General features: G+C 44.1%; 2 protein-coding genes across 3 annotated transcripts in view; both read right to left on the bottom strand.

Annotated features, from left to right (window-relative positions):
- The window catches only part of MTMR4 (myotubularin related protein 4), a 139007-nt gene extending 121259 nt beyond the window's left edge, over positions 1 to 17748 (bottom strand). Inside the window, exon 1 of the mRNA XM_082245077.1 lies at positions 17619 to 17748. The gene's annotated coding sequence lies outside the window, so the exon portion shown is untranslated. The remainder of the gene's footprint in view (positions 1 to 17618) is intronic.
- Positions 17749 to 68960: 51212 nt separating this feature from the next.
- LOC309545737 (caspase-1-A-like) lies at positions 68961 to 140390 on the bottom strand. 2 transcript variants are annotated; one of them, XM_082245080.1, is made up of 10 exons: positions 140310 to 140390; positions 121512 to 121772; positions 119573 to 119632; positions 112625 to 112684; positions 109664 to 109731; positions 104349 to 104528; positions 102079 to 102322; positions 80568 to 80711; positions 75411 to 75520; positions 68961 to 69186 (listed from the first exon to the last, which is right to left on the bottom strand). In XM_082245080.1, the coding sequence occupies exons 1-10, from the start codon at positions 140314 to 140316 to the stop codon at positions 69097 to 69099; spliced, it is 1224 nt and encodes a 407-aa protein (XP_082101206.1). In that variant the 5' UTR covers positions 140317 to 140390; the 3' UTR covers positions 68961 to 69096. The 2 variants fall into 2 exon arrangements, with proteins under 2 accessions (XP_082101206.1, XP_082101207.1); XM_082245081.1 differs by lacking the exon at positions 119573 to 119632.
- Positions 140391 to 144179: the final 3789 nt, after the last annotated feature.

Genomic DNA, 144179 nt, shown 5'->3' with positions numbered 1-144179 from the left:
TTCAAATGAAAGGACAACCTTTGGAAGGAATGACAGACAGGGGCAAAAAACCACGTTATCTCTGTGAATCACCAGGTAAGGTGAACGACAGGATAACACCGCCAGTTCCGACACCCTGTGCGCAAAGGTAATAGCCACAAAAAAAAAAAAAAAAAAGCCACCCAAAAACGTAAGCAAGGGAATCTCCCGAACATTCAAAAAGGGTGGCTTCTGAGGACCAAAAGCACCAAAATTGGGGTGCAAAAGGTGGCAACGAAGACCACACTGGAGGAACCAAAATGTCGGATACCCTGAAGAAAAGAATGCACCAGGGAGTGTGTGACTAAAGGTCGATGGAAGAAGACTGCCAAAGCCGACACCTGGCCCTTGTTGGTACTCAAGGCCAATTTCTGCTCAACCCCCCATTGAAGGAAGGTCAAGATCTGAGCCACCGTGAAGGAGCGAGGATGAACTTCAAAAGACTCACACCACGCAATGTAAGTCTTCCATGTACGATCGCAGATCTTCCTAGCTTTAACAGCGTAGGAATCACTGACTTCGATAAACCTCTTATCCTTTAGCACCTGGCATTCAACAGCCAGGCCGTCAAAGCCAGCGACTGTAAAGCAGGATAGAGGATCCTTGGGACAGCAGATTCTCCCTTATAGGAAGCCTCCAAGGAACGTCGGCGACCAGTCGCACCAGATCGGCATACCAAGTCTGGAAAGGCCAGTTCAGAGCCACTAAGATGACGGAATACCTTCTGCCTTGATTCTGCGTAGAAGTCTTGGCAGAAGCTTGAGCGGAGTGAAAGCATAAATCAGATGATAGTGACCCCACGGGCCACCAGTTTTCCACCCCAGGAATGTGTACGGCAGAGAGGGCTGGAACGAACCGTTCTGCCCACCTTATAATGCTGGCTACCTCCAGAGCCGCCAGGACACTTCTTGTACCCACCTGGTGATTGACATAAGCTACGGCCCTGGCATTGTCCGATTAAATGCACGCTGGACTTCCCTGAAGATCTGTCTAATGGTCCAGACAGTCTTATCGCTCAGAGTTCCCAAGACATTGATCGGTAATCTGGATTCTTCCAGTGTCCAGATCCCCTGAGCAGAAGGTTTGCTGAAGACGCCTCCCCAGCTGGACAGGCTGGCATCCAGGGTGATCACTGTTCAATACAAGGGGAGGAAGGATTTGCCCAGACGAAGCGCTGGAGAACAAAGCCAACATATCAGGGACTCCGTTCGCTGGATCTGATTGTCCAGAGACCGTGGAGTCTTGTCCTTTTTTTGCCCCGAATCTCCCTTTGCAGGGACCTTGTATGCAACTGTGCAAACGGAACCACCTCAAAAAAGGTAGACACCATTAGGCCCAGCACCCGCATGCAAGGGATTACCATCTCCTGGACAGCAGGAGACAAAATTTCAGCCTTCAGTTTCTGGAGTTTGTCCAGAGAAAGGAGCACTCTGGCCAAGGCCAAGTCCAGAGTCAGACGCAGATAGTCCAGCTTAGTGGATAAAGCCAAGAGTAGACTTCTGAAAAATTCAAAATCCAGACGAATTCCCGCAGGTTTCGTGTGGGGATTTCCAGGTTTTCCAACAGAGCAGTAGGAGACTCCGCTCGCAGAAGGAGGTCATCCAAGTAGTCCAGTACTGCGATCCCCCATTGGCATAACAAAGCTAGCACCAGGGCTAACACTTTTGTGAAGACCCGAGGACCAAAGAGCAATGCCACAAACTGATAATGCTCCTCTCCCACAGCAAAGTGGAGGAAGCGCTGGAGACCTTTACATATTGGAATGTGAAGGTAAACATCCTTGATGTCGATAGAGGCAAGAAAATCCCCCCTAATGCAGGGATGCCCCCACCGCACGAATGGACTCTATTCTAAACTTCTGCACCCGCACAAAGCAGTTCAGCGCCTTGAGGTCCAGGATTGGATGCACCTTGCCTTCCTTCCTGGGACTGTAAGCAGGTTTGAGTAAAAACCCTGAAAACGTTTTGAAGTCGGAACTGGGACAATCACTCCTTGAAAAGAACCTTGCCGGGGAACAAGAGCGAAACTTGATCTTGTAGCCAGACCAAATGACTTAATGGACCCACTTGTCTTGTACCAGGGAAGTCTATGGGTCTGGGAACCAGCAAAGACGTCCCCCCACCCGATACAGAGAGCGCTGAAGGAGCCTTGTTTGGGGGTCTGGAGAAGCCCGCTCTCGGCTTGCCAGACCAGGTTCATTTGGACCATTATCACTATCAGGAGGATTCCGGGCGTGTGGTTGCAGACCCAGCAGGGTGACCCACGTCCGTGGCAGCCAAATAAGATTCAGGATCTGATGAGACAGGTGAGGCAGGGGGGAAGGGGCGCTTTTTGCTAGCCCGTGGCCCGAAAGCCACCTCCACCCGGGACACAAAGAACTCTAGGACCGCCATCAGTGCATCAATGGAAGGAACCGGAGGGTCCCGCAGCCTGAGAGAGAGAGAGAGAGAGAGAGAGAGAGAGAGGGGAACAGGTGGGGAGATGTGCTCTAAAAGACTCCATGAATCACCACTTCAAAGTGAAAACCCCCCCACCGTGCTGGCAGCACCACCCGGTCGTCAGGCACAAGCACCAAGCGATCCTCAGCAGAGAGGGAGAGAACCCCACCAGACTCACCACCCAGCTGAAACAGGCACCTGCAGCCACCAGGATAATCTTCACTCCCAAGTGTGGCGATCAGAAAGTGAAAGGATCCAGGAATCAGCACAAGGAGAAGGTGGGGATCCCACCGCCTAAACAGGGCCCACAGGGCTCCATTGTAATGGCCGCTGCCATTTTCAATGGCAAACCACCGCAAAATGGCCCTGGGTATACACAAACATGGCCGCTGTGCATAGAAACACACAGGCTACAGCAAAATGATGGCCCCGCGCGGTCCCACGAGGTCTCCAGGGACCCAGGAGGGATCCCTAGGCCTCAAAAAGGACAGGCCCAGGCAGGAGGGGGGGGGGGGCTGGCTGTAGCTCCCACCAAGTACACCCCCCTGCACAGCTGGTCTGGGGGCCGGCAGCGCACCCCCCCCCCCCCCGACCCCCATCACCAGAATAGCACTCTGCCCCTGCCCCAGGAGGTGGACTAGACCACTCACACAGCCCTAGCATATGTGGAGGAGGACAGATGAAAGGAGTTGGTGCCTGATAGGAAGGAGGGGAACCCAGGGGTCTCACCGTCCAAAGGCAGGGCCCACATCCACCCCAAAACCCTCCAGGGGGAGGGGGGCTGACAGCTACTTACTATACCAGGAACCAGGTGGGCAACGCTCCAGACAGAATCCCTCGCCATCCGAATTAGGGGGAGGGGCTTTCGGTCAGGAGGAACACTGCGACTTGGGCCGAGACCCTAATTGTATGGGACCTCGTGAGGCGTTTAATTCGCAGGCCAGCCTCCATCCAGTGGGGCTATGTCGCGCCCGACCTAGCGTGACCACTGGATCTAGATTTCCAGGCCATTGCCCAGTCGGCAGTTGATTGTAGATCTCACCCAGGAAAGACCAGGAGAAAAAAAGAAGATCTAAAGAAAAAAAAATTTGCCAGGACCAGAGATCCCAGCAAGGACTAGCAGAAAAAAAAAAAAAAAACTGAGTACCTAAAGCAGAGAGAGGGAGTATACCCCCTGGGACTGCCCATAGGGGTAGCCAGATTCTTTCTGCCTAGTGTCCTTTTCCTGTAGGAGGCAGTATAATCCAATGGTTATGAAGATCGGGAGCTGTGTCTGTCAATGGACGAAAGAAGCTGAGTGCACGTGCTCAGCGTCATATCTAGGAGGTTGTCTTTGGGAAATAGAGGTAGGAGTGCTGGCAGCATTGCTGCGGAGGTTGAAGGGGTGGTGGGTAAGCCTGTCAGTGCTCAGACCATATGCCGCACACTGCATCAAAATGGTCTGCATGGCTGTCATCCCAGAAAGAAGCCTCTTCTAAAAATGATGCACAAGAAAGCCCACAAACAGTTTGATGAAGACAAGCAGACTAACAACATGGATTACTGGAACCATGTCCTGTGGTCTGATGAAACCAAGATAAACGTATTTGATTCAGATGGTGTCAAGTGTGTGTGGCAGCAACCAGGGGAGGAGTACAAAGACAAGTGTGGTGGTGGGAGTGTCATGGTCTGGGGCTGCATGAGTGCTGCCAGCACTGGAGAGCTACAGTTCATTGAGGGAACTATGAATGCAAACATGTACTGTGACATACTGAGCAAAGCATGATCCTCTCCCTTCGGAGACTGGGCCACACGGCAGTATTCCAACAAGATAACGACATCAAACACATCTCCAAGATGACCACTGCCTTGCTAAAGAAGCTGAGGGTAAAGGTGATGGACTGGCCAAGCATGTCTCCAGATCTAAACCTTATTGAGCATCTGTGGGGCATCCTCAAACAGAAGGTGGAAGAGCGCAAGGTCTCCAATATCACCAGCTCCGTGATGTCATGGAGGAGTGGAAGAGGACTCCAGTGGCAACCTGTGAAGCTCTGGTGAACTCCATGCCCAAGAGGGTTAAGGCAGTGCTGGAAAAAAATGGTGGCCACACAAATTGACACTTTTGGCCCAATTTGGACATTTTCAATTAGGGGTTTACTCACTTTTGTTGCCAGCGGTTTAGACATTAATGTCTGTGTGTTGAGGTATTTTGAAGGGACAGCAAATTTACACTGTTATACAAGCTGTACACTCACTACTTTACATTGTAGCAAAGTGTAATTTCTTCAGTGTTGCCACATAAAAAGATATAATAAAATATTTACAAAAACGCGAGGCGTGTACTCACTTTTGTAAGATACTGTACCTTCTATGCTGCAGATCGCCCCACCCTTTTTCCTTACCTCAGCCCATTCAATTCAGCGATGTGTATGCACAAAGCGGCTCCTGCTGCGATTTCTCTCCTCATTGGACAGATTGATAGCAGCTGCTGTCACTCAAATCCAGTGACATGGAAGCGGGGCTGAGTCCCACTGTCTGGGTCAATGGACGTAGCAGCGGGACTCTGGAACGAGCATGCACAGGTGGCCCCCCCCCCCCCCCCTCCAGGGAAAGAAGCTTTCCCTGAGGGCACCTGATGAAGAGGAGGCGCCAGGAGCGCCAGCGAGGGACCCCATGTGCAAAACCATTACACAGAGCAGGGAAGTATAGGCATGCTTTTTTGCTATTTTCATTTAAAAAAAAAAAAAAAACACACTTTAAAGACCATTTTAGCCCATGTGTTTATGGTATATTTGGTAATATGGAAAATGTAGGTGCCTCTCTAAAGTGCATCTATGGTGATAAAGTGAAAACATTTATTACATTTTATTTTAATTATTTTTAGCCTACACCTAAAAATCTGAATGATCTTGAAGTTTGTCCCAAACATTGAATTCTGGGACACATTCACTACACCCAATGAGTGCTGTGTCATACATTTCACTTTCAATACATTTTTATTGAAGTATTTCAAAGTACAAATAGCAACATAAAGAAACATGCAAATATAATCACAGTTAATTATCAGAACTGTAACCACCGATAACACAAACACATATTTGAACACAACAAGAGTCTGCAAATATACAGAGCAATGAGCTAATAATGCAGAGGTGGTCCACAGCCATCTTAGAGCTGAGTTCCAGTCTGGAAAAGTTCTGTAGTTGCTAACTTTTAGGCCCCATGCACACGGGGCGTTTTTAACGCCTCTTTAAGTAGCATCAGGCGTTTTCTTTTTGCAGCCTAAAAACGCCCCTCCATGTTATTCTATGGCCTCATGCACACACAGACGTTTTTGAGCTGTAAGTGGCCTAGGCGTTTTTAAGCTGCAACAAGAACCCACGACCTGCGCGTTCTGAGGACCAGGGTTAGAGCGTTAAAAACGCCTGACGCTGCTAAAGGCTGAATAACGTTGCTATAACGTTGCTTACCAGACCCTTATCCGAGCATGCAGCCCGACAGGCCAGGAAAGGGGAGGGGACGAGCGAGAGGGCCCTTCCCCCCTGGACCACACCAGGCCAAATGCCCTCAACATGGGGGGTGTTGGTGCTTTGGGGCAGGGGGGGCTCTGCACCCCCCACCTCAAAGCACCTTGCCCCCATGTTGATGAGGACAAGGGCCTCATCCCCACAACCCTGGCCGGTGGTTGTGGGGGTCTGCGGGCAGGGGGCTCATCGGAATCCGGAAGCCCCCTTTAACAAGGGGGCCCCCCAGATCCCGGACCCCCTCCCTATGTGAATGGGTATGGGGTACACTTTACCCCTACTCATTCACCACATAAAAGGCAGTGTGTGGAAATAACGACAGGAGACGTTTTGGAAAGTTTATTAAAAATCTTCATCTGTTCTTCTCTGGTCTTCTCCCTCTCCTGGTCTTCTGCTCTTTTGCTGTCCGTTCTTCTACTCTTTTGCCCTCGGCTCTTCTCTTCTTCTTCTTCCTCCGGTCCTCCTCCGACGATGTCTCAGATGATTATGCCGGTCTCTGCAGCTTGTTATATAGCCATTAGGGGCGTGGCCACTCAGTGATGTCATCGGGAGACCCACGCCCCCTTATGTCACAGATGACGTCATCGGGGGCCACGCCCACAATGGCTATATAACAAGCTGCAGAGACCGGCATAATCAGGAGGAGGAAGAAAGAAAGAAGAAAGAAGAGAGGGCAAAAGAGCAGAAGAACGGACAGCAAAAGAGCAGAAGACCAGGAGAGGGAGAAGACCAGAGAAGAACAGATGAAGATTTTTAATAAACTTTCCAAAACGTCTCCTGTCGTTATTTCCACACACTGCCTTTTATGTGGTGAATGAGTAGGGGTAAAGTGTACCCCATACCCATTCACATAGGGAGGGGGTCCGGGATCTGGGGGGCCCCCCCTTGTTAAAGGGGGCTTCCGGATTCCGATGAGCCCCCTGCCCGCAGACCCCCACAACCACCGGCCAGGGTTGTGGGGATGAGGCCCTTGTCCTCATCAACATGGGGGCAAGGTGCTTTGAGGTGGGGGGTGCAGAGCCCCCCCTGCCCCAAAGCACCAACACCCCCCCATGTTGAGGGCATGTGGCCTGGTGTGGTCCAAGGGGGGTGGGGCCGCTCGCTCGTCCCCTCCCCTTTCCTGGCCTGCCGGGCTGCATGCTCGGATAAGGGTCTGGTATGGATTTTGGGGGGGACCCACGCAGTTTTTTCGGCGTGGGGCTACCCTCAAATTCCATACCAGACCCGAAGGGCCTGGTTTGGAACCTGGGGGGGGGACCCCACGCCGTTTTATCCCCCATTTTGGCGTGGAGTTCCCCCTTAAGATTCTCACAGCGCAAGTTGTCCCGCAAGTCGGATCCGACTTGCGGTGAAACTTCCATTCAAATCAATAGGCTCCCATAGGGAACCATTGATTTTGAATGGAGGCAGAAAAAAAACACTGCTAAAAGCAACCTGGCAAAACGTGCAATAACGCCAATGGAAAAAGCTACTGAAAGCACGTTTTTACAGCTGCTTTTTCCGGCGTCAGAACTAACTTTGACACACGTTTTTTCTAAAGCCCCGTGTGCATGGGGCCTTAATATAAGGACACTTATATTATAAGTGTCCTTATATTAAAGGGGATCCCGCAATGTCAGCACTCCAAGCTGTTTCGTCCATCGGCTTTGGGTGCAGGCACCAGCATTGCCAGTAAGGGAAACCAGCAGTGAAGCCTTCAGGCTTTACAGCCAGTTTTTCTGCACTTGCGTGAGTTGGGCTGCGCTTTCTAAAAGGTCCCCCTGTCTTCTGAGAGAAAAGGCTATCAGAGACACCCAAGTAAGGTCCCCAAGGCTTGGCACATACAGGGATGAACAACTTGCCATGTGCATTGAGGGATGGTATCCAAGGAGTCCATACTGCAAGGAATTTCTTAGGCTATTTAAGCTGGTGGAAATTGCAGCAACAGGAATCTTTGGATTTCTGCAGTGGCTGTAAGCAGCTAGGTGCAGCCGCTGGTCCTGTTCACTATAATGACAGGCCGCTGGCAGCCAAGACAATTAATGGCTGTCTGCACAGCCAGTGATACTGAGTACTGACCAACTGTACTGCATTAACTACAATGGAAAATTTCTTTAGGTCCTGGTTCACACTACTCCGGTGAAGGAAACTGCATGTGATTCAGACCGGAATCTCACTGCATGCGATTATTTGCAGTGCAATTTAAATCATTTTATTTTGTATGGCTCTAAATCGCATTGCACTTGCGGTGCTCACACCCATGCAAACCGATTTACCTAATCGCACTGCTTTTCGCAAACAGTTTTGGGGTGTCGTTAACCTTAACATAGAAGCGGTTCACATGAACAGAGTGAGATTGTGATGCAGTGCAGGAAACGCACAGAAATTGCTGAAAATCCCACACAAAAGGGTCAAGACTCAATGAGGCATCTGCCAGGGATGCCTGAAAAAGAACATAGGCCTTACAGAAAAACATAGGCCATATACTGTTTTTATTTGAATGCTGCATTCACCGACACATGTACTAAAGTGACACTAAATTATATCCTCATTATTCATAATTAATCCATACACATCCACTACTTAATAATCCTGTAATCTATTTCTCATAAAAACATTTCTTACTGCGTTTTTGTGCTTGCTTGTCATGTCCTCCATGAGCTCCCGAACCTCTTCATTTCACTTTCACTTCTGTTTGTTAGGAAGAACAGTGCACATTCGCTGAGGTCAGGTGCACCGCTTTGTACATACTACACATTCCAGTGTCCATAGTCACAGGAAATAAAAGAGGGTGGCTACGTTCCTCCATACAGTGGGATCAGGAGATCAATACAAGGTATTTTTTTTGTGTTAAGAATACATACTCAAATTTCTCTTTAAACCAGAGTCCAGGGTCACCAGTTATGAGGTGTGTAAGCACCCCTGTCAGCTTTTAAATGGTTTGTCTCAACCCTCTAACTTCTACTTATGCTAGACAGCTTGGTCTGTGAAAATAGCCCTTGCCCGCTGACACCAACGATGGGAAGCCAGCCCTTGCCCGCTGACACCAACGATGGGAAGCCAGCCCTTGCCCGCTGACACCAACGATGGGAAGCCAGCCCTTGCCCGCTGACACCAACGACTGGAAGCCAGCCCCTGCCCGCTGACACCAACGATGGGAAGCCAGCGCCTGCCCGCTGACACTAACGATGGGAAGCCAGCGCCTGCCCGCTGACACCAACGATGGGAAGCCAGCGCCTGCCCGCTGACACCAACGATGGGAAGCAGCCACCGCCCGCAGACACCAACGATGGGAAGCAGCCCCTGCCCGCTGACACCAACGATGGGAAGCAGCCCCTGCCCGCTGACACCAACGATGGGAAGCAGCCCCTGCCCGCTGACACCAACGATGGGAAGCAGCCCCTGCCCGCTGACAACTTACTTACTGTGACATTAAAGCGGTCATATATTCCCATTTACCAAAATATAAATAAATAATTAAAAAAAAAAAACATAAAAAGCACTTGAAAAACAGCAAACCGCATAGATGTGAATCTAGCTTTAGCAGGGTATGTTTTTTTTTTTTTTTTTTTTAAATCAATCAGCAGGTAGAATGAGAAAAATAAAAAAAAAAGAAAACCAAACCCTCACAGTTTTCCCACATCCACACAAGCAAAGTTGACGCAGGGATCTCTACGCCGTTTCCTTTGTATTCTGCCAATGGGGATTCCCCCCACACCACATCAGAATACAGTGATCTGCTGGTTTTCCAGGCATTAAACCGCGTTACACACATAAAGTCAGCCGTTTCCTGCTGAACTGGCCAAAATGTATACCCAGCATCACCGGCCGCATCACCGGGTGAAAATAAAGAAAAAAGGCAAAAAATGAAAACCAACACAGTCGCATTAAACAATTGGCAAGCCAAGATATTACATTTGTTTTTGAGTTTCGATACACTTTAAAATGACACTAAACACTGGTTTAAAAATCATCATCAAGTATACAGAATATTCCTAACTAGTACCCTCTATTGCGCTCCTCTTCCTTTTTTTTGCTGCTGTGTCCCAACGTCTTGTTAGAGCAGGGATCCACAAACCCCAGGTGCCAGGTTGCATTGGCGACAAGAATTAACGGCCTGGAGCCTGGGGTTCATTGCAGCTGGTGTCTTGTCCCCATGCGGCCCGGACTAAGATGCTGTGGCTTTGCGGCCTGCTGAAGCGAGATGCTTGCATCGGGGAACTGACGCCCTATAGTGGTGGCCGGGGCTGTGGCAAACAGTCACGGAAGGCGCTGAGGGTTACCCCTGCCTGTTCTCACTGCCTGCCCATCTCCTTCCTAAGAGAAGAGGATGAAGGTGTTGCGGGTATGATCTGGCGCCCTGTCCCCAACGGTAAGTGGACAGGGAGTGTGGGCCAGCTGGTTGGAACGGCCTCAGTTCCATTTACACCCCCACAAAGATAGAACCAGCTTATTTATTTTGTTTTAAAGATTTTATTATTTTTCATTCTCTTCCTGTCATATTACAGCCACACAGCCGACAGCCCCCTTTACATTGGTTGTCCGATCAGGTCCGGCCATCAGTTTTTCAGGCGGACCTGATCAGACCCTCCAGTCTCCTCTATGGAGCAGCGGATATCAGCTGACATGTCTGCTGACACCCACTGCCAACCAAAAACAGATGGATGACGGTCCCATTTTCCATCCATCCAGGGGATTGAATTGGATGGCATTGGATTGAAATGGACAGGCAGTCCATTTTCATCCAATTTCCCCATAGAGGAGAGCAGGACTGTGTCCATGTTCACGCTGCATTGCATTGCAGAGCGAACAGGACCAATCATCCGCCTGCTCAGTGGGCATTAGCATAGAAATCCCCGCCGAGCCACCGGATTCTGCTTAGGTAAGGCGCCCGTATGAAAGGGGCCTAAAGATGGCATGAGTTACTGGATCTCCCATCACCCCCACCTTGCTGCACGGTCCTTCCCTAGTGAGCCACTGCCCATCACACCATCAAGCCGAGTACACACAGGCTGAATACTGGCCAACATCAGCTGGTTCATTAAAAACTGGCCGCCATTCTGCCCGTGTGTATGCCAGCCGGTCTGACAGAAGCCGACCATTCGGCATGCTGGAAAAAAAAAAAAAAACTGGCTCCATACTTTTTTAGCTGGCTCCTAGATTCCAAGCAAATTTGTCAAGCCCTGTGTTAGAGCATGGCTAGATTTGCTCTCCATGGTCCCACTGTGTGTAGGAACATACCCACCCTCTCCTACTCACTCCTGAAATGGACTAGGGCCTAAAGACAATAAGATTTGTAGTGTTCATGGATCATTATACATAACATGACCACAACGAATGTGCATTCTGCTCATTCCAAACAAGTGAGGAAAAAGAGGTTTGGGAGCTCATCCAGGACATCACAAGGAGGCAGAAAAACACAGCAAGGTACAAGTCATGAAAGATACAGTAGATTACCAGGCCATTAAGGAGTGGATGTGTATGGATTAGGATTTAGAGAATAAGGATATTATTCAATGTCACTTTAAAGTGGTTCTAAAGCCTAACATTTTCTTTTCCTTAATGCATTCTATGCTAAAAACCTTCATTGTAACAGAATCCCCCTCCCCTTGTACTTACCTGCACTGTGCATGAGAGGCTGAGGCTCACCTGGCTCTGTCACTCCTCTCTGGGCAGACTGATAGCAGGACCAATTGGCTTCCACTGCTCTCCATCACATGATGTGTCGAAGAGCCGGGGGCGGGACAAAGCCACCCAACCTGTGTCAATAGACGCCAACAGGGCAACTCAGGAGCAAGCCCGCATGAGTGCCCATATAGGAAGCGGCTTCCTATGAGGGCAATTGCCGAAGAGGAGAAGCCAGGAGCACTGGCGGGGGAACCCAAAAAGAAGAGGATCAGGGCTGCTCTGTGCAAAACAATTGCACAGAGCAGGCAAGAATTACAGGTTTCTTATTTTATTAAGGCTGGGTTAACGCTAGGAGGAAGGCGTAAAGCCGAAACGCGTCAGTATTTGTCATGTTGTCACCGCTATCCATGTTGGAATAAAGAATTTTACTTGGAAGAAGCCTTTTCGTGTGCCGGCTTTATTCATATAACATTGGGTTAACACTAGATTGTGGAGCGGCTCGCAGCAGGAGGTCCAGTGCGTTCTGTTCACCATTTAAAGCGGAGTTTCACCCTAAAATTAAACTTACCTCCATCCTCATGCCCGGGGTCACCTGAAAAACAAATGGATAATCGCAATTTTTTTTTTTTTTTTTACTTACCTGGTTTAGAAGAAAATATACTCACCTTAATTCCTCTTCCTCCCCTCGGCGGCCACGGCGATTCGTCACTTCCTGGCTTGCAATGATTCCTGGGAGCTGAACGTCATCGCTCCCAGGAATCAATGCGCCTGCACCGGCCCCGACGTCAGTTCCGGTGCAGGCGCCGTCATACCTTGCTAAACAGCTTCTGGGCATGCCCAGAAGCTGTGCAGGGATGACGCTGTGACACCGGAAGTGACGGCGGGGCCGGTGCAGTGCATCGTGGGACCGAAGAAGACGGAAGAGGATCGCGCTGGCTTCAAGCTGCCCACACCTGAGATGGCAGCGCTGGACAATACTTTTTCAAGGTAAGTATTTCTTCTAAAAGGTAAGTGCAACCCGGGACAGATCAGAGGCTAGCCATTGCACTAGCCCCGACTGTCCCGGGGGTATTTTTATTAAAAAAAAGTATTCCCAGGGTGGAACTCCGCTTTAAGGTCCAAATTCGGTCCGTAATTTTGGCTGAATTGGAACCTGAAACTGATCAGAAGATGCACACGAATTTCCTGCAAACCGCTCCGCAGCTGTCCCGGAGCTGTGTGAACCAGCTCCATTGAGAGCCGGTCACAGTCTCCAGACATGCAAATCGGATGCGATGAAACCCCACATCCAATTCGCACTAGTGTGAACCCAGCCTAAAAAAAAAAAAAAAAAAGGAATTTTTAATATCACTTTAATCAAACGCAGGTACTTCGGTAGCTACATAAAATAAAAATAATAAAATGGATACAGAGTTATATTCAAAAGTAGAACCATGGCCCCCTACTAAAAACACTCAATAAATGTATGAAGCTTTTACTCAAATGACACAGGCAAGCAAAACCTGTGTCCCTTAAGCCCCATACACACACGCAGATCGTCGTCATACAAACGTCGGCGGACGAAAGATCTGCCGATTGTACGCGTGTTAGTATGGTGCCTCCGACAGCTGTCTGCACACATTCTGCGGACAAGAGTCTTTCTTGCAAACATGAAAATTTTTGTCTGCGGACACCAGAACGGATTGTTCGCCAGTCAGTACAGAATTCTGCCGACAGACCGCAGATTTGCAAGACTGGGCATGCTCAGAAAATAAAAAACACAGGGAAAGTTAACCATTACATGACATCACTTCTGCAGTCAGCTGAAGTCTGCGGACAAAATTCTTGTGCTGTCATTGCACTTTTCAACAGACACCGACATCCCGGGGAGAAAAGACGAACATTTGTATGACGACGATCTGCGTGTGTGTATGGGGCTTTATGCCCCATACACACGTGCAGATTATCTGCAGACTTTTGTCTGCAGACTTACCAAAACCATATAATATGAGGTCAAACCTAAACACTTTCAATTTGTATGCAATCCGGCAGGCCCTTGCACTACATAGAAAAGGTAAATCTGCAGACAAAAGTCTGCAGATAATCTGCACGTGTGTATGGGGCATTATCCTCACCAAAATGCAGCACTGTCAGCAAGCCCACACTAGCATTTGTTAGAAAAAGCATTTTGCAAGCCATTATTAAATAGACAAAACTCTCAACAGATCACTTACATTCATAAGCCATAAAAGAAGCGTTTTGCTTTGTATCGGCTCACATCACTCCAGAGAATGAGAAAGCACGAAGCGTCTTGCAGTCCTGTTCAGGCTATGGGTGTGTATACAATGTAAACAACAGTCATGCTTACTGTGGATTTGTGGTGTAAAGTTGCTGTGCACCTAATCTCTGTTCACACATACCAGCTTATGTCATCTCATGTGACTGTTTGCTTTCATCTTCTGTACTAGTTTTGAAATAGCAGGATATAAATCACATGATTATTTGTATTCATTTTATTATACATAATCCCAGAGAATTAAAGTGCATTTCAGGGATAACCCCTTCCCCACTCCCCTTAAAGTGTAGGTTACCCTAAATAATTTTCTCCTCCACGTGTGCCTGCACATAGGTGTTTTTTCATAAATCAGAGTCTCTATCGCTTTCATGTACTTCTTCCATCTGAAGTACCTGGTTGATCCGGTCAGTCACCTTTCTTCCCTGTTCTAAACAGATCACACAAAGCACAGAAGTCGATCTCAGTTCGCATGGCCAGTTTTCATCCTTTGGCTGGCCATTTAGAGGTACAGGACACTGTGCAGAGTTACAGCATGCCTGTTTTGGGTAGTTTCTTCAGCTGCCACATCCCCTGACCAATCACAGCCTGCCTCTTACAGCAGAGTTCCACTCAAAAGTGGAACTTCCGCTTTAAGTGGCCCGACCCCGACATGCCAAATTTGGCATGTTTTTTCTTTTGGGGGGTGGGGAGCTTGTGGCTAGTTTTGACAGGTACCCCCTCCCAATTTCACTCGGGCCACCTAGGCGGCTTGGGCAGAAGTTCTCCTCTCCTCCTCCCTCCCTGCAATCTTCTGGGACACATCACAGGCCCTAGAAGATTGCCTGACCAGTCACGACTCGCGCATGTGCAGTGCGCACCCGGTTGTGAAGCCACAAGCTGTCACATCCGGGTGCCAACAGTAGTGATGCCGGCGCCGCGCGGAGAAGATGGAGAGAACCGAGGCTCCACCCGACCGCATCGCTGGACCATGGGACAGGTGAGTATGTGTTTATTAAAAGTCAGCAGCTACAAAAAAAGTGTAGCTGCTGACTTAACACAAAAAGCCAGTGGAACTCCACTTTAAAACACTCCCCAGCTCAAGCTCAGCCTGCATCTGGTCTCAGGCTGAATAAAACTATGGAATACAGGCACACTGTATGTCTGCACAGTGTCCTGTAATCCTGCTCCCCACTATCAGAAAAAAATAAAATAAAAAGAAGTATGGTCACATCACAGAATTTTTTTTAACCTTGCAAAAGGTAAGAAAGATCTTTTCTGAAGTAAAGGCAGGTATGGTGTCTGCATAATTATAACTGTATTGGAATAAGTCTATAACATTGTATGTTAACAACTACTTTAAAAGTGGTTGTAAAACGGCTCTCAAACTGGCAGCCCTCTAGCTGTTGCAGAACTACAAGTCCAATCATGCCTCTACCAAACCAAGTAATTCTATTGCGCTCAGGTGCTGTGTTTTAAAGGAAAAGGCTGTGTTGATAGCATCTAGGTTCTTGCTGCCCTCTCAAGACCATGTCCATACATACTAGAAAACAACGAAAACAAGGGAAGGGCGCACCAACCTAGTGCAGTACCATGTAAACATTTATTATAGGGTAAAAAAAAAAAAAAGAAGAAGGTTTATACATCACTCTCACAAACACAGGTTGCAAACAGGCATATACATCCCAACATAATCAGGTGACCTCTAGGACATAGATTTATCCAGTGCTACAGAGGGGTATGGATGGTGTCTGTACTGGTAGGGCTGACACGTTTCAAGAGAGAACCCTCTGATAGCTCTGGTGAAAAGGGTTCTCTCTCGAAACGCATCAGCCCTACCAGTACAGATGCCATTCATACCCATGTGTAGCACTGGATGAATCCATGTCCTAGAGGTCACCTGATTATATTGGGATGTATTTGCAACCTGTGTTTGGGAGTATGTTGTATGAACCTTTTTTACCCTTCAATACATGTTTTATTGGTACTGCACTAGGTCAGTGCGCCCTTCTCTTGTTTTCCAATCATGCCCCTGCCTATGGGAGTCATCTCTCTAACCGTCAGCCTTGCAATGCCTCATGTGAATTGTAGTTCTGCAACAGCTGGAGGGCCACCAATTTGAAGACCCCTGTTGTAAAGCCTAATAATGCTCAGTTTATGCAAAACAGATACAACAGAGCACAATCTGTTCTATGGGTGGCCAGGCGTAAATCTCCTCTATGGGTGGCCGGGCGTAAATCTCCTCTATGGGTGGCCGGGCGTAAATCTCCTCTATGGGTGGCCGGGCGTAAATCTCCTCTATGGGTGGCTGGACGTAAATCTCCTCTATGGGTGGCTGGACGTAAATCTCCTCTATGGGTGGCTGGACGTAAATCTCCTCTATGGGTGGCCGGGCGTAAATCTCCTCTATGGGTGGCCGGGCGTAAATCTCCTCTATGGGTGGCCGGGCGTAAATCTCCTCTATGGGTGGCCGGGCGTAAATCTCCTCTATGGGTGGCTGGGCGTAAATCTCCTCTATGGGTGGCCGGGCGTAAATCTCCTCTATGGGTGGCCGGGCGTAAATCTCCTCTATGGGTGGCTGGACGTAAATCTCCTCTATGGGTGGCTGGACGTAAATCTCCTCTATGGGTGGCCGGGCGTAAATCTCCTCTATGGGTGGCCGGGCGTAAATCTCCTCTATGGGTGGCTGGACGTAAATCTCCTCTATGGGTGGCCGGGCGTAAATGGACTCCGCTGTCCATTTACACCCAACTGCCCTCTGATCTGATCCACCTAGACAGAGGGGGATAGATCCCCTTCCGTTTTGTTTTTAGCAGACCACATCAGATCAGAGAAGGTAGGCGGATGTAAACGGACACAAGTCTGTTTACATCTGCCTGTTCATCGGGATGAATGGAGGATCTGATCAGATCCACCTGAAAAACTGGCAGGAGGACTTAACTGGCCCTGCCATGAGAAAGGAGGGGCCTTAATGTCTGATAGGGTGTGCCAAAATAATTACACTTACAAAAGTTCTAAATGTAAACCCGTAGTACGAATACCGTAGGGACAGGGGGCCGACAACACACCACTATCATGGGGAAAAAAATAAAAAATGACACACACATATATTATTATTATTATAATAATACTAATATTATGAATGAAATGTTCTGTGACATTTTTGCTATGTGGCAAATAAAACACAAAGAAGTACGCATACAGAAACTGGTGCCCTTTTTCTCTGTGCTCCAATCTATGTCTTACCATTCGTCCCTATGGAAGGCACTGCACCAAACATGAAGCCAGGATTCTTCTAAAGCCCTCCACTAAAACACAGGAGATGGCTCTATAAATTGTGACCTTCCATGAATCAAACTGCAGGATCCCAACAGATCACACCCCCGTGTATATAGAGGAATACAGGCACTGCCATTGCTGGCCACCCTCTGAAAATGCCAGATCCCTGGCTACCTCTGATTCCATCCACAACAAGCAAGCTGCAAGATCTCCAGATCTGTGACTTGGAAAGCAGGGCAGCCAGAGAACTGGCATTTCCAGAAGCAGCCTGTACAATGGTCTCAGCACAGATTCCATATATTGGAGTTTTTTTTTAATGCAAGCTGAAAATCCGTTCCCGATCTGATGGAAACCTGCAATAAACATGTCCAGCTGTGTAATGCACCTCCTTCAGGAGGGTAGAGGAAGGAGTCCTGTATTGCACAGCTGTAATGCTCTGCCGGGGCTGAGCCCTCCATCACTCCCAATGACAGGCGACATTACACGGCACACAGGAGCCTCCCGCACACACACAGCTCCTACCTTACTCCCAGGTATAGAAGCGCAATGTTCCGGTGGTTATCACTGTAATGCTCCTCAGCATACTTCTCCCTGATCACTTCTCTTCCTGATAGCGTCGCCCGGCGATGACGTCAGACTTGTCACCAGGACCCAGCCCCGTACTCCCTTCATTGCGCCCCGCACGTCCTACTTACGTTTTCCATATATGGAAGCGTTCTGAGGCCCGTCTGTTACGCAGCTCTTCTTTGATTGGCTGTCGCCCGACTACCTTTCTCATAAGCGTCCAATGGTTGGAAGCCAGGCTGGAGCTGCTTATGCATTGTGGGTATTGTAGTCTGCACAATAAAGAGCAGGGCGGTAAAATGACGCCTGAGGAGCTGTCAGCAGCATGTCTTTGTGTGTCTTCTTCAAATGCCAAACCACTGTAAATAGAACGGGAATAAAAGGAGAGTCAATAGATTCCCACTAATGTTTGTGCTGTTAACAGCTCATGCTGTGTGCAGCTTGGACTAAACAGCGCCATAACATATTTGCACTATACGCCAGCACATCTGGATGTGTATCTGGCCAATGGGGTGTATATTAATGATTTGCATGGCCCCGCCCACTGTCCTGAAATGAGGAGTAATGGGCCATACACACTATAAGATTTTCTGAAGACTTTTTCCTTTAGACTTACCAAAACCATATAATATGAGGTCAAACCTAAACACTTCCAATTTGTATGCAATCTGGCAGGCCCTTGCACTACATAGAAAAGGTAAATCTGAAGGAAATCTACCAACAAAAGTTGGATAGTGTGTATCCAGCTTAATTCTCTTTTATTTTTGGGATTTGCGATGCAATGAGAGTTCAATACCGTCTGGTTTAGGGCAACTCATTTGTTTCAATGTGCTGCCCTATGTATGTGAAATGTGCAAAAAATAGGCACAGGCATGATTTTTAAAATAACGCTGCACCAAAACACATGCATAGTTGCCAACATTCGCAAAAAATATTTAAGGACACTTTTGTCTGTAGGTAGAGTATTATTTTAATGAGAGGTGGGGCATACATTTGTAGGCGTGGTAGCTAAAAAAACGTGGCATGCTTTGTGGAAATGGGCATGGTTTCATTTACACTGAACAATGAGCGTGGCTTAAAGGGCGTTCGGTTAAATAGAGTCTGAGATTACTTATAGTGGAGAATCTGGTTATATATAGGGCAAGAAAAAGAGAGAGAAAGAAGAAAAGGGAGATGGAGGGAGAGAGAAAAAGGGATGGAGGGAGATAGAAAGAAAAAGAGAAGGAAAGAAAGAAGGACAGAGGGAGGGAGAGAGAAAGAGGAATGGAGGGACAGAGAGGGAGAGAGAAAGAAGAAAAGAGGGAGAGAGAAAAAGGATGGAGGGAGAGAGAAAGAAAGAAAGAAGGACGGAGGGAAGGAGAAGGAGGAATGGAGGGACAGAGAGGGAGGGAGAGAGTAAGAAAAAGGGAAGGAAAGAAAAAGGAACGGAGGGAGAGAGAAAAAAAAGAGGGATGGAGGGAGAGAGAGAGAAAAAAAAGAGGGATGGAAGGGGAGAGAAAGAGACGGAGGCAGAGAGAAAGAGGGATGGAGGCAGAGAGAAGGAAAGAAAAAAGGTGGGATGGAGGAAGAGATAAATAGGAATAGAGAGAGAGAAAGAAAAAGAAGAGAGAAAGAAAGAAATAAAGCGAGAATGAGGAATGGAGGGAGAGAGAAAGAGGAATAGATAGAAAGAAAGGGGGAGAGAGAGAGAAAGAAAGAAAGAGGGATGGAGGGAGAGAGAGAGAAAGAAAGAGGGATGGAGGGATAGAGAAAGAAAGAGGGATGGAGGAATAAAGAGGGAGAGAGAGAGAGAGAAAGAAAGAGGGACGGAGAGAGAAAGAAAAAAGAGGGAGAGAGAAATAAAGGGATAAAGAGGAATGGAGGGAGAGAGAAATAGGGATGGAGGGACAGAGAGGGAGGGAGAGAGAAAAAAAGAAAGATTGAGAGAGAAAAAAAGAAAGAGGGGTGCAGGGAGGCAGAGAGAAATAGGGAGAGAGAAAGAAAGAGGGATGGAGGGAGAGAGAGAAAGAAGGAGGGATAGAGAGGGAGAGAGAGAAAGAATGAGGTATGGAGATAAAGAAAAAAGAGGGATGGAGGGAGAGAGAAATAGGGATGGAGGGACAGAGAGAGAGTGAGAGAGAAATAAAGAAAGAGAAGGAAATAAAGAAAGATTGAGAGAGAAAAAAAAAGAAAGAGGGGTGGAGGCAGAAAGAAAGAGGGGTGGAGGCAGAAAGAAAGAGGGATAGAGGAAGGCAGAAAGAAAGAGGAATGGAGAGAGAAAGATAAAAAGAGGGATGGAGGGATAGAGTAGGAGGGATGGAGGGAGAAAGAGAGAAAGAAAGAGGGATGGAGAGAGAAAGAAATAGGAATGGGGAAAGAAAAAGAAAGATAGAAAGAAAGAGGGATGGAGGGAGAGAGAAAAAATTATTGCAGAGCAGAACAGCGCTTCAATTCCCACCTAGGCAAGAATGACTTCTGCCCCCCTGCATGTGCCCAGATGTGCTGCAGGGCTCTGGGTCCCTCAGGCCTACAGCACATCTGCGCATGCACGGGTAATCCCATGCATCATGCACAAACATGGGGGAGCATGAAATAGGCAAAACTTCCCCTTCTTTGCCAAAAGTGCTTTTCCAAGACCTGAAAGCTGTGCAGGTTCCTTCAGCATATTTGCAAGCGTGCCAAAATGATGACCCAGGAGAGTGGGGGCAGAGCCACAAAGAAAAGGGGCTGGCATTCCATTTTGGGGCTTCTTGTCTTGTTCACATTAACGGTTGAATGGTGATAAAACTCCACAGCTGAGTTACATTTTTATCATTCCCCCCAATTGTTCCCTTCTTTAGCTGCAGAGACAGCCGTTGGGGGTGTACATACACATGCCACAGCCACCAAGCTTTGCTTTATGGCTGTGGCAGGAATTATGGCCCCCCTGTTGCTTTCGGCAGGCGACCCATTCAAGTGAATAGACCTTCTCTGCATGCTCCCCCCCCCCACAGCCACATGCAATGCAGTGCAGGGTTCAAAGGGTTCAAGCAGGCGATGAGGAGGTGATACAATGGCTCCCCCATTGCCTGTAAAATGCTCTATGAAGAGCAATCTGAGCGCAGATTGCTCTTTAGAGAGCAAAGCGAATGTGAATGAGGTCTTACTGTGCTATTTTGAAGGTTACCTGAAAATTTCTGTCCCTGGACTTTTTATGGACCTCCAATTTTCCTGTGTAAAAGCTGAATTGTGAGCTAAATATTGCCTAATACAGGGGGCTTGGATATTCTTCCTTAGATCATGGGCTCATCTATGTATTTCTTCCAGATATGTGCAGTAATCCACATCAGGGTTGCCAACCGTCAGTAAATTCATGTACAGTTTGCAAAGTTCGTGATTTGTACATCAGTCCATGAATATCTGTTATAGATTTACAGACTGCATGTCTGTTATGGACATCCACAGACAGATGTAAAAATCACAGATTTTACAAACTGTTTGTAAATTTACCATATAACTGTTGAGGGCGCCAAACCCATTGGAATGAAAAAAACTAAAAAATAACTGCTGCCCCTTTAAATGTGAACCACATTAAAACCATTGAAAAATAAAGTAAGGCACTGTTAAAAAATGTGCATCCAGTGAACACACCCCAAAAAATAATTTTAGTGACATACTATACAAAAACTGCCATAAATGTATAATGGCTTATATATATATATATATATATATATATATATATATATATATATATATATATATATATATATATATATACGTATATATATATATATATATATATATATATATATGCATATATACACATTATAGGAATTAATGTGCCATAAACTTCAACCCATTTTACCATAATGCAATAAGCAAGTGAAAAAATCACAACACCCTTCTTAGTGGCATATATTACAATTAATGTTTGTACAATAGAACCATAGGGTGTAACTTATGTGCTATATTAATAATCGTGACAGTCCACAGTGATATGAATATAAGTTTCAATAATCTATGGCAGTCCACTCCCAAAAAATGTGCTCTTCTGCCTTGAAACCAGTGCTCCACCTCGTGAATAACAAATAAACTGCGCTCACCAGAGTCCCCAGGTCCCAGGGACCACTAGGCTATTTATAAGTGTGACCGCCAGATCCTCCAGATATCCTTTCCCAGCCCACGTTGCAAATCTGAGTCCTAGATCTCTCCTTAGATGGCTGATGATAGCCACATGAAAGCCTACGAGAACAGAATAATCGTGCAACACCGTTTAATTAAAAGCTTCCCTCTACAACAAGCTAGGTTATATGCTTACATAAAATAGTGCCCAGGCCAGCACCAGCTCAGATCGCCCCCAACAACTCCCCGGCTTCAGTTCGCTCTCACCCCTCACTTCGCTGGCTGGCGTGAGTTCCACAGAGCCGCCGGACGTAACGTCAGTGGTTCAACTTGTACTTCAAATGGCAACCAGATCTCTATGCATTTCGTCTGTCATAGGCATCATCAGGAAATCCGGTTGCCACCTTTAACACTGAGACCTAAATAACTGCTGGTCACTCCTAATTGGTGGACCTCCTTTAAGTACAATTAGCTGTTTGACAGATTTAAAGTGCAATCCCCACTGCTCATAGACCCATATGGACATATCCTCACAATGCTCTCCCACATCAGCTGGCCCCCAAATACATACAGTATTTAGTTAAACACGCACTTCCGGGAGGAATGGTGGTTATCGAGCTGGTGTCGCCCCTTACAAATCTTCGACCATTTAAAATAACATACAAATATATTTCCGAACAATAACCATGATGGCATGTTGACATCTCACATCCTATGCACCAAACATTATCCAAATATTTCTCAAACACTATCCGTGCATATTATCTCTAATACCATCCAAAGTAAATCATGAATGCAAAATTTAAAAACAATAATATTAATAACAAAATAATTGAACAGATTGAGGTCCCCCATCTCCACTATTTCCCATACTAACATGGAACACCTAAATTACATTATTAGATCCAGTGCCACATAATGTATAAGTGGGTCACCCATTCCCCAATGGTGAACGGGTCAAATCGGAGTGATACCTCCCTGTGGTTAGATATCCCTCTACATCAGGGGGGGGAACCTATGTCCCGGGGGGCATATGCGGCCCTCGAAGTCATTTGGTCCGGCCCCCTGTGCAGCTGAGTCTGTGTCTCTCAGCGGATGAGTCAGAATGGAGCCAATGCTTCCTGTATAGTTCCGGCTCCGTTGTGACAGTTTGAGTGAGTCACAGGCGGAGTGATATCAAATGCACTCCGCCTGTGACCAATACAGGAAACATCGCCTCTTCCTCCAGCGCGGCACCGCTGCTAGCCAGCATTTCCCGCCAGCAGCACACACAGCAGTACCAGCCAGAGCCAGCAGTACCAGCCAGAGCCAGCAGTACCAGCCAGAACCAGCAGTACTCACAGCAGTACCAGCCAGAGCCAGCAGTACCAGCCAGAGCCAGCAGTACCAGCCAGAGCCAGCACTACTCACAGCAGTATAAACCAGAGCCAGCAGTACCAGCCAGAACCAGCAGTATGTAACGCTCCTGCGTTTTATGTATGATGTGGATTTTCAGCTGCAGAAATATTCCACTTCAGTAGTCATGTAGAGAAACGCTGAGACACCAATCCCAACTCTCAATGACTCATCATGTGTGGATGATCTCAATTCAGCAAGTAAATACACACACTCAATAAGATGTTTCCTAGAGTGACTTATGTATATAGTAACACAGTGATGATAGGCTGAAGAGACAGGTTGGGTAGAGATGGTAGATGACAGACACTTGAAAGGAAATGTTCTTGAAAGTAAGATAGTAGCAGATGGGATGCTGATAGGTTTAGCAATCATGTATGGTAGCAGATGACAGAGTAGCAGGTGGACATACAAGAGAGATCAACCCAGTGCAAGAACAGGTGATAGTAGGCTCAAGAGCTAGCAATCTTAGATAATGCAGATGTAGTAATAGTCCTTAGTATGCAGAGCTAGATAGTGTAAGCTTTAGTATGAAAGTTATAGAGGTTTCCCCTGTGGGGTACTTATCACTAATAGCAATGTAGCAGAGGAGAGGTTCGGCAAGAGCGGATGATCCGGTAGCGGGATACAGGGATCAGCGCAGCGTGGTTCCGACAGCGAGGTATGCTTGCAAGCATGAGAGCTTCAAGACAGGTTAGCATCAAGGCACAAAGCAGTTTGAACGAACAGATGTGAGTGAGAGCCGGCGATCTAAATAGCCATCCAGTCCGGCGCTCAGTGATGACAGCATCAGTCTTAAAGGTGTATGCGCACCTTACCAAAAGAGAATGGTGGGGCGCATACACTTATGAAAGAGTAATTAGGGTACCCAAAGGTACCAGAACATTACAGTACCCCCCCCTTAAGGACGGCTCCTGAAGGCCTCTGGAGCTGGTTTGTCTGGGTACTTCGTATGAAAATTGCGGATTAATCTAGAGGCATGTACGTCAGAGGTGTTTAGCCAGGTGTCGTCTTGGGGCCCATAGTTCTTCCATCGAACCAAGTACTGAAGTCTTCCTCTGTGGATACGAGAATCCAGAATCTCATTTATCTCATATTCTTCTCCATCTTCAACTTGTACAGGAGGAGGAGGTGGGATAGTAGGCCTTATTCCTTGGTCAGGAACATGGGGCTTCAGTAGCGACACATGGAAAATGGGATGTATTTTGAGGTCTATTGGCAATGTAAGCTGTACTGCAGCTTTTCCAATAAGTTTCTTGATTGGGAAAGGTCCCAAGAACAGAGGTCCAAGCTTTTTGCTAGGGATTTTCAGTCTTAAATTTTTTGTTGAGAGCCAAACAAGGTCCCCGATAGTGTACTGTGGAGAAGGTCTTCTGCGAAGATCATAGTACTTCTTTTGTTGACTATGAGTGTGTGCAATGGTAGTATTAAGCAAACCCAGAGAGTCCTTTATTTGGGTAAGATAGTCTGAAGCTACTGGGTTATTTGAAGGAAGGATGCGTGGTGGAAGAATAGAGGGATGAAACCCATAGTTCAAGTAAAACGGACTCTGCTTGGTCGTACTGTGGGTTGCGTTGTTGTAGGCAAATTCTGCCAGAGGGAGAAGATCCACCCAATCATCCTGTTGGTAAGAAGTGTAACAACGTAAATATTGCTCGATGCATTGGTTGACTCTTTCAGTCTGTCCGTTGGTCTGCGGATGGTAAGGAGAAGTGAGCTTCCGCTCGATCCGTAGTATGTGACATAGTTCTTGCCAGAACTTGGAAATAAATTGTGATCCACGGTCAGACAGAAGAGTTTTTGGGATACCATGTAACTTAAAGACATGTTTCATCAGGAGTTCTGCCGTTTGTTTGGACGAAGGTAGTCTGCGAATAGCAATGAAATGTGCCATTTTTGTCAGATGGTCCACTGACACTAAGATGGTATTAAATCCTTTGGAAGGAGGCAATTCCACTATAAATTCCAAGGACACAACTTCCCATGGAGTTTGGGGTATTGGTAGACTGCATAGTAGACCGGATGGTCTCGTAGTGTCAATTTTGGACCTGGCACAGACGTTGCATGAAGAGACGAATTTTTGTATAGATGTTTTCATGTCAGGCCACCAGAATTGCCTGGTAATCAGATTAAGAGTCTTTGTCATACCCATATGTCCTGCCATAGGCACATCATGCGATAATTCCAAGATCTTGGTGCGTATGGTAGGTGGTATGTAAAGTTTGTCGTTGTAGTAGAGGAAGCCTTCTGCATCAGTATTTAGTTGTGGTGGGGGTGAATCCAAACTTATACCATGCAAAACCTCTTCCTTCAAGGAACGGACAACTCCAATAATGCGTTTGTGAGGTATTATAGGAACGGAAGGGATTTCGAAGTAGTTTTCTTCAGTTAGTCGTGATAGTGCATCCGCCTTTTTGTTCTTATCTGCAGGTGTGTAGGTCACTAGGAAGTTAAACCTTAGAAAGAATAGTGACCATCGTACCTGTCGGTGCGAGAGAGTTTTGTTAGTCTGAAGATATTGGAGATTTTTATGGTCCGTGTATATAAGTATTGGTAATTGGGTGCCTTCGAGTAGATGTCGCCAATTCTCCAGAGCCAATTTTATAGCAAGCAGTTCCTTTTCACCCACGGGGTAATTTATCTCTGGACTGCTTAGGGATTTAGAAAAAAAGGCGACTGGATGAAGTGGTGAAGTGTGAGTTGGTCGTTGGGAGAGTATTGCTCCTACTGCCATGTTTGATGCATCTACTTCCAGAATGTATTGGAGGGATGGGTCTGGATGGCGTAGTATGGGAGCAGAAGTAAACCTTGTCTTTAACAGGTGAAAAGCTTTATTTGCTTCATCTGACCATTTGAATGTTTTTTTAATGCTAGTGAGCTGTGTGAGGGGTCTCACAATGGCAGAGAAGTTTCTAATGAACTTCCTGTAGAAATTCGAAAATCCAAGGAATCGCTGTAGCGCCTTGCGTGTGGTTGGTGTAGGCCAATCCTGAATGCAGGATATCTTACTCATGTCCATCTCGATTTCTGTTTTGGATATGATGTAGCCTAGAAACAGTACCTCTTCTTTATGAAACAAGCATTTTTTCAGTTTCACATAAAGGTTGTGTGCAAGCAATCTCGATAATACTAGTCTTACATGTCTTATGTGTTCAGACAGGGATCGTGAATATATAAGTATATCGTCCAGATATACCACAACACAGACATCTAGTAAGTCTCTGAAAATATCGTTTATAAATCGTTGAAAAACTGCAGGGGCGTTGCATAGCCCGAATGGCATTACAAGATATTCGAACAATCCGTATCTGGTTCTGAATGCAGTCTTCCACTCGTGTCCATCACGGATTCGAATGAGATTGTATGCTCCTTTCAGGTCCAATTTTGAAAAATAGGTAGCTCCACGCACCTGCTCAATGAGCTCAGGGATAAGCGGTAGAGGATAGCGATCTTTTATTGTAATAGCATTCATTTGCCTATAGTCGATGATAGGCCTGAGACTTGAGTCTTTATTGCGGACAAAAAAGAGTCCTGCTGCTGTGGAAGAAGTGGAAGGTCTAATAAAACCTTTTTCCAAATTCTCATCCAAATAGTCTTTGAGATGGGAAAGTTCATCCTGTGAAAGAGGATAAACATGACCGAACGGCAATTTGCTATTTGGGAGTAGATCAATGCTACAATCATAGTCTCGATGGGGAGGTAGTGCTTGAGCATTTTTCTCAAGAAAAACCTCAGAGAGATCCTGATAACATAGTGGTGCAATCTCATCTGTCACCACAGACAGGATCTTCCCGAAAGACGGGAGGTTACACGTACCCTCGCAATAGCAAGAGAGGAAGGTCAGGGTCCGTTCCTTCCAATCTATGGTTGGTTGATGTGTGTGCAACCAGGGAAGTCCCAAAACAATGGGAAAGTGGGGTGAAGGTATTAGATCGAAGGTAGTGGTCTCCATATGAGACCCGTTAGTAGTGACTAGGAGTGCCTGTGTCTGATCAGTGATCGGACCAGAGGATAAAGGAACACCGTTAATAAGACTCACTGAGACAGGTTTAAGTTTAGAAATAATAGGAACTTTATTTAAAGCAGCAAAACGTATGTCAATATAATTTCCACAAGATCCTGTGTCAATCATGGCCTTAGTAGTAATCCTGTTCTGGTCCCACTGTAATGTTAAGCAAACAGAAAGGTAAGGGTTAGTGATTGAAGTTGTCAATCCCCCAAGGAGGACATGTGAACACTCACCCTTCTTTTTGTAGACTAGGGGACAGACGTTTATCTTGTGATCCGGGGATGCACAGTACAAGCAGAGATTACCAGATCGTCTTCTGGCTCTTTCCATAGTTGATAGAGGTGGGCGTATGGTTCCTACCTCCATAGGAACGGGGTCAACGGCCGAAATCCGAGAAGAACTGGATAATGGCATTCCCATTTTCTCAGCCTTTCTTTCTCGTAGTCTTCTATCTATGGTGATACTGAGTTGTATCAATGCATCCAGGGTTTTTGGCAGATCCGCTCGGGCGAGCTCGTCTTTAACGGCATCTGATAGGCCAAGCCTAAATTGGGATTTCAGAGATGCATCATTCCATTCTGAATCAAGGGTCCATCTCTTGAATTCTGCGACAAAGTCTTCTACAGGTCTCCCACCTTGTTTCAAGGATCTTAATTGAAGATCGGCAGTACTCTGCCTATTGGGAATTGCTTTTCTCAAAAAGAGAGTCTGCCCAGGCCCGAGGATCGCCTGTTAGGTAAGAAATAATAGTACAAACCTTAATGTGATCAGTAAGGTAGGTACGGGGTTTTAGCAAGAAAAGTAACTCACATGCGTTTTAAAATTCGCGAAATTTTTTGCGATCGCCTGTAAATACCAAAGGAGGATTTATTTTGGGTTCAGGGGACTGAGCAGTGGTAAGTTGTGTCAGTCTAATTACCTGCTGCGACAGAGCCTGATTGTCTTCTTTTAATTCAGCAAGTGCGTGTATTAACGCAGGTACTTGCTGTTTTAATTGTGTCATCTGAGTGGTTATTTCTGCTGAATCCATTTGTGGTTCGTTCAATCTGTAACACTCCTGCGTTTTATGTATGATGTGGATTTTCAGCTGCAGAAATATTCCACTTCAGTAGTCATGTAGAGAAACGCTGAGACACCAATCCCAACTCTCAATGACTCATCATGTGTGGATGATCTCAATTCAGCAAGTAAATACACACACTCAATAAGATGTTTCCTAGAGTGACTTATGTATATAGTAACACAGTGATGATAGGCTGAAGAGACAGGTTGGGTAGAGATGGTAGATGACAGACACTTGAAAGGAAATGTTCTTGAAAGTAAGATAGTAGCAGATGGGATGCAGATAGGTTTAGCAATCATGTATGGTAGCAGATGACAGAGTAGCAGGTGGACATACAAGAGAGATCAACCCAGTGCAAGAACAGGTGGTAGTAGGCTCAAGAGCTAGCAATCTTAGATAATGCAGATGTAGTAATAGTCCTTAGTATGCAGAGCTAGATAGTGTAAGCTTTAGTATGAAAGTTATAGAGGTTTCCCCTGTGGGGTACTTATCACTAATAGCAATGTAGCAGAGGAGAGGTTCGGCAAGAGCGGATGATCCTGTAGCGGGATACAGGGATCAGCGCAGCGTGGTTCCGACAGCGAGGTATGCTTGCAAGCATGAGAGCTTAAAGACAGGTTAGCATCAAGGCACAAAGCAGTTTGAACGAACACATGTGAGTGAGAGCCAGCGATCTAAATAGCCATCCAGTCCGGCGCTCAGTGATGACAGCATCAGTCTTAAAGGTGTATGCGCACCTTACCAAAAGAGAATTGTGGGGCGCATACACTTATGAAAGAGTAATTAGGGTACCCAAAGGTACCAGAACATTACACAGTACCAGCCAGAGCCAGTAGTACTCACAGCAGTACCAGTCAGAGTCAGCAGTACCCACAACAGTACCAGCCAGCAGTACCTACAGCACAGTACCAGCCAGCAGTACCCACAGCAATACCAGCCAGCAGTACCCACAGCAGTACCAGCCTGAGTCAGCAGTACCAGCCAGTAGTACCAGCCTGAGCCAGCAGTACCAGCCAGCAGTACCCACAGCACAGTACCAGCCAACAGTACCAGCCTGAGCCAGCAGTACCCAAGGCAGTACCAGCCAGCAGTACCTACAGCACAGTACCAGCCTGAATCAGCAATACCCACAGCAGTACCAGCCTGAGCCAGCAATACCCACAGCAGTACCAGCTAGCAGTACACACAGCACAGTACAAGCCAGCAGTACCAGCCTGAACCAGCAGTACCCACAGCAGTACCAGCCAGCTGTACCCACCAGCAGTACCAGCCAGCTGTACCCACCAGCAGTACCAGCCAGCTATGCCCACCAGCATTACCTGCCAGCAGGTCTTTTCAAAACTTTCCACCACAAAGTCGACTGCGCTCCAGACTGACCGACGCAAACTTGGAAAACCAGTTCCGAGTAGCAACATCATCACTACCAGCTAACATCACACACCTCACCAAAGAGAAGCAGTTGCAGCCATCACATTAGGGGTGAGTTAATTTAATGTTTGACCAAATATAACAGGCACATTTTTAACCACTTTACCCCCAGCCCTATTTCGGACACTTTTTGTTCACAAGTTAAAACCAGTATTTTTTCCTAGAAAACTACTTAGAACCCCCAAACATTATATATATTTTTTTAGCAAAGACTCTGGAGAATAAAATGTCGGTCATTGCAAAATTTTTTGTCACGCGGTATTTGCGCATCGGTCTTTAAAACGCCATTTTTTTGGAAAAAATTTGAAAAATCACATTTCACTAATTTTAAAAAATACTAAACAGTAAAGTTAGCCCATTTTTTTTGTATATTGTGAAAGAACATGTCACGCCTAGTAAATAGATACCAAACATGTTACGGTTTAAAATTGCGCCCCCCCGTGGGATGGCGACAAACTACGGTCAATAGAGATCTCAATCTGCGACGCTTTAAATTTATTTAACGGTTACCAGTTTAGAGTTAGAGTGTAGCTCTTTTTTTTAAATTATTGCCCACGCTCTGGCGATCGCGGCGATACCTCACATGTGTGGTTTGAACAGCGATTTCATTTGCGGCTCGACTTGCGTATACGTTTTTTTTTGTGCGCGAGCTAACGGTGACGGGGGCGGCTAAATTTTTTTTTTTTTTTTTTTCCTATTTATTTTTTCTTTTTTTTTTAACTTTATTACAGGTTTTTTAAAAAAAAAAAAATCTGATCACTTTTATTGCTGTCACAAGCAATGTAAACATCCCTTGTGACAGCAATATGTGTGACAGGTACACTTTATGGAGGGATCGAGGGTCTAAAAGACCCTAGACCCCTCCACTACACTTCCCTGTATGCAAAACGCCAAAAACGGCATTTTTGCATACAGCCGTTTTTTAAATCTGCCGCCTTTTGCGGCACAGTAACCCGGATGTGACGTCATGGACGCCGCCTCCGGGTTACGTCATCGGAGACCCGATCGATGCCGTTTCCGGCATTCATCGGGACTCCATCCAGCCGGCGGACATGCCGGCTGGGTGCTCGGGGCTCCCGGTGGGACGGGAGCCCCGAGCAAAGCCGCGGAAGGTGGCGGGAGGGGGGGGACGTCCCCTCCCGCCCCCCCGGGTAACGATCGAGCGGCTCCCGAGCCGCATTGATCGTTACCGACGGAAAGCCGACCGCCAGCTTCAAACAACGGTACTGGGATGATGCCTCTAGCTAGAGGCATCATCCGGGTATAACCACTCAAAGTCAGCCGACGTAGATCTACGTGGCTGGTCGTTAAGTGGTTAAGTTGATAATTTTGTACGGCCCCCGAATGATTTTATAAATACCCAAATGGCCCTTGGCAGAAAAAAGGTTCCCCGCCCCTGCTCTACATGGTAGTGCAAGTACATAGCATGGCATATCATTCAATAGATAACACCATAGGCTAATAGAACCCACTACCAACAAAAAACATGATAATACCACTAATTTACCATCCACTTATATACACATCCTCACTAATTGTAATCAGTCACTTGGGATGAAAACTCATCACAAGAATGGCCATTGAACACATGGACCTATTAAAAATGTACATAAAATAAATTGAATAAAATGTACCAAAAAATATGTCCCCCATCAATTATTTTAGTGGTTAGAAATCATTAATATAACAGTTGAGATCTATATTCATATTTAACCCCTTGGGACTCAGCGTATTCAAACGATAGATCCATTGAGTCTCGTTCTGCGATACTTGTTTCTGCATATCGCTCCCTCTCCAATGTTTAAACTCTCTATCAATGCCACAAAACCATAGTGTTAAAGGGTCCCTGTTATGCACAAGTCTATAATGGTTCGAGACACTATGTTGTCTATACCCCTTAGTGATGTTACTAATATGTTCCCCAATACTCTTGGACAACATACGGGTAGCACGACCCACATACCTTAGGCCACACGGACACATCAACAGATATGTCACAAACCTTGTACCACATGTGATACATTTATTGATGGTAAACTCCTTCCCGTCTCCTTCCTCTTTTTGACCCTAATGGTCCTACATACTTTACACCTTCCACATCTATAAAACCCATTCCTTTCCAGAAAGGTTCCAACTCTCTTGGGAGGGTCTGGCACATTTTTAGATATCATATTTCTCAAACCCGGTTCTTGTTTATATATAAACTTGGGGTGGCTAGGGAGTACATCTTTAAGTTTGTTGTCTCTTAAAAGGATCAGCCAATATTTCTTGGCTGACGACATCAAACCTATGATGAAACGCGTTGGGTGGAGTCAGACGTGATGTGACCACGTCCCCGGAGCCGGCCTATGATTTCTTTACATGAAGACGCTGTTACCCTTCTCCAGCACCGCTTGGATGTTATATATGCCTAATATTGCATCACAGCATGTGAGTTTAACCTTTTATTAATAAATAGTGTTTTTTAAACGGAATTACGCTCTGTCCGCACATTTGTTTTTGTCTCCTATGGGGATTTGAATGTCTACTCATCGCTCCATGTGCCTGAGGTATCCCTTGAGCAACTATATACACTGAGTGAGGTCTATCCCTTGATTGGGTGACCATGTGCATCTGGTAAGAGGCTCATAAAATTGCCTTTATTTTGGTGATATTTCACGGGTGTACACTTGTTTTGCAAATGCTTTGCATGAGAAGTTTGCCATTTTCTTGGGATCTGCGGTTCTTCCCTTTGCCTGATTGGGGTCACCTGTGAGACACCTTAAGTATAAGGATACTTTGTGAGTGCTATTCTTACATTTCCTTTTCTTTTGCCAATATACCTACGGTGTTACACTATGTGCTTTTTTCTTTTGTCCAATTCATATGGTCTTTTGAACATCTGCCTTTGAGAGCCTTCTTCCCTCATACTAATGAGAAGCTCAGCAAGTGGATACTGTCATCATCGTATCAAAGTGAGCCAAGGTCTGTCCATTAATTTGGTAGGCCAACTTTATTTGGTAAGCAGTTTTGGTTATCACAAGTTGTTTTTTTAAGCTACCGTAGAAGACAACATCTACCTTCTGAAATTCAGTGGGACTTTCACAATTTAGCGACTTAAAATCGCAGGGACTATATTTTGTTGCAAAAACAAACTTTTTCCTTTTTTTGGTGGTTTTGGTTTGTATACACATTCACTTCATATATTTATATTGGTGACCACTATCAATTTATTCGTCATCATTGTTTATTTATATATTTTCTTTTGATAATTGATCTTTTTTGGGTTTAGCGCTACACATTTTTTGTACTATTATTTGGGATTCTCTATAAGTCCATGTGTGCAGCTTCTCTCCTATATCACATAGGTTATCTATTCTAGAGGTTTCACAGTCACCTGTTTTTCACATTTATTTATTGAATTAAGATATTTTTTAGCACAGAAATCCACCCTACCTTTCCAATATTTCTTAATACATTTCTCCAGCTCTTTGTATTGTAAATTATTGCCTGTGATGAATGCCAAATCCCCTTTATTTCTAATAGGCTTTTTGGGTTTCAAAAGCTCCTGTCTGTTCATAGAGTAGACCCCCTTCCTGACCTCCACCAATTGTTTTTCCATATAGCCCATAATCTATGTATTAGTTTGTCAGTTTGGGTTACATAGTCATGGATATTGCTACAATTGCATCTAATATGCATAAATTAGCCCTTAGGAGTAGCCCCCACCCATCTAGGATGATGACAACTCCTAGTGGAGATATACCCATTGCAATCTACAGGTTTGAAATTGGTTCTGGTGTTTAGCCCATCATTGTCCCTGAAAACCTCTAAATCCAAAAAGTGTACAATATCTTTACTCCAATTTCCTGTGAGTTTGATCCCATAACTATTATGGTTCAAATCCTCCAGGAATTTTAGAAGCTCACTTTGATCCCCTTCCCATACTATTATGAAGTAATCAATATACCTTTTGTAGTATTAAAGTGAAGAAGGTGTTTTAGCAAACATCTGTTCTTCCCATTTGGCCAAAAAGATGTTAGCAACATAGCCACTCCTTTAATTTAGTTAAAAAAATGCCATCATGCCAAAAATAGTTATTAGACATAGCCATAAGTAGGCCTTCCCCAAGGAATTCGATCTGTACCTGCTTCAGATCGGTTTGTCCCTCTAAGGCCCACCTGACTGCTTTCATAGCATCCCCTGCCTAATATTGCTATATAGGGATTCCACATCCACTGTTGCCAGTATCGTGGAACTCCCTAACTCAATCTCTTGTAATGAGACGATGGTATCTCTACTATCTTTTATAAAGGATCTCCCATTAGCTGCCAGGGGTTGTAGAAAGACATCCAAATATTCCCCAATTCTTGCATAAAGGAAATAATCCCACTGATAATTGGTCGCCCAGGTGGCCTGTCTTTATTTTTGTGAATTTTAGGTATTTGATATATGATCGGTATCCGGGGGAACTTTTAAATTCAAATATCTACTTTCCTTTTTATCCAGTATTCCATTATTTGTCCATTTTTTAATCCATTTCAAAAGCTTACTTTTAGGTTTATTGGTGGGATCTCCTTGCCATGGTTTTTAGGTTTCTCTACTATTGATGATCCTGAGTAACTCTGCCTCATAGTCCTCCTTCTTGAGTAATACCAATCCTCCTCCTTGCCGGCTGGTCTATCGACTATATCCCTTCCCATATCTTTTTGGTACTCCTATTCCGTTTACCCTTAAGCTGTTTGACTTCTTGCTGCACCATGTTCCTAAAAACTTGTATATATTGATATGTGCTGGATTTAGGGTTAAATGTGGATTTATTTTTATGACCACTATGCTTAAAAATAGGGGGTTCAACCAAAGATCCATTTCTATTGTTTTGCATGAGTTTTCTGATTAATTTTTCTATGTCTACAAATGTTTCAAATGTATCTAATAACGTGGCTGGTGCATATTTTATTCCCTCTTGGAGTATATCTAACTCTGCCTCTGAAAATTCAACCCCTGCCAAGTTGAATAAACTCAAATCTAACCGTCTCTTTTCCTTTTTCTTCCTCCCTCCTCTACATCTCCTCTTATTTTGTTTCTTTGTTCTTCTCTCTGCTGGGGGGCCCAATATGTGTCCTTTCAGCCCCTCTCTTCCCCCTGGTGATGTTGGTGTGAATGCTGTGGATATCTCCACTCATTTGGGGAGTGGGGATATGTGGGGTAGGGGTTTCTCCACGCCTCCTGTTGGTGGTATGAAAGAGTCCCAATCCCCGTGTTGTTGATAATAAGGTCTCTGTGAGCACCTACCCCTATTGTTGCCTCTACTCCTGCCCCTAAAGAGTCTGTTGGGTGGTGGTTGATGAGGATAAGTCCTTGCTGGCCGAATATCATAGCCCCCTCTGGAAGGGGGTATGTGATTGTTTCTGAGTGTATTGGGGTTGAAAGCCCCAGTTGCCGAAGGGTGATCACATAATGGTGAATACCTATTGCTAGTAGGAACAACATAAGATGAATTCTGCTGTCCCCCTTTCTGTGCCCATTCTAGGAGGTGGAGGATAAGGTCAACTATCATCACCTCCTTCTAGGACATTCCCTTCATATCCATCTAGTTGTACAATGAAACTTTTGGTTATGTTGTTCCTCATACCTTGTGGAATTTTATTTCTGGCCACAATAGGTTCCCTAGAGTTTATTGCTTCCCGGTAATTCTACCAATTAAATACAGTTCCCTTTTTATAATCCCCTGTGTCTCTCTGGTACTTTTTGATCTTCTTCTTTTTTATGTCATTATCATATTTTGTTATGTGATTTTGCATCCATGTGACTTTGGGCCTAATTCATAGTACGGCGAATTGGCGTTTCGGCGGGATTTTGCGAACCGGCGATTATTTAAGTCTGAAATTGGCATTCAAAGAACGGCGGGCGGAAAATAGCGCCTAGTGTGAGATTCATTAAGATGCAATATGGTCAGAGCGCGACTTAAAACCACGCCAGCTAAAAGCTCGACTAAAGTTTAGCCAAATTTTCCCCTGTACCCCCAAAAATCCCAAATCACTGTGGAAGGTGTGGAAGTCAATTTGGAGATGACTTGCGTTTAAAAAATGTCAAAAACTGACTTAGAAAGAGAGATATCTGCGAAAGTGTAGAAAGGTTAAACAGCTCCTCCAGCCTCGAGCTGCGAACGCGCGAATGTGCGCATGCGCAACGCCAAATAGGCTCCAAAAATTTCGCCAGCGCGATTTTGGGTCAAATTTTTTTTGAATACCGCTTGGAAATCCGCTGTCTCGCCCATAGAAAATGGCAAAAACCGGCGGAATTGGAAAAACATGCACACTTCCAACAAGGGATCCCTTAGTAAACACCATCACATTCCATACACCTTTCCTGCTAACTCAGAAATCATAGCAGTCAAATCTACAGTGTTTATATAGAACCTCCACATTATCTGAAAAAACCCACAAAATATTACATTGGGGAATTGGTCGTCGGATAGAAAAAAAATAGATGTAAAACATATTTCAAAGAAAGATTATTAGCATTTCACACATATCAAGGAAATGTCACAATTTTGACAATATTTTATGTGTTTCCAAAGAATTTTTTTAGAAATATATTGCAAATACTACATTTTCTTCCATATGGGTATGGCCAAGTGTTACCATTTTAATACACATTTAACTGAAGGTATATATATATATATCTCATACTTGGCTAATTAGCAAAGTATGCCCAACAAACAAATAGAGCTTTAGCTCACGATATTGCTACATATTGACTGGCATCTTTTGTATTTTGTTCATGTCTTTAGATTAAAAGTTTGCTGATACACATGCCTTTTTCAAACATGAACAAAATTATTGATGTCAACATTTGGAGAATTGGAGATATCCAAGTGTTGCCCATACAGAGGGCTCCTTCCGGATTCAAACTTACAAACCTACAGCAGGAAGGCAGACTCCCTAATCATTGTGCTATTTCTCAGTGAGCGTTGGGTGTTTTCCTCATGCCGGCAAAATGCTCACATGGGAACAGGGGCCATTGAACTGAATAGGATTGGATTTTTTGCCTGTTTTGGGAGTTGATCCTTGAGCTGGACAAATCCCCCTCAAACGCCCACAAACGGGCTACGTTCACATGTAGGTGTTTGTGGTCTGTTTTTGGGGCTTTTTTAGGTGATTTCATATAACAATGCCTGCCCAAAAAATGCATGTCAAAACGCCTGTGAAAACGCCAGCCAAAACGCACATAAGAACGCCTGATATAATTGCCACGCCAAATTTAGGGATGTTCATGAGTGATGAGTCAGATTGTTGGCTTACATATCTGTTCAATCGTCACAATCTCACTTCCCAAATACCAAAAGGTGTGTTTCAATTGTTTCCCTAAATATACATTTCTCTCTCTCTCGCTCTCTCATGTAATTGTATATATATGTATGTATTCCTGTATCTAAACATTCTAAATAATGACTAGCAAACTTGAAGAGAGAATTTTATCAATTCACATATACTATACACACCTACATACATACATACATGGATTTGGGCAGTTTAGGTCTCTCTCCTCCTCCTCATTTCTATTTCCCTTGTTTTGGCAACTGAGCATGCTCCAAAACACACAGGACACACACAGTTAATTTTTGGACTGGGCGTTACCATTCTGGGTGTGTGTTTGCTTGGATTATATATAGCTCACTCAGACATCAGGAAAGATTTGACCTACGAAGAGGTCCAAAATATTTGTGTGTCACATGCTTTATGGTTCACATTTGTGGCCCTTTGTTATTTATGGAGGTGAGATTTGGCTGTGTTGTGTGTTGACTCTCTGTAAGTATTTATTGCTGTTAACATAATTCTGTCAATCTGCACATGCATCTGTTGATTATGGGCTCTTTGTCGATGTATATGGTCTAAATGTTGTACAAAGGTTGTTTTTGTTTGAAAAATAGAAATCTGTGGCTTCAATGGGATACTGTGGAGACTGTGCCAAAAATATGTCATGTGAAATGTTTGAGCTGTGTATTTGTGTATTAAACAGCATGTTTACAATCTTTTTTACAAATGTCTTCATGTGTCTAAATAAAGTTTTCTGGTGTCCACAAATGTATGTATTTGTATTTCTTTTTCTAAGTTAAATATGCTTAATGGTTGTGTATGGTGACTATTCGCGAATTCGCGAATATACAAACCCGCATTCTCACATTTATACATGAAACCGGAAACGAAACTTTTGGTGCGTGCACACGTTTCCGGAAATTGTCCAGGCCCTTATCGCAATCATGGCTCCTGCGCTCTACACGTCCGAAATTGTGGCATTTGTGTGTAAGGTAAGGAGGGGGTGTGAATGTGCGGGATGGGGGATGGTGGGTGGGGGGCTGGGTGGGTCGCTTATCTAGCGGGTGTGCAAGAAACTTTTGGTCTGCTGATCTGCGCATGCACTTTCTGCCTATTAGACGTGATCTAGAAGCTTCCTGTTATAGAAACTTCCTAGATGTGAACCTGTTCCCTATGTATATATGTATATATGTGTGTATATATATATATATATATGTGTATATATATATATATGTGTATATGTTACATAGTTACATAGTAGGTGAGGTTGAATAAAGACAATAGTCCATCCAGTTCAACCCGTGTAGGTGTGTGTGACTGTAATCATCTAACATAGCCCTTTATCTCCTGATCCTTGAGATGTAAGTCTAAGAGTCTTTTGAAAGTCACCATACTACCCGCAGAAACCACCTCTTGTGGTAGACAATTCCACAATCTTGTAGCCCTAACAGTAAAGAACCCCCCACATTGCCTGAGGTTAAAACGCTTCTCCTCTAATCGCATTGTATGTCCTCGAGTCCTCATGCAATTCCTTCGAATGAACAGCTTTTTTTCTAAGCTGAGATCCCCATTAAGATATTTATAAATTGCTATCATGTCCCCTCTCAGACGTCTCTTCTCCAGGGAAAATAAATCGAGCGATTGCAGCCGCTCTTCATAGGTAAGGTCCTCCAATCCCCTAATTAGTTTAGTTGCCCTTCTCTGGACTCTCTCCAGCTCCAACACATCCCTCCTGAGGACTGGCGACCAGAACTGGACAGAATACTCCAGATGCGGTCGGACCAGAGTTTTATAAAGTGGAAGGATTATAGTCTTATCTCTGGAATACATCCCTTTCTTTATGCATGCTAATATTCTGTTGGCTTTGGAAGCTGCCGCTTGGCATTGCATGCTGTTGCCTAATCTATCATCAACCAAGACTCCCAGATCTTTCTCCATTTTTGAGTCCCCCAAGGGTTCCCCTCCTAACATGTATTGTGTTTTTATGTTTTTGGTCCCCAAGTGCAATATATATATGTGTATATATATATATATATATATATATATATGTGTATATATATATATGTGTATATATATATATATATATATATATATATGTATGTGTGTGTATATACACACACACACACACAAAATATATATTATAGAAAATATATATATTCGAGACAATATATATACTATGTATATATTATATACAATATATACATTATATACAATATATACATTATAGAATATGTTATATACCATATATTAGTGTATATAATAGGGAACAGGTTCACATCTCTGATCTTTCTATATAGATATAGATAAGCATACCCTGCTTTAAGTACACTCACTTTATATACAATCGTGAGTAAGGACACAGCTTGTTCAGCTTGGCATGACACTGCTCACAAACCATAAGTGACAGGGATAACAAACTTAGGGAGCAACGAGAGGGTACCCAGGACTACACCATATCCATTTTGTGGCTGGGCAGCTTGCCTAGGTAATCTATCATGTCATAGTCCTGGATCCCCTTAACATGCTCCCACATGGTTTCGGAGTAAGGCTATGTCAATGTGGCCAAAATTTACAATGGAGCTGGTGTATTTTCATGCATTGAGAAAAGAAAAAAGGGATTGCTTCACTTTAAGTACATTTTCAGTTTACATACATGCCCTGGTCCCATTGTGTACTTAAAGTGGGCTATGCCTGTATATAGATAGATTTGATTAGTTTCAACGTTTACACAAAATGAAACACAATTATCTGTGACAGATTGCTCTGACGCTTTGGAATCTGTCTAGATAAAGACAAATGTATTGACCCTTTTCATATATGCAAGATTAGAAACATTATATTCCCTAAATGCATAATGCCAAAAATTATTGCCTTTCATACATCCATACACACTGCAAGCTCGGCCCCGTTTGTCTGACACTCTTACCATCATAAGCTGGATCTGCACACAGCAGCTAATTGGTTCACCTGAGATGGAATCAGTGATCCCAAAAATCTGGAATGGTCATGTCTTCAAAGGATTGCCTTGAACAAATCACCTCTAAAAGAAACACATGAGTGTATAATCACTTTTCTTAATGGATCACATTCCCAACACACCCATCTCACACTGCCATATGATAATGAATGGGGGTGTCCATTGCAAGTTAAATACACCCCCAGATCACATTGCTTTGTTAATTTACAGATCTAACTGGAATCTTGATGGCACTGCTGTGAACCACTATGCCATCAAATTCTGCTGGGGACCTTTAAAAAGGATTATGTGTGATTGTGTGGATAATTATGCCACCTTAAATTCGCATCTCCCACATACCATGTGCAACTCTTGCAGGAATTGCGAATCAAGGATAATTCAGCACAGCATAATGAACAGACACATTGAGGAGTGTAGGAGCACAGCGTCAGATTCCCCAATCACACTATGGGGTTTTAACTCCTCCATAATTTTGCCACTTTGGAAACCAAGTGCTTACTTTATGTATACTTTTTAGACGGAACTCCAATTTCTAATAGGGTGATATCATTGCATGAGATTTCCCCTCACTTCCTGTCTTAGTGTCACCAAGACAGGAAGTGAGGGGAATATCACTGTGGGGAAATAGCTTGCAATTGTTGCCTTATAATGTCCATAGTATATATAAAAGGAAAGAATTGCTGGCTATATCCCCACGGGAGATTCCCTCATTTCCTGTCGTGGTGACACCAAGACAGGAAGTGAGGGGAAATCTCATGCAATGATATAACACTGTTACATGTTCTAGTTATGTAGCAAACTTAAGAATATACAAAGCAAACCTCTTTTTTTTTCCATTTTGGCAAAATCATGGATTAATTACAAAACTATCTTTGTTTGTCCCGTGGCTTGCAGGAAAAACATTTTGCCTTGATTCCACCATCAACACAGACAGGGGAAACCCTCCTGCGGAGCCATTGTGTTCACCCGGTGCTGCCCCTGCCAGGAAAACACAGTGATTATTGCTAGTGGCTACAAGAGATGCTAGCGATAAGTGTGTGTAAAATCTGACAGACTGGTTGTACGTTGTCCTCCAGGTGATCGAGCAATCCACTTGGGTACCTTCAGCCTGGCCATACATAGTTTAAATCTGCATCTCAAATGAAGCAATCCCATTTACATATAACACTCCATAAAGGAGAATTGAGGGGCTTATCAGGTCTGCGTCAAAAATTAACAGCCACACCCAATCAGACAGCTCATGTTAAAAGGGACCTGAAAAGCAATCTGCATGGCTTGCTTTTCCAAGCATTGGCTAGTTTAGTGAGCCTGGACTAATAACAGTCACTGTAATGCTACCCATACTGCTGTCCTTTTAACATGGTGACAAAAGTTGATACCTATGCTACATGTGTGTAAAGTTACTTTCACCCTGCTAAATGGACAGCAATAAGGTTGTAAATACAGTGACTGCCTGTCCCCCCCTGATGGCGGCCCTGGGTGTGTCATGAAAGGCCAATTGAGAAAATGGCTATATCATGTAGAGGAAATCACCAGTGTGGGGCAACCTATGTCATGGAGGTAGATTTGGACATCGATGTATATGTATCACCAGAAATGGAATTCTTTGTTCTACAATATCTCAAAGACGACCTAGCATGTTATTTGAAGACTGTACTATTTTGGACATACTTGGACTCAAACATACACTGCTCTTTCCACAGCTCCTCCTCCTCTGGGGGTATGATAGCATTAATATGCATCTTCACCAAAAGCACAAGATGATGTGTCGTGTCCGGATGAGGCTGCAGCGGAGATTTCAGTTCCAGGCTGATATGGTGGATCTGCAGCGGGCCTGGAGTGATGCCAAAAGGCGCTCACCCAGGCTCCTGATAAAGGCTGTGGAGCAAATCTCCGGTAAGTAAAAATATACATTACATGTGACCAGATAGGTTACAATTTTTTGGGTAGGTGGACATGTGTTTAGCTATGCAACAACACTAATACCAACACACCCCCCCCCCCCCTCCCTCTCGCTCCTACCTTTCCTACCTCCATCAAGTGTCTCTTCACAACCTTTAATACTACTATGTACATTCGTATTTTTTATGTTTTTTTTTTTCTTCTGCTTCTAGCCAAAGCGGACGGCCGGCACCCTCTTGTGCTTTTGGTGAAGAAGGGGAGGAGGAGGACGGCCACACTCCAATATGCCTTACGAGGCAGCGAGCCATTTGAGCAGCTGAAAATTGTGGATCGTAAGTAGAAAATAAAAATGGTAGAAATTTCAAATCTATAATCACATTTTACAGAGCCCCCTTTACATCGGAGTCTCCAGACTTACTACACTGTAAGAGGGAAGTGTGAAGACTCTGATGTAATGAGAGTTCTGGGAACCATTATTTGAGGGGGGAAGCTGTGGACTCTGGTGTAAAAGGGAACTCTGTGGTCCCCAAAACTCCCCCATAAATCTGAGCTTACAGAGACCCTCTTACACTTCCCTTCCTCAGTCCACCACAGTCAAGGGCACAACAAGTCCCACTGCAGAAGGCTACCTGCTTGGACTTGTAATGCTCTCTGTAGGGGAATGAGGAAATACTGCCTGCTATGCTAAGACTTGTAGTGCCCTCTGTTAGTGACTAAGGATTCCTCAGTCCTCAACATTCTAGGGCACTATAAGTCTCAGCATAGTGGGCTGTCATACCTCAGTCCCTCACAGCTCGGGTCAAAAACAACACAGTTAAACATCTAAAGGACAACTCCAAACAAAACTACCAATAATGGACAGAGTCCATATGCTCTATAATGTCAAATACCCGCTACCACTCACCTTCCACCTCCGGTGCTGTCATTGTGTAGGGCAAAGGGCTCCATCTACACCATGTTTGGCTTTCATGTCAGATAGGCAGGACTTGCTCAGCTCCACTCTCTTCCTTGGCAATTGACTCTGGCGTCATTGTGGATCTTTCCTCCTCTAGAAAACCCCCAGGGGCCCTCTCCTTGTCCCCCAGCCACCCAGGGCCTTCTTCTCCTCCTCCTCCACCAACCATTTTCAGACTCTTCCAACTTCCCTGGGGCTACTCAACCCCTTTGCATAGTGGACACAACAAATCTATGACCAGCCTGCAAAATATCAAGTCTGGGCCTGGTTACCTGTATGTTCCGGGTCCAGGGCGGAGCTCTCCTACCAGAGCAACAACTGATGATAGCAGAGTGAGTTGACCGGCCAGTCACTTCCTACTGGTGCAGGTACACACCTACCGATTCCTCCACATCTTAGGATAACATGATCAGACGGCCAATCCCCAGGCAGAGAAGGAGGAGTAAGTGTCAGCGGACAACAGACACCTGGCAGACGCAGTGAAGGGACTGCAGCACACTGCTGCAACTTTTTGATCCGAGGATTGAAAGCAATCTTTTACTTGGGAGATTTCCCTGACTGCGCCCTTCGAAATGTTGGTGCTCCGCCACTGGCCGCAAGGCCCCTGTAGGTGCGAGGCCTTAGGCGCCCGCTTAATTTGCATGGTGCCCTCCTGTTTTAAAACATGGTCAATGCATCTCATTGGTGTAAGTGCACTTCTATGTTCTGAATTGTAGGGGCATTGAGTATGGTGCTAGCATGATGAGAGGTTACTGCCTATTTGTGTCCATAAATAATATATAATGTTTTTCTTTTATTTTAGAAACCAGTGATCAGGATGTGGAGGCTCAGCCTTCTCAGGCCCCCTGTAAGTAATGTGGATGTGCTGGTGTGTTGTGTATTAGGTCGAACTTGGAGGAATGATTGTTTGTTTTGTTTTCTTTTGTGGTTGATGTAACTTCAGCAAGAGAGGAGCCTCAGGCAGGGCCAAGTCGCCTGGATCCGGGCCAGGAACACATTGGTGCCCAAGAAGAGGCCAATTGGTCTGAACCGGATGAGGACCTGGGCTCTCCTCAAATGGGAAGTAAGTATTCTACATGTGTTTGTGTGTTCAATGTGTCCTGGGAAATCTAAGGGCTGTAATATCTATATTTTGCCATTGGGGTTATGTAGCAGCTGACATTGAGGATGTTAGTTGTGGAGGACTGGGGAAGAGGGGCTGCTGCTTACCCAGTCCAAAGTAACTACTACCTTCAATGTTTCCCAACTACTTTCTGTGTGCCTTTATCAAATAGCTTTGGTTCAAGGATTGTATTTGTGTCTTTGTGTTTCTAGGAGATACGACGCCATCCCCCCATGAAGGGACACCATCCCCCCATGTAGGGTCTCCCCCATCCTCCCCCACTCCAGGCTCCCCTGAACTAGTCTGTAAGTACCTAAAATTAGATTCTCACATGAATTGTGTGTGCTAGGATGATGTGTATCTAGGATAATCTAAGTTGGAGTCTAAGCAAGTGTAGTTTTGCTATATGTGACAGGAAGGTTGGTCATGAAACACTCTTGCTTAACCTTCATGTTTGAAAGGTGGTTTTGGGGAGCTTTACAGGACATGTTATCTTTTGTAAGTTATCTCAAGCCACCCTATTCTAAATTGGTGTTAGTTTCTCTACATTGGAAATGGTGTGCTTTGTACTTGTAAATTTTTTGTGGACATTGTAATTTAATCATGTCCTGATTTAGTCAACACTGAAAATGTGTGTTTGTCAATCTTTCATAAATACTCTTCCTCGGTAATGTACCACATTCCAGTTCACAATTTGTGTTCTTTTTGTGCAGTTTCTCCAGAGCCAGCCACGCCATCCACTTCAGGGGCCCAAAAAAAACCTGATGATGGTAAGTTGTGTGCTTTTCCAGTAATGTGTCTACTTAGTAAGTGGAGAAATGCTAACTGTGTATGTCCCCGCTCAGGCTTCAAGTTGTTCTAAAGGCAGCAGGTTCTTTATGTGAATGCATTCTATGCATTAGTATTCCAAGTGATAGGTGTGCATATTCCCCCTAAGACTTACTGGGACCATTTTTTACGGTCCAAATTTTTGCACTAATACTTGTCTGGAACAGACTCCCCCTCCTCCTTAACTGAGGTGACAGCATGCCAATATTGCCTCCTGATGCTGTCACTCCTAATCATTGAGACCATTGGAAGGGAGGGGGGCAAGGCTGGCTCACAGCCTAGTGCCTGAACAGGCACAGGGTGCTTGGCTTCATCTCATGTGCCTCCATAGCAAGCTGCCTGCTGTGGGGTCAAACAACAGGAGGGAGGTGCCTAGAGGTGTGTACAGGGGCCATGTAAAAAGGAGGATTGTTATTTCTCTTGTCCCCAAAAACCTAGAGAGTGTAAGTCTAACCTGATTAGTTTTCCGCAGCCCTCCCAAAATGATATGTTTCCAACACTTAGAACAGGCAGGGCTGAGGCACAAAAAACATCCGAAAAACACAATCAGCACCAAAGCAGGGAGTACGTATCCTTAACGCTACAAGCTTCACCCAGTAGAATGACGCTTGCACTGTACAAATCTGCATCACCACCATATCAAAGTCTAAATCTAACTGTCAGGGAAATGTGGAGGGGTAATGAGTGGGTGTTAGAGCGTTTTCATGACTGCGTAACCTACAGTTAGCGTGATTCGATTTTTAGATACATTTTTTATTTTCTCTTAACACAGCTGGGATGGCGGAAAAACATAAAGGGGAGCAGACATATCTCCTCCGGCCAGAACTGGCCCTCCGAATTCCAAAGGGTAAGTCTCTACTATGTGTCAGGTTCAATCTATAGACAGTAAGAGGGAGAGAGAACGCTACACAAACTCCAATGGTGATAGAGATAAATGTGTGCACATGTATCGTGTTGACCAATTGAACCCAAAACACCTTACATTCTTCTAAATGATTGCTTGTGTTGACATGAAGAAAAGCCTTTTACTTAGCTTTGGTGGAACTGCTACTAACATTCCAAGCCATCTTATGTAACCTTTTGACCAATTTGCTGTGAAAGTTTGGGTTCAAGGTTTACAACAGCAATTTAGCATATTTGCTTCAGAGTGTTGATAAAAGCCAAACAATAGACTCCTAAGCATATTTGTTGAGGCACATTAATTACAATCGTTGTTTGGATCATTTTGGCTAAAACTAATTGTTATGTCTTTTTCTACCCAGGGCACACCCACCTCACATATGAGGATCTTTTGGAGTATGTGACATGGTGTATTGACCGAATTCTAGTTTTAGAAAACATTTCGGGGGTTGCTCCAGACCCAAAGGAGCCATTTGTGCGGAATGTCACCCCGTTAAAAAGATCATAGTTTTTTTTCATTGGTTTTGTTATTGTACCCAGCAATGTGACATTTCTCCCTTAAAAAAAAAATTATAATTAAAAATAAAAAATTAAAAACCCTTTTTTTTTGGGACCCAAAAAAACAAAAAAAACAAAAAAAAGCCTTGTTTTTGGCAACCAAAAAAAATATAAAAATTTAAAAAAACCCCTTTTTTTGGGACCCAAAAAAACAAAAAAAAACAAAAAAAGCCTTGTTTTTGGCAACCAAAAAAATATAAAAATTTAAAAAAAACCCTTTTTTTGGGACCCAAAAAAACAAAACAAAAAAAAAAAAGCCTTGTTTTTGGCAACCAAAAAAAATATAAAAATTTAAATGACGTCAGGTCGTACTGACGAAACGTACGTCGGGAAGGGAAACGTGAGACCGTAGCCACTTCCGGGTTAGAGGAGCGCTGTACGATCGGCAGTGCTCTCAACCCCGCTGTATACTCTGATGAGAAAGGCGATTCTTTTATGGTGATTCTAGTAAGTGCATTTCCTTTTAAATAAAGCGACATGTTTTGATTTACTGCACCATGAGAGTCTCTTTTCATTCCACCCATGTTTGCCACCTGATCCGAGATATGCTCTAAAGACTTATTGCTGGAACCTATTGTGTGACAGAGGAGCTGAGGATCGTGCATTGAGTTGGAGAAAATGTCTATGTGACCCCCTATAATCAAGGGGTCATATATTTCCGGTAAGGAGTACCTTACTAGATCACTGGGTGAAGTGTGGAGGTGAAGGCTTAATCTGCACTAACTATCAAGTCTCTGCCACATTGTGTGACACCAATGATATGTGGACTGGTTGATGCTGCATATGGACTGTTTGCACTTTACATTAATGTTGGGCACAGATTGATTGATGTTTTGAATTTTGATTGGTACTAATTATGAATTGTTGATTTAATATCTGCACAGGCACTTTATATTTATGTTTGAGCGCGACACTTTCCTTCTTTTAAACAAAAATTTAAAAAAACCCCTTTTTTTGGGACCCAAAAAAACAAAAAAAAAACAAAAAAAGCCTTGTTTTTGGCAACCAAAAAAAATATAAAAATTTAAAAAAAACCCTTTTTTTGGGACCCAAAAAAACAAAAAAAACAAAAAAAGCCTTGTTTTTGGCAACCAAAAAAAATATAAAAATTTAAAAAAAACCCTTTTTTTGGGACCCAAAAAAACAAAAAAAAAACAAAAAAAGCCTTGTTTTTGGCAACCAAAAAAAATATAAAAATTTAAAAAAAACCCTTTTTTTGGGACCCAAAAAAACAAAAAAAAACAAAAAAAGCCTTGTTTTTGGCAACCAAAAAAAATATAAAAATTAAAAAAAAACCCTTTTTTTGGGACCCAAAAAAACAAAAAAAAACAAAAAAAAGCCTTGTTTTTGGCAACCAAAAAAAATATAAAAGTTTAAAAAAACCCCTTTTTTTGGGACCCAAAAAAACAAAAAAAAACAAAAAAAGCCTTGTTTTTGGCAACCAAAAAAAATATAAAAATTTAAAAAAACCCCTTTTTTTGGGACCCAAAAAAACAAAAAAAAACAAAAAAAGCCTTGTTTTTGGCAACCAAAAAAAATATAAAAATTTAAAAAAACCCCTTTTTTTGGGACCCAAAAAAACCAAAAAAACAAAAAAAGCCTTGTTTTTGGCAACCAAAAAAAATATAAAAATTTAAAAAAAACCCTTTTTTTGGGACCCAAAAAAACAAAAAAAAACAAAAAAAGCCTTGTTTTTGGCAACCAAAAAAAATATAAAAATTTAAAAAAACCCCTTTTTTTGGGACCCAAAAAAACAAAAAAAACAAAAAAAGCCTTGTTTTTGGCAACCAAAAAAAATATAAAAATTTAAAAAAAACCCTTTTTTTGGGACCCAAAAAAACAAAAAAAAACAAAAAAAGCCTTGTTTTTGGCAACCAAAAAAAATATAAAAATTTAAAAAAACCCCTTTTTTTGGGACCCAAAAAAACAAAAAAAACAAAAAAAGCCTTGTTTTTGGCAACCAAAAAAAATATAAAAATTTAAAAAAAACCCTTTTTTTGGGACCCAAAAAAACAAAAAAAAACAAAAAAAGCCTTGTTTTTGGCAACCAAAAAAAATATAAAAATTTAAAAAAAACCCCTTTTTTTGGGACCCAAAAAAACAAAAAAAGCCTTGTTTTTGGCAACCAAAAAAAATATAAAAATTTAAAAAAAACCCTTTTTTTGGGACCCAAGAAAACAAAAAAAAAACAAAAAAAGTCTTGTTTTTGGCAACCAAAAAAAATATAAAAATTTAAAAAAACCCCTTTTTTTGGGACCCAAAAAAACAAAAAAAAACAAAAAAAGCCTTGTTTTTGGCAACCAAAAAAAATATAAAAATTTAAAAAAAACCCTTTTTTTGGGACCCAAAAAAACAAAAAAAAACAAAAAAAGCCTTGTTTTTGGCAACCAAAAAAAATATTAAAATTTAAAAAAAACCCTTTTTTTGGGACCCAAGAAAACAAAAAAAAACAAAAAAAGCCTTGTTTTTGGCAACCAAAAAAAATATAAAAATTTAAAAAAACCCCTTTTTTTGGGACCCAAAAAAACAAAAAAAAAACAAAAAAAGCCTTGTTTTTGGCAACCAAAAAAAATATAAAAATTTAAAAAAAACCCTTTTTTTGGGACCCAAAAAAACAAAAAAAACAAAAAAAGCCTTGTTTTTGGCAACCAAAAAAAATATAAAAATTTAAAAAAACCCCTTTTTTTGGGACCCAAAAAAACAAAAAAAAAACAAAAAAAGCCTTGTTTTTGGCAACCAAAAAAAATATAAAAATTTAAAAAAACCCCTTTTTTTGGGACCCAAAAAAACAAAAAAAACAAAAAAAGCCTTGTTTTTGGCAACCAAAAAAAATATAAAAATTTAAAAAAAACCCTTTTTTTGGGACCCAAAAAAACAAAAAAAAACAAAAAAAGCCTTGTTTTTGGCAACCAAAAAAAATATAAAAATTAAAAAAAAACCCTTTTTTTGGGACCCAAAAAAACAAAAAAAACAAAAAAAGCCTTGTTTTTGGCAACCAAAAAAAAAAAAAAATGTTTACAAAAAAGCCTTGTTGTTTTTGGTAACAAACTAAACCAAAAATGTTTACAAAAAAGCCTTGTTGTTTTTGGTAACAAACTAAACCAAAAATGTTTACAAAAAAGACTTGTTGTTTTTGGTAACAAACTAAACCAAAAATGTTTACAAAAAAGACTTGTTTTAGTGAAAACCTCAAAAAAAAATATAAAACACATAAAATATGTTTATCTAAATAAAATTAAAGTATGTTGCTCTTTGCAACACAAATGTTACATTGGCAATTTAGTTCATTCTATTATATATTGTAATATATTTTTTGTACGCTACAGTTGGTAGACACCCACATGTGTTATTAAAACATTTATTTTATTACCCAAGTTTTCTTTTTGGTGTACACATCGAACGTCTTTTGTGTTGTATTTGTTTAGTCGAGTGGTGTGGTCTGTAATTGTTAGTATGTTGGCTTTGGTTTATGTTAGCCTTGAGACTTGTTTTGAAGCTACATTTGAAGGGAGACCTTTTCTTGGGTCGTTATGTGAACATTGAGTTATCTAAATTTACATGAAATCATATGTTTGGAGATCGAGAAGCACGTGTGTATAAATGCCTACATTAACCAGGGCCATTACTTGGCCACCAACACTCCTAAAAAACCAAAGAGCAAACACAAACTAATCATTTTGCATAAAATTTTATTTCATCCCCAAAAAAAGCACTATAATAAATCATATTGTGCCACCCTCAAATTAAACAAAAAAATGGCCCAACAAATTGGCCAATGTAACAATCATTAACAAAACGAAACCAAATTAAACAAAAAAACAAAAAATTAAGTTGGTGGTGGTGCCTGAAGCAGTGTGGTGAGCACTGTTAAGGTTCCTGCCATCAAATGGTGGGCCAATAGTTCCATCTGGTCTGGGGTTAGCTGTAGAGTTGTGGTCAAGTGGCCCATTAGGATCATATCTTGTGTCTGAGGCTGTTGATGATGCAGGGTGTTGAACCTTGGAAATGTCCCAGACAGAAGATGTTGTGCCAATAGTCTCATCTGCTCTGGGGTCAGCCTAAGAATTTGGGCAACGTGTGCCATTAACATGAGATGGGATAGTTGCTGCTCCGAGGCTATTTGATGCTGCTGGTGGTGCAAGGGTTGTGAAGATGTGTGGGGAGTGGTGGTTGATTGGTTGTTGTGGTCCACGGTGCGGGGGCAAACGACATGTCGCATTGGTGACAAAAAAGAAGAACGGCCTGGGGAGGAGTGAAGTGATAAAGGTGTGGAGGGAATGTAGTCAGGTGGAAGGGGTACTGTGGAACCAGTGCGCATTGAGGTTGTGCAGGAGGATTGCTCATTGAGGGGTGTGGGAGTCCGAACGGAGTGTGAAGTGCTAGGAGTGGCTACAGGAGGAATTGTCCCATCCCCAGCTGCCTGACAAGTGGCCAACACTGGCATTACCCTCCCACTACCACAACCTGCAGTGGCAGGTGAGTGAGATGTTTGGGAGGGCTCTGCCAATGGGGCATCTTCAGATCCAAACAGGCATTGGCGTGTGGCCAGCACCTGAGTGTCAACACTTTGCCGATCCCGTTGATGCTGGTCTGCTAAACTTACCAAGCTGTTACGCATATCCTGTTGAACCTGTAACATATCCTGGTGAACCTGTACCATTGTTGCTACAGATTCCTGTATGAGCCCGAGCAGACGTACTGCCTCAGTAGATTGCTGAGTACGCCTCCTTAACTCATTTTGGACCTGATACTCATCAAGCAGCCTCTCGGCTACATCCAGCATAGATGGACGAAGTTGGGTAGGTGACAATCCCTCTGCATCTAAGGCTACCTGAAAGCAGAAGAAATAGACCAAATCATTATCAAACATCATGACTAAATATTTCAGATTAGTTTGACAACTTAACACCCCAAGCAGAACGTTGAAAAGTTTGATGTGCTTCTAATGAGTACTTGTTCATTGTAAGATTATCCAAGCTAGCAACACTTCTGATAATGGGTACATATTATATTGGTAGGACTAATATGACAAAGGCAAAAAAGATTCAACATGAAGGTGTTCCCAATTAACCCTGGTGTGGTAGGTTGTTTATGCTTTTGGTAAATCTGTTACTACACCAATGACTTTATACATCTACGTATGTTGTCTAAAATCTTGCCATCAATCGGCTAGAGGACAACCCAACCAAACGATACCCATGAATTTGGACCTGGAAAATCAAAGACGGGCCGGACTTTAAAGATCCTGGATGTTTTTGGAACATTAGTGGCACACCAAATTATAACATAATTCCCTGATGTTCAAGATAGAACTCTTGTTGTGCTGGTGCATCGTCAGAATGTCATAGCACTAATTTAACACACACAATGTAAGCCACATCTAGTCCAAAATCAATGCTACCATTGAAATGTTACATGTGCACCTTGTTCCCTTATATCACATACCACAGCACTGGATGCAGAATCGTCGCCAGCTCCTGATCCAACTCCAGCTGCAACGTCAAGAGGGGCCTGATGTTCTTTTAAAAACAAAAAAAAAAACATGTTTAGTACATAACCTTAGTCAGTAATGATTATGGCCAGATTGCCCTCCTAGCTTCATGAATGAAGCATTGAGGCTAAACATTCAAAAGTGCTTTCCTGGGCTCATAGGACACTTGCTAAACCCTCCCAAAGGTTAAGAAGGCTTGGTCTGCCTACTAATGACGGCACCCATTAATGCTGTCAACTGTGTTTTGCAGGGTAAACATCTAAAAGGCAACACTCTTTCATAAGAAAAAACATGTGTGTTAATGGGGTTAATAAGATTCCAAAAAACATTATTTGGCTAGACATACCAACACCTTCCTCCAGGCCTAGCTGCACTGGGTGTGTTCCCTGCTGCGGATCTTCTGTAAAGGACATAGCAATATGAGCTATCTTGGAAAAAAAAAAACATCTACATTGTTTGGCACAGTATGATATTGGACCTACCAGGAGGAGGGTCAGCACTGATGTCAACACCTGTGAGTCCGTCTGGTTCGCCAAGCTGCATGGGCTGTGGAGGGGCTGAGATCCGTGCTACAGATGAACAAATTGCAGGTTGGGGAAAACAAAAAAAGGACAATTGGAAGGGCAAGTATCACATTCTATTAATGTCACACATAGGATAGTAGTTAATCTTTTCCAAACAACTCACACAATTGACATCCAAGATAATATCCTACCTCGGTGCAAAGCATCCGAATCTAAGTCCTCTCTGGTAAAGATGGTATCAGGTCCTATGATGTTCAAGAAAGGTAATTGATAATCCCAGAGAGAACTTCGTGCACGTTCATCCAGCCGACCTTGTCGGTCATAAAGACCCTCCGCAGCCCATGCAATTAGCTTCTTCCGAACGGACCCACAGATGTCGTTGACCTTCTTCCGCACACTGTCACGGTGGCGAGGTGCTTCACCCAGTGCATTTACAGCATCCCGGATTTCATCCCACAATCTGTTCTTCTCTGTTACTGAGTAAGACGCGGCCCTGGTCCCATGTATCGCCTGATATCTGGCCATATAGGCGTGGACCAGGGCACAGCACTGATTGTGGGTGAAACGGGGAAGCCGGGATAATGTGGACAAGCTGACTCTGGTGGACGGACCCGCTCCAGGACTACTGTCAGAAGAGCCAGCTTGTCCACTTGGTGTGTTACCACCTCCCCCGGCTTCCTCCTCCGGGATGGGGATGGTGGACTCCCTCATGGATACAGCTGGAGTCTCCCTCACACCAGAGCCAGACGATCTGCCCACCCTGCCCCCCCTGCCCCCCCTGCCCCCCCTGGCCACCCTGGCCACCCTGCCCCTTCTCATCCTTCCAGTGGGTGGGGCCATGGGAGCACGAGGTGGGCAGAGAATCTGGCTGTCCAGCAGCAGCAAAGAGCCCCAAACTCCTAAATCTGAAATGACAAAAGAGAAAACAGAAAAAACAGGATTTGCAGATTGCTCTTCATATACAGTATAATTAGTGAACAGTTACAGAACACACTTACCTAATGGCACAAACAGACTTGGTGGTGGTGGTGGTGGTGGTGGTAGTAGTGGGCAAAGAGCAGAAGAGGCTGCAAAGAAATGGAAAAAAAAAACACATAAGAAAACGCATATGGGTACAAATCACACGAGGCCCTCCAAACACTTACCTAATGGCACAAACACGGTGGTGGTGGTGGTGGCAAAAAAAGCAGAAGAGGTTGCAAAGAAATGGAAAAAAAAAACACATAAGAAAACGCATATGGGTACAAATCACACGAGGCCCTCCAAACACTTACCTAATGGCACAAACACGGTGGTGGTGGTGGTGGTGGTGGCAAAAAAAGCAGAAGAGGCTGCAAAGAAATGGAAAAAAAAAACACATAAGAAAACGCATATGGGTACAAATCACACGAGGCCCTCCAAACACTTACCTAATGGCACAAACACGGTGGTGGTGGTGGTGGCAAAAAAAGCAGAAGAGGTTGCAAAGAAATGGAAAAAAAAAACCACATAAGAAAACGCATATGGGTACAAATCACACGAGGCCCTCCAAACACTTACCTAATGGCACAAACAAGGTGGTGGTGGTGGTGGTGGTGGCAAAAAAAGCAGAAGAGGCTGCAAAGAAATGGAAAAAAAAACACATAAGAAAACGCATATGGGTACAAATCACACGAGGCCCTCCAAACACTTACCTAATGGCACAAACACGGTGGTGGTGGTGGTGGTGGCAAAAAAAGCAGAAGAGGCTGCAAAGAAATGGAAAAAAAAAACACATAAGAAAACGCATATGGGTACAAATCACACGAGGCCCTCCAAACACTTACCTAATGGCACAAACACGGTGGTGGTGGTGGTGGCAAAAAAAGCAGAAGAGGTTGCAAAGAAATGGAAAAAAAAAAACACATAAGAAAACGCATATGGGTACAAATCACACGAGGCCCTCCAAACACTTACCTAATGGCACAAACACGGTGGTGGTGGTGGTGGTGGTGGCAAAAAAAGCAGAAGAGGCTGCAAAGAAATGGAAAAAAAAAACACATAAGAAAACGCATATGGGTACAAATCACACGAGGCCCTCCAAACACTTACCTAATGGCACAAACACGGTGGTGGTGGTGGTGGTGGCAAAAAAAGCAGAAGAGGCTGCAAAGAAATGGAAAAAAAAAACACATAAGAAAACGCATATGGGTACAAATCACACGAGGCCCTCCAAACACTTACCTAATGGCACAAACACGGTGGTGGTGGTGGTGGTGGCAAAGAGCAGAAGAGGCTGCAAAGAAATGGAAAAAATACACATAAGAAAACGCATATGGGTACAAATCACACAAGGCCCTCCAAACACTTACCTAATGGCACAAACAGACTTGGTGGAGGGGGGGGTGGTGTAATCCTTTATAGGCAAAAGGAGGCTGCAAACATTAAACATACATGAGAAATCGCATGACCTACATACGTGCACATAATAAATTACAGTTATCAGGAAAGCAAAAATGGTGTCTTTGGAAGCTGGGAAGGTAAGGGGGCAGGTTTAGATGCCAAATCTAGACTGCACACCTTTAACAAACATGAGAAAACACATGTCCAAACCACATGCACATGGGGCCAACTGCCAATGATTAAAAGACACTTGAGGGGTTCCCAAGCTATTGTGGGTTGGAGGGGATTCACCATAGACAACTTAAGCACACCCAAGATAAGTACAAATTCTCTCCTTCCTTTTTTTTGGGAGAGAGAGATACAATTGTCTTACCTCCAGATAATGTAGGTTGTGGGTCACAGGGTCTTGCTAGCACATAAGAAACATCGATCTATAACATCCAGCAGCCATATTAGCCATGTGCTCCTTTTATAGCTGGCTCACAGGTGTGATAATTAGCGGCCGTTTCTATATATATCTGCGCATTCGCGAATTTGCGCGTTCAAAATGGAGGACGATATCCCAGACGCATTAGATCAGTGGTTCTTAACCTTGTTGGAGGTACTGAACCCCACCAGCTTCATATGCGCATTCACTGAACCCTTCTTAATTGGAAAAATAAAACATGATTTTATGAGTCTAGTCTCGGGAGGGGCACTGCCAGAAAATAAGGTGTTGTTTACAGAACTGAATTAAACGTATCATACAAAGTAAAATGTACAGAGGTCAGTAGTATGTAGGGCAGCGTACAGAGGTCAGTAGGCTGTAGGGCAGCGTACAGAGGTCAGTAGGCTGTAGGGCAGTGTACAGAGGTCAGTAGGCTGTAGGGCAGCGTACAGAGGTCAGTAGGCTGTAGGGCAGCGTACAGAGGTCAGTAGGCTGTAGGGCAGTGTGCAGTAGTGAGTAGTTTGTAGGGCAGTGGTCAGTAGTTTGTAGGGTAGTGTACAGTGCTCAGTAGTTTGTAGGGTAGTGTACAGTGCTCAGTAGTTTGTAGGGCAGTAGCGAGGTCAGTAGCATGTAGGGCAGTGTATAGGGGTCAGTAGTTTTTAGGGTGGTGTAGAAAGGTCAGTAGGATGTAGGGCAGTGTACAGAGGCCAGTAGCATGTAGGGCAGTGTATCCGGGTCAGTTGATTGTAGGGAAGGATAGAGTGGTCAGTAGGCTGTAGGACGGTGTACAGAGAATAGGGCAGAGGACAGGAGTTGACAGGACAGAGGATAGGACAGTGTACAGGGATCAGTAAAGCCACACACCAGGGGGCTGGGAGGGCACACACCAGGGGAGGGTCAGGAGGGCACACACCGGAGGGTTATGAGGGCACACTCCAGGGGGTTGGAAGAGCATACACTGGGGGGAGGGTCAGGAGGACACACACTGTGGGGGAGGGTAGTGAGGGCACACACCAGTGGAGAGTCAGGAGGCCACACACTGGGTGTCAGGAGGGCACACATCAGTGGTTGGGAGGGCACACACTGGGGGAGCCAGGTGGGCACACACTGGAGGGGGGGGGGGGGTTGGGGAGGCATACCATGGGGTATCAGGAGGGCACACACTGGGGGGGATGAGAGGGCATACCATGGGGTATCAGGAGGGCACACTGGGGTGGGGTTGGGAGGGCATACCATGGGGTGTCAGGGGGGCACACACTTGGGGGGGTTGGGAGGGCATACCATAGGGTGTCAGGAGGGCACACACTGGGGGGGTTGGGAGGACATACCATGGGGTGTCAAGAGGGAACACACTGGGGGGGGGGTGTTGGGAGGGCATACCATGGAGTGTCAGGGGGGCACACACTGGGGGAGGGGTTGGGAGGGCATACCATGGGGTGTCAGGAGGACACACACTGGGGGGGGAGGTGTTGGGAGGGCATACCATGGGGTATCAGAAGGGCACACACCAGGGGGCATTCACAATGCTTATTGAGCTAAATGAAAAGGACATGCATTTTCATTTGTCAGCTAACAGCACCTCTATGCTAAGCTGCAGTAACTCAGCAGACTTAGCATAGAGGTGCTTGCAAACGAATCCACCATGTACAGCTAGCTGAGCCTACCTCCAGGAACATTCACTCGGCTCCCTCTGCTCAGCTGCTCACACTTCCCTCTTCCAGGCGGGCGCGATCTCTGTGGTCAGGTACATCCCCATCCCGCCCACTCACGCAGCAAGCAGCCTGCAGGAGATAGGCTGTAAACCTGCTGGGGGAGGTACAGGGGGCAGAGCTTCAAGTGTCTATGTGTAATGGCTGTGAGTCGTCCCGCCTGCAGCTCTGATTTCCCGGGGGGGGGGGGGGGGGTTGGCCTCACAATCAGTAATATTTTCTCGGGGGGAGCAATTGCCCTGTTGCCCCCCCGCCGAACCCCTGAGACTGACTCACCGAACCCCTGGGGTTCGATCGAACCCAGGTTAAGAACCACTGCATTAGATGGTGCAATGCTGGCATTTATCGGTGCCTTGTTTGAGGAGGCCCTAGCACAGGAGGCAGCAGAAGGTGGGGAAGCTGCAGCAGAAGGTGGGGAAGCTGCAGCAGCAGCAGCAGCACCTCCAGCAGCAGCACCTCCAGTCCGTGTGCCCTTACCTCGCCAGCCACGCATTTTTGCTCCAAGGATCTATTTGGACAAGCTGCGGGATTCTGATGTCAGGAGGAAGTTCCGGCTCGAGCGAGGAACTATTCTACACCTCTACCAGCTCATAGCAGACAAAATTGACCCGGACACACAGCGCGGCCATGCGGTGCCCGGCATGGCCAGATTGCTGGCCACTTTGTATATTTTAGGGCGTGGCAGCTTCCAAGCCACTTCGGGAAGTATCATGGGCATTAGCCAGCCCACAGTTTCAAGGGTGTTCATGTTGGTCATTAATGCCATAGTGGATATAGTGCCCAATTTTATCCACTGGCCACAGAATGAAAATGAGTGGAATGAAGTCAAGTTGGGTTTCTACCTGCGGGCACACATGCCGCAAATCCTAGGGGCAATCGATGGCACCCACATAGCCATTAGGCCACCAAGGAGCCACGAAAGTGAGTACCGGAACCGCAAGCAGTACCACTCTGTGAACGTCCAATTAGTGTGTGACGCCAAACAGCGCATCATGAGTGTCAACACTGGTCACCCAGGGTCGTGCCATGATTCCAGTATGTTAAGAACCAGTACTCTGTACGAGGTGTTTGAAAGTGGACAAATGCCCGAAGGGTGGCTTATTGGTAAAGTATTTTGTCTTAACAACATAAACTGTAAGATTACATAGACATAGGAATAAGCTACATCGGTGTACACCCTGATTTAAGCAAAGCCTACCTAAAATGGATGTGTTAGGAGTTGTCAGGCTGTTCACACACAACCAGATCAGCAGCTTAGCAGCTCACAAAAGAAAGATTTGCAAAGTTGTCTTTGAGTCCAATGAAGGTGGTTAACCAATGTGTAAATGGTGTCCTCTAGCCACCCAAAGAAAACCTACAAATGATTCCAATGGTATTGCCATATCCCCAAAGTACTTTGCATAAGTGAGTCAATATTGGTTTCCTCACTCTAGTTGCAGATATATTCCAGAAGTAAGACCTAGGCTAATGTAATAGGAACAAAATAGGGGCCAAGTTGGAACTTGCAAGAGAAACCCACCACTTTGTGTGTCCTTTTTCCCATTTGTATTAGTGATTTAGGCAGTTAGACAGAGTTGAGATGTTTCATATGAGTTTTTGCAAACAGACGAGCAGGTTGTTTAGTAAAATGCCTAATTGTCTCCCATTTTGAGGAGTCATCTAAAGTCACATGATAGGAAGAACTAATGTATATTTTTCTTATTTTTCAGGGGATGCTGGTTACCCGCAGCTGACGTGGCTGATGGCTCCAATCAGGTACCCCCAGGGCCCAGCAGAGAGGAATTACAACAGGGCCTTGCGGAGAAGCCGGAGTATCATTGAGTTGACCATAGGTCTTCTCAAATCCCGGTTTCTCTGCTTGGCCCGGCCTGGGGGTGAACTCCTGTACTCTCCTACAAAGGCTTCCAAGATCATCCTGGCGTGCTGCGTGTTGCACAACATGTGCGTTGCCCGGGATGAATCTTGGGAGCTGACGGAGGAGAGGGAGCCAGAGGTCCGTCAGCCGGCGGCCCCCAGGCGGCGGAGCACCGCTGCCGGTATGGCCACCCGGAATACCCTGGTTGCTAGCCACTTTACATGTAAGTACTGTAACCGGTCAAGATAGGGCATGTGTATTAATTAGCTAGTTAGCAGAGGTGCCACTCACAGGGAGACAGAGGGTCATTATCATCTGCCAATGACACTTGCCATTGTAGATAAAGTGTAGTCAACATTGGTAAAATTGTGTTACTTGAGCAAAAACATGCACCTCTAACCATAAACATGTTGGTATTGTGAATAGTGTAAAGGGCTGAGAAGAGCTGGCAGGTGTTTATTTGTGTCTATGCCACCTGTGTAGTTATTGATAACATGAACGGCTGCTTGGTATCTTATGGTGTTGTAATTTTCCAGAACATCAACATCTTGGAATCATGGCACGTACCATGGGAAGCCTGTGGTGATGGGCTGTCTGGCGTCACAGGTGTGTATTCAAATGTTTACATTAATGATTTCTGGTTTGTGTAAGTTGGCATAAAATGTGTTATTTCACTCGTGATGTCGAAATTAAATGAAGTTCAGAATGAAGCAAACAGGCATTAAGATGTGATTTTCATAATGAAATGTCTTATCCTTTGTTTTATTTTTCCAGGAGTGGTACTGCTTGCGGGTGTAGGTGGTAGAAACCCACCTTGATGGACTCCACTCATCTTCTTTTGTGGTCAGTGGATATTTGGTAAGGCACATGGCCAATGACCAACATGAACACCCTGGAACTTCGAAAGTGGCTTGGAAGCTGACCAGCAACCTTGCCATGCCTGTCCCCTATGAGCTGGTAGAGGTGCAGAATGGATTCTGAACTCTGCCTGAAGTTGTGGAAGACATCAGAATCCCGTAGCCATGGAGCAAAGATCGTGGTCTGGCGCTGTAAAGGCACACGGACTGGAGAGTGACAATATTATTTTGCTGCATCCCTCCTTCTGCTGTCATTCTCAAATAAATAAAGACTTTAGAATTGAACATGTGTTTTTTTGTTTTGTGTGGGTGCCTACAGACAAAAGGGCCATCCACACTGTAAGATTTAGAGAAGACTTTATCCTTCAGATTGACATTTTCTATGTAGTGCAAGGGCCTGCCTGATTGCATCCAAATTGAAAGTGTTGAGGTTTGAGCTTATATTATATGGTTTGGTTAAGTCTACAGGAAAAAGTCTAGACAAATTGTTAGTGTATGGCCCATTAAGCTGCCAAGGCCGGAGTTTTGCACTTTGCATGCTGCTTGTACTGGTGATGTGAGGGGTTGTAATGTAGAGTAGGGATGTGACAGTGTTGTGTTGAGGTGTGAGGCAAATGTAGTGTTGGACTATGAGGGTCTGTGTTGTTGAAATATGGAGAGAGTCCAATATCAGACACCTATGTTTATTGGTCAAGAAATTGTAAGAACCATGGTAAATATGTAAAGAATTGCATCTCGATAAAACTAGGACCACACTCATAAAATCAAAATTGTGTTGTTTCCATTGATGTGCTTGAAATTTGGGTAGGACACCCCCCCCCCCCCCCCAAATTCAAGATAGTTAAAAAAAACTGTTAAAAAAAATGAGAGTGAAAAGAGATCCCAAGTGTAGTGATGTGATTTGAACCCATGACGTTGTTAACTGCAGTGAAGTTGCAAAGCACTTAGCTATTGTGCAGAATAAAGCTGTATGGTGGAAAAAAAGGAGTGTGTTAAGGCTAAAAAGCACATATAGCTAAAGAACTAAACATTGTATGGAATGTGGGAAGAAGACCATGGTAAAATTGTGAGGTTTCATCTTGCCCTGAAGTAGGGTAGGGGTTTGGTCACTTGCCTTTGGTACTTTCAATCATAAGATCGATTTGACACACAGACAAGATCAAAAAAACACTTAAAATGGTGTAAGCTTGCAAGCGCTTCTGAGTGTAACATTATTTAGCAATATATATGATGTAATCCGTTACATTTTAGCAATATAAACAAAAAAAGAAAATAAAAAAAGTAGGTGGAGATGGTAAGCCTCGAACCTACAGCAGAGGGAGATGAATTACAGACGTGTGATGTGTGCACTAATCCACTACCCCACATCGCTATGTGAAACTGCTATAAGCACGAAGACATAAGTTTGCGAATTGGCGAAGCCGCGATCGTAAGTGAATCCCGCTGACGGCGGAATTCATTATTGCTGTTTCACTAGCCAATTCGCCGCAGCGCCAGTTAATTGATTTGAACGCGGCGAAACTGAAACACGTCATAGATGTTTGAAGCTGCAGTTTCTTTAAATCCGGCCCCCCGTCTTTATACTCCTGGGTATCTATCAATGGGGCTATTTTTTATTTTGAGAGCCTGAATGTTAATTTAAATATTTGTTAATTGTACCCTATTCCTCTTAATGACCATGTCCATAAGTATTTTTTTCTCACTACTATTGAAAAATCTATAACCATTCCTCCATAAGTTGTATATCCTCCATACCATCATTAGGGCTAATGTCTAAGACACCTGGGTGTTCTCTTTCATATATATATAGCTCAAGAGTGGAAATATCCCACTAAGACCTAATTTGTTTCTCTGTATTATGTTTGATCTGATTAAAGATATACTCTAAATGAATGTCATTAAATGCTCTTTGTTGAAATTTATCCACTAGATTGATGTTGCGGTCACCCAACAAATTAAAATGTCCATAGTCAAACTTTCCATACAGTGAATAGTGTTAGTGAACCTACAAATTATGTATAAATACAAAAATAGAAATAAAAAAAATAAAAATATTGAGAGAGAGAGAAGAAAAAAATAAAGAGGGGTGGACAGAGAAAGAAAAAAAAGAGGGATAGAGGGGGATAAAAAGAAAGAGGGAAAGAAAGAAAGAGGGAGGGAGAAAGAAAGAGGAAGGGAGGGAGGGAGAAAGAAAAAATAAAGAGATAAAGAGGGACGGTGGGAGAGAGGAACGGGGATGGAGGGACAGAGAGGGAAAGAAAGAAAGAGAGAAGGAAAGAAAGAAAGATTGAGAGAGAAAAAAAGAAAGAGGGGTGGAGGGGGAGAGAAAGAGGGATGGAGAGAGAATGAAAGAGGGAATCGAGAGCGAGGGAGAAAGAAAGAGGGATGGAGAGAGAGAGAAAGAGCGATGGAGGTAGAGAAAAAAAGAAAGAGGGACGGAGAGAGCGAAAAAGAGGGATGGAGGGAGAGAAAAAAAAGAAAGATAGAAAGAAAGAGGGATGGAGGGAGGGAAAAAGAAAGAGTGAAGGGGGAAAGAAAGAGGGATGGAGGGAGAGAGAAAAAAGCAAGAAAGAGGGATGGAGGGAGAAAAAAGGGAGAGTGAGAGATGGATTTTGTGAATGTCCCGGCCAAATTGGAACTGTTGGCAACTATGCACATGGTATTTCGGTACCATGCATTTTGGCGGGTGTGAACACAGATGCGTTTTCTAGGTGCGTGGGGGTGCAGTTAAGAATTAACGATAGCTGCGCTCAACTGCAAAAGGCAGGGCGTTTTTGCGCAGTGCAGGAAAGCGCATGATTTGGCAACACAGAACCCTGTGCTGTGATTGGTCACAGTCAATCTGCTGCTAAACTCGTGCTAGGCCCAACCACAGCAGGGGGCGCACGCATGCGTGCCGCCAAACTAGAAAGTACACTGCGATGTACAGGTATGTCATGGTGACTGGCTGTGCCACCCATCCACAGTATATCCACTGTGAGGGCGGTGGCAAGGGGTTTAAACAGACTTGGGTCCCTCGGGCCTTCAGCACATCTGCACACGCACGGGTTATCCCATGCATCATGCACAAACATGAGTAGTATGGAATCGGCAAAACTTCCCCTTCTTTGCGCAAGTGCAGGAAATGTGCCAAAGGTGCTTTGCCAAGACCTGAAGGCTGGGCAGATTCGTTCAGCATATCTGAAAGTGTGCCAAAATGGTGACCCAGGAGGGAGGGGGCAGAGCCACAAATAAAAGGGGCTGGCATTTCAGTTTAGGGCTTGTTCACACTAATGGTTGAACGGTAATAAAACTCCACAACTGAGTTACATTTTTATTCACCCCCCAATTGTTCCCTTCCTTAGCTGCATAGACAGCAGTTGGGGGTGTACCCATCACAGCCACCAAGCTTTGATTCATGGCTGCGGCAGGAATTATGGCCCCCATTTGCTTTCAGCAGGTGACCCATTCAAGTGAATAGGACTGTTCCCCCCACAGCCACATGTAATGCATGTAACCTTTGTGCGCTAGTGCGGGGTTCAAAGGGTTAAAGCAGGTGATGAGGAGGTGATACAATGCCTCCCCATCGCCTGTGAAATGCTCTATAAAGCAGATTGCTCTTTAGAGAGCAAAGCGAGTGTGAATGAGCCCTCACTGTGCTATTTTGAAGGTTACCTGAAAGTTCTGCCCCTGGACTTTTTAAGGACCTCCAATTTTCCTGTGTAAAAGCTGAATTGTGGGCTAAATGTACAGTTTGTAAAATCCGTGATTTGTACATCTGTTCATGAATATCTGTTATAGATATACAGACGGCATGTTATGGATATCCACGGACAGATGTAAAAATCACAGATTTTACAAACTGTTTGTAAATTTACTAATGGTTGCCAATAATGATCCACATACTTGAGAATTGGGGGTGGGACAGAAGGTGGAGTAGGGGGCGGGGTTAATAATGGCACATGTGCTGTAATATTGCCAATACCATAACATAGTGAAGAGATAATAGTGGTGCAACATATGGGGTTAACAGTGGTAAAGTAAGAAATATCTCTACGTTGGTATCAATGGGATGAAAAAGCAAACTGGAATGTTGGGGTGGGGGGGTTGGGGTGCAGTGGACTAAGGGGTTCAATGTGGCTTTAGGACAGGAAAGCTGAGGGGCTCTGAGGAAGGTCAGGTGGCTAAGGCTCCATTCACATCAGATCGCAGATGGAATCGCTGCGATTCTGCCCGTGATCCTGAAATGACACAAATCGCGGGACGTGTTTGCGAGCCCGGTTACTTCCAATGGCATCCCAATCGCCGCGCGATTTTGCCACAGTTGTTGCATATACATATTTAATGTGCTCCAAAGTCATGGCTCTTAATAGGCCCTCCACAGAACACATCTGTCATATCAACCTATTCCTCCTATTATGGAGGTGAAAACATACCCTCTGGGCAGTTTCATCGTTTTTATTTTTTTAACACCTTGCAATCACTTTACCATAGGCAGCATGTATGTTCCGCCCTCTTTGACACAGCCAAACTGGATGCCTCAATGTATAAAATGATTGAAATAGCTATTGAGTCTGATTATCTTAGCAGGAGATTTTAACAATAGATTTGGGATTACAAGAAAATACTACTTTGTCTTGCCTTACTAAATTCATGGTTGCAGTCTTACTGATATATGGGGATTTAAATAACCAAATAGGAGGGAGTACTTATGTCAATCAGATTCCCACACTGTTCAGATTGGACATCAGAGATACTCCTCAGAGTCTCCCAGATCACCTATTTACCTAGAGCTGTCTTGGATCACTCCTCAGTAATACTCACTTTTACCTTGGCAGCTCCACGCGGTATGAAATCCTGGGCCCTCCTAGCTAATCGACCCTATGATAAAAACATGCATGACATAGATAGTTTTTTTGAGACAGAATGGGGAATAAAACCTCAGACAATCTCTGCTGAGAGGTTCCTAATGCTACTTTACAGTGCACCTTCATGTCTGCAGTGGGCACTAAGAAAAGCCAATGGAAAGGCTGCCGTAGGCACCATTGATGGTGATTCGTGGGAAACTGTGTTAAGTTCTATACCTCTTGTGTCGATATCTGCATCACATAGGATTAAGCCAGACATACATGGATTGAAATTCAGCAGGAACCGTCAGAGATTTGATCCGTGTATGGGCAGGCTGACTGTACACAAGTTGATCCATCGATCAACTTGGGTAAAACCAGCCTGTCTGTTTTTTTACATACGATTGTTGCTAGTGGATAAATCTGCTAGCAGCATTCATTGTGTTCTACTGGCCAGGGAAGGCCCCCAGCACCCCCCCCCCCCTCACCAGCTGAACAAAATAGCGCTGCTGGAGGCAATCCGCCATCAACATTGATGGTGCTGATGGGAGAAATCGAAATATCTATTGTCTGCCTCACTCAACTATTTATGTTCCATTGGGTATATACAACTCCAGACACATTATTTCAGTGGGTAGAAGGCAGTCCCTGATTTGCCCTAAGTGTACCAGTAATAGAGGTGATTTTATCCACATGATCTGGCGCTGCCTAAAATGAATTAGATATTGATTAGATGTGTTGGAAACCATATCTTTGGTCACTCAGATTACTATTACCCCTGATCCAATTATGTGTCTTCTGGGTGCTTTGGATTAGGAAACGATCAATGCTATGACACCTGTAGCAATATAGAGACTTCTATATATATATATAACACAAAAACATATAGCAAGACACTGGATATCGCTTAATGCAGTGGTGTATTTAGGTTTTGTGCTGCCCTAGGTCTGACTAAAATTGTGCACCCCTTAATTTAAAAATGACCCACCCCTTCCTGTAAATGTAACACCCCTTCCTGTTTATGACCCATCCTGCCTCATCAGTGGCCACCAGTACAGTCCCATCAGTGCAGCTTATCAGTGCATCATATCAGTGCCGCCTCATCATTGGCCATGAGTGCAGCCTATTAGTGACCATCAGTGCAACATATCAGTGACCATCAGGGCAGAATATCAGTGCAGCCCCATCAGTGAAGCTTATTAAGGCCACCTCGTGCCCATCAGTGCAGCATATGAGTGCAGTCTCGTAAGTGTCCGTCAGTGCAGTTTATCAGTACCCACCTTTGCCGCCCCATCAGTGGCCATCAGAGGAGCATTTTGGTGCCCATCAGTGCAGCCTATTAGTGCCCATCAGTGCAGCCTATCAGTGCCCATCAGTGTAGCATATCAGCGCTGCCTTATCAGTGCAGCCCCATCAGTGGCCATCGGTGCAGCCTTATCAGTGGCCATCGGTGCAGCCTTATCAGTGGCCATCGGTGCAGCCTTACGTCACTGGATTAGTAAGATTACTCCTTTCTTTTAGGATATTTGGACTTGTGTTTGCTGCCACTGATTGTAATCATAGGATTATTTTACCTATTTGTAAATTGACTAGGAAGTTCATAGTCATTATACAAATAAGCGAAATAATCAGTGGCCACAAACACAAGTCCAAATATCTCATAAGATTGGAGTAATCTTATCAACCGAGTGACATATTTTGCGATAGCCTTAATTGTATATGATGCAACTCAATATGCTAGCTCAAGGATGTTTAAAGAAATTAAATTATATTATTGAAATGATGCCTGCCATACCTGGGGGCGGAGGAGAGTAGGTGGAGCATTGGGCTGCAGTGCCACACTTATTAGCATTGGTAGCCATTGGGCCAGTTGTATTAAGTGTGGTCGGCGGCCCGCGGTCTGTCCGAATGTCCTCCCTGGCCAGTATTATCATACCAGCAGGTAGCAGTGTGACTGCTTTATGGGGGTGCCAGACTTATTTGCCGCTGTCCTCCGGCCCAATTTGCCCCATAGGACTGGCACTATACTAAAAGTGTAGCGCAAGCCGGCGGGGACCATTTTCGTGTGGGAGCCGGGAGGAGGCTGTTTTTTTTTGTGTGGGGTGCAGCTTTTTTTCTGCTCCCCTGCAAAGTGCCGCCCTAGGCCTGGGCCTTGTCAGCCTAGGCCAAGATACAGCACTGGCTTAATGCACCCACGAAACAAAGCTGGATTCACCAGGTCAATTCTAACCTGATGCGAGAAAAATTAACGTACCAGCATCGTAACTCCCCTGATAAATTTCTACATATATGGCAAAGTTGTTTGGATATCCCAGTTCTTGCTCCACCACAGTTATGTTTGGATAGGATGCTCCAAGGGTGAACCGAGACAGAAACAAAGTCCATACCAAGTGGATATGTAACAAATTAACGTATGATTTTGACATCTGGAATAATACTGCAAGAGACGGGTATTTGTAGGTGTTTGTTGTGCTCTTTCTTCTTATAGTGTTTTAATGTCATAACATTGATAATAAACGTATAAGTGTCAGCGCAACTTCAATTTATATTAGTGCTCAAATTTATATTAGTGCTCAAATTTAAAATGTAATAAGTGAATTAAATTAATTCATACTCAATTAATCTTTTAAATTGAAGGTGCTATGTATTAGTGATAAAGTGTACACATGCCAAATTGTATTATATATATATATATATATATATATATATATAAATAAATAAATACATACATCAATCAATCAGTATATCCATTCTCTAACCATAAATTGTGCACGTGCAAAATTGATTATTTATATACTCATATATAAATAAATAAATAAATATCTCCAATAAAAAGTCTATTCATAACAAAATGATGTGCCAAATTCTTCTTAAAGTGCTCTTGTGCTTAAATAGGTGAATCTTATTCACATGAGTGCCAGGTGATTTCACACAGTGCTCCCCTCTTAGTCCCTCACTCACCAGACTTTTGAGGGTAATAAGCCTATTACAGCCTCCCACGCTAGGTGTTATAGCCTGTATATACTCCAAAAAGCACTCCAAATCCTTCCCAGGTAAACACGGTATGTGGTTTAAGGAATCCTTTTCCTCGCTGCTCAGAAGGCTCCCCCCATACTGAAAGAAAAGATCTCCATCATGAGGTACCTTCTAACACTTTTATTAAACAAATTTCAAGGTTACACTTACATAAAAACAACAACCAAAAACGCCTTGTATATATTTCCTGGTGTTGAACGCCGCTTGCGCTTCCTGCGCTCCAAACACCGGATGTGACGTCGGACGTACGGGCAACGGCTTGACGCGTTTCGTTACACCAATCAGAGCATCCTAAAAAGCTTGAGGACGCTCTGATTGGTGGAGAGAAACGCGTCAAGCCGTTGCCCGTACGTCCGACGTCACATCCGGTGTTTGGAGCGCAGGAAGCGCAAGCGGCGTTCAACACCAGGAAATATATACAAGGCGTTTTTGGTTGTCGTTTTTATGTAAGTGTAACCTTGAAATTTGTTTAATAAAAGTGTTAGAAGGTACCTCACTATGGAGATCTTTTCTTTCATTATGAGGGGAGCCTTCTAAGCAGCCAGAAAAAGGATTCCTTAAGCCACATACTGTGTTTACCTGGGAAAGATTTGGAGTGCTTTTTGGAGTATATACAGACTATAACACCTAGCGTGGGAGGCTGTAATAGGCTTATTACCCTCAAAAGTCTGGTGAGTGAGGGACTAAGAGGGGAGCACTGTGTGAAATCACCTGGCACTCATGCGAAGAAGATTCACCTATTTAAGCACAAGAGCACTTTTAAGAAGAATTTGGCACATCATTTTGTTATGAATAGACTTTTTATTGGAGATATTTATTTATATATGAGTATATAAATAATCAATTTTGCACGTGCACAATTTATGGTTAGAGAATGGATATGCTGATTGATTGATGTATTTATTTATTTATATATAATACAATTTGGCATGTGTACACTTTATCACTAATACATAGCACCTTATATTTAAAAGATTAATTGAGTATGAATTAATTTAATTCACTTATTGCATTTTAAATTTGAGCACTAATATAAATTTAAGTTGCGCTGACACTTATATGTTTATTATGACTGAAGAAGTAACCCCTTCTTGTCTAGCTGCAGCTCCTTTATAAAATTTATTTAATCTATTTATTACCATAAGCGCAGGTACCCACATTGAGAATGTCATTACATTACTGACTCTTTATAAAAGTATAAAAGGACTGTCACATTTACAATGGAAGCTTTGGTATTGCTTATTACTCCTGTATACCCTTCTGGTTGTGTAATAGAGTGTAAATCTAATTTTTCCAAACAAAAAGACTCGGGACACTTTTCAAGTGTGATGGTTCAGCAAAAGTTGGTATGATTTCGCCAATGCAGAGGGAACCGAGAAAAAAAAAATCAGGCAATAAAAATGGTCATCTACTTGTGTTTTTAGCCAAACCAGAATAAATTCTCTTTACCATATCCACAATCTTTTATGTAGATCCCACCTTAAAAACTACTAATGAAGGAATAATAGAGGCCGCTCTACATTTTTACAACATGCTCTGTGAAACCCAAGCCCAGTTCGACCCTGCTGAGCTACAGCTAAATTGTAAGTCAAATTTAAAACCACAACATACATGTAGCAATATAACAGGGCTGTTTGTTGGACAATGCAAAATAATTAAGGATATTCACAATATTTTAAAATGGAAATAAATTATGGCATGTGACTATATAAATGCTTTTTAGAAACAAGGCCATTTGTTTGCATAAAATATTCCGGTCCTAACAGTGTAACATCCCAACAGGTAGGTGCAATTTATTATATTAAACATATCATTTTTAATTTTCATATTCCATGTACAAAAAAGTGTAAATCTAAATTCCAGGGAAAAGGTAAAATTTCTTTAAGAGTGTTTTCCTCTCCTGTGTAGGCATCTGTACCCCTTCCTTGAAGGACAACTGAACCTGTGGAGACATAAAGGCACAAGTTCAAGTATACAAATCTCCTTTTCTGAGTATAATTATTTGCTTTAACATATAATATGCTTCAACTGTTCAAAATGATTCTATAATAATTTCTAGTTAACTACTCACCCAGTGTAATATGCAGTAATCCTTAAAACATTTTGAGAAGATTTAGTAAAATATATCTCCTAAATGTCTCTGTTTCTCAGCGCTTAAAGGAACATCTAAGACCTCATTCACGAGGGTGATTACCTGCATACACTGGATTCCAGCGGCAAGAACGCATATGATTGTGTCCAGGCTCGGTCCTCTGTCCCTAACTGCAAGTACCAGCTTGGTGTGAGAAAACATGCGAACAGTAACCGTTTTCGTCAGCCTGTCATTACTTTGTACAGGCTATGTGGCTGCCACTATTTGCATACACCTGTCATCACAGCCATAACAGTCTGCCGATTCCTGCCACTGGAATCTGCTGTATGCAGGTAATCGCCCTTGTGATGGCGGACTAAAGCAAGCACTGAGTGACTGTAAATATGCTCAGGTTGGAGAAATTGGGATTTTTGTACTTACCGTAAAATCCATTTCTCTGAGTTCATCAACTGACACAGCGCTCCATAAATAATAACTACTGGTTATATTGCCTCCTCCAGGAGTAGGACTAGGCAGAACAAAAAACACCTGGCTATGCCCATGCACCATCCTCAGCTTGGTATTAAACCCCACTCTCTGCTCTAGGTAATGAGTTTAGTAGTAAGCAGTATTAGAAGCATCAGAACTCCATAGATAGGTGGGTGTTGTGTCCGTCGATGAACTCAGAGAAATGGATGTTATGGTAAGTACAAAAATCCCATTTTCTCTTTCGTTCATCGACAGACACGGCGCTCCATAAATCATAACTACTAGAACGTCCAAAAAGCAGTGCCAAAAGGAAAATGAGGGGTGGGGAAAATAACCCAAGGCTAAACATAAGAGCCCTTAACCAGGTTACAGGAGCTTTAACCGCAGGAGCCCCAAAAATAAAAGTATAAAGAAAAACACCCCTCAAGAGGAAGCAGCCCCTCTTAAACGGCAGCCTGAAAAACTTTGTGGCCAAAAGAAGCATCCGCAGATGCCAAAGTACCAACCTTATAGAATTTTGTGAAGGTATGCACAGACGACCAAATTGCGATATTGATGCCTGTTGACGGAAGGCCCAAGAAGCACTCAGTGCCCGAACAGAATGCGCCATTACAGGGAAAGGTGGAACCTGACCTTTAATGGAATAGGCTTGAGTCACCCTCTATCTAATCCATCTGTAGATGGTAGCTGAGGATGCTGTCAGCCCTTTTCCTGGTCCGTCTGTAACCACAAAAAGCAAATCTGACCTCCGCAAGGACTCAGTAGGTGCCAGATACACCCGAATCGCACAAACCACATCCAAGGCATGCAAAGCAAACTCCTTGGGATGAGCTGGCTTGGGAGACAAGAAAGGCAACACAATGTCCTCATTCAAATGGAAGTCAGAGACAACTTTAGACAGGAATGATGGACAGAGACGAAGAACCACTTTATCCCTATGGACCACTAAAGAGGGACTGCGACAGGATAATGCCTCCAATTCCGATACCCTGCGGGTTGAGGTAATAGCCACCAGGAATGTCACCTTCTAGGATAACGTAGGCAAGGGAATTTCCTGAATATTCTCAAATGGAGGTTTCTAGAGAACCAACAGTAAAAAATTTAAATCCCATGACGGCAAAAGAGACCGTACAGGTGGAGCCACATGTCAAACCCCCTAAATGAAGGTACGAACTAAAGAGTGCATGGCTAGGGGGTCGCTGAAAGAAGATTGCCAGAGCAGACACATGGCCCTTGATGGTACTCAAGGCCAACTTCTGACCAATGCCCTGTTGAAGAAAGGTTAAGATCCGAGCCACAGAAAAGGATTGAGGATGGGCGCCAATCGACTCACACCAAGAAATGTACACTTTCCATGTACGATGGTATATCTTGCTGGAAAATGATTACCTCACCTTCACCATAGTAGGGAATTACTGATCCAGATAGACCTCTATCCCTCAGTACCTGACTTTCAATAGCTAAGCCATTAAAAACCAGTGACTGTAAAGCAGGATCGTAGATCAGCCCTTGGGACAACTGGTCTTCTATGAGAGAAAGCTCCAAGTGACGTTTATGGCCACCAGACTGATTGGAAGATCCTCACCCTTGATTACTCGCAGGATTTGCAGAAGAAGCCTGAGCCCAGAATGATACTGGCCATACCGTGGCCCTTGGATGCCTGCCAGAGGAACCCGTGATCTCACCACATACCTCAGTATCATCCTGTGGTGTCGAACCTACTAAAGGAGCTGCATGTAGGACTGTGCAAACAGAACTGTCCTGAAGGTGGAGCGAGAACTATCTGTGTGACAGCAGCCAGTTAATCATGGCCTGTGGTTCCTGAAGTTTGTCCAGAGGAAGGACAACCCTGGACAGAATTAGAATCAGACCTAGGTAAATCAATTCCCTGGACAAGGATAGGGGGGACCTTAGGTAGTTCGGACATCACCTGAACCTTTGCAGGAATTCAATCCACAGAAGGAGACTCAGGACCTAAAAAACCTGAAAAGGACAAGCTTTGTCCCCCTTTCTGGGTACCCCCAAAAAAGTAATTTTCGTGGATTCCCTTGACGATCATGAAGGGGGTCTATGAGGCCGTAAACCAGCGAAGATGTTCCCACCACCCAAATAATTGGTGAGGGCAGACCTTCATGCTAAAGGGGTCTTGTCTGTGGGTCCGGAGAAGCTAGCTCCAGGCTTATCAGACCAAGGATGCTTTGCACCTCCTGGGGAAGATTTGAAAGATCTATTTCCCTTATTCTGTGTCCCAGAAGCACAAAATAATTTTCTATGTGCTGAGAAGGAGGGCCCCCATCTGTGACGAGGCTCTTTCCCTTTCCTAGACTATGGCAGGAAGGTACTCCCCCCCCCCCCCCGTGATACTCTTAATGATGTCATCCAGGGTAGCCCCAAACAGGTGATCGCCTCTAAAAGGCAGATAAATGAGAGCTCTCTTAGAGGCTTGGTCTGCGGACCAATTCTTAAGCCACAGCACAAGCCTAATCACCACTGCTGAAAAAGAAAGTTTGGACAGCACAGAAGCTGTAACCAAAGCAGCATCACAGGTAAACTGCAGCCCATGGACCAACTGTCTGCTAAATCAACATAGGCAGCGGGGGCCTGATCACCCCCCAGGCCCCGGGAAAAAAGCTTGGCCCATTCAGTTACGGTCCTGAGACACCAGGGCTGAAGCAAAAACTGGTCGCAATGTCGAACCAGCCATAGTAAACATTCTGCGTGCCACAGCCTCTGCTTTCAAGTCAGCCGGGTCCTTAAAGGACGGGGAATTCTCTACTGGGATCACGGTAGCTTTTTTCAACCTGGAAACAGGAGGGTCCACCACTGGTGGACCAGTCCACTTTTTCTAAAAATTACTCCTCAAAAGGGTAATGTACAGCACAACGTTTGGGGACCACAAAGGTTAATTTTGGTTGTTCCCATTCCTTACAAGAAAATACGTCAAAATAAGGCACATAAGGAAACACATTTGGAGTGCGAGGTGACTTATGCATACCAAACAACACAGCCACGTTTGTGGCTACATCAGCCGCATTCTCTATTTTTAAAGTCTCATGCACTGCGGTGATAAGTGCATCTACCAGCGGATGGATTTGGGGGTGTGATGTTAAGCCCCCCTGGAAGAGCCGTGTCCACGGGGGCATCAGGCTCAGAATCAGATAAGACAGACCGAGCAGGGAAAGGCGGGTGACGCTTCCTCCTGGGCCTTTGCCCACACGCCACTTACACCCGGGACACTAAGAACTGCAGGACCACTGTCTGTGCAACCATGGGAAGCTGGGGTTCCAAGGCACCTGCCACCTCCTCGTGGGGGTCAGTGGGGGAGATGTGACCGTGAGGCTCCATAAGGAAAGGAAGACCTTGCAGTACAAAAACAATCTTTTGGCACCACTAAAGGATCCCCCCAAGGCTGAGGGTACCTATCAGCAGAGAGAGAGAAATAACAGGGACCCCCAAGGACTCCCCCTACTGATCGAAGGAGCACTGAGAATTCTGACCCAGCATCACCATGGGCGCCATCCCTGTTCATATGTCCCATGCAAAGGAAGAGTAAACTGAGGAAGAGGAGGAGCTTTGGCATCCCCACGAGGCTTCGGTCGTCTCCAGCGTCTTACGGACTAAGAGAAAATGCCCCCCGTGACATCATCAAGCTACACAAACATGGCCGTCAACTGGAGACCAGCAAGACTAAGGGAAAATGGCTCCTGTGACATCATCTGGCTACACAAACATGGCCGCCAAATGGAGACCAGCCAGACTAAGAGAAAATGGCCTCCATCAGCTATAGCAAGCTGCCAGGATCTGTGCCCTCTGCAATGCTGCACCCTCCTCAAGGGGACCCCCTCCTGAAGGTAGGAAACACATTAGGGGAGACTCCGCTGTGCACTCTGCATCTGCACTGGGGCCCCCCTTCACTATACCCACACTGCAAACAGTGGGACATGCACCCAGGGGTCTCCTACACTGGAACCCCTCCAGACTACCAGGGCAGGACACACTATCCCAGGACCCTTACAGAGCGGGGATAGTGGGGGGGACTCCAGGGGTCTCCGCTGCATCCTCTGCCCTGGGACCCCCACCAGACTCCAGGTCCAGACAGGGGGGAAAGGAAGTGGGAGAAGCCTAGCTCACTGAGGGATTTTTAAGGATGAGAGGAGGGAACCTGCAGGCAAGTCTGACCATCCCTGGAGGTTACCTGCGTCCACCCCAAAAAAACTGCCAAAAGGGGAGAGGGGGGACTGTACTTATCCTTCCATGGTGCGGGTATGCTCCAGACAGTATCCTCCCCACCGAAGTAGGGGAGCTGTCGGCCAAGGGACCGCTGCGACTGAGACCCAAGCCAGGTCGTAGGCGACCTTGCGAGAAGTTTAACTCGCGGGCCAGCCTCTGTCCGTGAGGCTATGTTGCGGCCGACCTAGCGCATAGCTGCAGTCCTGCATGCACTCGCTGGCTGGGCAGGAGGGACCCCTGGATCTAGATTATCCAGCCCGTCACCCAGCCCGGCAGTTGATTGTAGATCTCCCAAGAGAAAAAACGAAAAAGGTGTATAGAAGGAGAAAAAAATTGCGAGGACCAGAGATCCCAGCCGGGAGCCTAGGTCCTTACTCCTGACTACACAGATTAAAACTGAGAGCACAGATGGGAGATAATATACCAAGCGGAGAACAGCCCATGGGCGTAGCCAAGAGTTTTTTGTTCTGCCTAGTCCTACTCCTGGAGGAGGCAAAAAAACAGTAGTTATGATTTATGGAGCGCTGTGTTCGTCGGTGAACGAAAGAGAAAAACAGATTTGCTGAGTAAAATTACATCACTAACCTCTGAGCTGGGATTCTGAGAGTAACTGCATATAAGATGGCAGCAAGTACTGAGTTTAATCGCATTAAGAAACCAGAAAATGGGAATTTTGACTTTCCTACCTGTTCCTTATCTTGGAGTACAGTACAGGCCACAGGGCTTGTATTCATAGACCATGGGTCTATCATATGCAGGCTACCTTCAGGTGACTGGACACTGGTACAAAAACGTGCTAGGGCTGCCCTAGAGCATGCTCATAAAATCCCACCCATTCTCTGAGATTACAGTTTTTATGCAAGCAATAAGAAGTGGCCACAGAAGGCAGATGGGAGGGGCTTGTGTCCTGTATAGTACTCTAAGATAAGGAATAACAAGCTAAGTCAAAATTCTCATTATCTTAATCTTACAGTACAAGACAAAGGTCTTGTAATCATGGACCATGGGGTGTCCCAAAGCAAATGGTGGAGGTGTGGGCAACAACATAGCAAACAGAACTGCCAACAGGCCCACAGAAACAATGAGGGTCACGAAACCAGAAAACACACAGATGACAGCTTGATGCACCTTGCAGCAGGTCTGAAAATCCACCTAATCCACCTGGTAAAACTGGTAAATCACATATGTTTGGAACATTGGGTGATTATGCTAGGTTGAGCATTGCTAAAACTAGTCGTGTAGCTTACTCCATCTGTATGCTTTTTCCCCCAACATCTTTCATAATAAAAATATTACAGGATCCTTTCCGGTTAAGTTAGGAAAATGCTATAATTGTCTATCAAAACAAAACAAAACAAAAAAAAAAAAAAACTTACATTACGGAAGATATCCTCTATGGAATAGCGGTGGGCATCTTTTTTCACGTGCTCGATCAGACGTAGGATGAACAAGGAACCTTTTCTTGGATCTCTCCAGGAAACAGTATCTAAATACATGAATATAAAGTCAGACACGAATAGACATATTCTTATGGCTTCTAATGGCGTCTTAAAAACTGACCTGAATATATTCTTATAAACTTTACTACGGAATTCAGTAAACCTTTCCGGCACATTTCTAGCAGTAGGTCCCTTTAAAACTACCTGCACCTAATTCAGACATAACTTTGGCACAGTTTCGGAAACAGTACCGATACAGGCGACAAATTCAGTAGTTCTAACTACTGCCACTTTAAGAACCTGTCACTATAGCTGCAACAGATTCCAAAAGAATTACTGTCAGTTCCCAGATTAGGAAACTGGTGGTAATTAAGACCAACTATGAGCTGACATATAAAGACGCCAGTGCTCAGAGTGTGGCATGTCTGTGCTAGGAAGCGGTCATGAATGTGACAGCTTCTCAAACAGGGTTCCATCCCTGACCCTTGTTCATCTGTCAGCCAGCAGATTTTCCTGCCGAAAGCCTAATGTACTGTACACAAGAAGGCCGGGAATAATGGCTAATGAAATTACCCAAATTTGGCAACACCAATATATGGGCTTTGATGAGTCACAGGGTAGGCAGACCTAACGTCCCAGAGATATCAGGCTCCACCTACACAACCCCGCACCCTCCCACTGCTATGTGCTTTCAATCACAGGCAAAGCGGACTTGACGGGGAACGTGCCTCTCAGTTCTCCATCAGGCTTTGTCCACTCCACAACAGAACTCCTCAGCTGTCTGTGTGATGGGCGCAGTGGCCAGGGAGGGAGCTCAATGCTGCACCCCAAACTTCAGTGTTGCCATATCCTATGACAGAATCATGTACCTGTTCCCAGCAGATATTGCCTGGGATCCGGTACTCTCCCTCCTCATTGGCTGGGACATAGCAGCGGGTGCCGTTGGCTCCCGCTGCTATCAAAGTCAGTGAGCCAATGAGGAGAGAGAGGGGTAGGGCTGAGCCACGGCTCTGTGTCTGTATGGAAACTCAGAGCAGCGGCTCAGCTCAGGTGCTCACATAGCAAGCGGTTTGCTGTGGGGGCACTTGGCAGGAGGTAGGGGCCAGGAGTGCCAGCGAGGGACCCAAGAAGAGGAGGATCTGGGCTGCTCTGTGAAAAAGCCATTTCACAGAGCATGTAAATATATCATATTTGCTATTTTCAAACAAAAAAAAAACAAGACTTTAATATCACTTTATTTGGAAAAATAAACTTGACAAAGATGAAAATACTGCCCCTGTTTTTACAGTGGGGTAAATAATTAATTGATCCCCTGCAGATTTTGTAAGTTTGCCCACTTACAAAGAAATTAAGGCTCTATAATTTTTTACCATAAGTGTATGATAGAGACAGAATATTCACCAAAACTCCAGAAAAAACACATGATACAAATGTTAGAAATTGGGTTGCAGTTCAGTGAGTGAAAAAAGTATTTGATCCCCATGTTTGGAGGAGGAAAAATGCTATGACCCTAAGAACATCATCCCTACAGTCAAGCACCTAGGTGGAAACATGATGCTTTGGGGCTGTTTCTCTGCTAAATGTACAGGCTGACTTTGGTTGGGGCCATGTATTGTAAAATCTTGGATGAGAACCTTCTTACCTCAGCCAGAACAATGTAGGTGGGTCGTTGATGGCTCTTACAACATGACACTGACCTAAAACATATCACCAAGGCAGTAAAAGGAGTGGCTGAAGAAGAACCACATTAAGGTCATGAAGTGGCCTAGCCAGTCTCCAGACCTTAATCCCATAGAACATTTATGAAGGGAGCTGAAACATTGTGTTGCCAAGCGACAGCCAAGAAACCTTAAGGATTTAGAGAAGAGCTGTAAAAAAGAGTGGACCAAAAATTTCTCCTGAGATGTGTGCAAACCTGTTCAGCAACTACAAGAAGCATCTTACCTCTGTGCTTGCCAATAAGGGTTTATCCAAGTACTAAGTCATGTTTTGCTTGGGGATCAAAAACTTATTTTACAGCACCTTAATTTATAGCATTTGCTTTATGTGTTTTTTTATGAATTTTTGGGCAATATTCTTTCTCTATCATTTAAAATACACCTATGATAAAAAATTATAGACCCTTCATTTCTTTGTAAGTGGGCAAACTTACAAAATCTGCTCTGGATCAAATACTTTGTTTTCCGCACTGTATAGGTTTTCAGAAATTCTCCAGTGTTGATAACCAAATTGATATTTAAGTCTATAGATAGCCTCCTCTTTTTTTTTTTTTGCGGTACGGCCGGACTCCCCATCTCCATTGTCAATTCTTCAGCAGCCGTGGAAGGAGGGGGTTTTGGTGGCGCTTAAGTTTTTATAAATACTTCCTCACCGGGCAACTCGTTTTTGCTCATCGTTAGCGAACTCCCGTTGTGGAAAAATCTAAATTTAAAGACATTTTTTACACGTACCCTGACCCAGTGGTTTGGACAAAATACACTAGTACACTGTACACTAGACAGCAAATAGTGTCATATTGTCACACTGATGACCTTCGACACACAGAGAGCGTTTTCGGCTGCCTCTCTTATTTTTTTTTATATAGGTATTTACAATTGCGATACGTGTTCCAGTCCCAATTTGGCAATGGTCTCCTTATCTTGGAATCTAGTGATATGGAATTATTGATCAGGGATGAATCGCTGACAAAGCCACTGTCCATCTACAAAGACCTCTTCCCCGAACTGCTAAATTGCTAAGGCCATGCATGTCGGCCTGGGATGCTGTAGCTCCCGGCTTAGACAGAGATGAATGGGATGATATTTGGGATGCCCCCTTTACCAGACTAGTGTCTACTAGAGACCGTATTATACACTAATAATTTTTACATAGGGTCTATTTTACACTGGCCAGACTGGCTAAAATATTTAAGGCTCAGTACTCTCTCTGCTGGTGCTATTCCATGCCCACTGGAGACTTTATGCATATATTCTGGGGATGCCCTGCTTTTAGACCTTTCTGGGAGGAGGTTCTGACCTGTTTAGGCTCAATCAATAGCATTTCTGTCCCCCTCTCTGTTGAGGCATGACTGTGGAGCTTGGTGGATTCCTTAGCTACTACCAAAGCTATACACACTCTCCTTACACTATTATTATTTTATGCTAGGAAATCAAACATTTTGTCCTGGAAGAAGATGTCTGCACCGCCCTTAGCATTATAGAAATCAATAGTTAACAAAGTGGTTCCTGTATGTAAAGCCACTCACTCAGAACGGGGAGCTTTCACCAAGTTTGACAAAGTGTGGGGTAGTTGTCTATCCTCCTCCGGTTTCAGATTGATATGCTTGTGCATATCATGATATTTGCCCATCTTTCTTTCCCTCTATTTATCTTCTAGAGGGCGCTTTGTCTACTCAGCGGTTTGTGAATGAGGGGGTTAACTGATACTTCCTGCTTGTTTACTATTGTATTGTAAGTTGCTTCTGTTGTTGCCATTTATTGTATATCACCCGGCATTACTGTCTTTGATGGGGGTGAGCAGGATGGCCCATCATTTTTATCCTTGTATTCAGAGGCGTAACTAGAACCTTCAGGGCCCGGGGCAAGAAAACATGAAGGGCCCCACAGACCCCTGGCTGGGGCCCTTCCCTTCAAGCCTGAGGCTCTTCCCACTGATCCTGGGGCCCTTTACTCTTGTTGCAGGGCCCTTTATTACGGTAATGCAGTGGGACCCTTTCACAATTTCTGCAGTGGGCCCCCTTCCTGCCATCTTGGGGCCTCCCCACGGTGGTGGAATGCCAGGGTCCGGTTGCAAGTGTGACCTTTACGATCCTGGAAGTTCACCCACTGGTGTTAGTAGTTTTTATTTTTTGGTATTTTAATTGTATTATTGTTTATCATTTTATTTTATTTTTTTAAAATGTCACTGACTATGACTCTGTCCATTCAGAAAAGGAAGAAGCTGGTAAATTACATATTTACCGACCCCTTCCTGGTTCTCTATTGTGACACATCCCCTGCAGCAGTCGGCAGGAGAGGGGAGGGAGCACGGGGGGGGGGGCAGCAGCACAAGGGGAGGGGTTGGGACACCAGGGGAGTACACAGGGGCCCAGAGACAGCAGAACACAAGTGAACTGGATAGGATGGCAGAGGCAGCATACAGAGGAACCAATCTCCTCTATTTTCCTCCTGCAGCTACAGGAGGAAAAAGAAGGACAGTGATTTCTCTACATGCTGCCCCCACCGCCCCTCCTATCCAGGTGTACAGGGGAGCCGCACAGGCCCCCTGGAGCATGGGGCCCGGTTGCAATTAAAACCCCTGCAGTTACCCCCTGCTTGTATTACTGTTGTACGGGAAGGCGGAACTCAACTGGTCACTGGTATCTGGCCAATACATTGGCATTGAAGTTGGTATGTCATTGCTGAGGCTGTAATTGTACTTTTCCTTTTTTGTTCACCTGCTACTTACTGTAGAATTGTAGCTAATTTCTACTGCTGTTTTGTACTTCTCAAAAACTTCAAGATGTTTGCCAAAAATAAATAAAAATAAAATAAAATGGGAACTTGTGGGGTTAGAAATACACGGGCATCCATTACGTCATTTTAAAGGAAACTTGTACTAAGAGAAATGAAGAGGCTGCCATTTTGACACTCCTTCTAAAAATGGCTAGATCTTCATATTTGTTTTGAATCAGTGATTCAGAAAGTACTGATCTATAGACACTTTACTAGTAGAGTGCTTATTACAGGTGCATTGTAGTGAAGTCAAAATCAGCTTAACAACTCTGGAGCCTGACACTTTGAATGTAACTTAGCTATGGCAGGTCCCATATTTCTATTCCTACTAATCCACTTTAAATATTAGTCTTCTATAAATGCTTTTTTCTTCTTACATGTGGCGTCCATTGTGGATTTTTATATCTTCTGAGACCAATCTACAGGAATCTAAACATTTCTGGGCATCAAACAGGTTGCTGGGAGAAGTAGGGGGACCCGGGGTAAGGTGGGTAACATTGCTAGGTACCATAGGAAAATGAGCATTAAACTTGTTGGAGGCTCCCCACTGCAAGATAGATTTTTTATGTTTCCAGAGTTCACCATTAAGAAGACTGGGTACCTGGTGTAGTAGAACAAAAGCAGATAAAGTCCCTCTCCTTCTGGAGCATTCGCATGGCGTCATCTTCCAAGTCTTCCAAATTTTCTTCAACATCCCGAGGGGGGTCAAAAATACTGTCCGATACCAACACTCGACTACTCTCACCTGCGATGAAAAAAAAAAAAAAGAAAATAAACCACTTCCAATAATGCCACATTTCTGTTATTTGTACGAATAGCACGGCTTTAAAAATAATAAAAAATAGTTATAGGGTCTTTGGGTCATTTACCTGTAGTAAATGTTTGGTAAATTCACATTCATTACTTTTTAAAAATACACCATATACAGTAGATGAACGGTTTTACCTGTCAACAGTGTTGTAATTCTGTTTAGCCAGTTGTGCTATGTCACACTTCATAACTGTGTCCATGCCCACTGTCTGGAAATGAGAGTTGCCAGGCTATTATGCTTATCTACTGGTTTCACTACTTACTAAGCTGCTGAGCTGGAACAGGTTCAGATCAGGAAAAAAGCCTTTCTAGGCATCCTTGTTCTAGGTCAGTAACTCAAAGCATTGAAGCAAAAGGGTCAGCATGGAAACAACTTGCATTGCCAGACTTTATGAGATGTTTCCGTATTCATTATGAAGTACCACTGACTAGACATGTGCAGAACGAAAAAATTAATTTTGTTTTGTTTCGACTTTTTAACTAATTTTGTTTAGTTAAAATTCGTTTTTGGAATTAGTTTAGTTTCATTTATTCGTTTTCGAATTCTATTAGAATTTTTCGAATTAGACCAAATTAAATTCAATTTGACCAAATTAAATTCAATGCAAACAAATTCTAAAAATTCAAAATCGACATTCCAACTCTTTTCAGTTGGAATGCAGCTGCTGAATTTTTCACCTTTAAGAATTGCAATATGATTACGATTCATATTTGTTTACAGTTTTAAATTTCGTTATTTTGGACAAGTTTCGTTTCGTTATTTCAGGGGATTCGATTACTCTATTGTGATTCGGAACTCAGGTATATCCGAATTTCTGATTAATAAAAAATGTGCCCAAATTTCGATTAGGAACAAAACAAATCACACATGTCTACCATTGACTGTTAAAGCTGAACTTGAACCTTTTTTTCAGCCTTGCACAATTGTACAGACTCTTCATTGTTTTGATTTCACTGTACACTCCGAGCTTCTCATTTTTTATATTAGAAGCTACAGCAAGTCATACAGAGCCGGCCTCATTTCTTGGCTGAAGATATACAGCATGATTTAGCCATTTCCTCCCCAGTCTGACAGTCCCTGGCCTGACCCTTTCATTCATTGGATTTAAGTTCAATCACAGAGGCTTACCTATCCATACACTCCATACATTTGTAGATTAAGTTGACAAGATTTGAAACTGTGTAGAAAGCTTTTTGTATGCTTCAAGTGGGTCTTGCATTCCTATATATCTATAGTAATACAAAACCTGCTTGAAACAGGTTCAATGAGAATTCTGAATGATCTCAGAATCATCTTAAAGCGGTAGTATACTCATTTTGACAACTTTGCATAATATAAATCATCTGTGTCCGTATTACATTACTAACCTTTTACCCTGCCTGTCACTTTAGCCGTTCTCTTTCTATTTACATCGCTCCGGTCAATGACGTCACCCGCACATGCTCAGTGTACCCTTATTTTCCGGCAAGATAATGATCTTGCTGGAATAATGCAGGGTCTATTGCGGGGCTGCGTCATTTCCTCTGCTAGTCAGCCCCGTGATCACGCGAGACTCCGACCTTCCCCCATGAAAAAAATTCTCCACTACCCCATGTGACGAGGCTTGGTTTCGGCATCTACTGCGCATGCGCGGGATTTGCGAAGTATACACATACTGTGGGCAGAAATACCGCACCGATGAGCAGACGGAAACCACAGCAAGGATGGCGGCACTCAACATCACAAAACACCGACCAGAACAAATGAAATTATACATGTAAGGAAAACTTATAATTGATTGCTTTCATTATATTTGATTGAACATTACATGTTACTGGTGTTGATTGCATTTTCAGATATGCAATGACTGAGTTTACTACCGCTTTAACTGATGTCAAACTAATGCCACTGACAAGCCCAATGCCTGTCGACACAGGTTCTTATTCTTGGCAATGAGTAGTCCAATCTGTAACAGATTCCAGGAGACAGAAATGGTCGTTGCATATATGATCTATTACACTTTTTACAAGAGCATGTTTCCTATCCAAATGACGTCCAATCATTTCTGTGATGATCTATATTTGTACATTATCTGCTTGTGTATTGTCACCGATTGATACTAGTTTTTTTTTTTTCCCCTTTAGAAAAGCTTTTCTGATGCTTCCAGGATGCTAACAGGAGCCAAAGCCGCTGACACCTAAACTTTGTGTGGAGTGACAGTTATTAAAATGGTGAAATTAGTGGTGTTACAAAGTGTAATAAACAACTCAGAAGATATTAAGTCTAAAGTAAAAAATTGTAAATAATGAATAAAAACAATAAAAAAATGATAAAAATCAATTTAAAACGTTAAGGAATCCTGTGCAGAATGAAATATAAAAATTACAACTGCAGATTTCTCCTTTTGAAAATGCTCCCTATGTGGCTGTTATTCTCATCTTCTGGCTTCATTACTTTCTCATTTACCAACAAGTATCCGAAACAAGACATCACTGGCTGTATAATTGTTCTTGATTACTGAAAGCCAGGCAGTTAGCATTTTCAGGAACAGGTCCGCAATGACAGTCTGCATATTCTACTCAGTAAAGGTTTTCTTTAATAGGCTGGTTCAGATTTCTGTTTACTAAAGCTGAACTCCAAAAATGATCTGTATTGCATACTTATATAGGTCCAGCTTGGCACAGCGTAAATATGCATATCTCATAGCTGATGGGCTGCTTAGAAAGCTGAAAAATCACTGTTGTAGTTGGTGCTACATCTTTCAGGTCTTGTTTGGGTTCTGTTCAAACGGCTTCCCCTCTGCACATAGACCACAGGGGATCACTGATATGGCACAGCCATCATTAATAGAATATCTTATAATTTTTCATTAAATGCAAGGCGTCCTCTGATTGGATGAGGTGGAGATCTTGACATCACCACCCCTTCTCTCCATCTTGTCAAATCAGAGAATGCCTTGTATTCACTGAAAAATAATACAAGGCTTTCTATGAATAGTGGCAGTGCCAAGAGAATGATCCCTTCTCAGTGTACAGTGGGGTAGCCACTCACACAAAATCTGAGCAGGAACCGGACGATCAAGGCTATCACTGTTCTAACACAGACTACTGCAGTGATTTCCAGCTTCCCCAGTGGTCCATCAGGTATGAGATATGTATATTTGTATTCTGCCAGGTTAAACCAATGTAAGTATACAATACAGATAATTGCTGGAGTTTAGCTTTAATGCTAACCTTTAGAGACCCATCACAACAAGCCAAAAGATCCGTGTTGTTTATCTTTGTCAAAGTACCCGATTCCCATTGTTCAGAGGTAACATGATATGCTCACAATACACTTTTTTCTATACAGTGCCTTGAAAAAGTATTCATACCCCTTGAAATTCTCCACATTTTGTCATGTTACAACCAAAAAGGTAAATTTATTTTTTGGGTATTTATGTGATAGACCAATACATAGTGGAACATAAAATTATGAAGTAGAAGGAAAATGATAAATGGTTTTGAATTTTTTTTACAAATAAATATGTGAAAAGTGTGGCGTGCATTTGTATTCAGCCCTCGTGAGTCAATACTTTGTAAAACCACCTTTAGCTGCAATTAAAGCTGCAATTATTTTTGGGTTTGTCTCTTGCACATCTAGAGAGTGAAATTTTTGCCCATTCTTCTTTGTAAAATAGCTCAAGCTCTGTCAGATTGGATGGAGAGGGTCTGTACAGCAATTTTCAAGTGTTACCACAGATTCTCAATTGGATTTAAATCTGGACTGACTGGGCCATTCTAACACATAAATATGCTTTGATCTAAACCATTCCATTGTAGCTCTGGCTGTATGTTTAGGGTCATTGTCCTGCTGGAAGGTAAACCTCTGCACCAGTCTCAAGTCTTTTGCAGACTCATCTTCTCATCAACTCTGACCAGCTTCGCTGTCCCTGCTGAAGAAAGGCATCCCTACAACATGATGCTGCCACCACCATGTTTCACGGTGGGGATGGTGTGTTTTGGGTGATGTGCAGGTTTCTCAGCATACATAGCATTTTGCTTTTATGCCAAAAAATTAAAATTTTGACCAGAGCACCTTCTTACATGTTTGCTGTGTCCCCCCACATGGCTTCTCGCAAATTTCAAACAAGACTTCTTATGGCTTTCTTTCAACAATGGCTTTCTTCTTGCCACTCTTTCATAAAGGCTAGATTTGTCCTGTGGACATTCTCCCACCTGAGCTGTGGATTTCTGCAGCTCCTCCAGAGTTACCATGTGCCTCTTGGCTGCTTCTCTGATTAATGCTCTCCTTGCCTGACCTGTCAGTTTAGGTGGATGGCCATGTCTTGGTAAGTTTACAGTTGTGCCATACTCTTTCCATTTTCAGATGATGGAATAAACAGTGCTCTGTGAGATGTTCAAAGCTTGGGGTATTTTTTTTATAACCCAATTCTGCAACTTCTCCACAACTTTAACTCTGACCTGGCTGGTGTGTTCCTTGGCCTTCATGATGCAGTTTGTTCACAAAGGTTCTCTAACAAACCTCGGAGGGTTTCAAAAGAACAGCTGTATTTATACTGAGATTAAATTACACACAGGTGGACTCTATTTACTATTTAGGTGACTTCCAAGGGCAAATGGTTCTACTAGATTCTAGTTAGGGGTAGCAGAGTAAAAGGGGGCTGAATACAAATGCACGGCACACTTTTCAGATATTTATTTGTAAAAAAAGTTTGAAAACCATTTATCATTTTCCTTCCACTTCACAATTATGTGCTACTTTTTGTTGGTCTATCACATTAAACCCCAATAAAATACATTTAGGTTTTTGGTTGTAACCTGACAAAAATGTGGAAAATTTCAAGGGGCATAAATACTTTTTCAAGGCACTGTATTTGGTCACATCCCAATACCAATTGCATTATGCTCTGACTTCAGGGACATTTTTAAGTTTTGAGTGAAGTTCCCAAAATAAAAATGAAGGGATACATTATATTGCCAGACATTTGAGGACATCTGATGATCCCACCTACACTAGATGGCAAAACGAATGTGGACACCACCCCAAATTAGATAATTGTGTGCAGGCCCTTTTCTTTTCCAGGTCGACTGTGCCCGTATGCACAAAGACAATTCCATTAAGAAATGCCTTGATTAGTTTAATGTGAGGGAGTTCTGACTTCAACCCTATTGAACATCTTTGGGATGTATTAAAACACAGATTGTGAGCCAGGGCTTCCTATCCAACACCACTCCCTGATCTCACAAATGCTCTTTTGACTGAATGGGCTCACTTACCGCAGAAACACTGTAAAATCTTGGAAAAGCCTTCCCAGAAGTGTGGAGGCTGTAATAGCCACAAAAGGTGTGTGTGTGTGTGTCTCAACTGCAAATGAATGCTCATGGTAAAATGGGAGAAAACAGGTGCACCATCCTGTATGCAATACACTGCACCCAGAAAGTATTCAGAGCGCTTTACTTTTTCCACATTTTGTTATGTTACAGCCATGTCAGTCGGCTACCGGTTCTTTAGTAAGGATGGGCTGCACCTTAATGGGGAAGGTACAGCTCTTTTGGGGACAAAGATGGCCACCAAGTTGGAGGGGCTTTTAAACTAGGAGACGGAGGGGAGGGCCCAGAAGTAGAATCAGTCAGGAGGGAGCAAAGGACTGAAGGCAGTTGTAGGGTCAGCAGCGACAGTAGGTCCACAACGTCAATCGGTAGGTCTGTGCGGGAGAACCTCAGACCTAACAGGAATAAACATAACCACCAATCACGTTTAACTTCCGTAAAACTAAGAGGGGTATATGCTAATGCCAGGAGCCTAGCTAATAAAATGGATGAGTTGGAAATGTTAGTGAGTTGGAAATGTTAGACCTTGTGGGAATAGCGGAGACTTGGTTCGACCCCTCACATGACTGGCTGGCCAATATCCAAGGGTATTTGGTGTACCGGAAGGACAGGGTAGGAAAAAGAGGGGGAGGGGTATGTCTCTACGTCAAGAACAATGTAAAGGTGATTGAGAGGAGTGACAATACGAAAGGGATGAGTATGGAGTTAGAATCCGTATGGGTAGAACTCCATAGGGAAGGAGAAAAGGGAAAAGTAATTGTGGGGGTTTGCTATAGGCCACCTAAACAAGGTGAATTTTTAGCACTTTTGGGTAAAGTGGCAAAGCTAGAATCAGTCATCATATTGGGGGACTTCAATTATCCCGACATTGACTGGGGAGAGGGGACTACACACTCACATAAGGCCCGTCTATTCACGGAAACCTTACAGGATAATTACATGTCACAGCTAGTGGATTCTCCTACTAGAGAAAATGCAATCCTGGATCTATTGATCCCTAATGACCCAGACCTAATCTCGGAGGTAGGAGTCCAGGACAACCTGGGCTCTAGCGATCACAGGATGATCACATTTAGCGTAAATAACAATATAGCAAGGCAAGTGGGGAACATAAGAACCCTTAACTTCAGAAGGGTAGGCTTTCCAAAATTGTACTCATTGATGGAAAGGGTAAACTGGGACCAAACCCTGGGATCCCTGACCACAGAGGAAAAATGGGAATGCTTTAGGAACATATTAAGCAAAGGCATCTTGCAGTGCATTCCTATGGGAAATAAATTTAGAAGAGACAAAGCCAAACCTGGCTGGCTAAACCGTAGCGTTAAAAAACTTATTAGGGGAAAAAATTGGCCTTCAGGAAATATAAATCAGAAGGCACAGTATTGGCTTTCGACCAATACAAGGAGGCAAATAAGAAGTGTAAACACGAAATCAAGATGGCTAAAATAGACTTTGAGAGACAAATAGCGGAGGATAGTAAAAAAAACCCCAAAGAAATTCTTTAAGTATATCAACAGCAAAAAAACTAGGGCAGAGCATATTGCACACATAATTAACGATGATGGGAGGATGGTTACAGAGGACACTGAAAAAGCAACCGTGCTGAATGTTTTTTTCTCGTCAGTATTTACACAGGAAACGGAGGGGTACACTGACCATGACTGTATGGTTAGTAGTAATACACAGGACTTGCCACTATGGCTAACAGAGGGTGAAATCAGGGAAAGGCTGGACAAACTTAACACAAACAAATCCCCAGGCCCGGATGGCGTACATCCGAGAGTACTCAAGGAACTCAGTAAGGTTATATCCAGACCACTGTTCCTGATCTTTGCGGACAGTATTAGGACAGGAGATGTACCAGGGGAGTGGAGGAAAGCAAACGTGATTCCGATATTCAAATAGGGTCAGAGGCATATACCGGGAAATTATAGGCCTGTCAGTCTGACATCAGTAGTATGTAAACTTCTGGAGGGGATTAGGGACTATATCGTAGAGTTTGCTAAGGATAACAGCATCATCAGTAGTAACCAGCACGGGTTTACAAATGGGCGTTCTTGTCAAACCAATCTCTTAACATTCTACGAGGAGGTGAGCTGTGAGCTAGATAGGGGCAGACCAGTGGATATGGTGTACCTAGATTTCGCTAAGGCGTTTGATACAGTTCCCCATAAGCGCTTAATTTATAAAATAAGGTCTGCAGGTATCGACAGCAGGGTTTGCTCTTGGATACGGAACTGGCTAAAAGGGCGTGTCCAAAGGGTGGTAATAAACAGCGCATACTCAGGTCTGAGGTAGTAAGCGGGGTCCCCCAAGGCTCAGTCCTAGGACCAACCTTGTTCAATTTATTCATAAACAGCATTGAGGACGGGATCAGTAGTTCGATATCAGTTTTTGCAGATGACACAAAATTAGGCAGGGCAATAACTGCACAGCATGATGCAGATATCCTACAGAATGACCTGGACAAAATAACGGAGTGGGCAACGACTTGGCAAATGAGGTTTAACGTGGAGAAGTGTAAGGTTTTGCACTTGGGGACTAGAAACATAAAAGCACAATACACATTAGGAGGGGAACCCTTGGGGGAATCAAAAATGGAGAAGGATCTGGGAGTCTTGGTTGATGATAGACTAGGCAACAGCATGCAATGTCAAGCGGCGGCTGCCAAGGCTAGCAGAATATTAGCATGCATAAAGAAAGGGATGTGTTCCACAGATAAGTCTATAATCCTTCCACTTTATAAAACTCTGGTCCGACCGCATCTGGAGTATTCTGTCCAGTTCTGGTCGCCAGTCCTCAGAAGGGATGTGTTGGAGCTGGAGAGAGTACAGAGAAGGGCAACTAAACTAATTAGGGGATTGGAGGACCTTGATTATGAAGAGCGTCTGCAATCGCTTGATTTATTCTCCCTGGAGAAGAGACGCCTGAGGGGGGACATGATAGCAATTTTTAAATATCTCAATGGGGATCTCAGCTTAGAAAAAAAGCTGTTCAGTCAAAGGGATTGCATGAGGACTCGGGGGCATACAATGCGATTAGAGGAGAAACGTTTTAACCTCAGGCAACGAGGGGGGTTCTTTACTGTTAGGGCTACAAGATTGTGGAATTCTCTACCACAAGAGGTGGTTTCTGCGGGTAGTATGGTGGCTTTCAAAAGACTATTAGACGTACATCTCAAGGATCAGAACATTCAGGGGTATGTGAGATGATTACAGCCACACACACCTACACAGGTTGAACTGGATGGACTATTGTCTTTATTCAACCTCACCTACTATGTAACTATGTAACTAAGCTTTATTCTAAAATGGATTAAATTCATTATTTTCCTCAAAATTCTACAAACAATACCCCATAATAGCAACATAAAAGAGTTTGTTTGAAATAAAAAAACAAACAAAATCACATGTACAAAAGTATTCACAGCCTTTGCCATGACACTCTAAATTGAGCTCAGGTGCATCCTGTTTCCACTGATCTTCCTTGAGATGATTCTACAACTTGACTGAAGTCTACCTGTGGTAAATTCAGTTGATTGGATATGATTTGGAAAGGCACACAACTGTCTATTGTCACACAGTTAACAATGCATGTCAGAGCACAAACCAAGTCATGAAGTTCAAGGAATTGTCTGTAGACCTCAGAGACAGGATTGTATCGAGGCACCGATCTGAAGAAGAGTACAGAAAAATTTCTGCAGCCTTGAAGGTCCCTATAAGCACAGTGGCCTCCATCAACCGTAATGGTTGGGCTGCCCGGCCAAACTGAGCGATCAGGGGAGAAGGGCCTTAGTTCGGGAAGTGGCCAAGAACCCGATGGTCACTGACAGAGCTACAGCATTTTTCTGTGGAGAGAGGGGAACCTTCCAGAAGAACAACCATCTCTGCAGCACTTCACCAATCAGGCCTGTATGGTAGATGGCCAGACAGAAGCCACTCCTCAGTAAAAGACACATAACAGCCCACGTGGAGTTTGCCAAAAGGCACCTGAAAGACTCTCAGACCATGAGAAAATATAACTTTTTACTGACTGTAAAATCCATTTACATAGTTACATAGTTAGTGAGGTTGAAAAAAGACATCAGTCCATCCAGTTCAACCTATGATGTGTGTGTGTGTGTTTGCTTTTAACCGTACATTGTATACCCCTGTATGTTGTGGTCTTTAAGGTGTCCATCTAATAGTTTTTTGAAACTATCAATGCTCCCTGCTGATACGACTGCTTGTGGAAGAGAATTCCACATCCTTACCGCTCTTACAGTGAAAAACCCCTTACGCACTTTAAGGTTAAACCGCCTTTCCTCAAGTTTTAGCGAGTGGCCACGTGTCTTATTGTATCTCCTTTCTCTGAATAGTTTGTTCCTTATGCTCGGGTCGCCAGTACAGTATTTGTACATTGATATCATATCCCCCCTCAATCGTCTCTTCTCCAGAGAGAATAGGTTCAGTGCATGTAGTCTTTCCTCATAGCTGATGTCCTCCATTCCCCTAATTATTTTTGTTGCCCTTCTCTGGACTTTCTCCAGTTCCAGCACATCCTTCCTGAGGACCGGTGCCCAGAACTGGACAGCATACTCCAGATGTGGCCGGACCAGAGTCTTGTAGAGCGGGAGAATAATCTCTTTATTTCTGGAGTGAATCCCCTTTTTTATACAACCCAGTATTCTGTTGGCTTTGCTTGCGGCGGCTTGGCATTGCATGCCACTGCCAAGCCTGTTGTCTACCAGTACCCCCAAGTCCTTTTCCATCCTAGACTCACCCAGAGGTTCCCCCCCTAGTGAGTAGCTTGCTTTCAGGTTTCTGGCCCCCAAGTGCATTACTTTACATTTTTCAACATTAAATCTCATCTGCTATGTAGTTGCCCACCCCGTTATTTTGTTCAGGTCCGCTTGCAAGGTTTCCACATCCTGCATAGAAGATATTGGCATGCCTAGTTTAGTATCATCCGCAAATACTGAGATTGTACTAGATATCCCCTCCTCCAGATCATTTATGAATGAATTAAACAGGATTGGTCCCAGGACAGAACCCTGGGGGACCCCACTTTCCACACCTGCCCAATCCGAGGACTCCCCATTAATCACCACCCTCTGGACTCTCCCCTGGAGCCAGTTCTCTATCCAGGTACTCACCTTATGGTCCATACCTACCTTCCTTAGTTTGTACAGTAAGCGTTTGTGGGAAACGGTGTCAAAGGCCTTTGCAAAGTCCAGATACACCACATCCACAGGCTTTCCTTTATCTAGGTGGCAGCTCACTTCATCGTAGAAGGTTAATAGATTGGTTTGGCACGAACGATTTTTCATGAATCCATGCTGATTACTACTTATAATACCGTTTTCATTACTAAAGTCTTGTATGTGGTCCCTTAACATCCCCTCCAAAATCTTGCAGACTACTGATGTTAGGCTGACCGGCCTATAGTTACCCGGAAAATATCTCGGCCCCTTTTTAAATATTGGTACCACGTTGGCTTTTTTCCAATCAGCTGGCACCATACCCGTCTGTAAACTATCCTTAAAGATCAAGAATAATGGTCTGGCAATCACCTGGCTGAGCTCATTAAGAACCCTCGGGTGCAAGCCATCCGGTCCCGGGGATTTATTTATGTTAAGTTTCTCTAGTTTAGCTCTAAGTCTATCTTCTGTTAGCCATGGCGGCACTTCCTGAGGTGTATTATTTAGTTCGGCCTTACAAGCAAGGTTTGTGTAGCCCCCCGATTCCTTTGTGAAGACTGAAGAAAAGAAATTATTTAACACTTCCGCCTTTTCTCTGTCCTCTGTGGCCATTTTTCCTTTATCATCTTTTATGGGGCCAATGTGCTCTGGCCTCGCTTTCCTACTGTTTATATACTTAAACTTATAACCCCTTCTTGGGGTTCTTTTTACTCTCCTCCGCTATATGTCTCTCGTGTTCTATTTTAGCCGCCCTGATTTCGTCTTTACATTTCTTATTACACTCTTTGTAGTGCTTAAATGCTGCCAATGACCCCTCAGTCTTGTATTTTTTGAAGGCCTTTTCTTTAGCTCTAATATACATTTTTATGTTGGAGTTTAGCCACCCAGGGTTTAGTTTTGCTCTTTTAAATTTATTTCCCTGTGGAATGCACTGGCCCACCCCCTTGTTAAGTATGCTCTTGAAGCACTCCCATTTTTCCTCCGTGTTCTTTGTTCCCAGGGTTCTATCCCATTTGATATTTTCTAGCAGCGAGCGCAGTTTAGGGAAATTGGCTCTTTTGAAATTCAGCGTCCTTATATTACCCTTGTGTTTCCTATTACTGTAATTAATACTGAAACCAATTGACCTATGGTCACTGTTCCCTAAGTTTTCCCGTATTTCTATATCCGTGAGCAGGTCTGTATTGTTGGTAATCAGTAGGTCAAGTACCGCATTGTTTCTTGTCGGTGCATTCACCATCTGACCCATGAAATTGTCCTGCAAAACATTTAGGAACTGCCGAGCCTTGGCTGAGTGCGCGGTTCCTTCTGCCCAGTCTATATCCGGATAATTAAAGTCCCCCATTATAATGACATTTCCCATCCTTGCTGCCAATCCTATCTGTAACATGAGGTCCGCCTCACCCTCCTCCCTCTGGTTGGGGGGCCTATAGCATACGCCCAATATTACCTTCCCCACCGTGCCTTCCCTTTGAAGCTCTACCCATAGGGATTCTGCCTCGTCCTTAGCTCCATTATTAATATCATCCCTCATATTTACCTGTATACTGTTCTTAATATACAGACATACCCCTCCCCCTTTTTTACCCTCTCTATCCCTGCGATAAAGGGAATACCCCTGAATGGTCGCCATCCAGTCATGAGAGCTGTCAAACCAAGTCTCAGTTATCCCCACAAAATCTAAGTCCTCCTCAAACATCAGCAGCTCCAGCTCTCCCATCTTGTTGGCCAGGCTTCTGGCATTGGTATACAAGCCTCTTAATTTTGATCGGTTACATTTATCCTCATTTGATGTTTTTAGGCTGCTCTCTTGATTTTTCCCCGTACCCACCCTGGGTTTAGGAGCTCCGAACACCCTACCGCTAATGCCCCCATTTCTGCCCTCTGAAACTTGCTTTCCACTGGCTAATTCTACATCTGTACCCTCCCCCCCATTCCCTAGTTTAAAAGCCCCTCTAACTTTTTGGCCATCCTCTCACCCAGTACGGCTGCACCCACCCCATTTAGGTGCAATCCGTCCCTACCAAAGAGCCGGTGGCCGACTGAGAAGTCGGCCCAGTTCTCCAGGAACCCGAAGCCCTCCTTACTACACCAGCTCCTCAGCCACTCGTTAACTTCCCTAATCTCCCGCTGCCTCTCTGGTGTGGCTCGAGGTACAGGTAGTATTTCGGAAAATACTACCTTGGAGGTCCTAGTCCTCAACTTAGCGCCTAAGTCCCTGAAATCGTTTAGGACTCTCCGTCTTCCTCTGCCTATGTCATTGGTACCCACGTGTACCATGACAGCTGGGTCTTCCCCAGCCCCACCCATTTCTCTGATGTTTATTGACAAACACAGCTTCGGATCTTCATAACCACTGGGTTATACTGCCCTCTAGAGGAGTAGGACACTAGTCAGAAAAAGAATCTGGCTACGCCTATGGGCAGTCCCAGGGGGGTATACTCCCTCTCCCTGCTATAGGTACTGTGACAGGAAGTCAGGTAAATCTGTGGGTGTTGTCACAGATGGGAGATACATTTCTGTGTTCAAGATCTTTTTAGCTTGTGATTGAATATCCTTAGAGCTTGTCACTAACTCGCTGAGTTTATTCTTTACTGCCTCCTTGCACTCTACACAATCTCCAACAGTGCTTAAAATCTTCTCAGTCCGAAAAGTCGGTATGTTACTGGCCTGACTCCCAGCCTCGGTCTGCTCTCTCTGAAGCTGTTTCACGATGGCCTCTATTTGTTGCTGGTGTCTCTGTTCCAAGCCTGCAATGCTCTCTTGGTGAGCCTGTTGTTGAGCTGCAAGGCCCCGTTGAAAACCCGCATTTGCCTGCTGTTGATTTGCATTTGCTATAACCAGTTGTTTCAGTATCTCCTCCATTTTGGGTTTACTTTAACTGCCCGCATCCTCCACCATGTGTAAAGGGTTAGCTCGGTAGCGGGTGTGGGTGACCCCTTGGGGGGTTCGTTACACAAAGAGACACCCGAGGAGTGGTTGAAAACAACGGTCTATGGTTTATTCTTCCAATTTGCAGGAAACAAGTGCAAGAATCCAAACAGCATGAATCAAACAAACATAAAATAAACCCTGGCCACTTGGGGCGTCTACCTTCACAACACAGAAAACCTACCTATGGTGTCTGTCCCAACCTACTGCTGGGCAGACACTGCTGGTCCTACAGCAGAAAACCAATAGTCTATTTGTTTTCTTTTTCACACAGAAAAAGTCAAGACCACCTCACCTTCAGAAGTCTCTCAGCTCACTGCTCTCCTTAAGGCACTTTCCAGCGTCCTTAAACCTTTCTGGCTACCTCCGCAGCCGACACCCGATAGTAATTGGTGAATTGTCTAAACAAGGCAGAAATGTATCTCCCGTCCGTGACAACACCCACAGATTTACCTGACTTCCTGTCACAGTTTTGTTACAAGCAGTGTTAGAAGAATTACAACTCCACAGAGGGGTGGGTGCGGTGTCTGTCAATAAACATCAGAGAAATAGGTTTTATGGTAAGTCAAAAATCCCATTTTCACTTTCATTCATTGACGGACACAGCTGCTGATCTTCATAAACATTGGGACGCCCCAAATCAGTGTTAAACATGAGGGGGTGGGAAAAAATTTCCCAGCCTAAACAGTAGCTAAATAATGAAGACAGAGAACTCCGCTCAGGCTAGTCAAAGTCCATGATTCAAGGTGGGTGCTGAACCTCGGCTCACCACCAGGAGAAGCATGAAAGAAGAAAATGGTTGCACACCACCACAGAATCCAATGAAGAAAAGTTCTTTATTCAGGTTATTTATGGAGGTCAGTCAACTAGAAAAGGTGTCCCAAGCCTATCGAATAGAACAAGGTCAAATCAACAAGTTCTCTTCAATATCTGCCACTGAATGTTGACACTTGAATAACTTGAGAGATGTAAAAAAATCTGTTGATACCACCATCGTGGTGGTGCCAGATGCAGGTGAACTGCATTTTGCTTGACACGTGCATTTGTTTCCTTGGAAGTTGTCTTTTGATGACGAAACCGGTCAGGCAGAGCCTCATTCTGATGCTGTCTCAGTCCAGGATTCTATATCCTGGCGTATCATCCACTGGTATTCGCATTGTTTTTTAACCACATGGACTCTGATTGGGTCTTTGATGTCATATTTCCAGGAACCATTTAACTTAGAGCCTCATCCCTATATGAGCGTTCAAATAAATGCAGGACCTAGAGGGAGTCACTGATGAGACCAAAAGCTGATAAGAGAGGACAGTCGCAGGAGAAGGGATAATTCCATCGTGAATTAGAAGGTTTTTTGGCACACGACATATATCCCCTAAAACTAAGAGGAGGAGAAGGATCCCATCCATTATCCATAGTGCTCTCGTAGCACTAAATGTCTATTTTTCACATTGTTCAGGTGAGAAGGAACACGAGAGGGGAGCACGAAATCCCTTTTGCCTCGATCCTGCGAAAAAGTCTTGGCAGAAGCTTGAGAGGAGGGATGGAGTAAATCAGACGATCCTGACCCCATGGGGCCACAAGCGCGTCTGTGGCGTCTGCCAGAGGATCCCGTGACCGAGCCACAAACCTCTGCACCTTTACGTTGAGCCGAGACACGAACAGAACCACCTTGGGGATGCCCCACCAGGGACACAATTCATGAAACACATCCGGATGAATGGACCACTCCCCTTGGTCCAACATCTACCGCCTGAGGTAATCCACCTGACAGTTTTCCACCCCGGGAATGTATACGGTGGAGAGGGCTGGAACAAACTGTTCTGCCCACCTTAGAATGCCAGGACACGTTTTGTGCTCCCTTGGTGATTGACATAAGCCACGGCTGTGGTATTGTCTGATTAAATGTGCACTGGACATCCCAAAGACGATCCGTCCAAAGGTCCAGGCAAAGTCTGATCGCTCAGAGTTCCAAGACATTGATCGGTAGTCTGGACTCTTCCAGTATCCAGATCCCCTGAGCAGAATTTTTGCAGAGGACGCCTCCCCAGCTGGACAGGCTGGCATCTATGGAGACCACTGTCCAATATAAGGGGAGGAAGGATTTGCCCAGCTGAAGCACTGGAGTACGAAGCCACCATATCAGGGACTCCTTTCCCGGCTCAGTCGGATCTCATTGTCCAGAGACTGTAGAGTCTTGTTCCATTTGGCCACAATCTCCCTTTGCAGGGACCTCATAAGGAACTGTGCAAACAGAACCACCTCGAAGGTAGACACCATTAGGCCCAGCACCAGCATTCAAGTCCGGAGGGATGACCATCTGCTGGATAGCAGGAGATGAATTGCAGCCTGCAATGTAAAGGCCGTGTTTATGTTGTGGCAGATGTTTAAGGCCGAGTCCAGATAGTCCAGCTTTGTGGACAGAACCAGAGCAGACTTCTGAAAATTCATAATCCAGCCAAACTTCCTCAGAGTTCGTATGATGATTTCCTGGTTTTCCACCAGAGCAGTAGGGGACTCCACTCGCAGAAGGAGCTTAGCTTGCCCAGGTAGCCCAGTACCGCGATCCCCCATTGGCGTAACAACACTAGCACCGGGGGTAACACTTTTGTGAAGACCCGAGGAGCAGAAGCGAGACCAAAGGGTAATGCCACAAACTGATAATGCTTCTCTCCCACAGCAAAGCGAAGGAAGCGCTGGTTACGGGCATATATTGGAATGTGAAGGTAACAATCCTTGATGTTGACGGAGGCAAGAAAATGCCCCTGAGGCAGGGATGCCACCACCGTGCGAATGGACTCCATCCTGAACTTCTGCACCCACAGAAAGCAGTTCAGCGCCTTGATGTCCAGGATTGGACGCACCTTGCCTTCCTTCCTGGGAACTGTAAATAGGTTTGAGTAAAAACCCTGAAAACGCTCCGAAGTCGGAACCAGGACAATCGCCCCTTGAAGCAACAGGTCTTGTACAGCACCAAACAGACCCTGTAAATGGTCCGGGCACAGGTGCAAGTTGAAAGGAAAGAACTAATCTTTTACCTGGACCGAATTACTTTATGGACCCACTTGTTTTGTACCAGGGAAGTCCACGGGTCTGGAAACCAAACTAAGATGTCCCCCACCCCCGATACAGATGAGGACGCACCTTCATGCTGAAGGAACCATGTCCGCTGGTCTGGAGAAGCCCGCTCTCGGCTCGCCAGACCAGGTTCATTTGGATCCTCCAGAGAAGGCCCTGAAAAGCTTTGAGTCCTTGTCAATTGGCCCTGAGGAACAAAAAAACTTTTTATGAGCAGAGAAGGAGGGCCCATGTCTATGACGAGATTTCTTGCCCTTAGTAGTCTGCAGAAGAAAAGTACTCTTTCCCCTGTGAGACCTTTAAAAAGTTTTTCATCCAGGGGGCACTTTTTGATAGCCCGTCGCCCGAAAAACCACCTCCACCCGAGACACAAAGGACTCCAGGACCGCCGTATGTGCATCGATGGATGGCTGGGGCCTGGAAGGCCCCGCAGCCTCAGACAGGGGGTCAGTCTGGGAGATGTGCTCCAAAGACCCCATGAGTCACCAGGGGGTCCCCACAAAAAGTGTAAAACACTGCAAAGGGACAATTCCCACTGCACTGGCAGCACCACCCGGTCGCCAGGCACAAGCACTAAGCAATCCCCAGCAGAGAGGGAGAGAACCCCACAAGACTCACCACCTAGCAGAAAGATCCTGGAGATCACCAGGGGATGAGGAGGGGCTCCCACCCCTGAAATCGCCACAAACAGGGCTCCACTGTCATGGCCGCCGCTATTTTCAATGGCAACCCACCGTAAAATGGCCGTATGACTACAACAAAACATGGCCGCCGTACATAGGAATACACAGGCTACAGAAAAATGGCGGCCCTGCGCAGCACCACAAGCCTCCCAGAGACCCAGGGGGGGTCCCTAGGCCTCAAGGACAGACCCAGGCAGGACAGGGAGCCTTCGCAGGAGCCCCCACCAGGTACAAACCCCCCTCGCACAGCCATTCATCCGGTCACCGGCGGCGCACCCCCCTGGCCCCAGTCGCCAGCACAGCGCCCTGCCCCCACCCCAGGAGGTGGACCAGACCACCTACACAGCCCCAGCATACTTGGAGGGGGGAGGTAGGATGGGGGACAGATGAAAAAGGGGGGTGCTTGACGGGAAGGAAGGGAACCCGGGGGGGTCTGACCATCCCTAGGAGGGGCCAACATCTACCCCAAAACCCTCCAGTAACCAGGCGGGCACCGCTCCAGACAGAATCTCTCACCATTGAAGTGGGGGGACTGTCGAACAGGAGGAATGCTGCGACTCAGGCTGAGACCCGGTCGTATGCGACCTCACAAGGCGTTTAACGCGCAGGCCATGTCTACGCTGACCTAGCATGGAGCTGAGGTCTGCGCGCGCTCGCTGGCCAGACTGGGGTGACCACTGGATCTAGATTATCTAGCCCGTCGCCCAGTCTGGCAGTTGATTGTAGATCTCACAGGAAAAAAAAAAAACAGGAGAAAAAATTTCTATCTAAAAAGAAAAAATTGCCAGGACCAGAGATCCCAGCAAGGAACTAGGTCCTTACTCCTGACTAGGCAGAAAAAAAATTGAGTACCTATAGCAGGGAGAGGAAGTATAGCCCCTGGGACTGCCCATAGGTTTAGCCAGAGTCTTTTTCTGCCTAGTGTCCTACTCCTGTAGAGGGCAGTATAACCCAATGGTTATGAAGATCTAGAGCTGTGTCTGTCAATAAACGAAAGAGAAACAAAATTCTCTGGTTTGATGAAACAAAGATTGAACTCTTTGACCTTAATGACAAGCACCATGTCTGGAGGAAACCAGGCATCGCTCACCACCTAGCCAATACCATCCCTACAATGAAGCATGGTGGTGGCAGCATCATGTTATGGGGATGTTTTTTAGTGGCAGGAACTGGGAGACTAGTCAGGATTCAGGGAAAGATGAATGCAGCAATGTACAGAGAAATGCTTGATGAAAACCTGCTCCAGAGCGCTCTGGACCTCAGACTGGGGTGAAGGTTCATTTTTCAAAAGAACAACGACCCTAAGCACACAGCCAAGATAAAGGAGTGGCAAATCTGTGCATGTATTTGAGTGGCCCAACCAGAGCCAAGACTTGAACCAGACTGAACATCTCTGCAAATGGCTGTGCACCAATGCTCCCCATCCAACCTGATGAAGCTTGAGAAGTCCTGCAAAGAAGAATAAGAGAAACTGCCCAAAAATAGGTGTGCCAAACTTCTAGCATCACACTCAAAAAGACATGAGGCTGTAATTGGTGCAAAAGGTGCTTCAACAAAGTATTTAGCAAAGGCTGTAAATACTTATGTAAAGTAGTGAGTGTACAGCTTCTATAACAGTGCAAATTTGCCGTCCCCTCAAAATAACTCAACACACAGTCATCTTTAGAAGAGGTTTCCTTCTGGAACGACAGCCATGCAGACCATTTTGATGCAGTGTGCGTCGTATGGTCTGAGCACTGACAGGCTGACCTCCCACCCCTTCAACCTCTGCAGCAATGCTGGCAGCACTCATACACCTATTTCCCAAAGACAACCTCTGGATATGACGCTGAGCACGTGCACTCAACTTCTTTGGTCGACCAAGGGAAGGCCTGTTCTGAGTGGAACCTGTCCTGTTAAACCGCTGTATGGTCTTGGTCATCGTGCTGCAGCTCAGTTTCGGGGTCTAGGCAATCTTCTTATAGCTTAGGCCATCTTTATGTAGAGCACCTATTCTTTTTTTCAGATCCTCAGAGAGTTATTTGCTATGATGTGCCATGTTGAACTTTCAGTGACCAGTATGAGAGAGTGAGAGCGATAACACCAAATTTAACACACCTGCTCCCCATTCACACCTGAGAACTTGCAACACTAACGAGTCAGATGAAGCAGAGGAGGGAAAATGGCTAACTGGGCCCAGTTTGGACATTTTGACTTGAGGTGTACTCACTTTTGTTGCCAGCGGTTTAGACATTAATGGCTGTGTTGAGTTAATTTGAGTGGACAGCAAATTCATGCTGTTATACAAGCTGTACATTCACTACTTTACATTGTAGCAAAGTGTAATTTCTTCAATAAATCATATATATATATATATATATATATATATATATCTTTTGCTGATCAATACAGAGTGGTAGGTGTTATCCTACTTTTGTGTGCTCTTCCTTTTTTTTATGAAATATCCAGTTTCATTGACATAACCTAATGCTGTTCTTTGACCCTTTACTTCCCCTTTTATATAAGGAACATACATAGTTGTACCCGCAGCTATAGTTCCTATGCCACCCGAGAGACTGGTGCTGGCGCTCTTGTGTCTTGGCCCTTATTCCATTCTGTCCATACACCCAAGTGTAAGTACAAAAGAAAGTAGACGCAAGCACCTGGTGCATTACCCTTGAACACCTTCTAAAAATGTATTGAATGCCAAAAACATATTTACAAACATGAAGAGTAAAATCGCATAAAACAAATCCACCTCAATGTGGAAAAGGACATGTCCCTGTGCTAGGACCACTGACGTGTTTCAGGAGGCATCTGTGCTCCATGGGGATGGCTTAAAGAAATGGGGCATGCAGCGAGATGGTCTGGGGTCTGAATGCCTCTCATGGTAAGAGATGCTGTAGAGACGTAGGATCCCAGTGCGATGTGGGGCTTCAGCTAGCAATTATGAAAGATGAATGTATGGTAATGTACAGATGGTTGGTAATCACTATGGATGTTCCCACGTTCATGTTGTTGGTCAACACAGGTGCCATATGGCCCCGCCCAGGGCACATGGTTGAGGGGGGTGTTCATGCTGGCTTATTCAGTATAAATTTGAGCCTTCAGGATGATGGACTAGCTCTGAGGAAGGGAGCATGCCTCCCGAAATGCGTCAGTAGTCCTAATACAGGGACATGTCCTTTTCCCCATAGAGGTGGATTTGTTTTATACGATTTTACTGTTCATGTTTATAAGTATGTTTTTGGCATTCAATACATTTTTAGAAGGTGTCCAAGGGTAATGCGGTAGGTGCTTGTGCCTCCTTTCTTTTGTATTTTCAGTCTTTGGAGTTTCCCCATCTGAGGAGAGCAGCATGCCTACTATTCCCGATAGAGTGAGCACTTGGGATATTTAGCTGTTTACCCAAGGGTAAGTGTCCAAGTATCGTTCGTTGCAACTTATTTAACATACGTTCATACACTTCTGCTGCTTCTGTATCTACCTAGATGTTTCAATACTGATGATCACAGTTTCTTGTTATAGAAAAATGTTTATTGTCTCACCCTTGGAAAATCCTGAAGAAGCGGACAACCGCGAAACATGTTGAGTAGGACCAGCTGTGCTTCTATTGGTATATAATATCACTGTATACTATTGGAATACAATAGATTTATATGCACAGTTTGGTCATTGAAAAATGTGTAATAATAACTTTTTAAATGCACTTTTTTATTGTATTAATGTTTTTTGCTATGTCATTATTTTTGTAATAAAATATATTGATTTTTTATATGGTTTATGATGTGTCATTTGTTACCAAGAAAATCCTTCAGCCCCCCACCCTTTGGTTCTCTTCAAGGATCCACAAATGTCACAGAGTGTATATGTAGGAGGCGCCCATTGTTCATTCGCACAGTAGTTGTAGGGAATACTTTTTTTTTTTTTTTAATTTCAGGCTTTAGGCTGCACTTTTAAAGTGCAGATGCACGAATTATGTATGTGAAGAAATAAAGCACAATTGTAAAATCTTTTTGGGATTGATACCTTTAAACTGCAAACCAAAGTATTAAGGCACTGATCTACCATTTTGTAACCTACTATACCCTGATCTGCTTTTTTTAAGATCATTGCTAAAATAATGCTGCAGTTTTACTTACTTCCACGACAGGCCTGAATAATGATAATTTTTGGTTTATCTCGCAGTACACGGCAGTTCTTATTGTTGAATGTAGTAAAGATCTCATCAACATGTAGTGCATTTGTTGCCTCCTCTGCAGAGTGTTGGCTGTCAGTCCCACAGATGACATCTCTTTGACCATGAGACATAAATACTAGGAAAGTGCTATCCGAGGTCATATGTGTCTCTTCAGCAGCAAAATCTTTCATTGTTTTCCGCATCTCCTGCAAGAATGTCATATAGGAATAGTTAAGAAAATGTTAACAAAAAGAAATACAACATCTGTGATCTCACTGGGTTTCATATAGAAAAACTGAAGGAATTTAAAGCAAAACGCAAAACTTTTGGAGAAAAAAAAAAAAAACGCTTAACATTACAATTGGTGTGGTAATAAATTACATTTTTGTTTTTTTACTTGTTCCTGTTTTTGTGCTATTGTTAAACAAATTTAATGTTGCCTGAATTTCAGTTTTATAAAGTGATTATCACTGCACTGGAATCTGTATTTTTCTTGTGCCATTGGAAAGTGAAAAACAAACAGTTTCTTTTATAGATAAAATATGTATGCTGCTGGTCCAGGTGGGTCTGCCAAAGTCCCTTTCACCTCCTGTGTATTCAGATATATGGAATAAGTGCAAAAGGATCCAAAGGGCTGCACACTTGAAAACTGCATCCATTTTATTCATAATCTTCAAAACACCATATGCAGCAAACGTAGACACCCCGGAAGGAAGGAAAACAGTCAACATGTTTCGCGCTGCTAGCGCTTATTCATGACTAACGCTTTGTCTATGTTTCCTTGCTCCCATGGGGTCTACGATTGGTGTATATGGCATTTTGAAGATAATGATTAAATTGGATGCAGTTTTCAAGTGTGCAGCCCTTTGGATCTCATTGAACTTGTTCCATATAAAACATTTTCTTTTAAAAAAGCACCAGATTTAGTATTAATCCTAGAGGCGCCCAGGTTGTGTCATTGTAAAACAGACAATCAATTTGAGAGCAGCCATTTTCATCCAGGGTTTCTCTAACATAGCTGCATAGTTCCCATTACCAATATCACTTAGCAGAGCCAGTGCATACCTCCCAACTTTATGAGATGGGAATGAGGGACACCTGTTAGAAAAAGTATTTAGATATAGGACACAGACCCTGCCATGCCCCATTAAAGGAGAATTATACAAAAAAAAAAATATTTGTTAAACTCACAAGTGATATTTTTTTTTTACTACTACTATTCCTTTATACTGGCTTTTGAAATTTACAAATGCAGAAATTTGGACTTTGTATGAAAGGTTTAGCACTTTGAAACACTATTTGAAAGATAAATAGTGCATTTTATATATAACTATATAGATCAGACCAAAATGAGGGACAAATGAGGGACTTTGTTCCAAATCAAGCACAGTCCCTCAAAATCAGCGACAGTTGGGAGCTATGCCAGTGGCATGGCACAAATCTTCTTTCACTTTTCTGGCCTTTAAAGTACTGCGCATTCCTACCCTTTGACCATCAATGTGAAGTAGAACTACACTAACCATCAACGTATGGGACAGTCTTCCCAAACACCATCAAATGTAAAGAAACACTCATTTTTTACATTTGAAAAAGAGACTTGCATTTCCTACCAGTACAACCACCCCACTTTTTTCTATTACAAATTCCAAATTGTAATTTTTAATGAACATAATGTTGTATACAGCAACTAAAAGGTGTAAAACTGGTCTGCTCTGAGTGCCAATGATCTACTACAGTCAGCCATTACCCATCTCCTAAAAAGTTGTGCCAATTCCAAGGCAGACTTATCACTATGTGCAGCTAACAGCTGCCCTAACAGTCTCCCTTTAAAGTGTAACTTTGGCGTTAGGTCAAAGTACCCCACTGTGGGTGGTACACAAGATGCTTTAACGTTCAGAGAGCAGAACGTTAGGATAGTGTGCATATCTCTCCAAATCTTACGTCAGAAGGTCCATTGACTCACTAATGGCAGTATGTTAAAAGTGAGCAGTTTGAATAAGACTCCATGCCCTCTATGGGGTTAACCATTACACTCAGGCATATATTTGAGCCAGACCTTTTCAGTTCAAAAATTTTAATTTATATTCTACATATCCCCATCTAAAAGTTACGTTTACTTGGCATAAAACAATATTTTGGTAACAATGCAAACAATGAATTTGGATTAAACCACTCCAAAACACTTGCCAAAGGCCTAAAATAAAAAAAAAAAAAAAATGTATAGTAAATTACCTTCACAGTCAGGTTGTTTTTTTTTACAACTTTGTATCCAAGCCCTTCTAATAGTTTCTCCATCCCATCCACATCGAACTCTGCTCCACTGCGTTGTTTAAGGTTACAATCATCAAACTTGTCATTGCAGATGATCAGAGCAAGACGCGTACGTTCCTCCTGAGGCTTAATAGAGTAAATCTAAAAGAAGCCAACATTAAAATAGAGATTTTAAAATATCATTACAAAGAGCAAGTAAAAACATTTTTTTGTTAAGATCAAAATCAACTTTTTTTTTCAATTTCAGAGTCAAAAGTTTATACTGATAATTGCTAACATTTCTGAACATCCGATTGATATTTTAGCCCACCAATGTTCAACAGTCATCCAATCTGTCCTGAAACGGCACCTATTAGGAGTATGAACTACTTGAAGTATTAATACGATCTCATTAAAACAGGACATGCATGACAAAGGCAAATTTGGACAGAACAATCAGGTCTATAAAGGCTTATTTAGAATATCTTACTTGTCAATATTAGTGGCCAAGTGCATAAGAGAAATACAACTTACCACCTCAAATATTCTCATAGTCATCTTGCCTAATACAACATAAAGCTGCCATAAGCAGCAGGTGTCATTGGTTCAATCATACGCAGAATTGGATACTAGTACATGTAAAAGCCTGCTTCATTTCTCAACTGAGCTGTGCTATATATGAACAACAATTCATTTTATTACAGAGGTAATTGGAGTCTGTAAAACAAATGTGATGGGCCTGCTGAGGTTTATGGAAATTCCAGGCAGTAAGCTGAATACCTATGACACACTTCAATGCCAATTTTAAAAAAATGTGGTGGAGGAAAAAATAAAACTGCTGCAGCCCCCAAAACCTCCTGTCACAGCTGAACCCAGAGCTGTTCTAACAGGCAAAGCTTTGGAATCTCCCGCTGATGAGAAAGTTTGCTTGTCCTATCTGGTGTTCTGTATTTTCAGGAGGAGGTCAGCAATGGCAGCATGCATATTCTTTTCAGCAAAGGATTCCTTTAATAGGCTAAGTCTGATCTCTGTTTATTAGCTCTACCTTTATAGTCCCATCTTAAGTGACAATAGGCAAGTCATCTAAAGCCTTGTACACACGCAACGAATTTCCGCCGACCGGTCGTCCGTCTTTTGTCCAGAGTGGTGTCTGTTGGTTGGAATGTGCTCTAAACTGCACACGAATTTTCCCGCACGACAGAATTCTACTTCAGAAGTTATGTCATGTGTTGGATTGCTTTGTATGTGTTCTTTCATCTCTTATCTTGCTCATAAGATTTTTCCCCATCGAAATCTGTACTAATGAGATGAAAATCGAACGTGTTTTGATGGTCGACAAAAATTTTATAGCCTGCACACCAGGATTTTTTCGACCGAAAAGTCGGAGTCGGTTGTCGGAAGCATCATGCTAACAAGCCGAAAATCGGCAGATCGGTCGTCAGATGAAAAATCCCGCCCGAATTTCCACTCGTGTGTACGGGCCTTAAGTGACGGATCAATAAAAATGTGTGGGAGTAGGTTTAGTGGCTCATTCTGACACTACCTGGAAGAGGCAAAGTTTTGTCTGACTGGACAGCCTTGGGGTTGGCCATGACAGGAGGGTTGCTGCCAACAATCAACAATCTTAGAGTAAAACTTCAAAATACAAAGATGTAAAGCAGCCTTCAAAGTTAATAATATGAATCCATTTGATTGCATCTAATGCTCCATCGGTGTGCCATAATTACCTAAGGAATCTGTTAGGGATGATCATGGGAGCAGCAGTTTATGCGGAAACCATCCAACTATGACAAGACAACTGAGTTGAGAGGGAGTAAGCTAATGTTTGAGAGGATTATAAAATATAGTAAATGGGATTTATTCATAAAAAACGAAATGACTTGACCAATTGGTTAGCTGTTAGTGTTACTTTAAGCAAATAATTTGTTGCGAACAAGCAATTCTTTGTTTATTGTCCCACAGCTAACATGGCTTTGAAATGGTGATAAAGATTGAGTTATATGAATGACTAACATATATATTATGGTGGGGGGTTCAAAAAATGTCTTTATGATAGCTTGGCTGGGAGGAAGGAACTCAGGAAAGACTGGAAGAAATCAGGGTTACAGATGGATCTGGGTAAGAAGATTTGTCTGTGATTGCATTGTCAATTATTTGTTATGTGTATTTTAATATAGTTGTGTCATAAAAACATCTGTTTCTGCGTTGTTGTCCAATTACCATATAATTGTAATGGAAATAATAACCGCGCTAATGGAAACCAAAAAAAAGCTGCAACTTCAAGTGTGACCACACCCCAGTGAAACAAATTATAAATCAAGTCGCGCTAAAATACCATATAATTGTTTCATATACAGTTGTGTGTTACACTTTTGCTAACGGTTGATTAAAATTTATTATATCCTTATGTGTGTAGAACCAAAAATACTTTTATTTCAAAAGAGCCTGCTCAAGGCGCATTTAGGAATAGCTCTCTTGTACTACAAACCAAGGTCTTTGATCATCATATTACTGACAAAGAGAGTAATGTGGGCTAGGATTCTACATCCATATCTAGATGATAATCTGAAGTACTAAGTTCCTTAAAAGAATCTCAAAGTTATTTTTGACTGGGGCGTACCTATAACTGTACTGTATTTTTGCATTTTAATCAATCTTCACCAAATCAATCTTAAGGTAGACAAAGAATTGCAGCTAGCAGATCCAACTTCAGCATGATCATTCTGTAGAACAAGTGTGTCATTAACAGGTAAAATTGCACTGGCCTGGTATACATGTTTTGTGCCCTGTGAAAACACTTCCAGTATAACATGGGGAAGACAATAGAAATCAGTGAAGAAACGATTCCTAAATCAGTACAAATAATGTTTTTGCTGAACCGTGTTTGCAAAAGTTGGAGGTAACCCAAAGTCATAATTGTTTCTCAATCTGATCATTATCTGACAGATCATATTGTGTCAGTGGGTATCTTTACTGTAAGTAACAAACATTAAAACAGCTCTATCATGGCTGGAATTTAAGGTATCCCCTAACTAAAGTGTAATAATTCATGTGCAAATTTTTATTTCTGGATTTTTTGTTTCTCTGGAATGCTTGGTACGGTCTGCTACTCAAAATGTTTGAGCAGCTTTACTTTGGGTTTTAGGTTGTGTATACAAACTAGCATAGCTTATACAATTTATATTTCCTCATGTAGCATCTATCAATTTAGAAAATGACGCCTTCTGCAATCTTGAATGATAAAATTGCCTTTTTTACTAAATTTTGGGATCCTTGGATTTAATATATCTTTCGGATGTCTCATAGGATATTTACAGTGCCTTGCAAAAGTATTTGGCCCCCTTGAACTTTGCAAACTTTTGCCACATTTCAGGCTTCAAACATAAAGATATAAAACAGTAATTTTTTGTGAAGAATCAACAAGTGGGACACAATCATGAAGTGGAACAAAATTTATTGGATATTTCAAACTTTTTTAACAAATAAAAAAATGAAAAAATTGGGCGTGCAAAATTATTCAGCCCCCTTAAGTTAATACTTTGTAGCGCCACCTTTTGGTGCGATTACAGCTGTAAGTCGCTTGGGGTATGTCTCTATCAGTTTTGCACATCGAGAGACTGAAATTTTTGCTCATTCCTCCTTACAAAACAGCTCGAGCTCAGTGAGGTTGGATGGAGAGCGTTTGTGAACAGCAGTTTTCAGTTCTTTCCACAGATTCTCGATTGGATTCAGGTCTGGACTTTGACTTGGCCATTCTAACACCTGGATATGTTTATTTGTGGACCATTCCATTGTAGATTTTGCTTTATGTTTTGGATCATTGTCTTGTTGGAAGACAAATCTCCGTCCCAGTCTCAGGTCTTTTGCAGACTCCAGGTTTTCTTCCAGAAGGGTCCTGTATTTGGCTCCATCCATCTTCCCATCAATTTTAACTATCTTCCCTGTCCCTGCTGAAGAAAAGCAGGCCCAAACCATTAAACTGTCACCACCATGTTTGACAGTGGGGATGGTGTGTTCAGGGTGATTAGCTGTGTTGCTGTTACGCCAAAAATAAAGTTTTGCATTGTTGCCAAAAAGTTCGATTTTGGTTTCATCTGATCAGAGCACCTTCTTCCACATGTTTGGTGTGTCTCCCAGGTGGCTTGCGGCAAACTTTAAACAACACTTTTTATGGATATCTTTAAGAAATGGCTTTCTTCTTGCCACTCTTCCATAAAGGCCAGATTTGTGCAGTATATGACTGATTGTTGTCCTATGGACAGAGTCTCCCACCTCAGCTGTAGATCTCTGCAGTTCATCCAGAGTGATCATGGGCCTCTTGGCTGCATCTTTTATCAGTATTCTCCTTGTATGAGCTGAAAGTTTAGAGGGACGGCCAGGTCCACTTCATGATTGTGTCCCACTTGTTGTTGATTCTTCACAAAAATCATAGTTTTATATCTTTATGTTTGAAGCCTGGAATTTGGCAAGGGTCGCAAAGTTCAAGGGGGCTGAATACTTTCGCAAGGCACTGTATCTTATTGTTTCTCTTTACAGGATAGATTGCACTTCTTTCCTTGCTCTCTTTTTCCTTTATTAATTTTCTCTTCTCTCTTTCTTTTTCTTTTCTCCCTTCCTTTTCCTTTTTTTTGCTTTAAGGCCCTCCGGCCATGTGTAGTAACGCAATGTCATTTAGAAGTCGACTTCTGTCTGGATCCTGAAGATGTAATGTGGGCTGGAGGTAGCTGAGGGCATTGACTGGTCCCATCAGCACTTCACTCACTGAGCCCTAGTGGATGGGATGACTAACATTACTAATACTGCAATGTCATCCCCATTTCTTCCCTATGCCCCATAGGCAATATTGGAGGGGCGGGGCATGACTGGGCGTGAGAGTGTATATCCTCAGTGGTGATCATTATGGTCTCTCTTAAAGAAGGAAATATTTCTTACTGAGTCTGTCATGTCATGTTACCATGTTAAGACTTTTTGTTCTCTGGCATGTAACCATCATATACTATTTGTTTTCTATGTGGCCGTTGTTTTTTGTATCTTTGTGTAAATTGCAAAATAAATTATTGGAAAAGAACATGACACCTACAGGCTAATTCAATAAATAGTGGAAGGAGCTTAGCACTATGCGCAACATGTATAGCTACTAAAATAAACTCACTTTATTGAAGATAGATTAGGACAAGATGGCTCTGATTAGTTCTTATGGGTGCTGTACTTTTCCTTTAGTGCTTTGGTCCATGTAAAGTTTATTAAATAAGCTTGTTAGAGTTATAACCATGTTCATAATCAATTTTTATACATACCTGTTCCTGTTCTTCTGAGGAAATTCTCTCATATTCTTTCTTTGAACACAGCGTGATGCCATTAATGGCTAAAAATCAAATGATTAAAAAACATTAGTAAATGCTTACAATTCATATCACCCTAGTGTTTAACAGAATTGAGATACCTTTTAGTGGTCAGGTACCCATTACAGAATTAAAACTGAGCAACTGTTTGTGGTTTCTCCTTTCAGCCTGTATTAGTGGAACATTTCTAAACCAGAATAAAAGCATTTTTACTTGTGTTTTGCAGCCATAAGGCTAGGGGCCAGGGCTGGCCCAAGACATTGTGCTGCCTGGGTCCAAGAATGAAATTCTGCCCCTCCCCCTAAAAAAAAAAAAAAATTCACGCCCTCCAAAAGGCCCCCACATTCTATAGGACTATGAAAGCAGTCAGAGGGGTGTGAGTGTGTACGGAATGACAGCAGGAGCAGGACAGAGCAGTAGACACTGGGCAGATGAGCGCACCAGGCTTTCTTCTGTCTATAGTGCCACAGTGCCATGCACGGCTGCGGGTATGGTACAGGAGAATGCAGTGCTGCGGGCATGGTACAGGAGAATGCAGTGCTGCGGGCATGGTACAGGAGAATGCGGGGCTGCGGGCATGGTACAGGAGAATGCGGGGCTGCGGGCATGGTACAGGAGAATGCGGGGCTGCGGGCATGGTACAGGAGAATGCAGGGCTGTGGGCATGGTACAGAAGAATGCAGGGCTGTAGGCATAATACAGGAGAATGCAGGGCTGCGGGCATGGTACAGGAGAATGCAGGGCTGTGGGCATGGTACAGGAGAATGCGGGGGTGTGGGCATGGTGCATGAGAATGCGGGACTGTGGGCATGGTGCAAGAGAATGCAGTGCTACGGGCATGGTAGAGGAGAATGCGGGGCTGCGGGCATGGTAAAAGAGAATGCGGGGCTGCGGGCATACTACAGGAGATGCAGTGCTGTGGGCATGTACCATGCCCGCAGCACTGCATCTTCTGTAATATGCCTGCAGCCCCGCATAATGGCAGGTAGTGTGGCTGTGGAGCAGTCTCAATTACCAGTTCCTAAAGACGCCTTAGGATTTAAAAATGGTGCCGCCCGGCGCCAACACGTCACCGCACATGCGCCGTCACCGCTGGGGAAAGCCCGTACATGTTCGGCTATTCCCAGAAATAGCCGAACATTTATGGGCTTTCCCGAGTGGCGGCGCATGCGCAGTGTGCATGTCAGGCCGGCCGCAGACCTTTTTTTTGTTTGGAGTATGAGCCGAAGAAGAGAAGAGGCGGCCGGGGGCCGCCCCTCTCTAAGTGCCGCCTGGGTCCCATGGTCCCACTGGGATCCATGGTACTGCCGGCCCTGCTAGGGGCATATCACAAAAATGTTAACAAAGCCTCATAACAGTGCAAAACATTACTATGGCAGCTTCAGATAGTCATTAAAATTTATCTTATGCTTCCTTAATAAATAGCAGCCTGTTTCTTCCTTTCCTTTTTATTATGAATAGGTGTACAGTGATAACCAACATCATCAAAGTATATATCAGAGAGTGCTCTTTTTCACTCTCTGGCTTCCACAGATGCAGGTTGGCCCTCATTTTCCTCACATTCTACATGATGACACCAGAGAGCTGCGACTGGCTAACCAGCCAAGAGGAGCTGCTTGGGGGGACAAGTTTTACAAAGAGAAAGAGAACCAGTGGGAGCTAGGAATAAGGCAAGTATTCCACCCAATTTATGATCTCCCTAGATCAGGGGTCTTCAAACTTTCTAAAGAAAGGGCCAGTTTACTGTCCTTCAGACATTAGTAGGGCCCAGTGGGAGTTAACAATGCCTGATCTTTGGTATTCGGAGGAGAAATAGTTGGTGTCTTGGAAAGAATAGTGCCCCATTTTTTATGTTGTCAGTGGAAGGAATTATGCCCCATCATTGGTGTCAGTGGAAGGAACAGAGCCCCATTGTTGGTACCAGTGGTGGAAATTATGCCACACAGTTGATGTCAGTGGCAGGAATAATGCCTCAAGGGCCAGATAAAGGCATGGAAAGGGCAGCAGTTTAGAGACCACTGCTCTAGACTAAACAAGCGGGGGGGGGGGGGGGGGGTACTGTATGGGTACATTTTACAACAGCTCGGAGTTGAGATTTAACATGCAGAAAAAGCTAAACAGAAAAGTAACAGGGGTATGGCTAGTGATGAACATGTGAGGACACACAAGTCCAGAGCTTTGCACCTTTAGAACTACCAAGCCAGCAAAGCTAGCTGCGAACTGCCTTTCCAGAAAACAAAGAAGGCACAGGGGACATCCTTGGCTACTAATTAGTCACATGATGAAGGCTCCTGGACATAAGTAGTGGAATCAAGTCTCGTGGACACATCTAAACAGCGGTTTATGAGTACTATAAAGATGATTATGGGTCTCTTGAACTCAGACAGGGGACTACTAACATACAAGTTTGCCTCACCACCAGACTCCCCTAGGTCACTGCTGATCATCAGTCCTGTTGCATCACCATGAGGCTCTATTCTCCACATTTTTGCGAGTGCCTCTCACATTTTGTGAATGGAGTCAAAATAATCAATTCAAAGTTTTTGTATTTTCCAGGTCCCAATTCCCAGCCTTCTTCCTTCTCCATCATAATACCATTAAACATACAAAAGTTTAATACAGAGCTATCTGGTAAATTCCACCAGAGCATGCACCCCAGCACTTTGGGGCAGATAGGAGCCCCCCACTTTACAGCAATGGGGACAGAAATGATTCTATTGGATAGAATATGCTTACTGCACTGTTACCCTGAGAGATATCCTGAAAGCTATATTTAAACCCAACAAAGCAGATTAGGAATCCCTTCCCCTCCATCACTGGGTTTATAAAACAAAAAGTAATGGTCATTAAAATAATAAAAAACACGCTGCCCCTCCTCTGGATCTGTTTCATTTCTTAACACTATATAGCACTTACTTGCCTGGCCGGGTGGCTGAACATTCTGTTCCTGTTTAGGCAATGGAAATTCTGAAGGTGCTAAAAATACAAGAAAAAATAGGTGTAAATAGAACTGGTTAAATAATGAAGACTGAATGATGAAACTGAAAGATATGCAAGCTTTCATAAATAGAGAAAAAAATGAATCCTGATGCAATTTTTCTGAATAGATTCAGCAGAAACATTTCAGCACATTGGAAGATTTATGCAATGGATGCTAGTATTTGGTTGTATATCACTTATCCTTTAAATTATTACACTACCTATTTACCTTAAAGGATAGTCAAAGTGTAACTGCAAACTAAACCTTATTCTTTCTCTCTCATTGCTTGGGCTGGCCATACATGTTCAATTTTCTTGTACAATTTTCCTTTAGATTTACTAAAAACCATATGAGGTCAAAACTAGACAACTTGCAATTGTATCCAATTAGGCAGGCCCTAACACTGCATAGTTTAACCACTTAAGCCCCGGAGGATTTGGCTGCTAAACGACCAGGGGGTATTTTGCGATTCGGCACTGCGTGACTTTAACGGACAATTGCGCGGTCGTGCGATGCTGTACCTAAACTAATTTGACGTCCTTTTTTTCCCACAAATAGAGCTTTCTTTTGGTGGTATTTGATCACCTGTGCGCTTTTTACTTTTTGCGCTATAAACAAAAAAAGAGCGTAAATTTTGCAAAAATAACAATATTTTTCACATTTTTTTATATGAAATTCCCCAAAAAAAATTTAAAAATCAAAATTTTTTAACATTTTCTGCCAATTTGTTTTATGCTACCTATGTTTGGTAAAAAAAAAATCGCAAAAAGCGTATTTTTATTGGTTTGCGCAAAAGTTATCGCGTTTACTAACAAAGGGAAAGATTTTTGTCATTTTTGTTTTTTTTTTTTAACGCGTAATGGTGGCGATCTGCAATTTTTTTTGCGGTACTGCGACATTGCGGCGGACAGATCGGACCCTTGACTGACATTTTTGACACTTTTGGGGTTACCAGTGACATTTCTACAGTAATCAGTGCTATACATATGCACTGTTACTGTAAAAATACACTGGTAGTGAAGGGGTTAACTTTATTTGAGAGGGAGGGGCTGTGTGTGTCCCTAGGGGCGTGCTTTCTACTGTGATTGGCTGTGGCTTGAGGTGTAAGGACTCTGATCAACGGTTCTACATAGTAGAACCGTGTGATCAGTGTTTTTACACCGAGGAGAATGACAGGTGGCTTGTTTACACAAGCCGCCTGACTTTCTCCCTCTCCCCCGACGATCGCCAAGTGACCGGCGGACATCGGATCCGCCGGTCACACGCGCGGGGGGGGGGGTCCGGGAACGCGCCTCCGCGGGCGCGCGCTCGCTCCCCAGACCCTCCCAGGCTAGTGACGTTAATTAACGTCACTCTGCCTGGCCTGGGGCTGACCGCCGCAGTAAATTTACTTGCGGCGGGCGGCAAGCGGTTAAGGTAAAGCTAAAGGAAAAGTGTACAAGAATATTGAGCATGTATGGCCAGCCTTAGTTTTGTAAAGGGTGGGAAAGGTTTAGAACTTTTGTCTAGCTTTTTACTGTTGTCTGGGTCCCTATTAAGGAGATTTCTTTTCACTTACTCTACTTGTATCCCCAAGTGGGCCACAGCATTTAAGAGGCACAATCTCTATCCAAACCTACAGGAAGCGAAAGTGAGGGGCAGGACAGATATGGCTGGAAGGGGCAGGAAGTGAGGCGATATCTAGGATGCCAAAAAAATAATAAAAAATAACACAGAATAAAAAGGATTTTGTAAAAAGAATGAACATCAAAGAAATGGATTTTACGGCAAGTCAAAAATCTCATTTTCTCTTTCGTTCATTGATGGACACATCTCCTTATCTTCTTGACAATTGGGATGTCCCAAGGCAGTGTCAAACATGAGGGGTGGGAACAGCAAGAAAAAAATTCCCAAGGCTAAACCGTAGCCAACCAGGTAACAGGAGCTCAACCAAAACAACTAGAGCCCACCAGAAAAACACCCCCAAAGAGGGAATAAGCCCTCTAAACAGCAGCCTGCAAACCCTTGCGGTCAAAAGAGACATCCACAGTTGCCAACACATCCACTTTATAAAATGTAGTGAAAGTGTGCACCGACGACCAAGTAGCCGCCTTGCACACCTGCGTTACTGATGCCTGAGGACGAAAAGCCCAAGAAGCACTGAGTGCCCACGTAGAGTGCGCCCTCACAGGGAAAGGAGGAACCTGACCCTTAATCGAATAGGCCTGAGTGACCGTCTGTCTGATCCATCTAGAAATGGTCGCAGAAGAAGTGGATAGTGCTTTTCAAAGCCCATCCGTGAGTACAAATAGTGAGTCTGACCTTCTAAAAGACTCAATAGCTTCCAGGTATACCTGAATAGCCCGAAGAATATCCAGGGAATGCAACGGAATGCAACGCAATCTCCTTAGGATATTTTGGCCTGGAACACAGGGAAAGCAACCCGATGTCCTCATTCAGATGGAAATCAGAAACCACCTTTGGAAGGAACAACAGACAGGAGCGAACAACCACCTGATCTTTGTGGACCAGCAATAAGTGGAACGGCAATTCAACGCCGCCACTTTCTGGGATAGCGTAAGCAGGGGAACCCTGAATTAAAGTACGCACAAGGGACTGTGTGGCCAAGGGTAGTTGAAAGAAGACCACCAAGGCTGACACCTGACCCTTAAATGGTATTCAAGGCCAATTTCCAACCCCCCCATTGAAGGAAGGTCAAGACTGGAGTCACCGAAAAAGAGCGAGGGTAACCAGCAAGCGACTCACACCACGAAATGTAAATTTTCCACGTACGATGGTAGATCTTCCTAGAACTAGACTTTCTAGCCTTCAGTAGTGTCCGAATCACCGACCCAGACAAACCTCTATCCTTCAGCACCTGGCTTTTAACAGCCAAGCCACCAAAGCTAGTTACTGTAAAGCAGGCAACGCAGGGGGTTCTTTACTGTTAGGGCTACAGGATTTTGGAATTCTCTACCACAAGAGGTGGTTTCTGTGGGAAGTATGGTTGCTTTCAAAAGACTCTTGGACGTACATCTCAATGATCAGAACATTCAGGGGTATGAGAGATGATTACGGCCACACACACCTACACAGGTTGAACTGGATGGACTATTGTCTTTATTCAACCTCAACTACTATGTAAAGGATAGAAGATTGGCTCTTGGGACAGCAGATCTTCCCTGAGAGGTAATCTCAAAGGGGGTGTCGGTGACCAGCCGCACCAGGTTGGCGTACCAAGACCAGCGAGGCCATTCCGGGGTCACTAGAATGACCGGAATGCCTTCTGCCTCGATCTTGCGCAAGAGTCTCCCCAGAAGCTTGAGGATGGAAAGTGTAAATCAGGCGATACTGGCCTCAGGAGGCCACCAGCACGTCTGTGACGTCTGCTAGCGGATCCCGTGCTAGTACCACAAACCTGTGCACCTTCTGGTTGAGCTGAGACACCAACAGATCCACCAGGGGGGTGCCCCACCGGAGACACAGCTGATGAAACACTTCCAGATGTAGGGATGACTCCCCTTGGTCCAACGCCTACCAACTGAGATATTCCGCCTTCTAATTTTCCACCCCTGGAATGTGTAAGGCGGAGAGGGCAAGAACAAATTGTTCTGCCCACAAAAGAATGCTGGCTACCTCCAGAGCTGCCAATACACTACTTGTTCCACCCTGGTGGTTGACATAAGCCACGGATGAGTCATTGTCCAATTGGATTCCCACCGGACACTCCTAAAGGCGATCCATCCAATGATTTAGGCACGCCTGATCAATCAGATTTCTAGGACATTGATCGGGAGTCTGGACTCTTCCAGTGTCCAAACTCCCTGGGCAAAGTGCCGACCCAGAGCACCTCCCCACCCGGACAGACTGGCATCTGTGGTGACCTGTCCAATACAGGAGGAGGAAAGATTAGAGACCCTTTTATTTTTCAGATCATCCGGATCCGATTGTCCAGAGACTTCGGACACTTGCCCAATTGGCCAAGATCTCCCTTTGCAGGGACCTCGTATGGAACTGTGCAAACAGGACCGCCTCGAAGATAGAAACTTATCATGCCCAGCACCCTCATGCAAGTTCGGTGGGATGATCACCTGCTGGACAGCAAGAGAGGAATCCCAGCATGCAACTTCTGGAGTTTGTCCAGAGGAAAGAACACTCTTGCTAGAGCCAAATCCAGAGTCAGACCCAGATAGTCCAGTTTCGTGGAAGGAACCAGAGCAGACTTGAAAATTCAGAAGCCAGCCGAACTCCCTCAGAGTCAGTATGGTGATGTCCACGTTGTCCATCAGAGCAGTAAGAGACTCCTCGCAAGAGAAGGTCACCCAGGTAGCCCAGCACTGCGATTCCTTTCTGACGTAACAATGCTAGCACCAGAGCCAACCCCTTTGTGAAGACCTGAGGAGCAGAGGCAAGGCCAAAAGGTAACGCCACAAACTGATAATGCTCCTCTCCCACGGCTAAGCGGAGGAAGCGTTGGTGACAGACACATACTGGAATGTGTAAGTGTCCTTGATGTTGCTAGAGGCAAGGAAATCCCCCTGATGCAAGAATGCCACCACCATGTGAACAGGCTCTATATTGAACTTCTGTACCTGCACAAAGCAGTTCAGAGCCTTGAAATCCAGAATTGGACGCACCTTGCCTTCTTTCTTCCGGACCGTGAAGAGATTTGAATAAAACCCCTGACAACATTCTGGAGTTGGAACTGGAACAATTACCCCTTGAAGGAACATGTCTTGCACCGCCCTGAAGAGGACTTGCAATTGGTAAAGGGACCAGACGCACATTGGAAGGAAAGAACCTCTCCGGAGGGTAAGAACGAAACTCGATCTTGTAGCCGGACCGTATCACTTTGTGGACCCACTTGTCTTGCACCAAGGAGGTCCATGGGGCCGGCAACCAAGGAAGGCGTCCCCCCACCCCAGGCACTAGTGAAGGCGCACCCTCATGCAGAAGGAGCCTTGTCTGCGGGTCTGGAGAACCGTGCTCTGGACTTGCCAGACCAAGTTCGCTTGGATCCTCCCGAAGAGGCCTTGAAAGGCTTTGAAACCCTTCTCAGTGGACCCTGAGGGATGAAAAACTTCCTGTGAGCCCAGAAGGATGGGCTATGTCTGCAACGAGGTTCCCTACCCTTACTAGCCTGTGGAAGAAAGGTGCTTTTACCCCCCTGTGGGACTCTTAATGATGTCACCCAGGGTAGCTCCAAACAGGCAATCGCCTTGAAAAGAAGATCAGTTAAGGCTTTTTTAGAGGTCTGGTTCGCAGACCAACATGTGAGCCACAAAACAGGCCTAAGGACCACTGCCATAACAGACAGTCTAGAAATCAGGGGAGCTGCATCCAAAGAGGCATAACAGATAAACTGCAACCCCTGGACAAACTGGTCCACCAGCTCGCAAAGGAAGGGGGGAGCTGCTCACCCTCCAAGTCACTGCGTAAAAGCTTAGCCCTCTCAGTCAGAGTTTGTGACACCAGGGCAATGGTGAAGACCGGTCTGAGTGCCGAGCCAGCTACAGTGAACTGCGGGCCACAGCCCCTGCCTTTCTGTCAGCAGAATCATTAAAAGCCGGCGATTCTTCTTACGGAATCATGGTTGCATTATTCAATCTGGAAACTGTGGAACAGTCCACTTCTTAAGGAGGGACTCTTCAAATGGGTACCTCATTGCGAATCGCTTAGGGACCACAAAGGGACGTTTTAGACGTTCTTAATCTTTTGCGACAAATCTGTCAACATAGGAAGGAATCAGAAACACGTTGGCCGCCCTAGATGGCTTGTGAGTGACAAAGGGAACCGGTGCCTCTTGCAGCTTCAGCTGCGTCCTCCATTTTTAAAGTCTCACGCACAGACACAATCAGTGCATCCACCAGGGATGGAGGGGAACCCAGGGTTCCGACCAACCCAGGGAGGGACCCGCGTCCACCCCAAAACCCTCCAGAGGGAGAGGGGGGATAGCTACTCACCATACCAGGAACTAGACGGGCACCGCTCCAGACAGAACCTCCTTACCATTGAAATGGGGGGCTGTTAACCAGGAGGAACGATGCGACGCAGGCCAAGACCTGGTCATATGCGATCTAGCGAGGCGTTTAACTCGCAGACCAGCCCCTGGCCGGTGGGGCTATGTCGCAGCTGACCTAGCGCGGATCCAGATTATTCAGGCCGTCGCCCAGTCCGGCAGTTGATTGTAGATCTCACGGGGAAAAAAACAGCAGAAAAAAACAATTACAAAAAAATAAATAATTGCCAGGAACAGAAAGGAACTAGGTCCTTACTCCTGACTAGGCAGAAAAAAAACTAAGTACCCTACAGCAGAGAGGGGAAGTATGCCTCCTGGGACTGCCCATAGGCATAGCCAAGTTCTTTTTCTGCCTAATGTCCTACCCATGTAGAGGGCAGTATAACCCAATGGTCAAGAAGATCAGGAGCTGTGTCCGCCAATGAACGAAAGAGAAATCATGTAGGGATAGTTTCATCTATTGTGGTGCCTTGGTAGCATTTTCAAAATAAATGGGCTGTGTTAATGCAATGCACATTCATGTGCAAAATATTGCATGTTAACATATGCATGGTAACACACCACAGTAGATTGGATTGTCTGAGGCCCCGTTCACACTGAGGCGACGCTACTTCCCGGGACGACCTCACAGCGGAGGTCGTCCCGGGAAGTAGCGTCTATGCAGGTCGCTCCGGGTCGCCCCAAAGAAGCTCCGGACCCTTTTTCTAAGTCGGAGCGACTTGTGTCGCTCCTATTAGAATGGGTCCACAGCTTTTCTATGCGAGGCGACCTACGGCAACCTGTCAGGCGACCAGGTCGCCTGACAGGTCGCCCCAGTGTGAACGGGGGCTTAGGGTTTCATACAAAATTAAACATGTAAATATTTAAAAAACATTGTAACACTTACTTTTTTGGCTAGGTGGTTCAGGTTTAGTTTCTTGGTTGGACAATTGAAGTTCTGCAGGTGCTAAAATACAAATAATTCTATTTAAAACCCACTTAACTTAATGGCCTATGGAGCAGGTGGGGGGTGGGGGTTAGTCTGTGCACTCCTATTTACAGGGAGAAAGCCAAATGGACAAGGTTTGATATTAGGCTTCAGAAACCTTAGCTGCTGGCGTGCGTAGGTATCTTATAGACACTAGATTGTGAAGGATTTTACGAATTACATTATATTTATAGGTTTGCAACTTGCAAATGTGATGGGTAATCTTGAATATAGGTAATATATGAGGTATATTACCTCACAGTAAGTAATCTGATTCTCCATTTTACTGTTATATTTTGCAAAGTGATAGGGAGCGTTGGTTACAGTTCTGTGCTGTAGTGTCCCCTTAGGAACACCCATAAACTGGGCTTTAACATGGGTGGAGATGTCAGCCAGCACAAACAGATATAAAGGTTTGCTTCCATTGCACAATGCAGCCATGGATCACAACAGGACAGAGTGCTACACGTACTTGGTCTCCTGAGAGATTCAACATTTAATTTTAAGTTGTGGTAATATTTCTTTAAAGTAGAAGGAAACGCCTCACAATAACTCACCAGTTAAATGTTTCTGCCCCTTAGTTGTGATCTGCCCTATACAGTGTACGTTTTGTAATAAATCGGTTCCTGAATACTGTTTTTTTTTCCCCCATATTGTGCTATTCTGTACAGTCGAGGATCCCACAATAGTGTGGACTATCAGAGCATGGGATATGCTAAGCATTGTCAGTTGGGAGAAGAGTTTCCACCCAACAGCCACAGAGAGAGGGAAGTGTGCTGGAGTACCAGAGCTTTGGTGTCACGGTCACGTGACCAAACAGAAAAAAAAAAAGTGTTTAGGAAGCAATTTATTAGAAAATACAGGGAGGATCAGAGTGAGCAACATTTGTACCTGGTGGACTGTTGCCTGCTTTGCCTTTCCTTCAACCTTAAATTAAAAGTGCAGCTTGTGTTTTTCCATAAACCTCTAAAGGGTAACCCCTAAGATAGGAAGAGGTGAGGTTTTATGTGAAAGTTAGTTTGGCATGAGTTTTTAATTACAGGCTGAATAACAGATAGAATTCATCCAAGCTCACCCATTTGAAATTTTAATGGTGTTTTTCTTTGCTGTGAAATTACAATCCAAACTTTTTGGAATGGGGAATAATTAGGACCTCTGTCAAGATTTTTTGCTGTCTAAGGCCCCTTTCACACAGATCAGCCTGTCAGTTTTTTTTGGCGGACCTGAACGGTCACCCCATGCATCTCTATGGGAGCATCGGATGTCAGTGGAGACATGTCCACTGACATCCGATCCATTAAATCTGGATGGATGGAAACCCTATTTTCCATCCGTCCAGCGGATCGGATGAGAACATTCCCATCCGATTCCCCATAGAGATGCGCATGGGGACCTGACAGCCGTGTCTCCACACAAAGTGCAGAGACACAGCCGACGGACTCCCTAGTATGAAAGAGCCCTAAGGCCCCATTTACACTTGCATTAGATGTGGAAGACCCAGCAGGGGTTCCCGGCAAATAGCCGAAGGCAGAAGCCCAATTGAAAGCAAAAGGAGGCTGACAGCTCTTGCAGCTATTCACAGCCGCTCACATGCAATTACTCAAACATCAATTACCTGTGAACGATCGGCCTGGAAGAAGGCGGTCTGCAGCTAGGGCTGATTATTCCCAGGTAATCACTATTTGAGCTATTACGTGCGAGCGGCCACAAATAGCTGCGTAAGCTGTCAGCCTAACATTGCTTTCAATTTGGCTTCTGCCTGCAACTAATTGCTGGGAACAACTGCTGGGTCTCCAGCATCTAATTGCTAACTGAATCCCTATGATATTTACAATTACAGATAAATGCAGAAGATCACCTGTTATCCCTAGTGTTGCGCTAAGCATCGCGTCTCTTTTTGTCACCTTCTGAATCAGGAAGTTGCTAGATGCGTCTCCCTTTTTCCTCACAATATCAACCAGGACCCGCATTTTGTCACTTGAAAGAGTGTTGCCTTCATCAATATATTCCACCTCTCCATCATTTAATATCTTTTCTTCAAGTAAGTCATCCAGGAGATCCTTTATAAGTGCCCTGTTGCAGCCATCAACTAATCCCTTTCTTATTTTATGTAGTTGACCTGGAAAACAGATATTTATATTATACAGGGAGAAAACTGGTTTGTCAAAAAAAAAAAGGAAAAAACACAAGACCTACAAACACACATGGGGCAAATGATTTGATCACTATCTAGCTTAGTCACATGCTTCTGTAAAGCCATAGAAGCACGCAGCTGAAATATGCCTGAACCCAACAGTGGGCCATCATCATTCTTATGCTCATTCCCGTGCAGCAAGCGCTCATTCTAATGTGCATGTGCAGAGTCCTGAGAAAAGGCTAAACGGAGCAAGGACTGGAATGCGCCCAGCAGCCCATTTAAATTGAGAGTCTGTCTGGCTTCAGTGCTGAAATGTCCTCAGCTTAGATTCTTGTGTTCCTGATACTAATCCATGTATACTAAACTTGTTCCTGACCCAGCTACGTCTGATACCTCTCTCTGCTCACCCATGCCTGCTATATGTGCCTTTTGCTTATGTTACCGACCCCGACTTGGATTTATGACTACGTTTCAGCTTCCCGATTTGGTACCTCACTGCCAGCAGGTTACTCACTCCTGCCTGTTCCCGACCTTGCACCTGATCTTGATTCTGCACCCGTCTGCCTGGCTCCCGCTGTACAAGGCTTGTGACCAGACTACACACCACTGGAAGGACTCCTGCGTCTCCAAGCTACAGCCCACTCCTACAGCTTCCAGGCACCTGTACATTTCCACTGCCCTGGCAGTCCTGGTCTCCATTACCAGGGGGCATGGACGGGAATTGTGCAAGAGGCCACCCTCATCATCTCGGGCTCCACAGTCAGGTACGTAACAGTACAATCCAGCCATATGGAGCCCGAAAGGTTGGGTCTAACCCTTGGAGGCATTGTGCCAGCAGATTGCCGCCCTTACTCAAGCAGTCCAGGGCCTGCAAGATGGCTACCATCAACTGGAGCAAAGAGTGGATTCTCTTTCCCTGTCCACCCCAACGAACCAGACAGCCACTGCAACGGGAGTCACTTTGGGTGGGGGGCCCCTGGAACCCAGCTTAGAGAGCTTGGGAAATCCCTGTCTCAGCTCCCCAGGCCCCTCTTATGTGTAAGTCACCCTGTGTCTATTAGGAGCACAGGGTGACTGAGAACATGCTCCAAACAATTAAGCCAAGCGCTCACTCCGAAGGGGAAGACTGCCGTGCTGCTCTCCTCAGGCAGGGAACTCCAACATGGGTACATAAAAGAAAAGAAAAAGGAGGCGCAAACGCCTAGTGCATTACCCGTGGTCACTGTTTATAAAATTTTAATAAAATGCCAAATGCATACTCACAGACATGAAGATAATTACAATCGTGTTACAAGAATCCATCCCACATGAACATGTCCTTGAAGATAGGACCGCTGACGCGTTTCGGGAGTCAAGCTCCCTCCCTCAGAGCAGGGTCAGCGGTCCTATCTTCAAGGACATGTTCCAGTTCATGTGGGATGGATTCTTGTAACACCATTTTAATTATCTTCATGTCTGTGAGTATGCATTTGGCATTTTATTAAAATTTTATAAACAGTGACCACGGGTAATGCACTAGGCGTTTGTGCCTCCTTTTTCTTTTCTTTTATGACTGAGAACATGGGCAACTACTTAATGAACACTGAGAATGTGGTTTGGATTACTTCAAATGGAACAGTAATAGTTATGACAGACCTAGCCTGGGGCAGGGGCTTTTGGAGAGGACTGGGAGCAAGCCTCTTACCCAATGACTACGGGCCCTCTCATATAAGGGAACACTACTCTTTGGAAGGTGTATGCCTGGGGAAACCTTAGAGTGGCCTTGTTACTGATTTAAGTTCACGTCTCCCCAAAACACACAGACTCTAGGAACTGGAGGGTTCCATATCCATTTCAGGCCTGCATGCCTAAAACAAGCAATGACTGTAGATGTTAAAATAATCGGCTCAAACCACTGGGGTCCCCTGCTATATTGTGTTTATTGTAAGTAGGTCTCCTGCTATTGTCTGTTGCCTACTAGTCTGAGGAGGGGGGAGATCACTGTTTGTATTGTTAATTGTGCTAATTAAGACACCTATTGTCTGCTAGCAAACTATTGGGGATGCGTTTACACTTATAATAATTTGTATTGTACTTTGGGAGCTCGATGCCAGCAAGTCTGACCTGAAGAGGGGATATCTAATTAGTCACAACATTGTCCAGATGGCTAGTTAATTAGCTCATGTTAATTATGTTTCTGGTTACAGTTTGTATTGTTAGGGTAATATGATCAGGGACTGTCCTCCTGCGGGATATATATTCTGTGTGAGTTTGTTCAATAAACAGTTCCAGTTTTGCAGCTAAAACGATTTCTGCCTAGTTCTTGGTTGCAATAAGCGGCTATAATATCTAATGTCTATGTTGGGGGTTGCTGGTGCCTCAAACCAAAACATGTGGGACTTTATGGGCAGGTGGATGGTTGGTTAAACCAGTGAATCAAATATGGTGTAAAAAATACAAAATTTATTACAAAAAATAATGATAATAAAAATAAAAGATAACAAAAATATTACAAATTCTGTCACAATATGGGGGTGATCAATGTGCTTGGGGAAAGAGACCCCAAGTGTGAGAAGGTAAGAGTGATTCAAGGGAATCAGTGACAGTGGTGCATTTGGTGACTTTTTTAACAAGGATTTCCCGTTTTCCAGTGTGATGTTAAACGGAAGGTTATTCCCAGGAAATTCCCTGGTCGCTGACGCGTTTCGGCTCTCTCACGGGCCTTTATCAAAGCGTTCAGTCACTCAGTCAAAATAAATCTATGAAAACAATATACAGGATTATTTAAATCCTATAAGAATATCATATAACATCATGAGTTACTTCAAGTAGTTTTAAAAGGTACATACACGGGTATAGTTATCATCCTGCGCAGAACTCTCATCACCAATCACAGTCACAACGGGAATATATATCCTGCATATAGCCTGGGAGGGGAGGGGAATGGCAAAGGTGTTAGAAAGGTGAGTTGGTATTATCAAAGTGAAGAAAAGGCAATGTCTTGAACTTACAATTGAGTAAGCTGCTGGGATGGACGTCCTCTGTATTACTGGAAAGAGGAGGGGGGGAGGGAGGGAGGATTAGTCCTTCCCTTTCTTTACCACCAGGTCCTTGGTCCGTAGTATCTATGTATGTATAATAAGCCTGTTTTACCAGTGTGCCATGGCTATATATTGCCAAAAAATCCCCCAAAGAGTATGGTTAACATCTTTATTACCAGTGCTTGGTGACAGTATATTGAGTGATGTGCCAAAGAAAAATGACTCATTCACGTTCCACAGGAACACTTACGTTTAAGGGTTAAGTCCATGGGGTAGGCGCAGGTCCGGTCTGTCCTCTCTCCTCTGCTTGTGAGGAGTGAGGGCTGACTCGTATTCCCCGGCCTTTTGTAGTCCTTCGCGCATGCGCAGTATGCGCTGCACGTAATCGGATTACAGGAGCGTTGACGTGGCACTCATCCCTGCGCCTGCGCCGGATGGGTGCGCGCGCAGGTTCAGGCCCGTTGTTAGGGACGCTCCTTACGGCCGCCAGCACAGTGGGAGGGACCGTCCTCTCCCCGAAGGGATTGGTTCGTCCCGATCAGCCCCTACGCTATGCACGAAGGGGCTTGCCGTGCTGGGTGTGACTGCGGGGGGAACGAGAGGTGCTATCTGCAAAAAAACAGCTAATATCCGCGTGTGTGCCATAATGTTAACAATATAGGTATAAAGCTGGAATCACTGAATATTTATATAACATATATTGAAGTGCAATGAAAAAATAAATAAGGAATATAAACACAGCAATAGGTAATGTTTTGAAGCAGTTATGCAGTACCCCACATCAGGTACTTGGGGGAGGGGGGAAAAAAGGAACAGACCCATTCGCGGGGCAATGCCAGGGTCGCACCAGATCATGTTTTAAAAAGGAATCGAGTCCTGGGCACCATTTATTAATGAACGTTGTTAATGGATCGATTGTAAGTGGATAGGAGGGTTGATTTGCTCCTCCATAAATAGGCATGACAAGGAAAGATGTTTGGAGGAGGGCGGGTGGTGGGTACATAATGAGTAGGGGGAAAGGTTTGCAAGGCAGATGGATGAATGAATCAGTCGGTCTTGCCTGATGCAAACCCCTCAAGGAATGGGCGGAAGCTCTCATTTTCGTTTAGTCCAGGTGGCTTAGTCGCCCGAAGGCGTCTAATCCACCTCATTTCCATTTGTAACAATTTCTTATTCCAATCCCCCCCTCTATGTGGTATATGGATCCTTTCCAGTGCCATAAAGGTCACTTTTGGCATTCTATTTTTGTGAAAATGTGCTACGTGCCTGCCAAGGGGTACATAGAAGTTGCATAGTAACATGTTATTGATATGTTGGTTGACACGTTTTCCAAATTCTTGTTTGGTTTTTCCTACATAGTAGGATTCGCATTGGCATCTCATAAGATAGACCACCCCTCTTGTCCGACAGTTGACGAAGTGTCGGGGTTTGAAGAGTTCCCCATTGGGGAGTGTGGTATTAATACATCTCTGTATAACATTACATTGCCCGCAGCTGCCACAGGGGAATGTGCCCATTTGCTTGCAAGGATCCTTTCTCGTGTCTTTATACTCACTGTGTGTGAGTGCTTGTTTCATGGATCCTGCTTTCCTAAAGGTTATTTGCGGGTATTCAGGTATAAATGGTGTTATTGCGGGGTCCTCTTTGAGGATCAGCCAATGTCTTGCAATAATGTTCCTTATTTTGGGGTGGTCGTTTGTGTATCTTGTTATAATCCTGGTCTGATTGTCTTGTTCCTTTGACTTCTGTTTATTTTTGTTTTTAAACAGAATGTCCTGTCTTCCCTGTTTTTTGACCCTATTGAAAGCCTTTCTCAGGGTTGTCTTAGTGTAGCCTCTTTTTAGAAGTCTTGCAGTAAGTAAATTAGCTTCTTTTTGATAGTCTTGTTCTTTTGTACAGTTCCTTTTTAACCTAAGGAATTGACTATAAGGGATTGACTTCTTGAGTGCAGTAGGATGGAAGCTAGATGAATGCAGTATTGAATTGCCGGCAGTTTCCTTCCGATACAAGGTTGTTTTTAGGAGTCCATCCTTATCCTTCATAATCCATATGTCCAGGAAGGGGATTTTTACTTGGTCGTAGTTGAGGGTGAAGAACATATTGTAGGTGTTGTTATTCATGGCCTGGAGGCATTCTTGAATCATGCTCTCCGGTCCGGTCCATATAATAAAAATATCGTCTATGAACCTTTGCCAAACAATGATGTTGTTTGCAAAGGCGCTGTTTTCCTCATTGGCTAAAAATTCCTGCTCCCATGCTCCAAGATACGTGTTGGCATAGGATGGGGCACAGCTAGTGCCCATTGCGACACCACATGTCTGCAAGTAATACGTGCCATTAAAGACAAAAAAGTTGTTGTTCAAAATATAGTCCAGCATCATCACTATGAAGTCATTAAATTTTTTGTCATGTCCGCTCTGTTCTTCCAGGGTTTGCTTGATAACTTCAATTCCTTTCTTGTGTGGGATGTTATTATACAGTGCTTCGACGTCAATGGTTATGAGAAAGGCATCATTTGGTATTGTGATGCCATCGATGATCTGGAGAAGATGTGCCGTATCTCTTGTGTATGAGGGTAGTTTAGTTACATGCGGTCTTAGGTATGCATCTATAACTTTGCTAGTGTTCTCTGTCAGGTTGCCATTCCCCGATATGATTGGCCTACCTGGGGGGTTGTTTCTATCCTTGTGGATTTTTGGTAGTGCGTAAAATGTTGGGGTTCTTGCATGTTTGGTTCTAGTAAACTGCCACAGTGTTTGCGAGATCATCCCTTGATTTAGGGCCCCATCGATTTTTTTATAAAAATCCTCTTTGAAAGTCTCTACCATGATTGGCAATATTTTTCTGTAACATCTTGTATTGTCAAGTATCTTCTGGCACATTGCTTTATAATCCTCATTGTCCATGAGCACAATGTTCCCCCCTTTATCTGAGGGTTTGATCGTAATTGATTCAATGCTCTCTAGTTCCTTTAAGGCAATTTTTTGCTCTTTAGTGAGGTTTTGTGTGGTATTCTTCCCCTTCAGTTTCTCAAGCTCTTTGGTTGTCTCTCTGACGAACAGAGCTATTGATGGATTCTCATTCAGAGACGGAAAAATGTGTGATTTCTTTTTGAAGGTAGGGGGTTCAACCTTTGATGTTTCTTCTGCTTCTTCGTCCTCACTCCTTCCCTGTGTTTCTGTGTGTCTATGTTCAGACTGGAGGAAATGGTATACTGATGGAAGCACTCAAGTGGAGTCTGGGACGGTTCTGTCACATTGGTGGCAGCAGTGGGATTAGATTAACATCTATTATGAGTTTTGAGCAGAAAACACAACACTTTTAGACAATAGCAGGAGACCTTAGTAGCAGACTGTACAGTTCCTACCTACAATAGTCTATGAGGCAAAGCTTATACAATGTTTCATCATTCTGATACAGTGGAATTATTGTATCATAAATTTATTGAGGGATATTGTTGATAACTATTACTGTCCTATTTGAAGTAATCCAAACCACATTGTCAGTGTTCATTAATTAGTTGTCCTTGGTTACCCTGTGCCCCTAATGGACACAGGGTGAATTACACATAAGAGGGACCTGGGAAGTGGAGACAGGGGTTCTCCAACCTCTCTAATTACACATCTATTCCTCATACAGCAGGCATTGAGACACTGAATAATTTATTTTCTAACACTGCTTGCACATATACAATAAAGCTGTGCTGGGGGGGCTCATATACAGTATAGCTGTTGTGCTGGGGGGGGCACATATACAGTATAGCTGTGCTGGGGGGGCACATATACAGTATAGCTGTTGTGCTGGGGGGGCACATATACAGTATAGCTGTTATGCTGGTGGGGGGGGGGCACATATACAGTATAGCTGTGCTGGGGGGGCACATATACACTATAGCCGTGCTGGGGCGGGAACATATACAGTATAGCTGTGTGCTGGGGGGCACATATACAGTATAGCTGTGCTGGGGGGGCGGGCACATACAGTATAGCTGTGCTGGGGGGGGCACATATACAGTATAGCTGTGCTGGGGGGGGGCACATATACCGTATAGCTGTGCTGGGGGGGCACATATACACTATAGCCGTGCTGGGGCGGGCACATATACAGTATAGCTGTGTGCTGGGGGGCACATATACAGTATAGCTGTTGTGCTGGGGGGGCACATATACAGTATAGCTGTTGTGCTGGTGGGGGGGGGCACATATACAGTATAGCTGTGCTGGGGGGGCACATATACACTATAGCCATGCTGGGGCGGGCACATATACAGTATAGCTGTGTGCTGGGGGGGCACATATACAGTATAGCTGTGCTGGGGGGGGCGAGCACATACAGTATAGCTGTGCTGGGGGGGGGCACATATACAGTATAGCTGTGCTGGGGGGGCACATATACCGTATAGCTGTGCTGGGGGGGCACATATACACTATAGCCGTGCTGGGGCAGGCACATATACAGTATAGCTGTGTGCTGGGGGGCACATATACAGTATAGCTGTGCTGGGGGGGGGAGGTGGGCACATACAGTATAGCTGTGCTGGGGGGGCACATATACAATATAGCTGTGCTGGGGGGGGGAGGGGCACATATACAGTATAGCTGTACTGGGCTTGGAATGAAGATTACCAAAGGGAGAAGGAAGCTGGACACGGGGTGGGGGGGCGACTGTCAGTGTAGCTGGAAGTGCTCTGGGGTCTCAGCTTACAGTCTCCAATGATCATAGTACAGGCAAACACACTAAGTCTATGTTTCCACTAGTGCAACTAATTAATGACACCCGTTCCCATCTATGCAACTTTAAAAATCAGCGACTTTGAAAAGGTACCTGTACTACTTTGATGCAAATTTTAAAGTGACTTTGATCCAGAGAGTGTGAAGTTGGATCAAAGTCACACTCTAAACCGCAATAGTGGAAACATAGACTAAAGCTCCATTTCCACTATTGAGACTTATCATGTGACTTTTGACACACAAAGTCGCATGACAAGTCACAGCCCATTGATTTAAGTGGCAACCGTTCCCATCTAAGCGACTTTCAAAAAGGTACCTGCACTACTTTGATGCAACGTTTGATGCGACTGTGATCCAGAGAGTGTAAAGTTGCATCAAAGTCGCACTCTAAGTCGCAATAGTTGAAACGTAGACTAAGGCCCTTTTCACACTTGTGCCACCTGTCCTTCGATTGGGGACTGCAAAGTCGCATGACAAGTCGCGCTCCATGATTTACAATTAGTATCGTTCATATCTGTGTGACTTCAAGTTGCAATGACTTTAAAGTTGTCCCTGCACTACTTTGGTCCGACTGATGCATTTTGAGGTCCAAAGACATAGGCATTACTTCAAGTCCAGTCAAAATTGCGGTAAAATCATGCGACTTTTAGGTCACACAAGTGTGAAAAGGGCCTTCAGCTCCATTTCTACTAATCAATGACTCTCATTCCCATTTATGAGAATTTGAAAATCAGCGACTTTGAAAAGGTACCTGCACTACTTTGATCCAGACAGTGTAAAGTTGGATCAAAGTCGCATCAAAGTTGCACTCTAAATCGCAATAGTGGAAACTTAGATTAAAGCTCAGTTTCCACTAGTGTGACTTGTCATGAGACTTTGGACACATAAAGTCGCATGACAAGTCACAGCCTATTCATTTCAATGGCACCCGTTTCCATCTATGCAACTTTGAAAATCAGCGACCTTGAAAAAGGTACCTGCACTCCTTTGATGCCACTTTGATCCAGAGAGTGTAACGTTGGATTAAAGCTGCACTGAAAGTCGCACTCCAAAGTCACACTCTAGCCTAGTGGCTAGGTTTCCACTAGTACGACTCTTAAGTTGTGCGATTTAGACTGCGACTTTGAGTACAGCTATGATCCAACTTTACACTCTCTAGATCAAAGTCGCATTAAGATAGTGCAGGCACTTTTTCAAAGTCTCTCTCTCACTCTTGTCTAGTTTAGATAAGACTTTCTAAGCTACACAAGCAGCTAGTCAGAAAATTAAGATAAAGCTATTTAACATACTATTAATAGGAAAAATGTCATTTTTGACTGGAGTTTCCCTTTAAATCTGAACTCCCAAGTATGATCTGTAATGCATAGTTACCTTGGTCCAGTTTGACACAATGCAAGTATTCATTACTCATACCTGATGAAACCCTACCATGATCTTCTGGCTTCTGTGCAAGCAGCTTCCCCCCTGCACACAGAATATAAGGGGTCACTGGCTCACTATACGCCACCATTTATTAAACACCTTGTATTTTTTTCATTGAATACAAGAGGTTTTTTTGACTGGATGAGGTGGAGATCGTGACATCACTGCCTCACCTCGCCATCACGTCCAATCTAAGAATGTCTTCTATACTTTGAAAAAAAGAAATTGCGAATAATGGTGGTGGTGGTGGTGATCAAGTGAGTGACCTTCTGTGGTCAATATGCAGTGGGCAGCAGACCACGAAGATTGTGGCTTTTATTGTAGTAGTGCCGACCACTACACTGACTGCCAGCTTCTACAGTCGTCCATCAGGTATGTGATGTGCACACTAGCCAATCTGGCCAAATTGCTTTTCAAAGTGTGGCTAAGCAGCCGCTGTCAGGTGTTCAGGAGGCAATCCTGCCACCTCCTGAATGCCTGGAAGAAATGGAATTGGATGAAAGCACTCCGATGCAAACACCTTTATTCAAAATAATAAAACGATAAATCATACAACAAACGGTGGTAAAACAACAGGGTAGGGGGTACAGCTAACGCGTTTCGCACCGCAACTGGTGTTTAATCATAGCTGAAATATCATATATAATACAGCCCTCAAATTTTCCACTCGCCTGCTCGCATTTTGCGAGTGGAAAATTATGTAGGGCGAGCTCCGGGAGCGAGAGGAGAGCCGGCCACCTGACGGACTGAATAATGTCAGAGCGCCGATCATCCAACTGTAACAGCTTGTAATGGCCGGGTGCTCTCTGACACACACAGTCCCGCCTCCTAGCCCGGCTTCTTTGATGGACAGAACACCTGGCCAACCAGGACGTGTGACGTCTATCAAAGAAGCCGGGCTAGGAGGCGGGACTGTGTGTGTCAGCGAGCGCCCGGCAAATACAAGCTGTTAAAGTTGGATGATCTGCGCTCTGACACTGGCATAGGGGTTATCTCACGCCGATCATCTCTTCCAATTAAGGCAGCTTGCTCCCTCCGTCTGCGCTGCTCTGCTCCCGGGGGCTGGAAGAAGGTGAGTGCCCGAAGATTGAGCAGCCGCTGCCTCCCTGTGTGACTGCATAGAAGGAGCGGTGGGGCGGCTGCATATAGAGGAATTGATATGCAAAGATCAATTCCTCCATATGCAGCCGCCCCATCCCCCTCCTATCCAATTTATTTTTTTTTTCTTGCTGGCCCCCCTAGTGCTCTTCAGCCCCCCCCCTCTTCAGCCCTCCCAGTGCTCTTCAGCCCCCCCCCTCCAGCCCTCCCCAGTTCTCTTCAGCCCCCCCTCCAGCCCTCCCCAGTGCTCTTCAGCCCCCCCCCCTCCAGCCCTCCCCAGTTCTCTTCAGCTCTCCCTCCAGCCCTCCCCAGTGCTCTTCAGCACCCCCCTCCAGCCCTCCCCAGTTCTCTTCAGCCCCCCCTCCAGCCCTCCCCAGTGCTCTTCAGCCCCCCCCCCCCCCAGCCCTCCCCAGTTCTCTTCAGCTCCCCCTCCAGCCCTCCCCAGTGCTCTTCAGCCCCCCCCAGTGCTCTTCAGCCTCCCCCCTCCAGCCCTCCCCAGTGCTCTTCAGCCCTCCCCAGTGATCTTCAGCTCCCCCTCCAGCCCCCCAATGCTCTTCAGCCCCCCCCCCCGTGCTCTTCAGTCGCCTCAATGTGGATGGGCTCTTAATGCAAAAACATTTAACAGTGTAATTTTATGAGGGCGTGTTTAGGGACGGGACAGGGTAGGAGTTGGGTGGGGCAACTGGTGGCGAGTAACCCTGAAGGCCTGGCTAGTAGCTCAGGACTTTAAATTTTGAGCCCTGTATATACACATACACACAGTATCTCACAAATGTAAATACAACTCTCACTTTTTTGTAAATATTTTATTATATCTTTTCATGTGACAACACTTAGGCTACATTCACACCTGAGCGTAGCGTTTTTCGCGCGTTTTTTACCGCGATTTTACCGCGATTTTTGCGGCGTTTTTTACCGCGATTTTACCGCGATTTTTACCTTTTTACCGCGATTTTCGTGCAGGCGTTTTTAGATTGAATAGAGATCAATGGAAAACGCCTGTAATCTGCCCAAAAAGAAGCTCATGTACTTTTTTGAGCGTTGGGCGTTTTGTATACAGCTTCAAAACGCTCAGATGTGAACAGGGGCCATTGAAATGAATAGGATTTGTCTTGTTGGGCGTTTTGAGAGCTGATCCTAGAGCAGAAAAACGCCCCAAAAACGCCCCAAAACGCCTACATGTGAACGGAGCCTGAAGAAATGACACTTTGCTACAATGTAAAGTAGTGAGTGTACAGCTTGTATAACAGTGTAAATTTGCTGTCCCCTCAAAATAACTCAACACAGCCATTAATGTGTAAAGCGCTGGCAACAAAAGTGAGTACACCCCTAAGTGACAATGTCCAAATTGGGCCCAAAGTGTCAATATTTTGTGTGACCACCATTATTTTCCAGCACTGCCTTAACCCTCTTGGGCATGGAGTTCACCAGAGCTTCACAGGTTGCCATTCCTCCATGATGACATCACAGAGCTGGTGGATGTTAGAAACCTTGCGCTCCTCCACCTTCCGTTTGAGGATGCCCCACAGATGTTCAATAGGGTGCTTGGCCAATCCATCACCTTTACCCTCAGCTTCTTTAGCAAGGCAGTGGCTGTCTTGGAGGTGTGTTTGGGGTCGTTATCATGTTGGAATACTGCCCTGTGGCCCAGTCTCCGAAGGGAGGGAATCATGCTCTGCTTCAGTATGTCACAGTACATGTTGGCATTCATGGTTCCCTCAATGAACTGTGGCTCTCCAGTGCCAGCAGCACTCATGCAGCCCCAGACCATGACACTCCCACCACCATGCTTGACTGTAGGCAAGACACACTTGTCTTTGTACTCCTCACCTGGTTGCCACCACACACGCCTGACACCATCTGAACCGAATAAGATCTTGGTCTCATCAGACCACAGGACATGGTTCCAGTAATTCATGTCCTTAGTCTGCTTGTCTTCAGCAAACTGTTTAGGGGGCTTTCTTGTGCATCATCTTTAGAAGAGGCTTCCCTCTAGGACGACAGTCATGCAGACCAATTTATTGCAAAGTGCGGTGTATGGTCTGAGCACTGACAGGCTGACCCCCCCCCCCCCCTTCAACCTCTGCAGCAATGCTGGCAGCACTTATATGTCAATTTCCCAAAGGCAACCTCTGGATATGACACTGAGCACGTGCACTCAACGTCTTTGGTCGACCATGGCGAGGCCTGTTCTGAGTGGAACCTGTCCTGTTAAACCACTGTATGGTCTTGGCCACTGTGCTGCACCTCAGTTTCAGGGTCTTGGCAATCTTCTTATAGCCTAGGCCATCTTTATGTAGAGCAACAATTCTTTTTTTTTTTCAGATCCTCAGAGTTCTTTGCCATAAGGTGCCATGTTAATATTCCAGTGACCAGTTTGAGAGAGTGTGAGCGATAACACCAAATTTAACACACCTGCTCCCCATTCACACCTGAGACCTTGTAACACCAACCAGTCACATGACACCGGGGAGGGAAAATGGCTAATTGGGCCCAATTGGGGAATTTTCACTTAGGGGTGTACTCAATTTTGTTGCCATCAGTTTAGACAATAATGGCTGTGTGTTGGGTTATTTTGAGGGGACAGCAAATTTACACTGTTATACAAGCTGTACACTCACTACTTTGCATTGTAGTAAAGTGTAATTTCTTCAGTGTTGTCACATGAAAGGATATAATAAAATATTTACAAAAATGTGAGGGGTGTACTCACTTTTGTGAGATACTATATATATATATATATATATATATATATATATATACACACACACAGACAAATGAAAAACACTTGAAACTATTAACTAATCTGACTAGACACACCCACTTAGCATGTCAGACTGAAGGCTCATACACACTATAGGAAAATCGAACATTTTCATCCAAAGAATTTTCGTAGGATTTTCATATAGTGTGTACAGAACTTTCTACAGCCGATTCTGAATTTTTGTACGAAAATTCTCAAAGGGACAAACTCCAAAATGTTTCTCGTATGGGAAAAAACAAACGATTTTCGTTTAATGTGTACCATTTTCGTAAGATTTTTGTACAAGAAAAATCAGAAAATCGTACAAATTTTCATTCATCGGTTCAGATTTGCTGTGAAACGAGAAAAATCTGACGATCAGGTCCGCCTGTCAGCTTTTTTAGGCGGATCTAATCGGACACTCCATGCATCCCTATGGGGCAGCGGATATCAGCGGTGACATCTCCACTGACACCCGCTGCTATCTGATCCAGTCCTGTCTGTGAAATCCGGACAGATGGTGACCCTATTTTCCATCCATCTGGTGGATCGGTTCGGATTGGATGTAAACCCCCATTCACTGCCCAACCTGGAATCCACGTGGAGACAGCTGGTTTTACGCCCCTGAACTTATTTGAGCTGTTCTTCACAGAAGATCTTTTCAGATCTATTGTGGATAAATCAAATTTATATGCACAACAATTCATCGCCGCCAACCCAAATTCGCCCCTTGCAAGACCATTCGGCTGGAAATCAATAACGGTTTCCGAATTTAAAATCTTTCTGGGCCTTTCCCTGAACATGGGCATAACCAAACAGAGTGAATTGCGGCTATATTGGTCCACTAGCCCACTTCACCATATGCGCATGTACTCTGCCTCCATGTCCAGGGCGAGATATGAGCAAATTCTGCGATTTATGCATTTCAGCGACAATGAAATCTGTCGTCCTCGGGGAGACCCTGCATATGATCGGCTCCACAAAAATTCGGCCCCTCATAGACCACTTCAATCAGCGGTTTGCAGCCTTGTTCACCCCTGAAGAAGTTGTCTGCGTTGACGAGTCCCTGATTAAATGTACTGGCCACCTTGCTATGAAACAGTACCTCCCCAGCAAGCGTGCCAAGTACGGGGTCAAGCTGTATAAACTGTGTGACAGGGCCACAGGCTATACAGTTAGTTTCCGGGTCTATGAGGGAAAAGATAGCTGCGTGGAGCCCCCCAACTGCCCAGACTACATAGGGAGCAGCGGCAAGATTGTTTGGGACTTGGTGTCACCCTTATCGGGAAAGGGGTACCATTTGTACGTGGACAACTTTTACACAAGCGTGCCACTATTTAGTCACCTGCTCGAATTACAAATTGGCGCATGTGGCACCGTGCGACCTAATCACGGGGCTTCCCCCAAAGGCTTGTAACATCCCGTCTTAGTCGGGGGGCGAGAGCCTGCTTGAAAATGGACAAATTGCTTGCAGTGAAGTGGAGGGATACACAGGATGTTTTCGTTCTGTTGTCCCTTCACGCAGACATGACGATCCAAATTCCTACGGCAACTGGTGTTATGGAGAAACCCCTCTGGGTCCACGAATATAACCTTAATATGGGAGGGGTGGACCTTAACGACCAGCTTTTGGCGCCGTATTTCGTTGCCCGTAAAGCCAGATGCTGGTACAAAAAAGTGTCTGTTTATTTATTCCAATTGGCTATGCTGAACGCCTTTGTCCTATACAGGGCGTCAGGACGAACTGGATCCTTCCGGGAATTCCAGGAAGAGATCATCCTTGCCTACCTGTACCCAGGAGGCATGCCTGCCCAACTTCTCCTTCCAGATGCAGTGAGCCGGCTGCATGAGAGGCATTTTTCACATGTCCTCCCGAGTACCCCTATCCAAAGATACCCCCAAAGAAGATGTCGTGTCTGTAGCAGGCGCGGATTTAGGCGTGACACCCGTTATTATTGTCCCACATGTCCTGACCAACCTGGTCTCTGCATCGGGGAATGTTTCGAGCGCTACCATGCACTAGTGGAGTTTTAGTGTAGGGTAGAGCACAACACAGTGTAGGGCACACAAACACAGGGTCTCGAAAGATGTTGGATGTCCATCGACATTTTAAGAGACCCAAGCTGGAAAATCGCAGTCCCAAATCGAGAAACAACAGTTAGAAAGAAAAATAAAAGGATCCAAAAACAGTTGTTGTCAGTCATTTTATATGTTCTTCTACTCTTCCTACTGTACTTTTACTGTACTTTGTTTGTTTTTCATTCTTTTGTGACCTGTTTCTCTTGTAGTTACTTGTCGGCTGCCACATTGATTTTATATATTCTGACACAAACAGCGTTTGCGCTCAGCATATATGGATACCTTTGCTGGCAGCAGCTGTGGTGATTTTCTGATTTCAGCACTGCGGTTAAAATCCTATTTTGGTATACGTGGAATAGTGTCGTGTATACCCATCATTAAATTAAGTGGGTGGATGTTTGGGCGGTTAATGGTGGGTAATACTACACATTATTCCTGTGCTGATTTCTCCAATTTTGCGGCCGCTTTCGACGTCTTCTTTGGGAGAGACATCCTCAGCAGGTTCACGGCAGGCAGAGGGACAGGATGAGCGACTCGGGGAATCAAGGATTAAGGCTGAGAAGGATAAAAGTCTGGTAGAGCTCAGATCACCAGCGTCCTAGTTCATGCCGCTCCAGACCACGCCCCCACCTATCACACTTTTGAAGTCCATGAAATGCCAAGATGGCACAAACCCCCCCCCCCAAATGACCCCATTCTGCAAAGTAAACACTCCAATCTATTTGCTGAGAGGCATGGTGAGTATTTTGCAGCTCTCATTTTTTTTGGAAAATGAAGAAAAAACAGGAAAATGCATTTTTTTCCTCTTTTTTCAATTTCCAAAACTTTGTGACAAAAAGTGAGATCTGCAAAACACTCAACATGCCTCTCTGCAAATAGCTTAGGGTGTCTACTTTCCGAAAAGGGGTCATTTGGGGGGGGGGTTGTGCTGTCTTGGCATTTCATGGCCTCCGAAACTGTGATGGGTAGTCAGGAGTGAAATCAACAATTTACGCCCTTGGAAAGCCTGAAAGTGGGGATTGGTTTTCGGGGTCCTGTACTCGGCTAGACTGCAAAAAAGTCTCACACATGGGGTATCCCTGTACTCAGGAGAAGCAGCAGAATGTATTTTGTGGTGTCATTTCACATATAGCCATGGCATGTGTGAGCAATATATCATTTACTGACAACTTTGTGTAAAAAAAAGAAAAAAAAGAAAATATATATATAAATTCCCAGAACTTGTGGCAAAATATAAAACATTCCATGGACTCACCATGCCTCTCAGCAAATAGCTTGGGGTGTCTACTTTCCAAAATGGGGTCATTTGGGGGGGGGGGGGTTGTGCTATCTTGGAATTTTAGGGCCACCGAAACTGTGACAGGTAGTGCAGAGGTGACATGCACAATTTACGCCATTAGAAAACCTGAGAGTGTTGATTGGTTTTCGCTGTCCTGTACACAGCTAGGCTCCCAAAAAGTCTCACACATGGGGTATCCCTGTACTCAGGGGAAGCAGTAGAATGTATTTTGGGGTGTCATTCCACATGTACCCATGGCATGTGCAAGCAATTTAACATTTAGTGACATCTTTGTGTTAAAAAAAAAATAAAAATAAAAATGTAATTTTCCCAAAACTTGTGGCAAAATATAAAATATTCCATGGACTCACCATGCCTCTCAGCAAACAGCTTGGGGTGTCTACTTTCCAAAATGGGGTCATTTGGGGGGGGTTTTGTGTTATCTTGAAATTTCAGGGCCTCCGAAACTGTGATGGGTAGTGAGGAGTAAAATCAAAAATTTACGCCATTAGAAAACCTGAAGATGGTGATTGATTTTTGGGTCCCGTACACAGCTAGGCTCCCGAAAAGTCTCACACATTGGGCATCCTCATACTCGGGAGAAGCGGCAGAATGTATTTTGGGGTGTCCTTCCACATATACCCATGTCATGTGTGAGAAATTTATCTTTTAGTGACGTTGTGTAAAAAAAAAAATAAATAAAAAAAATTGTAATTTTCCCAAAACTTGTGGCAAAATATAAAATATTCCATGGACTCACCATGCCTCTCAGCAAACAGCTTGGGGTGTCTACTTTCCAAAATGGGGTCATTTGGGGGGGGGGGGGTTTGTGGTATCTTGACATTTCAGGGCCTCCTAAGCCGTTATAGGTAGTGAGAAAATGCAATGAAAATGTACGCCCTTTGAAATTCTGATGGTGGTGATTTGTTTTCGGGCTCCCGTACACTGCTAGGCTCCCAAAAAGTCTCACATATGTGGTATCCCTGTACTCAGGAGAAGCAGCAGAATATATTTTGGGGTGTAATTACACATATACCCATGGCATGTGTGAGCAATATATCATTTCAATGACAACTTTGTGTAAAAAAAAAAAATTTTTTTTTTTTAGTCATTTTTCAAACACCTGTAACAAAAAAATGAAATATTCAATGAGCTCAACATGCCTCTCAGAACATTCCTTAGAATGTCTTCTTTCCAAAAAGTGGTAGTTTGGGAGGGGGGGGGGGGGTTTGTACTGCCCTGCCATTTTAGCACTTCATGAAATAAGATAGGCAGTCAGAAATTAAAGCTGCATAAATTTCAGTATTTACACCATAGTTTGTAGACGCTATAACTTTTGCGCAATCCAATAAAAATACGCTCATTGAATTTTTTTTGTCAAAGACATGTAGCTAAATATATTTTGGCCCAAAAAATGACATAAATTGAGTATATTGGATATTTTTTAAAAGACAAAGTTGAAAATGTCATTGTTTCGCAAAATTTTCGCTCTTTTGTTATTAATATCGCAAAAAATAAAAAGCGCAGAGGTGATCAAATACCACCAAAAGAAAGCTCTGTTTGTGGGAAAAAAAGGACGTAAATTTAGTTTGGGTACAGCATTGCATGACCGCGCAATTGTCAGTTAAAGTCATGAAGTGCCAAGTTGGAAAAAAAAGAGGTCTGGTCAGGAAGGGGTTAAAATCTTCCGGGGCTTAAGTGGTTAAAAATACTCCTGAATGCCTGTTTTTTTTTTTTACAAAAGAGACTAATGCATTTGTCTTATGCTTGTGGCAGGAGTCACGACCCCACTGATTTAAATGGCCAAGGTTGACAGGAAGTGCTTATAAGCTGTGTTAAATTTGCTGCAGCCACCTGTAATATTATATTATTATTATATACAGTATTATTATTATTTTACAGGTATTCTAGTAATACCTGTAGTTCAGCTTTAAATTCATGAATATACATACACGCACACAGCTGAAGGTGAGATACAACATTCTCTTCCTTCCATTGGGTATGTAAAGAACTTAATTACAGATTGCACAAAACATGTAATACATAAAAATACAGCATTGTATAATGTGCACAGTGCAAGCTCTACCTTCCAGAGAAGCAGTAGGCAGGCAGCAATAACAAGAAAACAACATGTAGCAGATACATTACCAGCCATCACTCCTCTGTATTTCTCAGAACAGTCTGATTGTTATAAAGAAGGAAGTAGAAAGCACAGGGTCTGGGCGGGGAGATCTGGGTGGGGACTTAGTCCTGTATAAAACAAGAAGAACTTGTAGCAGCTGCATTTTCCTTTCACTTTTGAGATGAGGCAGCTGGGACACTGCTGATTGTTTCCTATGATTGCAAACTCAAATGTTCTAAAATAAATATTATCAATGAAAACTAAAGTCCTGTTAAGCTTTTCAAAATGGGATATAAATAAAAAAAAAAAAAAAAAAAAATACTGTTACCCCTAAAAAAAAACAAAATTTACTAGGTGCTGTACAACAGTCCAAAAATATAAATAACATACTGTATACTAACACAACTGACAGTGCTCAAACCCTAAAATAAATTCATATATGCAGACCCTTCTGACGTTACAATTTCAACAAAGTGAAAAAAAATAGCGCATGAGACCCTATATAAAATTCATACAGAAATACACTATATTACCAAAAGTATTGGGACACCTGCCTTTAAGGCACATGAACTTTAGCCCTTGTTCACACTGCGGGTTTGAAATTGTGCGAGGTTCCTGCAAAGAGGTCTATTGAAATTGCCCTAGAAGTCGCCAAAAGCAGTGCAGAAGCTAGATAATAAAGTCTGGACCCACGTTTGGTCACTGAGCAAAGACCAATAAGCCTCCAAATTTTAGTTTTATGCTTCTGTTGAGGGAACAGTGGGGTCATGGTAAAAAGATGGTGATATGCAAAAATTATTGGTTCAATGGAGGTCCTTTCTAGTATCATAAAGCAGTTCGGAATAAAAAAAAGTAGTAAAAACTTTAGAATATTTTTTTGTGGAGAGCGAAGTAGAAAGTCTCTTTCCCTGGAATTGAGTGTACTTTGTGAGTCATCAAGAGAAAAGGTTTTTTTTTTTGCCCCAGGACTCTATGCAGCATAATTGAAATGCTTGTGTCTATAAGTCGGTTGAAGGGAAGTATGAGATCGCCACCATTTATGAAAACACAAAAAGAAAAGGTCAGTAGTTTTTCACACATCAAGAACATTATTGGGATCTCTCTGAGGTTCAGGCCATAGATATTCCCCAAGGCGACTGGTTTACGGTCAATCTCACTTTTGAAGAAACATTAGCACCCATCTGGGGGTTTAAGACTTTGCTGTTTCCTACTGGATAGGAAGAGCCTAATGTTCTTGGGCAGTGAATGCACCGAATGTCCTGACCCTCGAGAGAAAGGTATATGGTTTGGAGTGGGCCATCCAAAAAGCAAATGTAGATTGGACTGTGTAGTGTCAAGGGGCATTGTGATGTTTGGGGTTCTAGCTTAGCTCCTGTAGAATGCCCTGAGAAGAAGTAGAAGTACACACCCACTGAGTATTTACAGGGCAGTCCCAAGGTTCATGGAAGTGGGTTGCAATGGAACTCAAGGACCTGTGTGATCCACATGTAGTAGCAAAAGAGGGGGAGGCCCAGTCAGGCTAACAAGCCATACAAATGCTCAATAAATTATCTAATGTCTGGACAACCAGTGTCTGGGTACGTGGGTGGTCACTCTCAAAAGAAGGGGGTTTCAGTGTGCTCCCAAGTCATCTTCTGGAGAGGGGTCCTGGTTGCCTCCCGCTTCTACTCTCTTTGTCAATGCACCTCTGAGTGGGGAGCATTGCAACAGTGGTCTCAACCAAAATGCATAGCAGAGGTGATCGAAAATCATAGCACCAGTTGACCACTGTGACACGTATGATCAAGGAGCTTTTTGCAGAACCAAGGCAAGTCCTCTGGTGTCCTGAGGGAATCTGTATGGCCCAGGTGAGTCACCTAAAGACACAAACGGATATCACCATCAATATTGGATGTGTTAGTCTTGTAGATCATCGAAAAGTAGATGGAGAGCTCTATGGTTGCACGGTTGATGTAATAGTTGAGAAATCTTGGAAGATTTCCTATTAGTTAAAAGCTTCTAAATCACGATATTATATTTTTAGAAGTGCCTGAATCTCTTTAGTCAAGTCTTTGTATTCTATGGGCCCTCTTTGACCTTATGGCAAATTTCTGCAGGAATTTCAATAATTGGTTAAAAATCAACTGTAGGGCAGAGTCAATCTTGTGAGAATTTGCTGTTTCAGGGACTGCTCAGATTTCTTCCATTGACCCCAATTGTAGAGATCTTCAAGGTGTTTTTGTGCCTTATTAAGTGGCTGCTGTAAGACTCAGAGATATGTTGCAGTTGCTGGTGTTATTAAACGTTGTAAAAACCATATACAGTATATATTTAAGGTGTGCTTTTCATTTGACGTTTGGAATTGCCTTTTAGTCTGTTCTTTAAAATTCTTTCACTTGGAGTCACCCTAAAAACAGGAAACCGAGTCCTATGGAGCCACCTTTCCATGCACACACGGCTGTGAATGCAACTGTATGTGCATACACTTCCTGTGCGCCCAAACAAGTAACCCTAAAACTGAACTCTAGCAATGCCTGGCCTCACCCCTGCTCTTCATCAATTTTATTACTGTGGCTCCTGAGGCAAGGTCTAGGAGGACAGGACATGGTGAATGGGATGATGTGGCGTTTGGAACCAAAGAGGCTGATCACGTAACCTGCTCAGTGTGCGCTTCATAACCAGAAGTTTGCTGGCACTGCTGAGTGATCCGGAGCCAATGGCAGTGAAACATCTTGGTGAAAGTGGTTGCAAACCTCAGGTACGAAATATGAAGAAAATCATATGCCTCTATAGTGTGTACTTGTTTCAGTTAGGGGCCCAAAGTGTCATTTCCGTCTGCTGCGTCATTCTTCTATAAGGGGAGAGGGGCAAGAGCTCCAGCATACAGACTGTTATTGACAGCCCTAACTTTGTTCCTGTGTTGAATGTGGGTGTGTCCCTGCCCAAAAATCAGCTGTCAGAGCTCTCCTTAATTATAAATTCTGGACTCTGAATAGATGTGGAGAGTTTAATGTTTGAATAGATAGGAGCGTACTACAGATAAACAAGCACAACCTATGTAGGAGGATTTGTTTAATCTCTGTGCATCACTTGAGGATAGCTACTGGGTATATGTAAGGGTTTACAACCACTTTAAATCTTGGGTTAAAGTAAAAGAAAAAACTGAGACTTTGATAATACTTTAAGGTAACCCGGCCATGGCTGGTCCCAAGCCTGAGCGGTGAAAGGAGGGTTGGGTGCTGGGACAGCAAACCAGCCCTGTAAAAAAACATTTGCCACTATGGAAACACTAAGTGCAAAACATAGGAATATAAGTTTGCCTATGGTGCAAAAAGGAGGAGAGAAGCTTTGGGTAAAAATTGTAAAGAAAAAAAAAAAAAGACTTTAAAAAAGGTAAGATATCACAGAAGTCAGGGTATGTTTGAGGTCCAGAGTCATATATCGTAAGTCAGACATACAAGCATTTGTTTAAATGTAAAATAGTAATGTTTTGCTGTTACCACAACCTATTTCTTCCCCCGGTCGTCGGTCTGGAGACATGGATGGTGGAGAGGTCTGGTCCTTGGACAAATCTGAAGTCTTCTATGCACGAAGGAGGCTTGGGGTGTTATGTTTGGGGCAGATATCAGGCAAATTTTCCCTATGTTTTCAGTAAATTTTCATTGTGGCTCCAGAGCTCATTTAGCATCCTACAATTCCTCATGCGTGCCAACCCACCTGGCATGACTTGAGTTATGTTTAACAAGGTTTCATGTGCACTACAATATATACCAGTAATATTGTTTGTGACCGATCAGTAATACCTTGGAAAATATTGTCTAATAATAAAAGCAGTCAAGCAATTAACCACCAGAAATGACTGGAAATGCACCAGATGTAAACTGAATAATTTATTTATATAGAATGAAAATGTTTTG

This window comes from Pelophylax lessonae, assembly GCF_965119305.1.
Source record: "Pelophylax lessonae genome assembly, chromosome: 2".
NCBI lineage: Eukaryota > Metazoa > Chordata > Amphibia > Anura > Ranidae > Pelophylax > Pelophylax lessonae.
Note: the sequence above shows the minus strand (reverse complement) of the source record. Positions and strands in the feature narration are given on the sequence as shown.

Bases quoted from the DNA above. Each gene is read 5' to 3' on its own strand.
- LOC309545737 (XM_082245080.1), bottom strand. The intron at 119,633-121,511 runs GTGATCTTCTGC...TTTGTATTTTAG, and splicing joins CGCAACACTAGGGATAACAG to CACCTGCAGAACTTCAATTG. The intron at 69,187-75,410 runs GTAAGTTTTTTT...ATGTCTCCACAG, and splicing joins TAGAGGATATCTTCCGTAAT to GTTCAGTTGTCCTTCAAGGA.